The sequence below is a fragment of the Humulus lupulus genome, chromosome 7 (assembly GCF_963169125.1).
Source record: "Humulus lupulus chromosome 7, drHumLupu1.1, whole genome shotgun sequence".
Lineage (NCBI taxonomy): Eukaryota > Viridiplantae > Streptophyta > Magnoliopsida > Rosales > Cannabaceae > Humulus > Humulus lupulus.
Genome location: NC_084799.1, coordinates 101,030,276 through 101,174,454, shown reverse-complemented (window position 1 = coordinate 101,174,454; position 144,179 = coordinate 101,030,276). Strand labels below are relative to the sequence as shown.

At 39.7% G+C, this 144,179-nt stretch overlaps 1 protein-coding gene across 1 annotated transcript; it reads right to left on the bottom strand.

The window, feature by feature from the left end:
• Positions 1–62,205: 62,205 nt before the first annotated feature.
• Positions 62,206–136,312, bottom strand: LOC133792023 (protein WEAK CHLOROPLAST MOVEMENT UNDER BLUE LIGHT-like 3). The gene is made up of 5 exons (XM_062229933.1): positions 135,893–136,312; positions 135,603–135,809; positions 135,195–135,512; positions 62,533–62,772; positions 62,206–62,415 (listed from the first exon to the last, which is right to left on the bottom strand). Exons 1-5 carry the CDS (start codon positions 136,310–136,312, stop codon positions 62,206–62,208), a joined length of 1,395 nt encoding a protein of 464 aa, XP_062085917.1.
• Between the last annotated feature and the right edge of the window lie 7,867 nt (positions 136,313–144,179).

The following is a 144,179-nucleotide window of genomic DNA, read 5'->3' as shown; positions in this document are numbered from 1 at the left end:
TCCACACCCAAATGCCTCTCCAGGGCATACCGCATCCGATAGTTTCAGAATAGATTCTGCACCCCATCCATCTCCCATCTGTTGCCACTAGGAGTCTTGGACCCGGATAGAGTGATAGGGGCCGCATTAACTTGTTCTTTTGAATGAAGGGTAACACCCAAGGTCATGGCTGATGATCTGGGAGCAAGACAGAACAAAACAAACAACCAAGCAGTCAACACCAAAACCCAAGAAGGTCGGTTAAGGTACGGGGTCTCTCCTACGAACTACTTGGAGGAGTCCCCTACGGATCAGGTTCGGGATCACTAAGAAGCCGTGGAACCTTGATCGGGAACAAAAAAGAAAGGATCTAGCTATTCTCCTAAGCCGGCCTATTGCCGCTTGTCCGGGAACCACTCGAACCCGAGGAGAGCCAGGACAATCCGGACTAGTTTTTCTTTTCCTAACCCATTCTAATGCACCCAGAGCCGATCTAAGCACAGGCAAGGTTTAACAGCCTAACTAGATAAATATGATGTTATGGAAAACACAAGAAAATAAGAGCAAAAGTCAGGAAAACTTACTGTTAAAGGGTGGTCGTGAAGAATGGTGGGTTTCCGGCGACAGTGACGGTAAAATCACGGCTTTGAACAGGTGAAGGCGGCCCAAAAGCTCGTCTAGGGGGTAGGCCGATGTCGTCTGCTCAGGCGAAGGTGTGGATATTAGGCGCGTTGGGAACAAGCGATGACGAAGACGTTGGAAAAATTTCATCGGCCAGCTCGGTCATAAAAGATCCTTTAAGTGTTTTTCTTTTCTAAGAATGTAAATATTTCAAATGAAAACCTGAGGTTATTTATAAGAATCAGAAGGCTGTTTTGATCTAACGGTTAGGTGCAATCCCCCCTATCGGATGGTCCTGGATCATGTAGGGACATTAATGGATCTACTCGAGTACTGGATCACGGTACCCCCGAGGCGTGATCCACGCCGCCCCGATCCAACGGCCCAGAAAAAGAGCACCTCAAAGGTCGCCCCATCCAACGATCCTCCTTGTCGCAGAGGTAATAATGGGAACACTCGTGCAGATGGGATGCTTCGTAAACTTAGCCGACACGCTAACCCCAGCACAGTAACCAATAGGATGTTTACTGACCTTTCAAGACCAAGTGCCATCAATGTGCCAGTCATAAGGGGACACGTGCACCCTTCGTAATGAATCGGGGCTCTGGTAAACGAACCCAGATTCTGGTAAATGGTCTGGGCCCTTTGGATTCGGTCCAGGGCATCGTAGCAGGTTTTAATTCCATGATTGTTCAGCACGCAGTGCCCCTCACCCATGGACCCCTCGCCTTGGAAACAAACCGGGAAGTGCCGAGATGGTCTGGGAGGGAGACAAGCCTCCACCGTGCGAGCCCCGATGAAGGCTTGGGGGGTAGTTGTTTTCCCCATTTATTTCCGGGTGTCCAGATCCACACTCTAAGCTCGTGGGGCACCCGATTGAGAGTTAAGGCCCAAACTGGGCCCATTTGACGAGAGGAAAACGGATGTTGGCAGCCCAAGTCTATGCAAGGCCCAAAGGGCATCCGGGAGTGAGGATCGGAACCACCGCCGGGGCAGGTGGTATGAACCCGGAACCGCTCACCGCGGCGTCACCCGAGGTGCGGCAAAGAAGGTCGCGACTCCCAAAACCGAGATGGGAGTCAGGATCGCTGTGGATAGACTTGGATCCTGGTAAACAGTCCGGGCTCCTGGTAAATGGTCTGGGACCTTGGTGAACGGAGGGGGACGTTGGTAAACGAACCCGGGTCGGTTGTCCGAGTTTGGCAAGATAGAGTGCCCAAGACACTGACATCGTCCCATGAAGCATGGAAGTTGTCCCCACGCTTAACCTACAGAAGAGGCTACCTCGGGATTGTACGCCATTGGTTCAGACCTGCGCCGCCACTACTCTGACCGATATTGTCCCCCAAATCTTCCTCGTTGCCCAGAATACCCAGACTGAAACTCCAGTTTGTCGCATGTTTAGAATAAAATATTATTTGGTTTGGCCTAATGGGCTTTGATTAATTTACGTTTCATATTTTAATCCTTTGTATTGGGCTCCCATCAGAGAAGCTAATGGTATTTACGCCCTTATTGGGCCCGGGTCAGCTTGATCCAAGCCCAGTGCACTCATGTGCCTATAAATACGAATAGTGGTGCACTGGGGAGGGGATCCGAGATTTTGATTGTAAGCAGTTACTCTGCTCAAACTCGTAGAAAACTTCATTGTCAAAGGTTCTCTAAGCTCTAATGCAATGGTCTCATGGACTAAGGCTCAGTAACGCTCCAACCAGGTAAAAACATTGTCTTTATTCCTCAAACCCTTTCTTCAAAGCTCTCTAATCTTCTATTATTCTAGTTTTCGAAAAACTCGGTAAACAATTATGCTTCTGATTATTGATTAAGCACGTTAAATGCCTTATATCTGCATATTTGACATATGATATATGTCTGTTTGCATTACCTCATTGAGGAAGCACTGACTTATTAGTCAGGGAACGACAGTGGTGTTAGTATTGATTGTGAAGCTGTGACTTATCAGTCAAGATCGGAAATAGTACTGAGTACTCGTCGTATGGTATTGGCTTATGAGTCAAGAGTAGTATTAGCGTGTTTAATGCAAGTTGAAATGATTAGATCTAATCAACATGAGCATTAAATGCTTTACCGACCCCAAGGTCGAAGAAAACTAAAGCGCTTGTCTAGTCTAAAGGCTAGTTACGTAGAGCCATGGCCAAAAGGCTCAGGTGACTGAAACGTCACATGGCTTAGGGAGTGGATCCCCAGAGATAGATTCAATAGTCATCTATTAAGAGAGATAGACTTATTAGTCATCTATTCAGAGAGTGAATTATTAGTCATCTATTCAGAGATAGACTTATTAGTCATCTATTCAGAGAGTGACTTATTAGTCATCTATTCAGAGATTGACTTATTAGTCATCTATTTAGAGAGTGACTTATTAGTCATCTACCCAGAGATACTTATTAGTCATCTACTTCAGAGAGACTTATTAGTCATCTACTTCAGAGAGACTTATTAGTCGTCTGCCTCAGAGATAGACTTATTAGTCTTCTACTCAGAGCGCAGGACTCCACAATCATTTAACTGTACCTGCCTGCATGCATGAATAGGGTTATTACTGTTAGGCATGCTTGTTATGATTTGGTGACACGTTATTAACTACTTATAAGCATGTTTAAGTTTTCTTGCCGAGCCTCGACTCACGGGTGCTATGTGGTGTAGGTAATGTTATATTATTTTATAATATAATGTAATATTATATTATATTATAATATAATGTTTTAGATTAAATAAATGTGACAAAGAGTGTCACATATTGTAACATATAATAGAGAGTTACAATATTTAGATATATGAGATATATCCAAATAATGTAACATATTTGGTGTTACAAATTTGTAACTTCCAAATATTACCCTTTATTGTGTAAATTCGGTGTTGCACAATATTGAGATGAATTTCATGAAGCCATTTGAGAAAAGGCTGTTAGAGATATGATTTTAACCCCAATAATGTGTTTTGGGGGTTACAAAATCATTTGGGAGGGTTTGGAACCGTTTGGAAAAACTGCACAATTTAAAGTGCTGAAAATGGTCAGTGGCCGTGGCCACTGAATGTTGGTGGCCGCGACCTGTGGGACAGAGACTAGTGGCCACGACCACAGGCCAAAAACTGACCATTTTTCAGCTTTTTCAATAATTGTTGAATGGCTCAAAAAACCCAAATAACTCCCAAATCTCATTTTTAATTCCATATTAATCCAATTAAACATTGGTAACATCCATGGGGGTTGGTGGAATTTGAAATTCAAAGGGTGTCTCTAAACTCTATAAATAGGAGTCTATAGCTCACTTGTAAGATACAAGATTTTCTATCCATTAGAGCACTTGGTTAGAAACACCTTGAGGCTTGATAATTCCATAAAGCATTTCCTATAATCTGTGAGAGATCCCTTAGTGCTTGAGTTAGGGGGAAATAAGCTTTTGGACAAAGGTTTCAAACCTTGTTCAAGTTGGTGATCCCCAACACTCTTCACTTTGGTAGTGTGAGTGAGAGTTGCTTCTATTTATTTTGTTTGTTCTTTCTTTCTATTCTATTTCTCTTCATCTTCATATTCTTCTCATTTGTTTATTTATATTTCTTGTTTTGAGTTGTAATCTTCTTTTCTTTATTTCAAACATTTTACTTTACTTGTAACATTTTGCTTTGAGTTGTATTTTCACTATTCTATTCTTCTTCTTGTTTTTTAGTTTATTTGTATTTTCAGTTATAGAGTTGTAACCTTATTCAATCAATCAATATTTATTTGTAATATATTGTCTAGAGTTGTAATATTATTATCAATTTCCATTGAGGCAAAATAATTTTTCTTAACATTCAAAAGCTTAACCCTTGTTTGTTTCAATGGAAGGTGAGACCATCAAGATAATGAATCAAGGCCTAGTGAGGTTGGATAGGTTTGATGGATCCAATTTCACTAGGTGGCAAGACAGGGTGAGATTCCTTTTGACCACTCTCAAAATCGTCTACATTCTAGAATCCACTCTAGAACCTCTCCAAACACCATCCAACAAGGACACTCCCGAGGAGGTGGAGAAAAGAAGGAAGAGGGAGGAGGAAAATCTCCTTTGTAGGGGTCATATCCTCAATGTCCTTTTCGATAGGCTCTATGACCTCTACACCGAAACCAAATCGGCCAAGGAGATATGGGATGCACTTGAGAAAAAGTTTAAGGCGGAAGAGGAAGGTACAAAAAAGTTCTTGATATCTCAATACTTCGATTCAAATTTTTTGGTGATAAACCTATTCTTCCTCAAATTCATGAATTGCAAATAATTGTTAGTAAATTGAAAGTGTTAAAGATTGAGCTTCCCAAGGCCTTTCAAGTTGGTGCTATAGTGGCTAAATTACCACCAACTTGGAAGAGCTATAGGAAAAGAATCCTTCATAAAAATGAGGATTATTCTTTGGAGGAGATCCAAAAGTATATTTGAATCGAAGAGGAATCGATATGTAGAGATAAACTTGTGGAGGGGTCTAATGGAGAGACTTCCAAAGCAAATGCGGTGTCACAACCAAAACATCCAAAAACAAAGGGAAAAAAGGTAATGAGAAATCTTTGGGTCCAAAAACCAACCCAAACAAGTTTAAGGGCGAGAAATGTCCTTGCTTTGTGTGTGGGGAAAAGGGTCACTATGCTAGAGAGTGCAGGTATAAAATAGACCAACAAGGACCTAAGGTGAATGCAACTCAAGAGGAAAATATAGTTGCTACCCTTAGTGAGGTGAATGAGGTCCAAGGCAAGGTGAAAGGGTGGTGGTATGATACATGTGCCACCATCCATGTCACCTATGACAAATCATTGTTCAAGACCTTTGAAGAGTCAAAGGGCAACCATGAGATACAAATAGGTAATGAGGGCAAATCAAAGGTACTTGGCAAAGGTACTATTGAAGTCTACTTCACCTCCGGCAAGAAAGTTACATTAGTGAATGTACTTTATGTTCCCGAAATGAGTAGAAACTTGGTAAGTGGTGATTTGCTTGGCAAGCCCGACATTAAAGCCATTTTTGAGTTCGGTAAACTTATACTTACCAAATCAAATGTATTCTTGGGAAAAGGGTACTCTTATGAGGGAATGGTTAAATTGTGCACCAATGATGTAACTTTCAATGTTATCAATAAAAATGCTAATTCCGCCTATATTGTTGAGTTTGATTCTTTATTTTTGTGGCATCTTAGACTATTGCATATAGGTTTTTCAACCATGAAAAGAGTAGTAAAATGTGGTATGATTGCATGCAATATTAAAAACTATGGTAAATGTGAAACATGTGTTAAGGCAAAAATGATTAAGAAACCATTTCTTAGTGTAGAAAGATCATCTAATTTACTAGATTTAATCCATAGTGATCTTTGTGAATTAAATGGTGTTTTAACTAGATGTGGTAAAATGTATTTTCTTACTTTTATAGATGATTTTAGTAGATATACCTATGTGTTTCTTTTAAAGCATAAAGATGAAACTTTTGATGCTTTTAAATTGTATAAATTAGAAGTTGAAAATCAACTAAATAAAAAGATTAAGGTGCTAAGAAGTGATAGAGGAGGAGAGTACTTCTCTAATGAATTCAATACATTTTGTGAAGAAAATGGTATAATTCATGAGTGCACTGCACCTTATACACCACAACACAATGGTGTTGTCGAAAGGAAAAATAGGACTTATCTAGAGATGATAAATTCTATGTTGGTGTTTTCCAAGTTGAACTTCAACTTATGGGGTGAAGCGCTTTTAACCGCTTGTCACATTCTTAATTGAATACCGATGAAGAAAAATGAGATATCTCCATATGAGTTATGGAAAGGAAGAAAACCCAACATAGGGTACTTCAAAGTGTGGGGGTGTCTTGCATATTGCAAGAAAAACGAACCTAATAGAACAAAGTTAGGTTCAAGAGCCATAAAGTGTGCTTTTGTTGGTTATGCCAACAATAGTAAAGCTTATAGGCTATTAGACTTAGAGTATAATATTGTGATTGAATCTAGAGAAGTTGAATTTTTTTGAGAATATATTATGTGACAACAATTCTCAAGCTTCAACATCTCTAAAGGAGAATTTGTTATATGAGAACAATTCTCAAGCTTCTACATCCAAAGTTGATTCTCAAGAGGAGAATTCTCAAAAGGATGTAAAGCAACCCTTTGAATCTAGAAGAAGTCAAAGGCTTAAAAATCATACAAGTCTAGTAGTGGATGAGATAGATTCTCAACGAATTTCGTTCTACATGGTAGAAGGAAATAGAGAGGAAGTTATTAGGAAAATTCCTATTGTACTTCTCGTTGAGGAAGATCCTAAGACTTATAGAGAAGCTATGCAATCAAGAGATAGTGCATTCTTTCCAATAACACTTGGGAATTGGTAGACCTCCCACCGGGGTCTAAGCCAATTGGGTGTAAGTGGGTATTTAGGAGAAAATACCACACTGACGACACTAACCAAACCTTTAAAGCTAGATTAGTAGCTAAATGGTTTAGGTAAAAAGAGGGTATCGATTATTTCGATACTTATGCGCCTGTTGCAAAAACTACTTCTATAAGAATTTTGTTCACTTTAGCTTCTATACACAACTTGTTTATTCATCAAATGGATGTCAAAACGGCATTCCTTAATGGTGACCTCAATGAGGAGGTCTATATGGAACAACCCGAAGGGTTTGTCCTACCAAAATATGAACATAAAGTTTGTAGACTTGTAAAATCCTTATATGGATTGAAACAAGCTCCTAAGCAATGGCATGAGAAATTTGATCAAGCCATAATGTCTAATGGGTTTAGACATAACAATGGAGACAAGTGTTTGTATTCCAAAACTAGTAAGGGATATGTGATCATTGTTTGCTTATACGTGGATGATATGCTTATTCTAAGTAATAGCATGAAAGGGATAGAATAAAAGAATAGGTTTCTATCATCAACCTTCAAGATGAAAGATCTTGGAGAAGTTGACACCATACTTGGTATCAAAGTAAAGAACATAGTGGGGGGTTTTGCGTTAGGGCAAGCCCACTATGTTGAGAAAGTATTGAACAAATTTAACCATCTCAAGGTTAAAGATGCCAATACTCCATTCGATCATAGTGTAAAACTAGAGAAGAATGAAGGAAGAGCAGTGGCTCAATTGGAGTACGCTAGTGCTATAGGGAGTCTAATGTATGCTGCCCAATGTACTAGACCAGATATAGCATTTGCGGTAAGTAAACTTAGTAGGTTTACAAGTAATCCAAGTGTGGATCACTGGAAGGCAATTGGAAGAGTCCTAGGTTATCTCAAGAAAACCAAAGGACTAAGCCTTCACTACTCCAAATTTCCTTCAATTATAGAAGGAAATACAGATGCAAGTTGGATATCCAATCTTGGGGACAACTTGTCCACAATTGGTTGGGTATTTACACTTGGTGGAGGTGCAATTTCTTGGGGTTCCAAGAAACAAACCTATATATCTCATTCCACTATGGAAGCAGAATTCATAGCTCTAGCTGCTACCGGCAAAGAGGCCGAATGGTTAAGGGATCTGTTGATAGAGATTCCCCTAATCAAAGAGAATGTATCTACTATATCGATACATTGTGATAGCCAAGCGACATTGGCTAGAGCATACAACTGAGTGTATAATGGGAAGTCTAGACATATTAGTCTAAGACATGGATATGTAAGAGAATTGATTCAAAGAGGAGTCATCTCAATATCCTATGTGAGAACAAGTGAAAATCTGGCGGATCCTTTCACTAAGCCACTAACGAGGGATTTAGTGGCTGCATCATCTCGAGGGATGGGACTTAAACTCCCTAAAGAGATTCACGATTGATGGTAACCTATCTTAACATTTGTTATTCAACTAGTGTTAGGTTCAATAGGTAACAACAAGTCAATCAAGTGAATATTAGTTGTACTCAAAACAAGTCCCATCTGAGTTATTGAGTACTTGTGTGTTACCAAGTGGAGGGTTAAAACCGAAAGGTTTTTTAATAGAATTCAGTCTTGTAAAGACAAGTATTTTTGGTAACAAAATACTGTAAGAATTCTACCTATATGGACCTAGGGTTGGTGCCGCCTCTCATGAGAATTGGGAGTATTCTCAAGAACGTCCATGAATGGAAAGTGCACATGGCCATTAACGGTGCAAAGCGAGACAAAGAGGTCTCAAGTGAACATTGCAAAGGTATGTGTGTTATCACCGATTTGTTATCATGAGATGGTTCAATGCCTAGTGCAACCAAATTTTTGACAAATTTTGTGATAATTACACTATAGTAAAGTTCAAGTTGAAAAATACTTTGCTTTATGCACTAATGCAATGACTCCTATAAAAGAGAGTTCTTATTTAATCAAGTGGGGGATATGTTATATTTTAAAATATAATGATTGATTAAATAAGTGTTACAATAGATAACTATTTAATTTAGTGGGGGAATGTTATATTATTTTATAATATAATGTAATATTATATTATATTATAATATAATGTTTTAGATTAAATAAATGTGACAAAGAGTGTCACATATTGTAACATATAATAGAGAGTTACAATATTTAGATATATGAGATATATCCAAATAATGTAACATATTTGATGTTACAAATTTGTAACTTCCAAATATTACCCTTTATTGTGTAAATTTGGTGTTACACAATATTGAGATGAATTTCATAAAGCCATTTGAGAAATGGCTGTTAGAGATATGATTTAAACCCCAATAATGCGTTTTGGGGGTTACAAAATCATTTGGGAGGGTTTGGAACTGTTTGGAAAAATGGCACAATTTTAAGTGTTGAAAATGGTCAGTGGCTGCGGCCTGTGGGACAGAGACTAGTGGCCGCGGCCACCAATGTCTCTGTCCGCGGCCACAGGCCAAAAACTGACCATTTTTTTTCTTTAGTTTTTTCAATCTTTGTTGAACGGCTCAAAAAACCCAAATAACTCCCAAATCTCATTTTTAATTCCATATTAATCCAATTAAACATTAGTAACAGCCATGGGGGTTGGTGGAATTTGAAATTCAAAGGGTGTCTCTAAACTCTATAAATAGGAGCCTATAGCTCACTTGTAAGATACAAGATTTTTTATCCATTAGAGCACTTGGCTAGAAACACCTTGAGGCTTGATAATTCCATAAAGCATTTCCTATAATCTATGAGAGATCCCTTAGTGCTTGAGTTAGGGGAAATAAGCTTTTGGACAAAGGTTTCAAACCTTGTTCAAGTTGGTGATCCCCAACACTCTTCACTTTGGTAGTGTGAGTGAGAGTTGCTTCTATTTATTTTGTTTGTTCTTTCTTTCTATTCTATTTCTCTTCATCTTCATATTCTTCTCTTTTGTTTATTTGTATTTCTTGTTTTGAGTTGTAATCTTCTTTTCTTTATTTCAAACATTTTACTTTACTTGTAACATTTTGCTTTGAGTTGTATTTTCACTATTCTATTCTTCTTCTTGTTTTTTAGTTTATTTGTATTTTCAGTTATAGAGTTGTAACCTTATTCAATCAATCAATATCTATTTGTAATATATTGTCTAGAGTTGTAATATTATTATCAATTTCCATTGAGGCAGAATAATTTTTCTTAACAGGTAAAGGTAAAAGAAAGTTGGACCATCCTTGAGTTGGAGAGCTTAGGTGACGATGTATACATATGCGGATTCTCGAGCACCACGACCGAGGGTTTAAAGAGAAACTAGTGTTAAACCATATTTTGTCGCTTTGGTCAGCTAATTGTAAATCTTTTATAGTAATTAACCTTTAAAATATATTTTGGGATCCCAATCTATACAGTAAACGTTTTAGTCATATGTTGTATCTTTGACCAAAATTTTTAACCCTAAACCATTAATCACATTTAGTTACACGATTATGGCCAAATGACTCGTTTAGCGAGTTTAGCACTATTTAAAATGAGCGTAACAATCCCTTGGTAGTAGGGCATTACAACTTGGTATCAGAGCGAGCCAAGGTTAAGGGTTCCTGTAGACAAGATGGGCATGTACACTCGTCACTAAAGACAAGCTTCACTTATGGTATGGTAACTATTTATGTGGTGATGTGCTTAACTACTTAAATATAATGTAAATGCTTTACCTGCATGCCTTATTAGGGAGCATGGGATTTTGTTAGGACTTCGCCCTTGCTTATTGATATGATTATATGATTAACTGCTCAGTGAATATATAAATGTGTTATTTGCATGCTAGAAGTGAAAGCATGATATGTATGTTGGAAGAGCAGGAATTATGATTGATGTATGAATGTCATGGGCATGTTTTTAGCACTGCAGTGGGTTGTGAATGTAGTGTGATAAGATTGTTCCCGTGGGGAAGGCTTTTGAATATGCTCATCACGTTTAACGGGTCAAGTTATTGACTGCAGATTCAATCAGAAGGTATGTATCCAAGACAATTAATGAGGCCTTGTGGTGGTTATACTAAGGCTAGGAATTACAGCTAGGGTCTGAGTTCTTCACCTGCCTTTCAAAATTGGCAGCAAGTGTTTACAAATATGCAATTAAGAATGCAGAGGCAAGAAACAACAGCAGGTTCTGTCAGGGAACACCTTTTCCTTTACTATGCCAGGAGTGGCACTAGTATTGGCTCAGCCTAGGGTTGAGAATAGGTGGGAATTTCTTTGTGGAAGATTCCAGGAATATTACCCTCCAGTCTTTGAGGGAGGCATAGATCCATTCAGAGTTGAGCAATGGATGGGCATGATTAGTTCCATCCTCGACAATATGGGGGTGGTCGGTCATGATAGGGTGATCAATGATACATATGTATTGCGGGATGATGCCCAGACATGGTAGGAAATAGGATCCCAGACACGAGATACAGTTGTGATGGACTGGAAAGAATTTAGACAACTGTTTAATGAAAGATATTACTGTGATGCAGCCAAGACTGCTAAGATGAATGAGTTTCTGAACCTCATTTAGGAAAATGCAACAATAACCGAGTATGTTAACAGATTTGATGGGTTTGCCAAGTTTGCTTTTTATATGGTACCCACGGATGTAGCTCGAAAGGAGCGATTTATTCAGGGATTGAATCCCAGAGTAGCTCAGGCTATTAGAGTTGCCCCAGTGCATGAAATCTCTACCTACGTTCAGGTGGTAGGGAAGACTCTTGCTGTTGAGAGCACATGAAATGAGATTATAAAGGAGAGTGATGGAGAGCTTAGAGCTCAAGCAGTGACACCTCCGTTTATTGGATTGAGCAAGAACAAGAATTGGAGACTTTACCCAAAATGTCCTCGGTGTAAGAGGCATCATCTGATGGAATGCCAAGCAAAGGCATGTTTCCTTTGTGGAATGGTTGGGCATCTCAAGAAGGACTGCCTAAGACGGAGGACATATAAGAAAAAGGGGGTGGACAACTTGACTCCAGCTCGAGAGTTTGCTCTGACGCAGTTAGAGACTAAGATTGGGGCTGGTTCCTCAGTGGTGGCAGGTCAGCTTCCTAGTTCTAAATTGTGTATTGTGCTGACTGGTTTTGGTGCCATGTTGTTTGTTGCTTTGTTGCATCTAGAGAGGCCTAGACTTAATATACAGATTACTTGGTTATGTTGTAATGAGAATGTGATACTCTTTTGGTGATTTTAAGAGATGAGTTAGATTATTGTGGAAATGACTCATCAATTGACTTGATAGAGTTTGTTATGACTGACTTCAGTATGATATTGGAAATGGATTGGCTAGCCAAGTATGGGGCAATGATAGATTGCAAGGAAATGATAGTAATCCTTGGGTTTGAGGGTGAGAAACCTTTGTATTTGTTGGCATTGTGCATGGATCTCGTATGTTTATGATATCTATATTTAGAGCTAGAGATCTATTGCAGGAGGATGCATAGAACTCCTAGCTAGTGTGGTGGATACCACTTAGGTCGAGCCAGTGGGATTAGGATAGACTGGATTAGCCTATGAGTTTCTGGATGTGTCTCCAGGGGATTTGTCAGGATTATCATTTACACAAAGAGATAAATGGTGATTAAGTTGGTGCCAGGGATGGAACCAGGTCTAGGGCACTGTATTGAACGGCTTCAGCAGAGCTGTAAGAACTAAAGGCTCAGTTATTGAGTAAGACGATATTCTTCAAGGTAGATCTTTGATCTGGTTATTACCAGCTGGAGATCAGGGAGAAGGATATGCAAATTATTGCTCTTTATATCAAATAAGGGCACTAATAGTGCCAAGTTGTTTTGATGAATCAGATGGACAGAGTATTCAATGATTATCTGAATTGGATTTATGATCGTCCTGATCGGCGATATTGTGGTATATTCTCGATTGGAGATTTGCCAAGGTCAAGGAATGCCTTATAGGTTAGGAGTTTCCTTGGACGGGCAGGATATTACATGTGCTTTGTGGAAGAGTTCTGAGTCTTCTTACATATTAGAACCAGATTGTAGGTTATTATGACACCTCATTGACAGAAAAGGTGATTGCCCAAGCAACATGTTAGTTGAAGGGTATGACCAAAATTAGAGCAGAGTTACTGGTGGGCCGGTTGGTCAACGTTATGTTTGAGTTTACTCTTGTAGAGAGGATAAAAGGGAAAACAGTTAAGTGAACCACATATGGGAAAATTGAGGGGAATGTCTTAGTTGGATTAACTAAGGACTATGCAGTGTCAGGTATAAGTTTATTGAGATATAAGGATCGGACTGGTATTCCGATGGACACTGGAATTAAATGGGAGATTCTAGATGAATCTTATACTACCATTATTCTCTTCATTCAGGCATCATGAAAGATGTACCAGAATTTGAAAGCTTCATATTGGTGGCTTGGGATGGAGAGGAACATGATTGAATGTGTGGCCAAGTTCTTAACCTGTTAGTAGGTCAAGATAGAGTATTAGAAACCAGTAAGGCCATTGCAGCCTTTGTGTATTCTATAGTGGAAGTAAAGAAAACATCGCGATAGGTTTCACGGTGGGGCTGCCCAGGATAGTGGGTCAGCATGTTTTGGTTCGAGTCATTATGGACTAGTATATAGATCAGCTCGCTTTTTATCAGTAAGGACAAGTAATACAACTAATCAGTATACAAACCTCTATGTGAGAGGTAGTATGCCTTCATGGAATTCAAGGTCTATCTTATCAGATAAGAACCCTGTTATTACTACCAAATCTTGGGGAAGGTTATGGAAGGCGATAAGTATATAGTTGAAGTTTAGTACAGTTTATTATCCTCAGACTGATGGTAAATGAGAGAGAGAGAGAGAGAGAGAGAGAGAGAGAGAGAGAGAGAGAGAGAGAGAGAGAGAGTTATCTAGTTATGGAGAGGCACCTTATGAGATGCTATAAGATGGGGAATGTTTATCGCCCATTCACTGGGATGAGATGGGTGAGATGTTATATTTGGATCCCGTGATAGTTTAGAGGACCATTGAGGCTATTGAAAAGGTTAGAGCTTGGATGCTCGCTCCCCAGAGTAAATGGAAAAGTTATGTTGATCTGAAATGCAAGAGCATGGAATTCCAAGTGGAAGACTATATATTCCTTAAAAGAACACCATGGAAAAGGGTGAGGAGATAAGGGCAGGTTGAGCCCTCGATTAGTAAGGCCATTGGAAATCCTGATTAGGATTAGTCAAGTTGCATATGGATTGGCCTTATCTTTGGCACTGTCAGCAGTATACAGTGTATTTCGTATTTTCATGTTAAGGAAACCTTTGTTAGATGAGAGTTATGTGTTGAGTCATGAGAATTTGGAGGTAGAGTTATCCTATGGGGAATAGTCAATCTAAATATGTACAGAAAGAACAAGGTTCTGACAAAGTTGTACCTTGGGTTAAGGTATTATACAGTAATAGTAAGGTCGATGGAGCAACCTGGAAACTGGAATCAGTTATGCGGGATTGATATTTCGAGTTGGTCAGATAAAATTTCGAGGACAAAATTTCTATAAGGAGGGGATAGTTGTAACGTCCCAAATTTCCTAATAAGGCTTAGGGCCTTGATTAGGAGGTCAGGATGGCAAATTATGGAATTATCTAATATTATGTGCAATTATGTGATTACATGCATGATTATGTGAGTTATATTATTATATGATGAAAATTGAATGCATGTGGGCCCACTTCTTATTAGAAGGGCATTTTTGTAATTTTGGCCATTGAGAGTGTAATTGTATATTTATGTGCATGTATGTGATATATGGATGAGACCACATTATTATGTGGATATGGTTGAACTATTCGGCATGAGACGATCCTAGGATGTAAGTTAGCGGTTTGGTCGTAACGGGATTAATTACTGGGCTCGGGGTGAGCCTAGGGGTAAATTGGCGTTCAGTACATTATTGGGAATGAGCGGGTAATGGGATATGATTTAATAATTATTGAGGTTATTGGGAATAATGAGAATCAGAGGTCGTTAATTATGATTATCAGGATAGGTGGGAAATGACTGTTTTTCCCTTGGTGGCTTTGAAGGTTTTATTTGGCCCTAGGGCATTTTGGTCATTTGACCAATGGATATACTCAGCCAAGGAAGGCTGCAGAGGGTTTAAGGCTAAAAAACAGAGGGTTCTCTTTCTCTCTCTCTCTCTCGATTTCTTCCTCTTCTTTCTCTTAGTTGGGATTTTGAAGCAAGCAAGGGGATTTGAGGGTTAAGAATTAAAGATTGAGAGTTTAGGGTTATGTTCAACAACTGAAGGGGTTCAATTATGGGATTGAGGTAAGGATTTCAAGTTAATTTATGAGTTTTTACTTTGTTTTTGAGATAGTTTGTAAGCTTGAGATTATGATCTTAAAGGTGGATATTGGTTGATGTTTTAAGTGGTATTAAGCTTGGGTTTTGTTGTTAGAATGGTGATAATGTTGTGGTGATGATTGGTTGTGATTTTGAGATTTTTTGGTTGCGGTTTAGATTGAGAAATATGCAGGGGAGCTGGGTTCGCGGAGTCAAGTCGTGACCGAGTTCATGCAAGTTGTGACTTGAAGGTGTTCTAGAGCCTCCCTCGGGCTCTGTTAAGTAGACGCACTATGACCCACAGGGTCAAGTCACGACCCACCCCTGGCACCCAAGCAGGGGACCTCTCTGACTTGGGGGCTTGCCGTGACCCTTGGGGGCAGGTCGTGACCCGCTTGTCCTTTTTGTGCCAGGTTGGGTTTTAATGGGTTTTAAGCGTGGGTTTCCAATTCTCAAGGCTCGGGATCGAATCTACTAACTGTTTTGGTAGGATTTTAGGTCTCAGGAGCGGGTTTTTAGACCATGAACCCTTTATTATTCATTTTAATGATGAGATTTCATATTTGGTTATGATTAGGTGACCGCTAAGGGACCTAATGACAAGATCGTTCTCAAGGGTCATTCTTCATTTAGTTTACGCTCAAGCCAAAGGTAAGAAAACTGCACCCTGTATGTGATGCATGCGATACATGTGATTATGGCATGGCATGAATGTGAAATATGGAATTTGTCAGAGCTTGAGTCTCTGTAATTGTGCATGATTATAATTATGCTTGTGATTATTGATTAAGCAAGTTAAATGCCTTATATCTGCATATTTGACATATGATATATGTCTGTTTGCATTACCTCATTGAGGAAGCACTGACTTATTAGTCAGGGAACGACATTGGTGTTAGCATTGATTGTGAAGCTATGACTTATCAGTCAAGATCGGCAATAGTACTGAGCATTGGTCGTATGGTATTGGCTTATGAGTCAAGAACGGTATTAGCGTGTTTAACACAAGTTGAAATGATTAGATCTAATCAACATGAGCATTAAATGCTTGATCGACCCCAAGGTCGAAGAAAACTAAAGCGCTTGTCTAGTCTAAAGGCCAGTTACGTAGAGCCAGGGCCAAAAGGCTCAGGTGATTGAAATGCCACATGTCTTAGGGAGTGGATCCCCAGACATAGACTTAATAGTCATTTATTCAGAGAGATAGGCTTATTAATCATCTATTCAGAGAGTGACTTATTAGTCATCTATTCAGAGAGTTACTTAATAGTCATCTATTCAGAGAGTGACTTATTAGTCATCTATTCAGAGAGTGACTTATTAGTCATCTATCCAGAGATAGACTTATTAGTCATCTATTTAGAGAGTGACTTAATAGTCATCTATTCAGAGAGTGACTTAATAGTCATCTATTCAGAGAGTGACTTATTAGTCATCTATCCAGAGATAGACTTATTAGTCATCTATTTAGAGAGTGACTTAATAGTCATTTATTCAGAGAGTGACTTAATAGTCATCTATTCAGAGAGTGAGTTATTAGTCATCTATTCAGAGAGTGAATTATTAGTCATCTACCCAGAGAGACTTATTAGTCGTCTACTTCAGAAAGACTTATTAGTCTTCTGCCTCAGAGATAGACTTATTAGTCATCTACTCAGAGTGTAGGACTCCACAATCATTTAACTGTACCTGTCTACATGCATGAATAGGGTTATTACTGCTAGGCATGCTTGTTATGATTTGGTGACACGTTATTAATTGCTTATAAGCATGTTTAAGTTTTCTTGCTGAGCCTCGACTCACGGGTGCTATGTGGTGTAGGTAAAGGTAAAAGAAAGTTGGACCATCCTTGAGTTGGATAGCTTAGGTGACGATGTGTACATATGTGGCTGTTCGACTACCATGACTGAGGTTTAAAGAGGAACTAGGGTTAAACCCTATTTTGCCGCTTAGGTTGGCTCGTTGTACATCTTTTATTGTAATTAACCTTTAAAATTTATTTTGGGATCCCAATCTATACAGTAAACATTTTAGTGAAACGTTGTATCTTTGACCAAAATTTTTAACCCTAAACCGTTAATCACATTTAGTTACACGATTATGGCCAAATGACTCATTTAGCGAGTTTAGCACTGTTTAAAATGCACAACGTAACAGTCCCTAGGTAGTAGGGCGTTACGAACCATCTATACAAATCACGATTAAAAACAAAAAAGGATGCAAAACACAGAGCTTACTACTGATCCAGACTTGTATAGATTGGGGGTTCAAAACCCAATTCCCAACAAAAAAGGATGCAAGGCTCAAAGCCCAGTCCTAACCCGGATTTGTATGATCCCGGGGGTTCAAACAAAATAGGATGCAAGGCTCAAAGCCCACTCCTAGCCTGGACCCACATTTTCCCGGGAGGGGGGGGGGGGGGGGGTCAAAACCCAACTCCCAAGAGATTGGTCCAAACTTATCATGGTCTAGAATAGCCCAATCCCTCTTCTTGTTTTCCTTAGCGGTCCAGAACTGTTGAAACTTGAATCTTAGGCTTAGATTGATTAAATTTGGTCTCATACACGATCCAGGCTGATGGAACCTAAAACTCATGTTCGAGATAAGTTAATCAGCTAAATTCTACCTAAGTCATATTTTTAATGGTCCAAGTCGTTGAAACATGAACATTAGAGTCAGGACAGATCAATCAGACGATAGTTAATAACTCCTTAACGGTCCAGGCCATTGGAACCTGAACCTCGGGTCCAAAATAAGCTAATTAACTAAGTCGTATCAGAGAATTCCATAATGGTCCAGACCATTGGAACCTAAACCATAGAGTTAGCATAAATCAATTAAGTTATATTCGGTAAAGTCCAAGATAGTCTAGGCCGTCGAGACCTAAACTTTGGTCTCAGGACAAGGTAGCTTCCTTCTACAATGTTTCCTCTAATGGTCCTGGCCATGGGGATCGGGACTCCACATTTAACCCTAATTCATGCAAAGTGGTAAAACACTTAGTGAAGTTTTGAGAAAAAATTAATAAATTTAAAATGGTAATCATTGTATGATGACAAAAACCGATATATTAACATGACAAAGAAATAAGAAATTGTCTCAGACGCATCTGCGACATTTAAAAAATAAGTATGTTTACAAAAATGAAGGAAGGAAGAGAGGGAGCCCTAAAGTAAAATACAAAGGCTCATGTCTGGGCTTCATTCTGGTTAGGGACGTCCAGAGCATTCTCACCTTGCTGATCCCCAGCAAGAAGCACCGCATCTTCCCTTTCCTTCGTTTCAGATTTAGCCTTCTTCACCGCTGGATCCAGATAGAGGAGGAGATTCATATTTTTGTCTTAGAGCCAGGCCATGTAAATGGCCTCATCAAAAGTGGCCTCCAGCAATTCATTAGCCTGATCCTTCTCCTTGCGAGCCTCCTCGCTCCACTTCACTTCCAGCTGGGTCGTGGCCTCCAGAGCCTGGTTTTGCCTCTCCAGAGATGCAACCTTTTTCCCGTTCTTGGCAAAGTTAGACCTCGGTCACCTCCAAGAGCGCCTTGGTAGAAGCCTCTGAATCGTGAGCACGAGATAGCTCCACCTCCAGGGCCTCCATCAATTTCTTGTGCTTGGCATCCCTCTTGTTTAGAACCTCCTCATGCTCGGTCTGAATCCAGGCGACTTCCTTGGCGAGGGCCTCACTAGCAATCTCCCGCTAATTGACAACCCCCTCCAGTTCCATTTGGGCCATCTCCAACTTCATCGCCATCTTGACCACCAACTCCACGTTCCTGTGAGTCAACAACACATCCTAGAACAAAACAGAGTTAGAAATAACACAAAAAATAAGGGTGATAAAGAAAGGAAACCAGGACAGACATAAGACTTACCGCAGTGGCCTAATGACAGATGGCCTGGGAGACAAAGAGCGCATCCCTGTTAGCTAACATGGCATAACGCTTGAGCTGAAGGGTGGACATGGTATTCCCCACCTGGGCCAAAAAGTCCGCTGCAAGCGGGACCATGTCTTGCCCCAGCTTGGGCCAGAACCCAATCTCAGCTGCCAGTCGATCCACGATCTGTTGGGGGGCACAGAAGACCTCTGGACGATCGATGAACTCTACCTTCAGGTGTATGACCAGGGCCTGGGCCAGCTCATCCCGTTTATCTCGCCCTTCGTCCCAAGACCAGGACACCATCTTCATCCTCTCCTCTCGAAGGATCAAGTCCTCCTCCCCAGAAAGAGTCGGGTTGATAGGTAACTCGAGAGCCTCCAGGAGCTCTTGCGTGGCGATAATACTTTCACCAGAGGAATGCTCCTCGGCCAGGGAGAAATCCTTGGTCTTAGCCTGCTTCAAGGACTCGACGACAACCGGATCCCTTCTCCTCTTACTCTCTTCACCTCCTTCCAAAGGCTTATGCTCCTGATTAATGACATGGAGATGAGTAGGTTGGATTGGACGCTGCTCAGTTGGTGCCACCAGGACCAACGTATCAGCTTGAACTCTCCCAGAAGCTCCCAGGTTCGGCTGTGAGTTCCCGAGGATCAGCTTAATAATATTCTTCTTGGCTAGACCCTTGGCAGCCTTCTTTGCTGAAGCCTTGGCCGCAGCAGCTCTGGCCTCGATCATCTTGGCCACTGGGTTAGACATGTCTGGATCACTTGAGATAGAATGGAAAATAACACTTATCAATAAAGTAAAGGAATGGGGATGACAGTATAAAGTCCTCCAGGACAAACCCTCATCCATGGAATGGGCACAGCTCAACTCTCCTAGTGCAAAAGAATGAATTCGGTCCCCTATGTCATCCGGGTCCAAAAAGCTACCGTATTGAAGGAACTAGGACGAGTACATGAGGGTCAGCATGTCTATAGCAATGGGACAAGGAAACCCCACATTGCTAACAGTCCCAGTCAAATAATCCCGGTACTGTTGCCTATTCCTAACTAAGCCCTCAATATGAGGGGTGTAAGTTAAAACTGGAGGCGTTTTACCTTGCCCTGAAATGTTAGCCCCGGGAGCCCCAATGTTGGGCTGCCTCGCCTCAAGAAAGGCATCCAACTCCAAGGACGCGACCCTCTTCGCAAGGGCCGCTTGCTCTTTTCTCTTCTTCTCCGCATCTGCCTTGACCGTGACTTCCACCGCCTCAATGTGAATAAGGTCCAGATCCTCTCTTAAGGCAGGATCCCTCTAGCATTTTAGCCCTCGGAAGCTAGGGGAATCTATTGACTGGTTCGAGGCATTCAACTTGACCAGCCAAAGGTTCTCCGTGGTCACGAAGCCCCCCACATCCAGCTCATCGACACTTAGAGTGGCATAATAATTCTTTCAATCCAGGATCGATTTATTGAGCCGAGTTTGAGCATATCGACCTGTTCACCGGAACGTAAGTTTCCAATAAACTAAATAAAGGGCTAGATGAAAAATGAAGAAGGATGACTTATCCACGCACTGAAAGTCCAGCACCAGGGTGGGGTTCTTCTCGAGGAGGAGCTCGAATGTCATGAACCAATAATGTTTGACATCCGGGGGATGTTTTCACGTGCTGAATGGAGTCAGACTAATGCCACGAGCCTTCAACCTATAGAACTCGTCCCGCGTCTTGTCCTTAGCATTAAGTTGCAGCTCTAGCTTGTAAAAGTACAAAACCTCTGTGGGAGTAGGTGCCAAGATCTCCTTCGAAGCACAGAATATGCACCATCCCACAAGAAACTTATACGCTTGGGGAAAAAGCTGGAAATACGCAACTCCACGAACTTGAGGAAGAGCACGAAGTAGTCGTGGAGCGGGAGAGTAACTCCCGGACTGATGTGGCCTATGATCCAAGCCCCAAACATGCCCACTCTGGTGTGAGCTTTCTCTTCCTTCCGAGCCAGTCTGTTGTAAAAGAGCCCTAGGGTCGACTCCACTCCAAGGGCCTTCTTTAGCTCATATAGCATCTGGTAGTTCCGGAACTCGTTCTTTCCCCATCCATCTCCCACATGTTACCAGTGGGAAGTTTGGTCTCCTCCAGGACTACGGGGCTTGCTTGGAAAATATCTTTCGCATACAAAGTAACGCTGCGACCCATGATCAATGAACTAGAAGCAACAAGAAAAGCGAGAACCAAGCAGTTAGCACTGAAACCGAAGAAAACTGGTTAGGTGCGGGGATTCTCCTAAAACCGCTTGGAGAGGTCCCCTTCGGACTTTGATTTGGGACTAATATAGATCCCAAGATCATAAGTCGGGAACTAAAGGCCAAGGATATTTGCTAGTAAACTAACTAACCCGAACGACTTTGAGGAATTCGAGTTCAGTGCTCCAGGACAATCAAGCCCGCTTCACCAATCAAACTACCTATGGTATGAGGTGTCATCTAGAAACCCTACTTTTCAACTCTACCACTACCACTACTCGGAACCTCCCTACATGGTGGCAGCAGCCCTAATAACTCTACAGTTACGAAAACAAGACTACAATAAAAATGACCAAAAAGAATAAGAAAGTGACTAGAAAACTTACTGTGGAATACTGGAGTTGGGATTCGTTAAGTTTCAGGGGACAACGTCGGTAGGATTTTGGTCTTGAACTGGAGGAGATGAAGTAGCAGCTCGTCGGCACTCCTAAACAAATGGATCGAGATAGATTCGTCAGCTTGATGAGTTGAAAAAGACTTCGTCGGAAACAAATGAGCATGAAGGAATAGTAATCGCCGGAGAATCTCGTCGGTGATTTTGGACATACAAATCTCTGGCTCTCTGCTCTCTAGATTGAGAATGTGGGATGTGTGAAATGTAGAAATAAGCGTGTCGAGTTATTTATAGGATAAAAATCCACTATTTGATCCAACGGTCCACAATGGGGATCCCAAGATTATCCCCATTCGACAGTCTCAAACGATACAGGGGCATTAATTGGCCCAATCAAGTACTAAATTGTGGATTTGTCAATCCACGATCCGCACCTACCTCATCAAACGATCCACATTAAAAATCCTAAAACTATCCCCATCGAATGACTCCAGATATGCATAAGCATTAAACAACCCACTCGAGTACCCAAAGCACCTTTTTCGTACAGACGAGACGCTTTGAGACGTGTGTTGACACCCATCGGTCACCTAGGTAATCAAAAGATTCTCTCCAGATTTCTAAGGCGCAGGTGGTAAAGACACACCATCAACCTGGTCACACGTGTCTAGGACGTTAGAATATGAAAGTATGGGGATCACCCAAATGGTCCCCAAGTAAATTAACCTAGGTATTGGTAAACAAACCGGGACTCAAGTAAACGAACTGGGATACTTGAGATTGATCCGGGAAAAAGAATGCAAGTCTCCACCATGGAAACACTAATGAAGACTTGGGGGGGGGGGTAAATGTTATCCATATTTTCAACCTTTGACACGTGGCAGGACCAAACGGATCCAGGGGCCCTTAGAAGAGGTCCAGGCTCCTTGACCACTCTCAACCTACATCCTCTGGGATGAAAACGGTGATGGCAGATGGCTCACTCCAGGAGACAGATCTCATCAGGTGGGATCCAAGAGAAGATGTCGTCAACAAGGTATCCGCCTTGATAAATGAACTTGGGTTTTGGTAAACGAACAAGGACTAAGGTAAACGATCCTGGGTATTTTTAAATAAACCAGTACCATACGACCGAAAAGGGAAAGCCTCATTTTCCTTGATGTTGATGTGTTCCCAAGAAATCTGAAGGTTGGTCTCCCTAACTAACCTGCATAATAGGGTACGCATGGAACATACATTGTTCCTAGGAAACAGTGTTGTCACTACTCTGACAGATCTTGTCCCCATGATCCCCTTAGTAGCCCACGTGGATCAGTCCGTAACGAACAAAGGACAGTTGTAAGGCTCGACCACGCCTAAGCCAGCCCAGTGGGCCCAAATTAACAACATCTAATTACGTTACATTCTTTGTATTATGGCTCCATTAGCGAGCAAATTGTAATTACATCCATATTGGGCTCGGATTAGTCTGGTCTAAGCTACTTGACCACCTATAAATTGGGTCAGTTATGCACAGTAGCGGGGATCCCAGAATTTCTCTTGTAAGCAAAAATTCTCTTGAACTTGTAGAAACACTCCATTGTTAAAACTCTCTAAAGTCTAATACTAGTGAGTCGTGGACTAAGACTCATTAACGCCCCAACCACGTAAAAACTGTGATTGTTCATCTTTTATCCTTTCTTTCCAACTCTTATTTCATAATATATTTCTAGTTTCCGAAAAAGTCAGTAAACACTATGCATATAACAAATCCTCTTCAACCAAGGTTCAATGAAAACATATGTGAGCTTGAAAAATCATAATCCGACCTTAACAATGCAGTGATGCATAACTCAGAATATATCAACAACTATTCAAGCATAATAATAAAACAAAAAAAATACAATATAACACACACACAAATATAGAACCACCTCTCCTAGAATCTGACCTCACGCTATCCCGCAATGCGCGCATGAACCTAGCAGCCTAGAACCATGTTAAGACACCCATGGGACGGCATGGCGACGGACCCCTCGACAACGACACCCAAGAGTCATGACGATGGCTTTGCGGGAGAAGCTAACAAGGTACAGGAACAAGAGAGAAAGAGAGAGAGATGTGAAGTGAGTGTGTGACTGAGAAGGTTAATAGAGGGAGAGAGGCCTGAGAACTTGGAAGAATGAGAGGGAGAGAGGGCTAAGATGTTGGGCGGCTGGTGAGAGAATAAGAAAAAGGAAAATGATGCATTTAGGGTGTGGAAGAGAGCATTTATATCATTGTATTAAATTTAATATAATTTTTTTATAAAAAAAATGTGTATCGGGTGTGCATCGGGTTTTAGGTTTAAACCCAAAATTCGAAAAATAAATATTTAAAACCCAACATGAATATAATCGAGTTCGGATTGGATTCAACCTGCCAAAAACAGGTTTTGCACTTTTTCGAGCCCATCGGGCTTGGGCCTGACGGGTCTGTCGGGTTTTCGGGCCCAATATTCACCCCTATTTATACATAGTTCTTATTACATTCTTAACATTATTTATCTAGATGGTGAATATTTAAAATTATCCAATTTCTTTTTCTCTTTTGTCATGATTATGTTTTGCATTGAAAAAATACTAAGGACACATAAATATACATGTAAATTTTAATTATTATTAAATAAGAATGCAATTCACCCCGTTTGTTTAATTAGTGGCATTTTTATTAAAATCACACTTTCAATTAAAAATTATAGTAATTTTACTACCTAAACTACTAATTAAAACCTAATTATTTACACATCTATATCTATACATTTATATAAATGAGAGCATCAAGGAGATGATATAACACTCTAAAATTGCTCAAAAACATTCTTTCTATTTTCTCATTTATTCACTTTTTTTATTCCTCTTTTAAAAATTTATGATTAATATATATATATATAATTCATACATAATTTGAATTAAATTAATTCATTAATTTAAAAGAAAGATATTTAAATTCCAAATATATATATTTACGATAACCTATTTATATTTTTTTTACTTTTTTATTCTTTTAAAAATTTTTGATTAAAAAAATAAAAATATCAATCTAATTCATATATAATTTGAATTAAAAGATTCATTAATTGAAATAAAAGATATTTAAATTCTAAATATATATAGTTACGATAACCTATTTTTATTTTTTATAATAATAAAAAATTAATTAATTATTTTAAATGAGAGATATTTAAATTCTAAATATCTATTTTAAATTATAAATATCAATATATATATATATATATAATTACCATCTTCATATATAATTTGAATTTTAATTTGACCAAAGTTATTTTCTTCTAAATTCATTCTTTTTATTTGAGTTCATGTCATTCATGTCTTTTAGGATTTTGTTTTTTCTTATAGTTTTTTCATTTACTTAATTTATTTGGATCATTATTATTCTCTTTCTTTATTTGTTCATTGGGTAGTCATTGTAGTTTCAATTTCTCTAACTAACATATTTGTTGATATTATATATGTATTTGTAAGTTGAAGTCTTGAAGATATCGATCAAGGGCTTGCGTGGACAACTTAGGATTGAGATGTTGGTTCCTTATATAAAAATCATGTTTAAGATGTTTTGGGAACATTCATGCATCATTTGTAAATAAGTGATCATATAAGATTAATACGTTTTTCTCATTTTTTTGGGCAAATGAGTCATGTATAATAACAATTTTAATATACACGTCTAACAAATTGGTAATTGTGTCTGGTGAGAATCATGCATGTACATTGATATATGACAAAATTTCAATTTAGGTCTTTTATAAATTTGTATCATTATTTTACTAAAAATTGTTAATAGTTGTTTTTTCTTCTTTGCTTTTTTCATTTATCTCTTTTATATCTGGTTTCTTTGGATAAGACAATGTTGGGTTGGAAACATTTTAACCAGAAACACAAATTTCTAATTGAATATGTTAATATATGCGTTAAACAAGTAACAAATTTTTTTTTATCAGGTACAATTAACATGATTTTGTGTTCAAGATATGATTTCTTCACTTTTTTTTATTCTACTTTTGTTAAATTATGATTATTAGTTAATTAATTTTAAAAAATGTCTAAAATATCTATAATAATTATAATTACTTCTTATAATTTAAATATTTATTTGAATTTAAATAAGATACTTATTAATACATAATTTTCTAATAATTATAATAATAAATTAATCATTTATAAATTGACATTTTTCTTCAAAATTTTCCATTCCACATACGTTTATCTTTTTATTTTAGGTTTTAATATTTCAAATTTAAAATCAAATATTAATAACTAATTTTTTAATAATTATAATAATAAATCAATAAAATTTAAATTGACTTTTCAAAATTTTCAATTCTACGTTTATCCTTTCATTGTTTTGATATTTCAAATAATTACAGTAATAATTAAATCATATATAAATTGTCATTTATCTTCAATATTTTCCATTTATTATTTTGATATTTTATATTCACAATTAAAAATATCAATGTATGTACATGAGATTAATTTAATTTAGAACATTATTAATCAAATCTATTAATCTATATCTATTTATATAAAGGAGAGCCCCAATGAGGTGATGTAACACTCTATTTTAAAAAAAAAAATTATTCTATTTTTTTTAATCTATACCTATTTAATTAATTTTCTAATAATTATAATTATAAAAATAAAAAGAATATATATTTAGTTTAATTAAATAATTAATTAATAATAAAAATAAAGATGAAAAGTGTTGACGCTGTTTTTCGCCAACGGTAGATTTAGAAATCTAATAAGAGTATTAGTGCTTATTTATAAATCATAATGAACTTATGGAACCTTTTCTTACACACACAATTTTACGTGGTTCAGTGGTTAAAATCCACCTAGTCCACGAGACAATATTATTGCTCTCTCACAATTTCTGTAGAGTTTCAGTATTAAAAAAAGGCCATCCTTTTTCCTGTCTATTATCCCTGATATTTATAGTAGACTTTCCGGACAGGTTTGGGTAACCGTGTGCATAAATATGGTATATAGTTAATACAGATAATTCCAATTTACATTGGGATATGATTGCATAACATAATATACTCATGTTATCTCATATAATAAATGATAAATGTGCAATACAGCCCGGGCATTAATGAGCGTATAAAGAGCCTCTGAGTCTCTCAGGATCCTTTAGTATGCGTCATGACTAGGTTTCCACGAGCTGGTGATCGAAGAATATCCAAACCTTAGTTCGTATTAACTTCAGAGTGCCATAAAGTGGATCTAACCACTACATGTCTCGAACTAGACTGTCATCCTAAGAGGCGGCATGATAATTACCTGAATGCTGTATTGCCAAGTCCTAACTCGAACGACTCACATCATCATTAGCTAGATGTTCTACTTGTCTGCTTTTTCCATATATTCATCTGCCAACTATATCCCTAGTTGAGTGATTAAACTCGTGCTAACTTTAGGGTACAACATTTGCCCCCCAAGCTCCTACTCATGCTTGACGTCATCACTTTCTTACATGCACAGTAGGGTCTTTTAGGCTTCTGTCATGTAAAATTGTGCTTTCCTACTACTCGAGTGTTGAACACGTGGCCGTCTGTAATTGGCGTCTGTTCGGGTTTCGAGGACTATGACAAATGTCCTGTCAACTATTTGCCATCGCATGGGTTATTTAATCTTGGCCTTTGGATCTTGAGCTGACCCAATCTGATGGCTTGAATTAATTCCCAAAGTTTACGTATAAATAGGGAGATCAGACCTGAACCTTACCACCTTTGCTTTCGAAAATTTTCCTTTCAGAAACAAAAATTCCCTTTTTCTCTCAAACTTTTTCCAAAAACCATCATCGCCCTTCAATCTCTTAGAAGCTCTTGCTTATGGATGCATCGACATTCTCATCAAACAAATGTATAAGCTGTAAGTATTTCCTCATCTAGTTTGAATGTTTCATTTCTTTTATTTCGAGTGAGTTTTTTACTTCGAAAAACATTCTTTATTCAATATCGTTTCTTGTTCTGGCCATGTCTGAGTTTAAATAGGGTTCGGTTTAGGCTAGAATAACAGTAATAGACTTGTTTAGAAAAGAGATATTCGAAAACTGGGCAAATTTTATGGGTTTTGCAAGAAAAAATGTCATTGATGATCAAATTAGGATATCTGTTTGGATGTAGAAGTAGAGGGGTTTTTAGGTTTGGCCTTAGGTAGCTTAAGGGTCACGATTCCTTAAGCGCTTTTGCATTAAACCGCTTTAAAAAGAAAAGTAGTGGGTCTGACGGATCTAACACGCGAATCCCAAAGTATCAGGGAATTTCTCGAATTCAGCGCGTGGCCTAGGACAATGAGTGGAAACACGCGTTAGTGCTAGGACATATCTTAGCTCGTGTAAATTTTGAATCTCTAAGAGTAAACCACTTAAACCTTCAGGTCATCGCACCTTTATCGCCGTAGCCAGTAATTGTCTTAGGTCGCCACTAATAGGCTGGTTTGTCGTCAGGTGAGCTTAATCATGGCCCCACCAAAGAAAAATGTCACGAGCTTCTCTACTCAGAACAAGAATAAAGACAAGCAGATCACGTCTGAATCTCCAATTCCTCACTTCGGCCCAATGGTGGAGAGGGAGGTTGTGGTCGACCCTGATGCTTTTTTCGAGGCCGAGCACATCGCGTTCTGGATAACGGCAGGGGAAAGTTAACAAAATCTTGCTGAACCATGGGATTGAGATGGGAATTGATGGCCTCCTTGCCTGACCTCCGTTGGAAGGAGAGCGGAGCTGTGCCCCTCTTCAAGATGACTTTGGGGCTTGGAGTGATGAGCACCTGAAGGCAGGTGCTTTCCTCCCATTAGATCAGTACATCATGGATTTTCTTAACTACGTCGATCTGGCTCCATTCCAGCTCTCCCCAAACTCGTATCGACTTTTGGTGGGGTTAAAATATTTTTTTAAGGCACGAGTGAGAGGTCCCCACCCCGATAGATATTATGTACTTCTTCTACCTCAAGGCCAATCCTAATCAGAAGGGGCGAGGTGAAAAATTTTATTACCTTACTTGCTTCCCAAACTTGGCCTCCATCATTGACCTCCCCAGCCACCTAAATGACTACAAAGACCACTTCTTTATGTCAAATGGGTTCAAGAATTGCGCTCACCGATACTTTAACCATCCTCATAAATCTCCTAACTTTATGAATTCTGTACGGGAACTCTCTTATCATTTTCATTTTTTTTGTTTAATCCTTCTAATTAAGTTCGTTCCTTGTGCAACTATATTCACGAGGATAGAGCAGTCTGAGACCCTTGGGGTTAATACGAGATGCTTTCTTGTCTTCCTTTAGAGGAGAGGGACTTTCATTAGGTAGTGAACGATGCTACCATGGTGTCTTGTGACCTGATCAGCAAAGGCTAGATGCTGGCTATCAGGACTCGAGGTCCACCTCCCTTTCTTTCTGAGTTCCCCCTTCCTCAAGAAGTTTTGCCGCCAACCATTGAAGACATCGAGGAGGAAGAAGATGTGGCACCTCTTGTGTGCAAGAGGAGAGTTCCTGAAGATGATCAGGGTCTTGATCCAGAGCGAGCTGCGTCCGGGGCAGCAACCGACACTTCCAACCAAGGTAACCCATATAGATAATTAGATTGGGCTGCCGCCAGTTTTAGGCTAATTCGCTTCAACCCCCATCAGCTTGTTAGCCAACATCCTACTGACCCGGGCCTGAACACAACACTCCTCCCATGTGTGGATCATCTAGTGTTATGCTATGATCATAGCTACCCTAGATGTACCATTGTGGTTGACAACACCCTCCACTTTAGGTTCTCCATTTTTGAGGAATATGGGACAAATCATAGGACATGGCCTTCCTTACATCAGGGTGTATTCTCCCTCGGCTTTAGGCAGTATGTAGATGAGTCCAGCTCGAAAGAAGAGCCTGAACCCCTTATGACTTAGGATGTAATAATTCTAGACTCTCCCCCACCTCTGGTAGTCCAAGAGTTAGAGGTTATACCTAGTCTAGTCCATAACCCTGAGCTGATCGTAGTAGATTCCTCCCCTAGCTCGGAGGGTAGGGTTCTTGCTCTTGTTCTTGTCTTTTGCATTACTTTGACTAACTATCCCTTGTATCTAAATGTGAAGAGATGGACTTGCCAGATGCCTCGGGTTTAAGGGGTGCTTTTAAGGTTGGCGGGGCAGGAGCTGGTCTCGTGGTGAAGAGGCCTAGACTACCAAAGAAACATGCCCCCAAGGCTGGGACTTCCATCGAGTCTCCAGTCAAATACAAAGGTGCCAGCTCCACTCGGGAACAACAACAATAGACTCAACCCCTAGCTTCGGTGACAACAGTCATAGTTCTCGAGGCTCTGCCTTCTCTTCCTCGACATGTATCTCCTTCAGTTCCTCAAGTGATCCAAGGCGAAGCTCCCTTTGTTCAGATCTCGGTAAAGCCACTGGAGTTAGCAAGGATCCCCGAGGCATTTCGGGGGACTGCATACGAGATGGCGAGCCATATGGTGGGCCATACTTATAGAGACAATGTGAAGGATCTAAGGGCCATGGAGGAGCGTACTCCTGAAGACGTTGTTGAGTCCGCTATAGGGATGAACCTCACTGTGAGCCCCTTTCATTCTTTTAGCATTTCTTTTTCTTTTCTTCTTTTTTGTTTTAAACTAACCTTGACTTGCCTTTTCATTTTGCAGTCTGTCCTGGCTCAACTCCGTCCAATTGTTCGAGTTCAAGCTAGGAATGATGAGCTCCAAGCCGCCCTGAGCACTGCCCAAGAGAGCGAGCGGTCCGCCAAAGCTACCCTGGTTTCCTCCGAGGAGAACGAGCAATCTGCAAAGGAAGGCGAGAAAATTGCTAAGAATCAAGTCGTGGAAGTGAGCCGTCACCTGGACCAATTGCAGACCGAGAATGAGTGGCTCAAAAAGAAGCTTGACAAAGTCGAGGCCAAAGCCAAGGAGGAGGCCGAGAGGGCGAGGTCAGATATTGTGGAGTCATCAAATCAAATGGAGGAGATGCTTTACTGGTGCTGGGCTTTCAATCAGGACAGGAACTTCACTTTCATGCAGCCAGGGTTTTGGGAACCTTGTCTTGCCAAATTTAAGATTCGATTCTCACAAGAATCCTCTGAGACCGTCGAGGCTTCTGATGCTACTGAAGGGGATGGCGAGGAAGTGACATCCTCTGAGCGAGTCGACAAACCTCAATGATTTCTTTCTTTTATTTTGTGCTTTGTAACTAAGTCCCTAGGGACCAAGACAATCGCCTTCGGGCTTAGATCAAGGTTTTTCCCTCCTTGAGATAACTATATGTTTTTGAATACATATTTAATTTGTGATCTATTCGTGTTCCCCTTAGTTCTATTGTTTTCTCATGTTTGTGAATTCTTGGATTCTTGCACGTTCAAAATCTTAGGGGTTGTCTTTAGACCGGGATAGATTTTTGATGGCTCGACTAACTAATTTTAGTCGATATCTTAGTTGTATCCAAGATTTTTCCCACCTAATAGCATTGTACCTATGAAAAAGTAGGTCATAGACCTAGTCATATCTAGGGGTTTTAGTCTGCCTAACAGCATTGTATCTGTTAGGAATCAGGCCTCGGACCTAGTTATTTCCAGGGGTTTTGGTTTAGAAACTTCTCAATCTTAGTTTGTGTTCAGAATTTGAAAATCCAAGATTTAAAAAGTCGTTGAATAATCAATTTTTCCAAACTCTAAGTTTCAGATTTCATTTGAATATGCTAAAGTCTTTTAAAAGTCTCTTCAGCTATATGCCCCCTAAGAAACCATAACTTATAAATGTTCTAGGTTGCTTTTACAAAGTGAGCCCGCAATAATAAAACAAAAAAATTGATTACGTAATAATTCAACTGTTTTTAAAATGCAATGGCTTTTACAGATAAGCCTTACATAAACAGTAATTTCAAAACATTAAAGACAACAAAGTTATTGATAATACTTTTTGAGGTGTAGGGCATTCCAGGTTCGTGGAACTATTTCTCCACTTAACCGCACTAACTTGAAAGTCCCTTGGCACAAGATCTCCATGATCTGGTATGGTCCTTCCCAGTTCGGCCCTAGCACACCATCCTTGGGATCTTTACTTGCCAAAAACACCCTCCGGAGAACCAAATCGCCTAATCCAAGTCTGCATCCTTTTACCTTCAAATTGAAATAACGAGTGATTTTCTGCTGATAATGGGCAAGCTATAATTATGATACCTCTCATTTTTCCTCGATTAGATCAAGGGATGCACTAAGTAGCTTATGGTTCAGATCTTGATCAAAGGTCTTCTGTCTGCGGGTCATCACTAGTGCCTCAATCGGGAGCATAGCCTCGCTTCCAAAGGTTAGAGAAAAAAAGGTATGTCCCATGGGGGTTCGATGTGAGGTTCTATAGGCCCAGAGTACCTGCAGGAGCTGCTTCGGCCATAATCCCTCGGCTTCATCTAATTGATTCTTTAAGCTCGCCTTCAGGGTCTTGTTTATGGCCTCAACTTGCTCATTAGCATGCGGGTATGCTACTGACGAAAAACTCTTGGCTATGACATATTTCTCACAAAATTTTGTGAAGAAATTGCTATCAAACTGATTTCCGTTGTCAGACACAATCTTTTTCGGAAGCCCAAATCGACATATGATATTTTTTACCATAAAATCTAGGACTCTTTTTGAGGTGATGGTTGCCAGAGGTTTTGCTTTACCCACTTCGTGAAGTAATTGATGGCGACAACAGCATAACAAACTCCTCATTTTCCTGTCAGCAAAGAACCAATAAGGTTAATTCCCCATACTACAAATGGCCAAGGGGATGAGATCATGGTTAGCTTGATGGGAGCAGCTCGAGCAACTATGGAGAAGTGTTGGCATTTGTCACATTTTTGCACATATGAGATCGAGTCCTTTGTCAGCGTGGGCCAAAAATAGCCCTGTCTCAGTACCTTCAGAGCTAGGTTTTGCCCCCTCCCCCCAGCATCGTCTCTGCAGAAGCCTTTGTGTATTTCTTGCAAGATATTCTACACTTCCTCAGGCAGAACACAATGTAGGAGAGGTAGCGAATGCCCTCGTCGATATAGAATCCCTTCAACCATAACATATCATGGATCTTGATACAACAACTTTCTTGCGCCTTTTCGATTGTCAGGTAACTTTCCGGTTGTAAGATACTCCACTATGGGGGTCATCCAGGTCGGTTTTATGTCAATCATTCAGACCTCAACCATTTATGCTATTATGCTCGAGCTTTCCAAGAATTCCACCAGAACTACATTTAGTGTATCTGCCTCTTTGGTGGTAGCAAGTCGAGCCAGAGCATCAACATTGGAATTCTGCTCGCGGGGTACTTGTTCAACGGAGCTAAACTCGAATTTAGACAACTCGCCCTTAACCTTGGCTAAGTAGGCTGCCATCTTGATACCGCGAGCTTGGTATTCTCCCAATATCTGATTGACAATGAGTTGAGAATCACTATAACATTGGATCGCATTTGCTTTTAGCTCTTTCGCCACCCTTAGCCTTGCCAATAAGGCCTCATATTCGACTTCGTTGTTGGATGCTTTGAATCCAAATCTGAGAGATGTATGGAATCGATGCCCTTCAGGTTAGATTAAAATTATCCCAGCTCCTAATTTGTTTTAATTAGAGGATCCATCAACAAAGATTTTCCACAATTCCTACACCGGTACCCTTATCGACTCGTCTTGAAAACCTATGCACTTGGCCACAAAATCAGCGAGGGCTTGACTCTTAATTGTTGAACGTGGCATATATAATATTTCAAACTGGCTGAATTTGATGGCCCATTTTAGTAGATGACCCGATGTTTCAGGTTTTTGCAAAACCTTCCTTAAAGGTTAGTCTGTTAAGACGTGGATAGTATGGGACTGAAAATATGGTCTGAGCTTCCTTGAAGCCAAAATAAGATAGAATGTGAGCTTTTCTATTAATGGATATCGAGATTCAGCTCCGAGAATTCTTCTACTTACATAATACACTGGTTTCTGAGCTCGATTTTCTTATCGAACTAACACAACACTGACCGCATTTTCTGTCATGACCAGATACAGAAACAAACATTCCTCGGACGCCGGTTTTGATAGTACAGGGGGTTCAGCCAAATGAGCTTTCAGGTCATGAAATGCTTGTTCGCATTCTTCGGTCCACTCGAACATCTTGTTTCCTCTGAGCAAGTTGTAAAATGGGAGACACTTGTCAGTGGATTTTGAAACAAAGCGGTTTAAGGCTATCACCTTTCCAGTTAAACTTTGTACTTCCTTACGCGACCTAGGCGAAGGCATTTCCAACAACGATATGATTTTCTCTGGATTAGCCTCTATCTCCCTTGTGTTGACTATAAACCCCAGAAACTTTCCCGATGAAACTCTGAAAGTGCACTTATGGGGATTTAACTTCATGTCATACCTCCTTAGTACGCTAAAGCATTCTTCCAGGTCATATACATGGTTACAGGCAGTCTTTGATTTAATGAGCATATCATTGACATACACCTCCATGTTTCTCCCAATCTTGTTAGCAAACATTTTGTTGACTAATCGTTGGTATGTAGCACCAACATTCTTCAACGCAAATGGCATAACTTTGTAGTAGTATACGTTATGCTCACTCATGAAGTTGGTATGCTCTTGATCTGCAGGGTTCATCATGATCCGGTTATATCCAGAATACGCGTCGATAAAAGACATGAGCTCATGACCGGTTGTGGAGTCTGCCAACTGATCAATTCTTGGTAATGGGAAACAATCCTTAGGACAAGCCTTGTTGAGATCGGTGAAATCAATGTAAGTTCTCCACTTCTCATTTGGCTTCAGGACCAGAACGGGGTTAGCAACCCAAATTGGGTATTTTGCTTCCCTGATAAATCCGCATTTAAGTAGGTGAGCTACTTCTTCTTCCAATGCTTCTAACCGTACTTTTCCCAAAAGCCATCATTTTTGGGACTTTGCAAGCTTATTCTTGTCACAGTTCAAAGTATGCATTATTATACTCACACTGATTCCCACCATATCTTCATGAGACCAGGCGAAGATGTCCAGGTTCCTCCTCAATAATTAGACCAACTCCTTCTTCCTTTCAGCTCCAAGATCTTTCCTAACTTTTACAGCTCTTCAAGGTGTTTATGGTTCAATACTAATTTCCTCGAGCTCCTCTACAGCTTTGAGCTCAGATCTACTTCGCCTATTCGTGAATCAATGTCGTCATGTTGGGCGACCTCATTATCCCCTTCTCGAGGTTCTTCCATCCCATGAATAATTTCCATCTCCTAGGACTCCTCACCTTCTTCGTCTATGACCATTGCCTACTGCCTGGGATGTGATTTTCCCTTCATGGCTACGCTGTAGCATTCTCAAGTGGTGACCTAGTTTCCACGTATTGTGCATATCCCCAAGGATGAGGGGAACTTCTTTGCCAGGTGTTAGATTGAGGTGATGGCTTCAAAAACCATTAGTGCAGGTCATCCCAAAATCGCGTTATACGCGGCTGGAAAATTGAGTACCACGAACTCAAGTATTTTAGTAATAGTTCGTGCATCATCCCCTAGCGTAACCACCAGTTCGATTGTTCCTATGGCCGCCATCCCTTCACCTAAAAATTCGTACAATGTCTGTGACGACCCAAAATTTGCTAATAAGGCTTAAGGGCCTTGCTTAGCGTGCCGGGAGGGAATAATTGGTATATATGTATGATTTAATGTTTAAATGCATGATTATATGTGAATAAATGATTAAATGCTTGTTTATGAGAATTAATTATGCATGTGGGCCCTGATTAGTTTAGAAGGGCATATTTGTAATTTGAACCCGTTGATGGTATGATTTTGAGTTATGTGCGGTGTTTACGTCCTGAGAAGATCTTGTCCCGCAGTGTTAGCAAGGAGTTACAAAATTGGTATTTAGTTGTGAAATTGGTAACTACTAGTAACCTGAGAATTAGTGTTGTTACTAAATTAATAAGTAAAAAGTGGTATTTTTGCAAAGAGTAAAAAGGACTAGCTTGCCCTTGAGGTTTAGGAAGGAAATGTGTTTGAAGGAGGGGTAGAAAGGTCATTTAGGCTTTAAATGAGATAAACCACAGCTGAGGTTGATCTTTACGTTCTAAACTTCTGAAGACTTCCATAGTTATTTTGGTTCAAGGTTTCAAGAGGGAAAAGAGGAGCTCAAGTTTAGGCAGCTGGATTTTTTTGAGGAATTGGGAGTAGAATCAAGCCGTGGAAGAGGATTTATAGCTAGCAAGCCTTAGGAATTTTGAATTTGGGAGGAAGGTAAGAATTTCATTTTCCAGTTTTAGGTTTTCACTTGTTCTTGAGAGTTATGGATTCTTATTTCTGAATTTGGGTTTGGGATGAAGTTGTGAGGAACTTGAGCTTGGGAGTTTGGGTGCTGGAGCTTGGAGTGGCATTGGAGACAACCTAGGGTTGAATTCCTCTCTAAGGTAAAGATTTTTAGCACTTGATTGTTCTGGGTTTTCTGGTTTTCTAGTTAGTGTTATTGAGCTTTAAGCTCAATTTTGATGTTTGTGTTTGGTGGGGTTCTTAGCTAGGTTTTGATGTTGCTATGTTGTTTTGGGTGAGCTATAGTGATTTATGGGATCAATTTTGTGTTTGGTTGATGATTGGGGAGGGTTTTCAGAGCTTTGGGGAGGGTTTTTAGAGCTTTGGCTCGGGGAAGTTTGAAGAGAGAAACCCAAAAATTTGCATTTCTCTTACTAGCGCTGTAGCGCTAGGTTGGGAGCACTACAGTGCTAGGCTGCATTTCTGGGGTGCTAAAGTCTCTGACTTTAGTGCTGCAGCTCCCATCTGGTAGCGTTGTAGTGCTACTCAGATTTCAGAACTTGATTTTTGGGTACGTTTTAGGGTTGTTGTCCAGGGGCTCGGGGGTCGATTCCACCACCCATTTGGCAGAATTGGAGTCCCCGAGAGCTTGGGATTGGTCCCAAAATTGGTTTATGGAATCTAATTATAATGAGAGTGCTATTTATGGTTTGTGATTAGGTGACCGCTTAGACTTTGGGACAGGATCGTATTCGAGGGGTTGACTCTTGAATTCTAGTGCAAGTGTAAGAGGTAAGAAAACTGCACCCGTTTGTGTGGCTATGTTGGGACTAAGATTTCCTTTATTTGAATGATGTATGATTATGATGTGCCATGTGAGCATGAAATAAACAACCTAAGAGTGTCGGGACTATTATTTGCGCACAGGACATGACTCGACCATTGGTAGCTGAGGTTAGCTAAATAGTCACTGAGCTCAGCTTAGCAAGCCGAAGTTAGTGGGTTAAACATTGGGCTCGGCCTAAGCGAGCCAGAGTCAGTGGGTTAAACAAAGGGTGCGGCCTAAGGGCGTCGACCCTGAGTATAGTATGATTATGATTTGTTTACTGTTGTTAATCTAATGTTTATAACATGCAGAATACTTGCTTAACTTCCTTATGGATTATTTGATTGGCTGTATTGTTTATGCTATACTTTATGGTTTTCTTGCTGGACCTTGGCTCACAGGTGCTACATGGTGCAGGTAAAGGCATGGGCATTGTGGACCAATCCTGAGTTGGAGAGCTCTGGGGGCAGGATGTACATAGTCAGCTGGTTGTCCGCCACGACCGAAGGACAGTACAGGGATAGGATAACCTAAAATGTGTATTTTTCCATTAGAGTGGCTTGTGATTGTATAGAACTTTTGAAAGTTTGTAAATTGTCTTTTAACCTTGTTTTTTTTTGGGATCCTATGTACCAAACGTTTAAGTAAATGGAAATTTATCTATTTATGACCAAAATCTTTTAAACCTAACTCGATTATGACTTTAGGGTCACATTTTTGACTAAATGACTTGATTAGAGAGTCTTGCACGATTATAAACACACAATGTAACGATCTTGGTTACCCAAGGCGTTACAACTTGGTATTAGAGCCGACCAGGTTTAAGGGTCCTTGAAGACTGGCTGGACATGTACACTCGCCGCTAAAGATAAGCTCGACTCAGGGTTTGGTAATTGTATATTTGTGCTTTTGTGATTGAGTGTTTGAAAGGAAAATGAATGCTTTAATCTGTATGATGAATAGGGAGCATGAGATACTGATAGAGCCTGGCCCTTGACTGTTGTGTGACGATAATGCGACGTGCTTATTAGCATTGCTGTGCATGTGAATGAATATTCAACTGATTATTTGCATCTTGATTGCATATGGATGAATATATGGATAATTGTCTATATCTTGATTGCTTGTGATTGGTTGATTCCCAATGGTGGATTATGAAAAGATTATTACCCTGTCATCATAGTCTGACCACCGAGTCGTTGATTGCAGATTAACTTGGATATCGATACGTCCAAGGCAATCTACATGACTATTCAGCACTAGGTCTGAGACTAGGGATGATGACCAGGGCCAGAACCCTCCGCCAGTCCCTGAGAACTGGCAACAGATTTTGGCAGACATGCAAGCCCCGCTTCAGAGCCAAGAAGAACAGATCCGTCTTCTGAGACAGCAGGCTCCATCAGGGAGTGCTGCATCTATCATGCCACCTGCTGTGGCACTAGTTTTACAGACATCGGAAGTTGGGAGCAGGTGGGAACCATTGTATGAATGGTTACCTCCCGTCTCGTAGTGTTTTCCCTCCAAATCTTGTTTTCTGCCTCCTCAATGGTAAGAGCCTTCTCAACAGCCTGGGCATAAGTCATCCACCTAGGTACCATTATAATTCTCACAACTCAGGCTATCATAGCATTAAGCCCTCTGATAAATCTATCATGCCTAGTTGCGCCAGTAGGCACAAGGTTTGATGTGAACTTTGCAAGTCTGTCAAACTTCAGGGCATATTCTAAACTATCATATTGCCCTGTACTAATCCCATATATTCATTCACTTTCGCTACCCTGACGGTAACGTTATAATACTTCTGACTAACAAATCATTGAATCCATCCCAACCCAGAGTAGAAACATCTCTAGTTTGTGATGCCACTTCCCACCAAATACGGGCATCATTTCTCAACATATATGTGGCACAGGCCACCCAGTCATTACCTTCTACCCTCATGAAATCCAGGATAGAGGTAATCATGCTCATCCAGTCATTACCCACATACCCATGATATCAATGCTGAGAGCTAAGGACCTATTACAGGGAGGATGTATAGGTTTTCTGGCTAGTGTGGTGGATACTACCAGAGTATTGCTAATAGGAACGGAAGAGACTAGATTAGTTCGTGAGTTCTTGGATGTGTTCCTTGAGGATTTACCAGGGCTGCCACCGCACAGGGAGATTCAAGTTTGTTATTGAGTTAGCGCCGGGGATAGAGCCAGTGTCAAGGGCACCATATAGAATGGCACCGGTGGAACTGAAAAAAATTGAAGATACAACTACATGAGCTTCTGGATTTGGGATTCTTCAGGCCTAGTTTCTCGCCATGGGGTGCTCCGGTTTTGTTTGTAAAGAAGAAGGATGGGACTCTGAGGATGTGTATAGACTACAGGGAGTTGAACAAGTTGACACTACCAAGGGTCGACGACTTGTTTGATCAGCTGTAGGGAAAGACAGTGTTCTCGAAGATTGATCTTCAATTTGGTTACCATCAGCTGAGGATCAAGGATGAGGATATACCGAAGATGACCTTTCGAACGAGGTATGGGCACTATGACTTTCTGGTCATGTCATTTGGTTTGACCAATGCCTTAGCAACATTCATGGACTTGATGAACAGGGTGTTCAAGGACTTCTTGGATTAGTTTGTGATCGTCTTCATCGACGACATTTTAGTGTACTCCAGTTCAGAGGTAGAGCATGAGCAACATCTTCGACAGGTCTTACAGAGGTTAAGAGAGCACCGGTTGCCAAGTTTAAGAAGTGTGAGTTTTAGCTACCAAAAGTGACATTCCTTGGACATATTGCGGGTGAGGATGGGATTAAGGTGGATCCATCTAAGGTGGAGGCAGTTAGGGATTAGCCAAGGCCAAGGAATGCCTCGGAGGTTAGGAGTTTCCTCGGATTAGCGGGTTACTACAGACGGTTTGTGGAAGGGTTCTCGAAGATTGCTGCATCGATGACAGAATTGACACGAAAGAATTTGAAGTTCGTCTGGTCAGACAAGTGTGAGAATAATTTTCAAGAATTGAAGCGACGATTTATTACATCACCTATGCTGAGTCTTCCTTTGGAGGAAGGAAAGTTTGTGGTATATTGTGACGCGTCGACGTTGGGTTTGGGCTGTGTGTTGATGCAGAACGAAAAGGTTATAGCTTATATATCATGGCAGTTGAAGGAGTATGAGCAGTGGTATCCTACCCATGATCTGGAATTGGCAGCGGTGGTGTTCGCACTGAAGGTGTGGCGACATTATCTGTATGGAGAGAAGTGCGAGCTATACACTAAACACAAGAGCTTGAATTACTTCTTCACCCACAAATATCTGAATATGAGGCATAGGCATTGACTGGAGTTGGTAAAGGATTATGATTGTGACATTCTTTACCACCCAGGGAAAGCCAATGTAGTGGCGGATGCATTGAGCCGGAAAGGCCCAGGACAGTTGTTTAGTTCTACTCAGATATCAAGAGAGTTGGCAGAAGAGATGTCGAGAGCAAGGATAGAGTTGGTGGTGGGTCGGTTGGCCAATATTACTTGGCAGTCGACCCTACTAGAATGGATTAAGGAGGGTCAGTTGGTTGATGCACAGTTACATGAAGTTAGAGAGAATGTCTTAGCAGGAGCAGCTAAGGACTATTCTATTTCAGAGGTTGGTTTCCTATGGTATCAGGGTCAGATCTGTGTTCTGACTGATGTGGGGAATAGATGAGAGATACTGGATGAATCATATACTATGCAGTACTCACTTCATCCAGGCACTACGAAGATGCATCAGGATCTACGGATGTTGTATTGGTGGCCCGGGATGAAGAAGGATGTGGTAGAGTACATGGCCAGGTGTTTGACTTGTTAGCAGGTGAAGGCTGAGCATCAGTGACCAGCGGGGTTGCTACAGCCTTTTGGTATTCCCGAGTGGAAATAGGAGGATATTTATATGGATTTTGTGGGACGTTTACCCAGGATAGTTGTTGACCCTCGAATTGGTCAACGACACGGAGTCAAGTAAAATGATAGAAAATGAGATGAAATCAAGACGAAAAGATAAACGACACAAAAGATTTATAGTGGTTCGGCCCCAATCAAATGGTAATGACCTACATTCACTTAGTGTTCTTATTGATGTATAATTCCAAGAACTGTGATGAATGAACAAGGGTTCACGAGTTTCACAAGCTCTTGGATGAATACAATTATGGTGGATAAAAACACTCTATTTCTCCTTAGAATTCTAAAGTTCAAAAGAAAAAAGTCCAAAAGTCCTCTCTCTTGAGCCCTGTGATTCTTATTTATAGGCTCAAGGAGTTCTACATGGGCCAATGGGCCTTAATTACATTTAATACAGACGTATCTAAATAATAATGGAAATTACAATTAATACGTAATTACAAGATTACATACCTGAAGGAAATAAATGAAAATATGCGACCAGTCTGGTCGCCCATAATTACGTTCTCTGATGAGCCAATTCCCTACTGGTCGATGGTCGAACAGATTATCCTCACTTAAACTGCCATGTGTATTCCATGTGTAGGACAATCCTGCCACGTCATCTGGTAGTCCATTTTTGGGTAAACATTTGCCCCTAAGTTCATTTTACTTTGACCAGGATAAAGTAAACTTAACCGATTGTCCTTCCGTCTGACCTATCACATCTGTCAACACTTTTTCGAATAAGTAACTAATCATGTCGTTGCAGTTTTCCAAAAGCGTTTTGTCGGCAAACACGTTTCCCCACGTTTTGAAAATTCACTCCCATCATTACCTCTTTTACAGTGCCTCGATCAGTATAAATAACTCACCCTCCTCACTTTTTACCTTTTACCACTCTTTTTTTCCTCAAGAACTCTGAAGAACAAAGCAAGAAAAACTCAGAAAAAACTTGGGCAATCCATGGTGTGTCTGTCCAACCGTTTGAATCAACGCTCGTGACTTCACTTCAATATTACATTCAAGTAAGTTTCATGATCTTCTTTGTCTCTGATATACCATGTAACGTTCACTTCTTTGGTTTTTTGATATTCGGTGCTTTGAGTTTTTTAATGTTCTTGAGAAAAGTTTATTTTTACGTAATTGGGCTTGTAGGCAGTATGATAGGATAGGAGTTTAACTTAGCAAAAACACTAAATGAGGCTTCGGAATTGGCTTGGGAAGTGGGCATACTGATTTAGGGTGCAAAATCGAAATAAAAATTCGATTTTATGGATTTGGAAAAATTTGGGTTTTTCTCGCCTATTTTCAGAGTCGAAAAGTTTCCCTGAAAAAACTTTTCACTTCTACTTTTTAATCCATTTTTCCAAACTGTTCGCATGTTTCTAGTTTTTACGTTATAATGATGCTGGTTGTTTTAAAGCTTAACTTTTATACACGAGCAACGTTATTCCAATGTTTCCATTTCTTCTATCTGATGGCCATAGATTCTCATCTCCCCTTTTCTGTTCCCAGGTTTTCATGCACGATCCTTGGGGAGGTGAGAGGCCGATTGCCGACGACTTGCTCGTGCTACTTTTCGAGGATCAAGAACAGCCATCATTGCCATTTTAAGAAGTTCCTTTTTCTCAACACAATCCAACAATCAGACCTCTGACCAGCTCATCAAACATGGGTTGCGTGAAGTATACTGCTCACAGAAAGAAGAGAACAACCAATTCTCCTTCTAACCAACCTGCCCCTCGCACCGAGGAGCCTTCTACAAACCCTCACCCTATAAACACTTCACAACCAGAAATTCAACCTAAAGCCCGACCTCGCGACGACCTTAGGCCAGAGGTTGAATGGTACGTTGCACCTTCTAGAATCATATCTGTTAGGATGGTAACTAACTATCTCAAGAAGTACGGTCTTTCTGGGATAACCCTCATCAAACCTTCACCCGAACAGCGGGCAAACGTCCCTGGGGGCGCCTTCAGCGCCTGGTCGAGGTATCATATCAAGTCAGGGGCAATCTTGCCTCTGCACGAATTCTTTCAAGGGGTGGCCAATTATTTTGAGGTCACCCCTTTTCAAATTACCCCCAATGGATATAGAGTACTATCTGCATTCCATATCATTTATAACCATAAGAAGTGGCCAGTACCAACACCACATGAGATTAACTACTTGTTCGATCTCAAATCCAACCCTAACCACAACAACACGGGGTTCTTCCACTTCTACCACCAGGAGTCTGCTCGCACTTTCCTGAGCGACATTACCTTTAAGTCCAATGTAGGGAAGTATTTCCAGGAATACTTTCTTACAACAGACCTGGTCACTGATAACCTGGCCTTCACCCGAGGAGGTAAATCTTTTACTTACTGGTCGTTTATTTTCTTCTAGCTTCTCTATACCATCTTTATAACTTTGGTGTTGTTTAGGTCCATGATATTGACCAATCCCTACTCTAGAGATGGAGATAAGGGCAGCAACCTTATTCAGCATGACGAACATCGAGAAGAGCATCAAAGAGCTGGTAACAGAGAGCAACTTAAGGCTGGTTGGCCTTCTGGCACCTCATCAGGATGTGAGGGAGTCTACAGTAGGGAGCGCTATTGGAGGAGAGATCCCCAAGCAGCACCAGGATGTGTCACAGCCCCTGAGAAGGCGGACAAAAGGAGTGACCATCAGGGAACCCTCTGGCATTCCATGAGCTGCTGCTGCATCGACCCTACACGAGAAGGGCAAGCATAAACTTGCAGAACACTCCGAGCCCATACTCGAGTCTCCTGATGAGAGCGGTACTAACTTCTCACTCTTAGACAGTTTGCCCATTCCCTGTCATTTATTCGACAGGGATGACAACTTTAAATATGTGATCAACAGTTTAAATTTAGATTTCTTTGAAGTAGAGAGTGAGTGTAGCAGTAGTATCATAAATAATGTATCGACCAGTAATATTAGCTCGGGTATATTACTTAGAATTTTTCTTACTCTTATTTCATTGCTTTAGTAAGTATCTCAATTTATATAGCCTGATCGTTTGTATATATCATGCAGTCATGCCTTCCGATGACGCATTTAACCTATACAGCTAACCCAAAACCACTGCTCCTGCGAGCAGGAAGAAAGAAAGCAGGTGAAATCCTGGGGAAAGTAGTAACGATCCCTTAAAGAAAAGGGCTCGGATTGAGGATCCTTCTGTACCTGTACCCTCCAAGGAAACTACTCCTCCTCCAGCTCCTATCGGCCAGACTCCTTCACTAGCTCCCATCGACCCGACTCCTCCACTAGCTTCCGTCGATCAGACTCCTCCTGATCAGTTAGGAAATACTTAAGGAGAGGCTATCATGAACATAGCCTTCAACTCAGCCAACGAAAAGCTGAAGAAGCTATCAAGGCATCGACGCAGTCGAGAAGCCATCAGCAACACTGACTCCATGAAGGTCGACCAAATTTTCAGCCGCGGGCTGAACGAAGTACTCAGTGTAAGTTGCCATTTTTGCTGTGCTTTAATTGTTTACCTTGTTCTTTTATTTCTACTAACAACTTTATTTTTTCTCTGATTGTAGGGAGTTCTAACCTTGAGTACTGGCTGGCGTCGCTCGGTGGTGATGGCTACCGAATGTGCTAAATAGACTAAGGCTGTTGAGGAGAGACTTGCCGAGCAGCTCAAAGTCACCAAGGCCAAACATGCCAAACAACTCAAGGCAGCCGAGGAGAAAAATGCCGAACAGCTAAGAGCTGCTAAGGAGAAGATTTCCAAGCTGGGCGAGGAGCTGAAGCAACATAAGGAGACCCTGACCAAAGTCACTGAATCCAAAGAGAAGTACGAGGAGGCATTGGTGCTTAATTTCAAAGAGGCCTCCAAACTCCAAGATGAACTGGCGATCAACAGGAAAGAAATTGTTGAGTTGGAGGAGTGAGTTAAATTGCTTGAAGAAACAAATGCTAGTGATCTGGAGAGGTTCAGGGGAGCAACGATTAACTTCTTTTATATGTTCTGGAAAAACAACCGCGAGGTGAACTTTGATTATTTATTAGAGCGTATGACGTAGGCTAAGCTGGAAAAATGCGTTGCTCGCCTTAAAGAGGAGGAGAAAGTTCAGGGATCCCCCGAGATCTCTTTGGCAACGGGTATTGTAGGTATCGATGAGCATGATGGGACCTCCATCAACCAGCAGCCCCAACAAGACCCTCCAGCTGCTCCTGCCATTACTTTATTTTTATTTATTTTATTTTAATTTGTAACTAGGACACACGAACCGTGGTTCGTGATGTCAAGACAATTTTTTGCTGCGTAGGCAACTTTCCTTTTAATTAACAATTACATCCGAGCAGCAACTGCTCGTGGTGTAAAACATTTTACTTTTGATATTATAATATTTGCACTTTATTATTACATCTGTTCCCATGACCAAACTTAGCATAGCACTTTGTTTTGATTTAACAAAATTTTAAAAAATACTCTAAGTACCATAGTATGCTTTCCCTTATTTTGCTCGTGTGTTTACATATGCCTGTTGATATGCTTTGCTTGCTTAGTACCTTATATGCCCCCTAAGTGATTGAGGAGCTTAAGGTCCTCGGTCACTTGCCAAGACCAAGGCCTGTTCGAACATTGTTGCTCGTAAATATACTTATAAAATGTAATTATATTGCAAAACAACACACGTAATGACAAGATACTTGTAATAAATACAATAATTGGCAAGAATACCTGGCTGCGCATAGTTCCTTTTATTTCTTGTAATAAATGGACAATCGTGTCTGTACGAGTGATTAAAAATTTGATCTTACACTTATAAGCGATTAGTCATATGGCTGACTAACCTTTGTTCGTAAACTTGTAAAAAGTGAAATTAATACAAGCCAATTCTTTAAAAAGAACTGTTTATTGATAATACTTGCGCAGGTGTTCTCCATTCCAATAGCGAGGAATGAGATCTCCATTTAAGCGAGCAAGTTTATAGGTGCCTAGTTGGAGGACTTATTTAATTTGATATGTACCTTCCCAGTTAGGTCTAAGCACTCCAGCAGCTTGATCGCGGGTGTTAAAAAAAACTCTTCTAAGTACCAAATCTCCCACGTTAAATTTTATTTTGCGTACTTTAAAGTTGAAATACCGAGCGACCTTTTGCTGGTGTGCTGCTACTCAAAGTTGAGCTTGCTCGCGCCTTTCATCGACCAGATCCAAAGATTCCATCAACAACTGACTATTCACACTCTTATCGTATGCCAACCTTCTATGTGACGGTGGATCTAATTCAACAGGCAACATGGCTTCATATCCATAGGCCAAGGAAAATGGAGTATGACCTGTTGCTATCTGATGAGATGTTCTATACGACCAAAGGACTTCAGGTAATTGTTCTGGCCATGCCCCCTTTGTTTCTTCAAGCCTTTTCTTCAGGGTATCCTTCAGTGTCTTGTTGACAGCTTCAACCTGTCCATTTGCTTGCGGATGAGCTATTGAAGAAAAATCTTGATAATCCCGTGCCTTTCGTAAAAATCTGTGAACAGATTGCTGTCAAATTGTGTGCCGTTATTTGAGACAATCTTTCTTGGCAACCCATAGCGACACACGATGTTCTTGACCACAAAATCCAGCACCTTCTTGGTCGTTATTGTTGCTAGTGGCTCAGCTTCGGCCCACTTTGTGATGAGATGGGTTAGAGGAGGTATTTGGGACCGAACATGGTTCAAAAGACTAATGAGGCTATTGAGAAGATACGAGCTCGAATGCTCGATTAACAGAGCAGACAGAAAAGCTACGCTGAACTTAAGCGTAGGGATGTGGAGTTCTAGGTAGGGGACCATGTGTTTCTACGAGTTTCCCAACTACGAGGGATGAGAAGGTTTGGAAAGAAGGGCAAGCTGAGCCCTAGATTCATTGGACCCTTTGAGTTCCTGGAGAGGATCGGGCAGGTGGCTTACATGTTAGCTTTGCCAACGTCGTTGTCGGGAGTTCATGACGTATTCCATGTAACTATGCTTCGAAAGTACATCTCAGATACAAGTCATGTGTTGAAGTATGAGGACTTGGAATTACAGACAGATTTGTCTTATGAAAAATGACCAGTTCAGAACTTGGACAAGAAAGATAAGGTTCTACGGAACAAGAAGATTCTTCTAGTTAAAGTGTAATGGAGAAATAGCAGGGTCGAGGAAGTGACCTAGGAGCTTGAGTCAGCAATGTGGGATCAGTATCCCGAGTTATTCAGGTTAATTTTGAGGACAAAATTCTCAGTAGGAGGGGATAGTTGTAACGACCCAAAATTTGCTAATAAGGCTTAAGGGCCTTGCTTAGCGTGCCAGGAGGGCATAATTGGTATATATGTATAATTTAATGTTTAAATACATGATTATATGTGAATAAATGATTAAATGCATGTTTATGAGTATTAATTATGCATGTGGGCCCTAATTAGTTTAGAAGGGCATATTTGTAATTTGAACCTGTTGAGGGTATGATTTTGAGTTATGTGCGGTGTTTACGACATGAGAAGATCCTGTCCCGCGGTGTATCAGAAAAAGTATATTAACACCAACTGTTGTTACAACCTACAACACCAACAGGCCTAAAATTTCTATACATTTAAATCTCATCACAATTGATCAAACCATTGCTTATCACTATGTGTTAAATTCCTAGACCAAACCCCTGTAATTCTATATTCGACCATAGTCTTTATATTCTGTACAATTGAATCTATTTGTTTACATCTAAAATGCCAAAAAGTTTCATTTCTGTTTTACCATATTTGATAGACCATAGCAGCAACTGTGACAGTGAGCACTCATTTTTTAAAACGACTATGCTTGCTATGTCTAATACTGCTTATTAACCTGTGTAAAGAAGCAGCTGATGTATTCCAATGTAACCATGTCTTTAAGTCTTGTAACACCCTACAAATATACAAGCAGTCAAAATATAAATGTTGTATAGTTTCCAATCCATCGTCACAGATGACACAATCTGTTTCTTGACAGACTTGAAATCGACTAAGCCTCTCTTGAACTGGCAGCCTTCCCATCATGATCAACCAGAAAAGAAATTTATGTTTTGGAATACTGAGTCTATTCCATACCATATGTTGCCAATATACTGAGTCAAGCACTGGACAAAATATCTAATAGCCTTGCTTAATCTGATATTTCTCAGTTGAGAACTTTTGAGTATCTAAGCTCTGTTTAAACCTGTTTTTGACAGCCACTAATTGTTTCCAGTACCAGCTACTTGATGATGGAGCTTCATAACTCCACCAATCAGCTACTCCCAAATACACATGGTGAACCCATTTGATCCAGAGATTATCTTGTTTAGCTGCAACATCCCATACATATTTCCCTATGGCTGCTTGATTCCATTCTATCACATTCCGAAAACCCAAGCCTCCCTCTTTTTTTGGTTTACAAAGTGAATCCCAAGCCACATAACCTGGACCCATATACTCAGAAGCTCATTTCCACAAAAAAGCCCTACAGATGGAGTTTACCTTATGCAGAATTTGCTTAGGTAATATCATGATTTGGGACCAATATGAATGGATTGTTATCAAAACTGAGTTAATCAATGTAACTCTACCTGCAAAGGACAAGTTCCTGGAGCTCCAAGTTTTGATTCTAAGAACCATTTTCTCCAATAATATCTCACATTCAGTAGCTAATATTTTCTTAGAGCTTATTGGAATACCAAGATATCTAAAAGGCAGCGTACTATGACCAAATCCTGAGACTGCCAGAACCCTTTGAACTTCCTTGGAATCCATTCCACAACAGTATATGGCCAATTTAGCTTCATTTGGATCCAGTCCTGATGATTGAGAAAATAGTTTGAGACCTTGCAGTAATAAGTATATGGATTTAAAATCTCCATGGAAAAATAATGGTACATCACCAGCAAAACATAAATGGTTTAATTTGAGCAATGCACATCTGTCAAGATAGTGAAACCCTGCTTTATTCCCTACTTTCCTCAGTATGCGAGTAAGATATTCCATGCCCAAAACAAATAACAGAGGAGACATGGGATCTCCATGCCTGAGGCCCCTCTTAGCTGTAAAATATCCATGCATAGCACCATTCAACATTATAGAGAATCTAGGAGTGCGTACACATATCATGATAAGTAAAATAAACTTATCCGGAAATCTAAATGCTCTCAACATCTCCTCAAGGAAATCCCATTCTACTGTGTCATAAGCCTTCCTCAGATCTAATTTTATCATACAGGTAGGCCTTGAACTCTTCCTACCATAATGTCTTACCAAATCTTGACATACCATTATATTATGAGTAATGTATCTCCCCTTTATAAAACCACCATGATTTTTTGCTATCAGCTCAGGTAAAATGCTCCTCCCCCTTGAACAGATCAACTTAGTAGCCACTTTATATACAACATTACAGCAAGCAATAGGGCGAAAATCACCTACCCCAATTGGACATTTGCTCTTTGGAATCAGAGTCAAGCTTGTTGTATTCAGCTCCTTAAGGAGATTCCCAGAGTGAAGAAAACCCAGAACAGTTGAGCACACATCCTCTCCAACCAGCTTCCAATTATCCTGAAAAAAACAGCTCGCATATCCATCCGGTCCAGGGGCCTTCACACTCGGTATGCCAAATATGGCTCTTTTAACTTCATCATTTTTATAATCTGACAATAAAAGCCTGGCCTTCTCTTCAGATAAAACAGTTCCACATTCTACAATATGGATTAGTACCCTTCTTCTATTTTACAGCTTAGTTCCCAACAACTCCTGATAGTAATTTAGAAAAGCTGTTATTACTGCTCCAAGATTTTCCACCCAATTACCAGCCATATCTTGAATATAATAAATTCTATTCCTTATTCTTCTTGCTCGAATACTTGAGTGGAATATATGTGTATTCTCATCACCTTTTTTAATCCAAGCCAGTTTTGATTTTTGATACAAAAATGAGAGAAAACTCTTATGAACTGCAATGTATTCCATCAGTGCTGCTGTTTCTTGTTCTATCAATTGCTCATTCAATGGATCCTTATTCAGACATTCCTGCTTTCTTTTCATATCCTGATATGCTATAATATCAACAACTTGTATGTTATTAAAACCCTGTTTGTTAATGTCCTTGAGAACTACTTTAAGATGCTTTAGCTTTTGCACCAGAATATACATTACTGTTCCTCGATAGGGCAGGTCCCAATTTGCTTGGACTTTTGACTTGAACTCAGGGGCTTGTTGCCACATTCTAAAATATTTGAATGGTATTTTCCCCCCTCTGAATTCTGGATATACTGAAAGGATTGCTTGAGAGTGATCAAAGGTACCTTCAGGTAAAAATAGAACCTCCGCAAGTTCATGTTGAGTGATCCATTCTTGGTTTGCCATAACTCGATCAATCTTCGAATAAATTCTGCCTTCTTTGTCTTGCTTATTATTCCATGTGAAAAAGCAACCCGAATATTTCACATCTTCAAGTTGACACTCTTCTATACAATCTTTAAACGCTGAAGAACTACCTCCCTGCATTCGATTGCATACCCTTTCATCTGCATTCAAAATATCATTGAAATCACCTAATACCACCCATGGTTGCTTATGACCTCTTGCCAGAAGTTTCAAGTCTCTCAATAAGATATCTCGTCCATTTACATCATTGAAGGCATAAACAAAGGTACTTAAGAAACCTTCATGCCCATTATTCGATCTAACTGCCAAATGCATCAGTTGACTCATACAGAAACTGATATCAACCTAAAACATAGACGAATTCCAACTAATTATTATTCTCCCCCCCTTATGCCAGGCATTATTAGATGAAAAACACCACCCTGTGAACATTCTGGTATAGACTTCTCCTAACTTCTGGGTTTTCACCCTTGTTTCCAAGAGCCCAACCAATCCTATCTTCTTATTAGAGATTAATTGCTTAATCTCACATTGCTTTTTAGGATTGTTGAGGCCCCGGATATTCCAAGACATGATTCTATCCATTATGGAGAGGTGGATATCCCCCACCTCCATTCTCAACTAAATCCTCAACTTCACCACCTTGTTCCATCAAAACCTGAAAATTGTTCTCAATAACAGTAGCTGGCAATGGCTAAACCCGAATCTTCCTACCCTTCTGCACTTGTTGAAACCCATCCTCATCTAGTACACCAGCTGGTGCCACCTTTGAGTCCTTCTCTAAATTCTGCTTCGCCACCCATGTTTTCTGCTGTACTGGCTTTTTCCTACAAGCCATAGTATCATGTCCCAATCCTTTACAATGTCAACATAGTGTAGGCTTCCTCTCATACTCAACAAAAACTGAAACTTCCTCATTCCTTTCATTTATAAATGATAAAAGCTCAGGAAATTCCTATTTTAAGTGTACCTCCACCATTACTCTGGGATAGTTAAGCCTTTCTTTCCTCTTAGTAATCTAATCCACCATCTCTGAGGATCCTATTTGGCTGAGAATCTTAAATAAAGCCTTCTCCCCTCAGTATTTTAGATCAAGTCCCTTGAGCTGTACCCAAATAGGAGAAATCTCCACATTTTCTTTTTTGAAATCAACAGATGCTTCCCAAGGTTTCATGATGATAGGTTTCTTATCAGAGAACATGAAACCGCCTGATATAACCTGATCCCTTATAGCCACATCCTGAAATCGAACAATGAAGATACCATGTGCAAGCAGACCTACCTTATCAACTTGATCTCTCCATATTCTTGTAACATATCCCTCAATAACTCCAAGTGGAGGATTTGCCCCTAAAATATAGCATACCATTGCTGAATTCCAAAAAAGAATTTCATCTTCTATATCTTCCATCTCAATCTTAATCCCCTTCCCCACCGAGCCACCAACACTCATTTCACAAAATTTATCATTCAGATTCTGAATTACATTGCCAGATTTAAGAATGGGGGGAATAACGTTTATCTTACCTGAATGTAGCTGTTGTTCACAGATCTGCGAGTTTTACAGGAACTTCGAAACATCTGCCCTTGTCGCAGTACTTTGCTGCAAGAGCATTGCCGATTTTGGTGAAAAACCAGCTCCAGATGAAACCTTCCCATCTCGATCAATTGCGTTCTCACCATTAGAAAATTCTATGGGTTGAACTCCTAAAATTTCATCAATCGATTTGGTTTTCTTTGCTAAATCTTGCCTCCCGATTTCTTATCTTGTCACTGAGCTTTAGTTCTCTTTGCCATGGTGCCAGAGCACGAACTCTGAGAGAAATCCCACTATTTCATTGGTGATTTAGTAGGGAGTTACGAAATTGGTATTTAGTTGTGAAACTGGTAACTACTAGTAACCTGAGAATTAGTGTTGTTACTGAATTAATAGGTAAAAAGTGGTATTTTTGCAAAGAGTAAAAAGGACTAGGTTGCCCTTGAGTTTTAGGAAGGAAATGTGTTTGAAGGAGGGGTAGAAAGGTCATTTAGGCTTTAAATGATATAAACCACAGCTGAGGTTGATCTTTACGTTCTAAACTTCTTGAGACTTCCATAGTTATTTTGGTTCAAGGTTTCAAGAGGGAAAAGAGGAGCTCAAGTTTAGGCAGATGGATTTTTTTGAGGAATTGGGAGTAGAATCAAGTTGTGGAGGAGGATTTACAGCTAGCAAGCCTTAGGAATTTCGAATTTGGGAGGAAGGTAAGAATTTCATTTTCTAGTTTTAGGTTTTCACTTGTTCTTGAGAGTTATGGATTCTGATTTCTGAATTTGGGTTTGGGATGAAGTTGTGAGGAACTTGAGCTTGGGAGTTTGGGTGCTGGAGCTTGGAGTGGCATTGGAGACAACCTAGGGTTGAATTCCTCTCTAAGGTAAAGATTGTTAGCCCTTGATTGTTCTGGGTTTTCTAGTTTTCTAGTTAGTGTTATTGAGCTTCAAGCTCAATTTTGATGTTTGTGTTTGGTGGGGTTCTTAGCTAGGTTTTGATGTTGCTATGTTGTTTTGGGTGAGCTCTAGTGATTTATGGGCTCAATTTTGTGTTTGGTTGATGATTGGGGAGGATTTTTGGAGCTTTGGCTCGGGGAAGTTTGAAGAGAGAAACCCAAAAATTTGCATTTATCTTACTAGCGCTGTAGCGCTAGGTTGGGAGCACTACAGTGCTAGGCTGCATTTTTGGGGTGCTAAAGTCTCTGACTTTAGCGCTGTAGCTCCCATCTGGTAGCGTTGTAGTGCTACTCAGATTTCAGAACTTGATTTTTGGGTAGTTTTTAGGGTTGTTGTCCAGGGGCTCGGGGGTCGATTCCACCACCCCGTTTGGTGGATTTGGATTCCCTGAGAGCTTGGGATTGGTCCCAAAATTGGTTTATGGAATCGAATTATAATGAGGGTGCTATTTATGGTTTGTGATTAGGTGACTGCTTGGACTTTGGGATAGGATCGTACTCGAGGGGCCGACTCTTGAAATCTAGTGCAAGTGTAAGAGGTAAGAAAAGTGCACCCGTTTGTATGGCTATGTTGGGACTAAGATTTCTTTTATTTGAATGCTGTATGATAATGATGTGCCATGTGAGCATGAAATAAACGACCTAAGAGTGCCGGGACTAGTATTTGCGTATAGGACGCGGCTCGGCCATTGGTAGCTGAGGTTAGCTAAATAGTCACTGAGCTCGGTCTAGCAAGCTGAAGTCAGTGGGTTAAACACTGGGCTCGGCCTAAGCGAGCCAGAGTCAGTGGATTAAATAAAGGGTGCGGCCTAAGGGCATCGACCCTGAGTATAGTATGATTATGATTTGCTTACTGTTGTTAATTTGATGTTTATAACATGTGGAATACCTGCTTAACTGCCTTATGAATTATTTGATTGGCTGTTTTGTTTATGCTATACTTATGGTTTTCTTGCCGGGCCTTGGCTCACGGGTGCTACGTGGTGTAGGTAAAGGCAAGGGAATTATGGACCAATTCTAAGTTGGAGAGCTCTAGGTGCGGGATGTACATAGTCAGCTGCTCGTCCGCCACAGCCGAGGGACCGTACAGGGATAGGAAAACCTAAAATGCGTATTTTGCCATTAGAGTGGCTTGTGATTGTATAAAACTTTTGAAATTTTGTAAATTGTCCTTTAACCCTGTTTTTTTTTGGGTTCCCATGTACCAAACGTTTAATTAAATGGAAATCTATCTATTTATAACCAAAATCTTTTAACCCTAACTCGATTATGACTTTAGGGTCACATTTTTTACTAAAAGACTTGATTAGCGAGTCTTGCACGATTATAAACACACAGTGTAATGGTCTTGGTTACCCAGGGCGTTACAATGTCATTGAGGTTGCCTTTAGATCGGTCATGAATAATCCCATATTTTCTGTGGTGGACCTGAAAAGCACATTTAATGAGGTTCCATTATCTACCAATGTCCTTCGCACCCTTCGATTAGCGAGCTCCACGGTTACCACCAGCGGGTCATTATGTGGGAACTGAACGTGGCTAGCTTTCTACACCGTGAAAATGATTGGTTGTTTTTCCAATCGCTTTTGTTTTGATAACCATTGCTCCAGGATAAATTCCATACCGTTATGAGTTTTTATATCCTGTATATACCTCTTTTGGGATCCATTGCTCGTGCCCGCCAATTGAGGTCCTCCAACAATAGTAGTTATATCTCTTCCTACTATTTGGGGAGGGTCGACTTGAATCTGATTCATCTGATCCATCTTAGTCCTCGGCTGGCCTGTAAGATTTTCCGGAGCTGGACGAGAATTCCGCCTGGCAGATTGATTGGGAGCAAATCGATTTCGGGCATACTAGGCTAACGGTCTAGCCCAAATGGGAGTCTCAATCTTATCCTTCAGTTGTCCACAATCATCAGTATTATGACCAATGTCATTGTGGTATTGGCAGAACTTTGAGGGATCTCTCTTCGCCCTTTGATGCTTTAATTATTGGGAAAACTTATACAAGATCTTGTTTATTTTCATGTAGATCTTATATTAAACAAATTAATATAAGAAAACCTAGAACATGTTTCTAAAATTGAATTCAAATAGAAATAATGATAAGAACAATTACATTATACATAGGGGAATAATAGAGTCCTTCCTTCAGTTTCTCTAACCCTTGTATCCTTTCTGTTGCAGAGTATTACCAAGAAACTGAACCATTCTTTAATTTTCTTCACAGCCTTCCAAAGCATCCTTAGAATCACCTAGACTAGGGTTGTAACGCCCTGGATAGCCAAGATCGCTACACTGTGTGTTTATAAAGTGCTAGACTTGCTAATCAAGTCATTTAATCAAAAGCGTGTTACTGAAACTATAGAGGGACTAGGGCTAAAATGTTTTGGTCTCAAAAGTCGCCTTTTCATTAAGAAACAATATCTGTTTACATGGGATCCCAAAAATAATAAGTTTAAAGACCGTTTACAAAAGTCATAAGGTTTAGATACAATAACAAGCCATATTAAGGCAAAACAAACAGTTAGGCAATCCCTGTCCTGATCCACTCCTCGACCATGGTGATTAAACAGCTGGCTATGTACATTCAACCCCACAGCTCTCCATCTCAGGGTTGGTCCAGCTTGCTTTTGCCTTTACCTGCACCACGTAGCACCCGTGAGCCAAGGCCCAGCAAGAAAACAACACAACAGAGCATAAGCAATCAGCAGACAAATCAATATCACATATCGCATCACATGTTCTTAACTATATAGTCATTTAGTATAATCAAGTATCTAACATGCTAAACATATCAACTCATATCATATATCAGAGCGCAAATGATAACTAGGGCTAGCGTTCTCAGGCTGCTCCCTCCGTTATCCCACTAACTCCGACCTGCTTAAACCGAGCTCAGTGAATACTAAGCTCTCCTCGGCTACCAGTGGCCAAGCCGCACCTTGTGCGCAAATATTATGAATGACACTCTTAGGCTGCCTTCACATGTTCCATGGAATAATACCATCATTGACACGATATAAATATTAGGAGCACTTAGTCCCATCACAAACATATATCCGGGTGCAGTTTTCTTACCTTTCAATTTGCTAGGTCTGATCACTTGACTCCTTGAGCACGATCCCTCTCGAGCCCTAGCGCTCACCTATACACAACCATAGGCCAATGTCATCATCAAACCTCAAGTCCAAAACCTAGCCTCGGAACCAATCCCGAGCCCCCGAGAAGTCTTAGTTCCACCAAACAAGGTGGTGGAATCAAACCCCAAACCCTTGGTCAAAAACCCTTGCAAACAACCCTAAAATCCCTTCCTGAAAATAGGGTAGCGCTACAACGCTCTTAGGAGGGCGCTACAGCACTACAAATAGAAGCAAAATCCCCTCAGCATGCATGGCCTAGCGCTACAGTGCCCAAAGGCTAGCGCTGTAGCGCTAGTCACAGACATGCCAACTCCAAATTTCTCTTCCTGCGATTCCCTCGAACCAAACTCAACCAAAACTTCTCCAAACCTTTGCCAACCTCAAAAACAACCTTATAAACATACTCCACTCATCCCAAGCACCCCAAAAACTCAAAACCCAATCACATGCATCTCTAATCCTAAAATTCACCATAGCTGTCCCTAAGCTCAGAAACTCAACAAAACCAGTGAAAACATCAGAGTTGGAGGCTTAGAATTTATACCTTTGATGGAACTTCGACCTCAAGTTGTCTCTAGACCTCCTTGGCGTGCTTTTCCTCAACCCTTGGCTCCAACTTCCCTAGAATTCCCTATCAACACAGCTTAGATATCTCTGCTAAACACCAAAACCAGGACTGAAGGAACTTACAGAATGTTACCTCAAGCGTTGGTGAGTTCTTGCTAGACCTCTGCCAATTCCTCAAACCTAGCTTAGGATCCTTGATGCACAGCCTAACCCAGCTCTCCTCTGAACTTTGCTCCAAGAAAACCCCAGAAAAGTGGTGAGAGAACCACAAACCGACCCAAGAGAATACAACTCTGTTTTCCCTTCCTTTTCTCTTTTCTTTCTTTTCCTTCTTTCCTTTCTTTCAGACTTCTATTACTTTCTACAATTCCCACTAACATAAAGCCTCAACATATCTATCCCTTGCAAGCCAAATGACCTTAATGCCCTCTCTATTAAGTCTAAACCCTCTAATCCACTTAGGGGCATTTTAGTCATTTTACCCAATCCCCGCTAACTCCTCGAGTGTCTGTAATATTTCCCGCTTAATTCCTGATACCTAACTAATCTCCAATTATTTTCCTCGATGTTAAAAATAGACTCCAATATACTCACTAAATTCCCATTTATACCCCTAGGCTCCCCTCGAGCCGGGTATAAATCCCCGCCATGAATTTCTCGCTACATTGCTCACTAGGATCGTCTCGAGTCATAGATCACAGATATATCCACATAATAATGTGGTATCGACAATTATCACATATATCAAAGCAGTTATGCCCATAATGGCCAAAATTACGATTATGCCCTTCTAACCTAATCAAGGCCTACATGCATACTAATACACATAGTCACGCATCTCAAATATTCAAGTAGTCATATAACATGCTTTAAATCATAATCATGCATCTTACTCATTAAAATCACACATAATTCCCATTATGCCCTCCAGGCACACTAATCAAGGCCCTTAAGCCTTATTAGAAAATTTGGGTCGTTACAAGGGTGGACAATTCTCAACACATGAGATAGATGCAGAGAGAAGAAGAGAAAAGAATATTGAGGCTTACAAAAGGACTAATGTTTGTAGAGAGAATCTAAAACCTACTAGATCTTCTCAGAAACTTGTCTGTCATCTCTCACTTAGCACTCATTTTATAGACTCAATTAGGCCATTTAATTTAATTAAAAAATCAATAAAATAATAAATAATATAAGCCCTAGGTCGAAATTATCATGGTCTTTAGATCCGTGAAATTTCCCATTTAATTATAAGCCTACTGGACTTAAAATCAAGACTTGTATTATTTTCTATTGATTAATTAATTAAATAATTATTCAAATCATTTATCAAATTAATTATTTATAATTTTAACCTTGATTAAAACTTATTAATTCATTTAGATACCAATTTATCTTAATTAATAAATCTGCCCTAATTTCTCTTTTCTTCTCTAAATTACATAACTCTGTGAAACTATCAAAAATTGACCTGGTTAAATTTGATAATTGTAATTAATAATTAAATCAATTAATTGAGACTATCTAGATGATTTTATCCAAGGTACAGTGGGGATCATGGGCCTATGAAATCAGGCTCCAAAAAGTTATCATAAATCTAACAAATAAATCTACTAACTTATTAATTTCTCGTAACTCCACTAAAGACTCGGAATTGCACTCTTGAATTCATAGAACATTCTATAACAAATATAGATGCGTTATTAATTATCCATTGTCACAACCATAATTTTCACTCAATCCTCTATAGACGGTCTATAATGAGATCAGACTAAAATACCATTTTACCCCTAATTGTATTTTATCCTTAAAACACTAAGTTCCTTGTAAATGATATTTCAGTAAACTAATATTAATTACTGAAATGAGATCTCTATCATTTAGCACATTGAACCAAACTAAAAAGAAACCATCATTTCACTTCTTCATCAGAATCTATAGATGTTCATATCTATGATTAACACTCCCACTCAATTATACTACCAAGTTCCCAAGATGTAAGTATGGGCTAGTCCGTAGGGTAAGCTGGTAACGAACAAGTCAAAGAACTCAAATAATACAATCAGTTAGAATACTAACCACTTAGAATTGAGATTGAATTGACCTATGGTCAACTATATGATATGACTAGAATAGATAACAACGTTATGTTTACTTATCTTATCAACTGTCAATATCGGTCCTATTCGATGTAACAAATACATCTGATCTTATCTACTTTGCTAATGATTTGGAAAGAACATAAAACTACAATGTGTAAGTAGATCATATCATAGATTAGCAAGTCAGTGTAAATCTTGTGCATTGACTAATCTTAGGACTAACTTATTTTGAACATATAATCATATTTATATTCCATTGTGATTACGTCACTATAAATATGATTAGTTATATGTTTGGGATTTAATAGAAGTTTATATTAAACAAATATTCATGTAAATAAAACATGTGAGCAAAGTGATTGACCAAGTCAAAAAATGATTTCTATTCTTTTATTGATAATAAATGAGAGTACAAAGAAATTGGGTTTTAATTAGGGCATAAAACCCCAACATTAATGGCTTTGGGTTCTTCCACTGTAGGCGATTAGAGTTTTCCAGGAAAATATGTTCCTGCATATCCATTAGGTCAGTGTAGGTGGCATAAATGGGCTTGAAATTTTCCCCGGACTTGTTTTTCTTTTTGCCGTTCTGGTCGCCCTCACCATTCCTTTTTTTCTAGTTGTTTCCCGCTTGGTTATTCTAGGTAACAGGTTGAGCCGTAGCTGCAACACCTGTCATCACTCCAGAGGGCTGAATAGGGGCCTGGCTGGTAGCTGCAACAACAGGTCGCACTTCTTCCAAGTTTATCCACTCCTGAGCTCGGGCCAAGAACTTATCTACATTTTTAACCCCTTTTCGCTGGAGCTTCTGCCATAGATTGCCTCCCACTAGGATTATTGTTCACATTTCCATGAGCTTGGAGCTATCATCAATGTTTCTAGCTCGTGCTACAATGTTGGCGAATCTCCTTAGATATACTTTCAAGGACTCAACAGGTTGTTGTTTTATGTTGGCCAATGAGTCGGCCACTATGTAGGTTTCCTTTGAAGCTCAAAATGCTTTCTTGAACTCGGAAGACAACTCCTTCCAAGAGCTTATCGAATGCTTTTTTTACTTTTTGAGCCACTATCTGGTAGGTCCGATTAGAGTCGTGGGGAACAGAATACACCTTACGTCGAACCCGACATTGTGGGCCATCATCAATGTATTGAACATTCCGAGGTGGTCGGATGGATTTGGGTTTCCATCAAATGTTGGCATGTATGGCATCGTTAAGCCAATAGGATACACAACTGCAACAATGTTCAGGGTGAAAGGTTTGTGCTCCTTATCAGAGTCACAATCATCAATCCCCTTTCCAGATAAGAGCTTCTTCATTTGCTCCTCCATCAAGGCTAGTCGCTTGAGGGTTGGGTCTTTGGTCGTTAGGTTAGTTGGGAGCTGTTCACCAGCTCCCATCCTATTGTATGCGTTTGATGGGTTGTTATCCCTCTAAGTTCGAGCTTGGTTAGGTGGGACATTCCCATTGTCACGTACGATAGACAGATCTCCCTCGTGTTGAGTATAATTCATAGTATCATTGCAAGCTGGATACCTCCTTTGTGAATTCAAATGATAACGCAGGTTGGGATGTGCATCGAAATGAAGACTTTGTGCTGAACTAAGATGATTCCTCAGGTCTCTCTCAGAGCTACCTCCACGTTGGCTCCCCGTCCAGTAACTTCCATTTGCGAAACTTACATTCCGCGGCTGAGGTCGAGGACTTGGATTATCAACACTTTCCTGTGGGACATGAGGGTCTACTGCCGGGGGAGGTTTTCTCCTACTATTTCCATGAGCTGGAGCGTCTCTATGTGGGCGCGCTGGTGTAGGATGTCTTACCGGCGATGGCAGATGTCTTATTGGGGAGCTATCCTCGTTCCATCAGGATGAACTAAATTAACCTGCCTTGGTTCTACCCCAATGTCCCGAGTTCTCTATGCCTGGGGTTCTGATCACGACGTAGGAGGATTTGGTGAGGTGTTTTGTCTCCGTGAATTTGTCCCAGCTCGCTCTGGTGGGTTGTTATGGGCATTCTTGGGAATTTGTGCGTATAGCACAGAGCTGGGGGTCGCAGTCGACCGACCAACTGACATGCGAATGATGGTTCCTATGATGATTAGTGGGTAGAGCAATTTGGTGATTTTTCTCTACAGGTATAGAGCTCGGAGTGGAAAATCTAACAAAACGATTGGGTTTAGATCGGTTATTCCTGTGGGACTTATGGGACCTACATTGCCTCTTTTTGACATTATCATCAGATGCGAGAGGGGGTAATCGAGCTAGGTACTCCTCGATCTGTCTGTTTGACCTAGTGAGATGAATCCACAATTGGGCATTCTCCATCTTGATGGTTGTTAGATATCCTGGATTAGGATTTGGTGGGAGTGACGCTGAACTCCTAGCATCGTCTTGGCCCACTGGTTGCTTCCCAAGACGTTGCTAAACATCCGGGCTCTTTTCAGTGGGAACGGTTGTATGATGCACTCTTGCCCACCATGCTATTCCATTTCATTGTCATGCATCGATCGAGTAACCACCATGATAAACGTTGAATGAAACTTGTAAGACACTAATTTGCTGTCAATGAAAGCACCACATTGTTGACGCAAATTTTCGCCAACGGTAGATGTAGAAATCTAATAAGAGTATTAGTGCTTATTTGCAAACCATAATGAGCTTATAGGAACCTTTTCTCACACACACAATATTATTGCTCTCTCACAATTTCTGCAGAGTTTCAGTATTACAAAAAGGTCGTCCCTTTTCCTGTCCATTATCCCTGATATTTATAGTAGACTTTTCTGGATAGGTTTGGGTAATCGTGTGCATAAATATTGTATACATTTAATACAGATAATTCCCATTTACATTGGGATATGACTGCATAACAGAATATATTCCTGCTATCTCAAATAATAAATGATAAATGTGCAATACAACCTGGGCATTAATGAGCGTATAAAGAGCCTCCGAGTCTCTCGAGATCCATCAGTATGCATCATCACCAGGTTTCCATGAGCTGAACATCTTCATCGAGCTGGTGATCGAAGAATATCCGAACCTTAGTTCAGATTTACTTCAGAGCGCCCTAGAGGGGATCAAGCCACTACATGTCTCGAACTGGACCGTCATCCTAAGAGGCAGCCTGATAATTACCTGAATGACGTATTGCCAAGTCCTAACTTGAACTTCTCACATCATCATTAGCTAGATGTTCTACTTTTCTACTTTTTCCATATATTCATCTTCCAACTGTATCCCTAGCTGAGTGATTAAACTTGTGTTAGTTTTTAGGGTACAACAATAAGTATCATATATATATAATTAATAACTTTAAAATCTACTATAATTATTTTACATATTGTCAATGGCAAGTGACCGAGAACCTTAGACTCATCGATCACTTGGGGGGCATTTAAGATACTAAGAGAGAAAAGCGTATTGTAAACATATGTAAACACACGAGAAAAATAAAGGGAAAGCATACTATGACACTTAGAGTATTTTAAAAGTTTTTTAGCTAATTTTCTAAAATAATAATAAAGTGTTATGCTAGGTTTGGTCATACGAGTAAATGTTATAATAGAAATTGTAATATCAATACGAAATATTCTTACACCGCGAGCAATTGCTGCTTGGATGTAATTAAAAATATTAAAAGTAAATAATATTGCCTTAGGCAGCAAATTGTCTTAACACCACGAACAGTCCATTCGGGTGTTCTAGTTACATAAAATTTTTATTATTAATGTGTAGCTGAAGGAGGGTCTTGTTGAGGTTGTTGATCGACGTAGGTTTCGGCTTCCTCCTCAGCACCATTGACTTCCATCGCCAAGGAAATTTCAGAAGATTCTGGGGCACTTTTCTCCTCTTCCAGGCGAGTAGCGCACTTGGCAAGTTCAGCTTGTTTTACCTGATCAAGAAGGTAATCAAAATTCACATCTTGATTGTTCTTCTAGAACATGTAAAAGCAGTTAAAAGTTGATCCTCAGAACCTCTCAAAGTTTTGGGCATTCTGTGCTTCGAGTAGCTTCACTCGATCCTCCAGACTGTTGGCCTCCTTCATGCTTGCCTCCAAATCTTCTTGCAGCTTGGTTGCCTCCTTCAAGTTGGTCTCGGAGGCTTCCTTGAATTTGTCCTTACCCGCAATAGCCATAGCCAGATCTTCTTGGCTCTTCTTCAACTCCTCGGTTAAAATAACAACTTTGTCTTCAACTGCCTTAACCTTGGCCTCCCATGCCTTTATCTCCTTATCATGTTTTGAGTCGACCTCCTTGGCACGATGCCAACTATTTTTCACAGTAAGAAGACCCTGCGAGCAGTGGAAAGATGAAGCTGTCAGAGCTAATCAAAAGAAATCTTGTTCGACTAAAATAAATTACAAAAGAAACTTACGCTGAGGACTTCGTTGAACCCACGAGCAAGGACATGGCTGGGTTTCAGCTGTAGCGAACCAATTTTTTTATTTATTTATTAATTTTGTGCTTTGTTTTATTTTTAATTGTTAAGTGTTAGAAATTATTTTTTTATTGTTTGAATTGTTTGGTAGAAATTGTGTGAATTTAATTGTTAATTGTTTTATTTATTTATTAATTTAATTAAGTGAGAAAATGAGTTTTGATTTAATGCACCAAGGTGCATGGTAGGTAGCAATGCACCTTAGCAATTGGGTGTGTTCATGTGCATGGTTGCATGATGAGCATGCGATAGAATTTCCTACACATTATTTCCTTTTATTTGATTTAATTAAAAGAATTAAGAAAAATAAATAAAATAAAAGACGAGGAAATAGAGGGTGGCATGTGACTATAGTAGGAATGGGGGATTTCTTTTCCTATTTGGTTTGGTCTTAAATCAATTTGATTGGATGACTATGAGTTAAAATAGGAAAAGAGTTGTCATCTTTTATGCACTCTTTATTTTCCTATAATTAAGAAAAATCAAATAGAAAATCAATGAATGAAAATAATGAAAAAGATGAAACTTACCTATTTCCCATTAGGACTAGTTATTTCCTAGGTTAGATTAAAAGGAAGGAAAGAAAAGAAAATAGAGCGTTTGTGCTCTTGTGACTGTCGACCTAGAGATATAAGGAGGGAGAGCGAGCATGAGATAGAGAGAGAAAGAAAGGAAGAGAGAAGAGAAGAAGGAGAAGAAGAAGAATAGAAACAGATTCAATCCTAGTGTATGTCTTCTTGTATTTGTGGTTTCTAGATCCTCTCTTCTTTTGTTTCTTGTGTTTTGATAAGTGTTCTTGGTTGTTGTTTGTTGGTTTTCTTCTTTTCATCATGTAGGTTTTGAAACCCTAGGCTTGAACAAGTGGAGGCTATAATTTTGGGTTTTGGTCACTTTTGTGTTCTTGATTCTACAATCAAGAGAGGTAATGAAATCTCTAGCCCTGTTGTTGTTATGATTTCTTGGGTTATATTGGTTTATTGTTATTTTTTTTTATTTTGGGATGAAGGGTTGTATTATTTGATGCATGAGGGGATTTGGGCTAAGCGTGTGGCTCTATGATTTTATGTGGTTTTTGGTTTATGGCATCGTTCTATTATTGGTCATGGGAGAATCTTGTTATGGTTAAACTATGAAAATGTTTTGTTTCTATTTGTATAAGATGAGATTTGATGCAACATAAAGGGTTAAAAACTTTATTATTGTATGGGTATTGGGTTTCAGCCTAGGGCATCTAAAAAGGAATGGTGAGTATGGTTGATCTTGTTGTTGATTCTACCTTGATTTTTAGAATCATGATCATAGTGGTATTAATATTGCATCATCTAGGGTTTTCTAAAATCCTTGTGGGTATCCTATGTTTATTTTGTTGTTAGTATTTTAATCTTAGTAATCTAATGGTAAGAATGAAAATATGTTAATAGGTGCCTGCTAGGGTTTGTGTTTGGATTTGTTGTTGATTGAGCATGAAGGTTATGGTTTAAGTTTTGAGAAGCATGAATTTAAGATGAATTTCATGTTAATTATGCTTGCTTATTTTTGTATATAATTGGTGAGCAAATTGGTGAAACAATGTTTTAAATGCTCATGTGATGTCTCTAATGATAGTTTGATTTTATGTAAATAAAAGAGTGTTTTATTTCACATTTAAATGGAGTTTTTATCAAATTAACACATGCTGATTTTTATGAAGAAAATGTGATTTTAATCTAAGTTTGTGATTTTGAATGAATTATTAGTTGCTGAAATTTTCCATTAAAATTAAGAAAGGTCTTTTAAATAATATTTTTTAAAAAACATATTAAATATTTTTTATAAGATATATAATGATATTATATTAAATAATCATGCCCTAAGTTATGTATATGCAAAAATAATATTTTTTTTTAAATGTAACCATGAATTTTCACATTATTATCTAAGTGCAGATTTTTTTTTTTATTTAAATGAGAAAATGTTTTGGTTTAAATTCCCTTATGATTTTTAAACAAAATAAAAGTTGCTGAAAGTTTGTGTTATTAAGTTAAATTATTATTTTAATGGGTCTTACACCTACTTAATTCAAGTCTTAAATAATATAGGTGAAAAAATATTTTTTCCTACACTTTAAATGATAAATTATCACATTTAATCATATTATTTTATTAATTTAGAAATGCTTTATTTTTCTAAAGGAAATAAGAAATTATTAAGTACTTCCAAATAACTACAAATTTAGTTATTTTCTATGCAATTTAAAATAATAAATGAGATTATTATTTTATGAGAAATTAAGTAAAGGTTAAATAAATTATTTTTATGAATTAAAAATAATGTATTAAGTGGTTTAATCAAACTTTGGGATTTAAAGAAATAAATAATGGTGAAGAGATTATGTAGCTTAATTTATTTGAAAATGGTAGAAATAAGCATGTAGGAATTATCGTTTTAAAACGTCACTTTTTAACAACGCTCCCGCGTATGCATGTCTCATGCAAATACATTTTTACTTTCAACTATATGCTTATTAATCAAACATATAGGTTTTACTTTGTAACCATGAAGGAATAATAGGTAGAATTGACATTATTATTTTGTGATTTTATGTGAAAATGTCTATGTTTGGAATTATTGGGCAACTTGCACCATATGTGCATGACCCATGCACACATGGGGTATATGTGTTGGGCCTGAGTAATTAACATGTGATTCTAAGAGACAATGTTTGATTATGATTATAGGCTTGTTGTGAAGTTTTTCTAATTTTTTTTTGCTCGGACCTGAGGTAAGGAAGTTAGATAGAATTTCTATGTTTATGCTATGAGATGGTAAGATTGGTCTATTATAAGAATAATGACATGTTATGTATGACGATGGATTAAGTGATATGAAGTATGGAATTCTATCTTGAGATGCTATGGTGAATATGATGCAACATGTGTTTCCTTTGTGTTGATATGAAATGTATTGCATGTGTTTGTATGCTTTATGAAAAAGAAAATGGTTGCTAGCGTGCTGAACGCGACACAAGAAAGGAGTTACTAAGGATATGACGTAACTCATAGGGCAGACACGCCAAGGTTATTCAAGGACCAGAGCTTCCTGTTTACCTCACAAAGGAGGTCTTTCAAGTTTTATGCTTTTACTGGTTACCTCAAGATGTGACATGGACAAAAGTGGCGCCATGATCACAAAGAGTATGATTATGATGTATGGATATGACGTATGGTTATGATATGTTATGAGTTTTACAATAAGAATATGTTCTTATTGTGTTTCCTTGAATTCTATTGTATTGGTTTGTACTTCCTTACTAGGCTTTTAGATCACCCCCTTACTTCTCCCTTTCAGGTAATAAATTGGGTTTCTCTTTGGCACTTGCTGTGATGTGGGGAGTTCCGACGTCTGGGTGTGTATGGCGTGGGGGTACCCTATGATGAATAAACGATCAACATATGTGCCGAGTTTTAAAGAATGATGTTATTGACTTTAATTTTAAAACTATCAGTGAGACTTAAACTTTATTTTTTGTCTTTAAATGTTGCATAAGAACACTTTATTTTTATTTTAAACTATTAGGCCCAACTTGCATGCTTTATCAAGGCCCCATTGAATTTCATATGTTAAGTGGTATTTTTTTTTCTATTTATTTATGAGTTACGAGAGGTATTACAAAGTAATAGATTAGAACGATTTACATCAGCGAAGGGAGAGAGGCAAAGACCTCTTGGCTGCGAAGATGCTTGGATATTTTCTAAAGTTTATCATTTGTTGAGCTATAGCATTGCTCAACAATTTTGCCGCCAAATATCCTCCCCCTTGGTCGGTGGAGGGCTTGGTGTGAGGAGGAGGAGGAGGAGGAGGAGGTGTAGTTGTTTTGGAAGGAATAGGAGCTGGAGGGTCTTCTCGTCAAGCCTTTTTTCTTGGAGGTTCCCCACTAACATCTCCCAAATTTTTCCTGCTCAATTTCTTCGAGCTAGCTGATTTGCCTCCAGAAACATAGATGTCGAACGCATCGTCGGATTGCGTGAATACACGAAAAAAAATGAGCTGGTATGTCAAGAAATAATTTTGCATGATAAGGAAACAAATTAAAAGAAATTCTAAGGAGTATACCTAAACTACAATTATTGGTCGCTACGTTATCTAAGGAACTACTGCTACACTCACTATCTACATCGAAGAAACTAATGGTCGAAAAATTAATGTTGTCATCCCTATCGAATAGATGATAAGGGATGGGTAATGCATCTATAAATGAAAAATCTATACCGTTCTCATCAGAGGATTCAAGTATAGGACCAGCATATTCAGGTAATTTTTGTTTTCCTCTCCCATGTTGGGGAGGAGTATTGGCTGGTTGAGCATTGGGGTTAGGCTCTCGAATGGTCACTCCCGTTTGTCGGTGCCTTTGGGGCTGTGACACATCCTGTTGCTGGTTAGGGTTTTCTTGTTCTTCAGTGCCAACTCTAGTGGCATTCCCCTCAATTGATTCCCTCACCTCTTGGTGAGGCTCCAGGAGGCTGACTAGCCTCAAATTGCTCTCCGTGACCAGCTTTTTAACGCTTATCTCAATCTATTACTTTGTCATGTTGGCCAATGCTGCAGCTCTTATCTTAATCTCTAGAGTAGGTTCAAGTCGATACCATGGACCTAGGCATAATGCAAACCGGCTAAGAACAAGTAGAAGATACAAAGTGACTAGAAGAATGACGAACAAAGATTAAAGAGTTTACCTCCTCGTGTAAGGGCTATGTTGTCTGCGACCAGGTCGGTCATGAGGAAGTACTCTTGGAAGTACTTTCCCACGTTGGATTTATAAGTTATATCACTCAGGAATGTGCAACCGGATTCATGGTGATAAAAATGGAAGAACCCCTTGTTGCTTTAGTTGGGGTTGGATTTGAGATTGAATATGTAGTTGATCTCATGAGGGGTTGGCACATACTAATTTTTATGATTGTATAAGATATAGAGTGCTGAAAGTAATTTACATCCATTGGGAATTATTTGGAATGGGGCAACCTCGAAATAATTGGCTACCCCTTGGAAAAAGTTGTGCAAGGGCAAAATTGCCCCAGCTTCTATAGGGTACCTCGGCCAGGCGCTATAGGCACCTCCGGTGTAACGTCCTCCTAATCTAGGACCATTACACTGTGTACTTAAAAAAGTGTTAGACTTGCTAATCAAGTCATTTGGTTATAAACGTGTAACTAAGGTTAACGTCAAGGGTTAGGGTTAAAATTTTTGGTCAAAGGGACTGTTGACTTTTCATTTAAAAAATTTCATACATACATGGGATGTGAAAATATTACAAACAAATGTTTAAAAGGGTGTATATACATCAAAAGTTACAATCGACCGACCTAAGCGGCAAAATTAGGGCTACAACCCTAGGTCCTCTAAGATATCCTCGATCGTGGTAGACGAGCAGCCGCATATGTACACGCCGCCACCGAAGCTCTCCAACTCATGGCTGGTCAAACTTTCCTTTTCCCTTACCTGCACCACGTAGGACCCGTGAGCCAAGGATCAGTAAGAAAACTTAAACATGTGCATGAATAGAAAATACATATTTTCAAATACTTATCTAGCATGACCAGTAGTAATAACCAACTCATGCAGGCACATAATTACAAATAAATGTTCATTAAACCATTCTGGGGCCACTGCCCTGAATAGTTGACCATAGAGTCAATCCCAGGGCCCTATGCCCTAGATATGTGACCATAGAGTCACCTGGGGCCCTCGTCTTTAGTTCAGCGTAACTAGCCATAGATCTAGCCAAATGCTTTGCTTTCCAATGACCAAAGAGTCAGCCAATGTAATAGTACATTGTTGATTTGGGCCTAAGCCTTTCAACCAGCGCGTAACGCGCTATTGCTGCCCTTGACCAATAAGTCAAGCCCTAAACCAGGTATTCAAATACAAATACAGATAAACATACTTCAGACAATACAAGTATGCATACATATTAATCATATAACATCATCAAATAATTGCTAACATAGTAATAATCACGCTCCTTAACGGGGCCAAGCCCTAGCTACACAAACCATGCGAACAATCATATAACAATTAATCAGGTACAGAATATTCAAGTATGTTTAATCAACAAGCAAAATGATAACTTAAACACGTTCATTTTTAGGGGCTCGAGCTCTATTCATAATTATAGTCAACAATCAGGCCAAGCCCTAATCACACATATATCACGTATTGGTTGCAGTTTTCTTACCTCAGGTCTGAGAAACAGTAAAATAAGAATGACCCTGGAGCATGATCCCGGTTCTGAGCCCCTAGCGATAATCTAGTCACAACCATAATATAGGATCCCGTCAATAACAAGTAAATAAAGGCTTCCGGACCGAGTCCTAGCCTCTGGGACGTCAAATTCCACTAAATTGAGTAGTAGAATCGACCCCGAGCCCTTAGGGTTGAGTTCCCACACTCAAAACCCCTCCCGGGGCTCAAAACCCCTTAAGCGCCGTTACCTCAAGCACCCGAGCCGCAGCCCGCCCAAGTTAGACGCCTTAGCCTCTCTTCTCACTCGACATGCGTCGTGACGCACCCTCGCGTCAGACACCTCCCCTGGCCTCTAGGTTCAAGAGGGTCGCGGCACCCCAAGAACAGGGCCGCGACCTGCCCCTACGAACCCATAATTCTCTAGTTTTTCTTCAGCCAAACTCAATCAAAACCACCCAATATCAATTCTAAAACCACAATTTAATCCCCAAATAGATGCAACATATCACCAGCAACTAAACCTAACTTAATACCTGATTGAAAACACATCCAAACTCATGTTCACAACCTTGAGCCACAAGACTCAAGAACATCCAAACTAACACATAAATTCAGTGGAAAATAGAGTCTAAACATACCTTACTTATGATTGAAGCCCTCCTAACTGTAGCTAATCCAATCCCAAGTTTAGGCCTTCAATTCCCCCAAGCTTTCAGCCAAGAATTCACCTTAGTTCTCAAGTAATTCACTTACAGAAAATTGAGAGAGAATGACAGAGAAAGAGAGAGTCAGTTGGGGTGAGTTGAGTGTTTTTGTGTTTATGTTTGTTTCTTAAGGCTTATGTAATCTTAAGCTAATCCCGAGGCTCGGGGTACCAAAAACGTCCCCGAGGGCAAAATGGTCAAAATCCTCAATATCCCCTCCTAGTCTCACTAACTCCAAATATATCATCAATTATTCATTCCCGTTACCCGATAACCCGATACTAAGCTAGATACCCAAAATACCCCTTGACTCACCACGAGTCAGGTATTAAGTCCCGTTGTGACTTTCTCACTAACTTGCTGATTGTCTCGTGTCGAGTAACCCAAATAAACCCACATAATAATGTGGTCTCTCACATATATCACATATATGCACATATATATAATTATGCCCATAACAGGCAAAATTACAAAAATTGCCCTTCTAATAAGAAACGAGCCCACATGCATATCTAGTCATATTATCATATAACTCACATAATCATATAATAACCACAAATACATCTCATATAAGCATATAATTCCATAAATTTCCATCCTAGCCCCCTAATTAAGGCCCTAATCCATATTAGCTAATTTAGGACGTTACAACTATCCCCTCCTAATAGAAACTCCATCCTCGAAATTTTACCTGAACAACTCGGGATACTGAGTTGGCATATCCGCCTCCAGCTCCCAGGTCGCTTCCTCGACCTTGCCGTTCCTCCATAATACCTTAACTAAAGGTATAGTCTTGTTCCTTAGGACGTTGTCCTTCCTGTCTAAAATCTAAACCAGTTGCTCCTCATAGGAAAAATTTGGTTCCAGTTCCAGATCCTCATAACTCAATACATGAGTCCCATTTGATACATACTTCCTCAACATGGAAATTTGAAATACGTTGTGCACACTAGACAGTGTAGGGGTAAGGCCAACCTATAAGCCACATAACCAATCCTCTCCTGGATCTCAAATGGTCCCACAAACCTAGGGCTCAGCTTGCCCTTCTTCGCAAATCTCTTCACCCCTCTCAGTAGTGAAACCCTAAGGAAGACATAGTCTCCCACCTGGAACTCCACGTTCCTTTGCTTTGGGTCTGAATAACTCTCCTGTCAACTCTGAGACGCGAGCATCTGAGATCTAATCTTCTCAATAGCCTCAGCCTCTCAACTGCCTCATGACCCAAATATTTCCTCTCACCCATCTCATCTCAGTGAATGGGTAATCTGCACTTTCCACCATATATCATCTCATAAGGTGCCACTCCAATAGTAGACTGGTAGCTGTTGTTATAGAAAAACTCTATTACAGGAAAATATTTACTCTAGTACCCTTCAAAGTCCAATACACATACTCTCAGAATGTCCCCCAATATTTGGATAGTCCTCTCAGACTGACCATCGGTCTGAGGATGATAAGCTATAATGAACTTCAGTTGTGTACCCATCACCCTCTATAAACTTCTCCAAAACTTGGAAGTAAAGATGGGGTCCCTATCAGACACGATAGACCTCGAACTCCCATGAAGGTGAACTATTTCTCTCACATAGAGATTTGCATACTGGTCAACCGTGTAATTCATCCTCACTGGTAGAAAGTGAGTTGATTTCGTATACTGATCCACAATGACCCAAATTGATTCATGCTGGCCCACTGTTCTGGGCAATCCTACCACAAAATCCATTGTGATGTCCTCCCACTTCCACTCTGGGATATCCAGAGGCTACAATAGCCCTGATGGCCTCAGATGCTCTGCCTTGACTTGCTGACAGGTTAGACACCTTGCCACGTACTCAGTCACGTCCCTCTTCATCCCAGGCCATTAATATAGAACCTTCAGATCCTGGTACATCTTCGTGGTGCTTGGATGTAGAGAGTAAGGGGTAGTATGAGATTCATCCAGAATCTCCTATCTGATTCCAATGTCCAACAAAATGAAAATCTGATCTTTATATCTCAGTAAACCCATGCCTAACACTATGTAGTCCTTAGCTGTCCTAGCTAGGATGTCCCCTCTGATTCTTCCCAACTGTGGGTCACTTAACTGCTTCTCCCTAATTCTCTCCAAAAGAGTATACTATAGGGTAACTTTGACTAGCCAGCCCACCACTAACTCAATTCCTGCTCTAGTCATATCGTCAGCCAACTCCTTGGATATTTGCCTCGCACTATTCAACTGTCTCGGACCCTTCCGACTTAAGGCATCTGCTACCACGTTGGCTTTCCCAGGGTGATAGAGGATCTCACAATCATAATCCTTTACCAGCTCTAACCAACATCTTTTCCTCATGTTCGGATCCTTCTGGGTGAAGAAGTATTTTAAACTCTTGTGGTCAGTGTATATCTCACACTTCTCACTGTATAAGTAGTGCTGCCACACCTTTAGTGCGATAACCACTTCTGCAAGTTCTAAATCATATGTGGGGTACCTTTGCTCATACTCCTTCAGCTGAAATGATGCATAGGCAATCATTGTCCCTGTCTACATAAGGACACAACCTAGACCCTGCTTTGAGGCGTCACAATAAACCACAAACTTGTCCTAATCTATAGGAAGACTCAGAACCGGAGTGGTGATTAGACTTTTCTTCAGCTTCTGAAAGCTGTCTTCACACTTGTCTGACCATATGAACCTCTGATTCTTGCGTGTCAACTCTGTCAATTATGACGCAACCTCGGAAAACCCCTTAACAAAACGTCTATAATAACCTGCCAATGCCAAGAAACTTCTGATCTCTGAAGCGTTCTTTGGTCTTGTCCAATCTCTGACCACCTCAATCTTCACTGGATCCACCATAATTCCATCCTTACTGACTATGTGACCTAATAAAGTCACCTGTGGCAACCAGAACATGCATTTCTTGAATTTTGCATACAACCTATGTTCTCTCAACCTCTGTAGTACCAATCTAAGGTGTTGCTTCTGTTCTGTCTCTGACTGAGAGTATATCAGTATATCGTCGATAAAAACGATCACAAACTGATCTAGGTAATCTTTGAACTTCCTGTTCATCAGATCCATAAATGCTGTTGGGGCATTAGTCAATCCAAATGACATCACTAAAAACTCATAATGCCCGTACCTGGTGCAAAAAGATGTCTTCGGTATACCCTCCTCCCTGATCCTTAGCTGGTGATAACCATATTGAAGATCTATCTTGGAGAATACTGCCCTACCCTTCAACTGATCATCAATCCTTGGCAGAAGATATCTGTTCTTGTTAGTTAACTTGCTCAGTTCTCTATAATCGATACACATCCTCGAAGAACCATCTTTCTTCTTCATGAAGAGAACGGGTGCGCCCCATGGCGAGAAATTGGGCATGATAAAACCCAAGTCCAGTATGAATGAGAGAGAGAGAGAGTAGAGAGATTTTGCTGAGTGTTCTAGGTGTTTTCTGTTTGTGAGTTTACTTAGAGTTCAAGTAACTGTAACTAAATACCAACGCTCAGAGTACCAAAAACATCCCCAAGGGTAAAATGGTCAAAATCCCTGAAATTCCCTCCTAAACTCACTAACTACGAACATATCCTCAATTTTATTCCCATTACCCGACATCTCGGTAATGTACAAAATACCCAAAATACCCCTTGACTCACCCGAGTCGGGTATTTGGTCTCGTTGTGACTTTCCTGCTAACTTGCTCCCTAGGATCACCTCGTGCTGAGTAACCCAAATATATCTACATAATAATGTGGTCTCACACATATATTGTTATATTATTTTATAATATAATGTAAAATTATATTATATTATATTATAATATAATGTTTTAGATTAAATAAAATGTGACAAAGTGTATCACATATTGTAACATATAATAGAGAGTTACAATATTTAGATATATGAGATATATCCAAATAATGTAACATATTTGGTGTTACAAATTTGTAACCTCCAAATATTACCCTTTATTGTGTAAATTGTTGTTACACAATATTAAGATGAATTTCATAAAGCCATATGTGATATGGCTGTTAGAGATATGATTTTAACCCCAATAATGTGTTTTGGGAGTTACAAAATCATTTGGGAGGGTTTGGAACCGTTTGGAAAAACAGCACATTTTTAAGTGCTAAAATTGGTCGGTGGCCGCGGCTTGTGGGTCAGAGACCAGTGGCCGCGGCCTCAGGCCAAAACTGACCAAATTTTCAGTTTTTTCAATCTTTGTTGAACGGCTCAAAAAACCCAAATAACTCCCAAATCTCTTTTTTAATTCCATATTAATCCAATTAAACATTGGTAACAGCCATGGGAGTTGGTGGAATTTGAAATTCAAAGGGTGTCTCTAAACTCTATCAATAGGAGCCCTTTATAGCTCACTTGTAAGACACAACATTTTCTATCCATTAGAGCACTTGGATAGAAACACCTTGAGGCTTGATAATTCCAGAAAGCATTTCCAATATCTGAGAGAGATCCCTTAGTGCTTGAGTTAGGGGGAAATAAGCTTTTGGACAAAGGTTTCAAACCTTGTTCAAGTTGGTGATCCCCAACACTCTTCACTTTGGTAGTGTGAGTGAGAGTTGCTTCTATTTATTTTGTTTGTTCTTTCTTTCTATTCTATTTCTCTTCATCTTCATATTTTTCTCTTTTGTTTATTTGTATTTCTTGTTTTGAGTTGTAATCTTCTTCTCTTTATTTCAAACATTTTACTTTACTTGTATCATTTTGCTTTGAGTTGTACTTTCACCATTCTATTCTTCTTCTCTTCTTCTTGTTCTTTAGTTTATTTGTATTTTCAGTTATAGAGTTGTAATCTTATTCAATCAATCATTATTTATTTGTAATATATTGCATAGAGTTGTAATATTATTATCAATTTCCATTGAGGCAAAACAATTTTTCCTAACATATATCACATATATGCACATATATACCAAATATATATGTAACATGCCAAATTACGAAAATTTCCCTTCTAATAAGACATAGGCCCACATGCATATTTAATACCCCTAAACATGCATATCTAGTCATATTATAATATAACTCACGAAATCATATAATGATACACATATTTATCACATAAACACATATTTCCTAATTAAATCACATATATCAAATAATTATGCATAATTTTCCCTCCTGGCCTCCTAATCAAGGCCCTAAACCTTATTAGGTAATTTGGGACGTTACAACTATCCCCTCCTTACATAAATTTTTTCCTCAAAATTTTACCTGAATAGCTCGGGATACTGGTCCCGTATACCTGACTCTAGCTCCCAGGTTGCTTCCTCGACCTTACTGTTCCTCCATAATACCTTAAGTAAAGGTATATTCTTGTTCCTCAAGACCTTTTCCATCCTGTCTAAAATCTAAATTAGCTGCTCCTCGTAGGAAAAATATGTCTCCAGTTCTAGATCCTGGTAATTCAACACACGAGTCTCATTTGATACATACTTCCTCAACATGGAAATATGAAACACGTTGTGCACACAAGATAGTGTCGGGGGTAAGTCCAACCTATAGGCCACATGAACGATCCTCTCCAGGATCTCAAATGGTCCAACAAACCTAGGGCTCAACTTGCCCTTCTTCCCAAATCTCTTCACCCTTCTCAGTGGTGAAACCCTAAGGAAGACATAGTCTCCCACTTGGAACTCCACATTCCTCCGCCTTGGGTCTGAATAAATTTTCTGTCTACTCTGAGATGGGAGCATCTGAGCTCTAATATTTCCAATAGCCTCAGTTTTCCTCTGAACTGCCTCATAACCCAAATATTTCCTTTCACCCATCTTATCCCAGTGAACGAACATTCTACACTTCCTACCATACAACATCTCATAAGGTGCAACTCCAATAGTCGACTGGTAGCTGTTATTATAGAAAAATTCTATCAGAGGCAAATATTTACTCCAGGACTCTTCAAAGTTTAATACACATGCTCTCTACATGTCCTCCAATATCTAGATAGTCCTTTCAGACTGACCATCAATATGAGGATGAGAAGTTGTACTGAGCTGCAGTTGTGTACCCATTGCCTTCTGTAAACTTCCCCAAAACATGGAAATAAAGATAGCATCCCTATCCGACACGATAGACCTCAGAGTCCCATGAAGGCGTACTATCTCTCTCACATAGAGATCTGCATACTGGTCAACCGTGTAATTCGTCCTCACTGGTAGAAAGTGAGTTGACTTCATATATCGATCCATGATGACCCAAACTGAATCGTGCTGGCCTATTGTCCTGGGCAACCCCACCACAAAATCCATTGTGATGTCCTCCCACTTCAACTCTGGGATATCCAGAGGCTGTAGCAACCCTGCTGGTCTCTTATGCTCTACCTTGACCTTCTGATAGGTCAAGAACATTGCCACGTGCTCAGTCACGTCCCTCTTCATCCCAGGCCACCAATATAAAGCTTTCAGATCCTGGTACATCTTCGTGGCGCCGGGATGTAGAGAATAAGGGGTAGTATGAGATTCATCCAAAATCTCTCGTCTTATCTCAGTGCCCATTGGAACACAAATTCAGTCCTTGTACCTCAATAAACCCATGTCTGACAATGTATAGTCCTTAGCCTCTCTTTCTTAAAGGTACTAAATACAACTCCATGAATGAGCAAAATGAAGGTTGCAACGGGATTAGGCACAAAATCATCAGTTGTTTAATACGAAAGAGCTTTACAAGTGGCATTGCCCTTCTTTTAGGATGACTACTATACTACTACTTATAGCTTCTATAGTGGCCTTTCCAAATAGTCCAAGCGAACCCACTTAAAATCTTAGGAGAGTTGGAGGAGCATTCTACCCATAAAAGCCACTCTGTCTGTGGGTCAATCAATTGTTTCTCTTCAATCCTCTCTAAAAGAGTAGAGTGCAGGGTGATGTTGGCTAACTAGCCCACCACTAACTCAATTCCTACTTTAGTCATATCCTTTACCAACTTCTTAGATATCTGTCTTGCACTGCACAATTATCCCAGACCCTTCCGGCTTAAGGAATCTACCACCACGTTGGCCTTCTAGGTGAAAAAGTATTTCAAACTCTTGTGATCAGTGTATATCTCACACTTCTCACCATAAAAGTAGTGGCACCACACCTTCCATGAAAAAACCACTGCTGCAATTTCTAAATCATGTGTGGGGGTACCTCTGTTCATACTACTTCAGTTGACATGATGCATAGGCAATCACCTTTCCTTTCTGCTTAAGGACACTACCTAAACCCTGTCTCGAGGCGTCACAATAAACCGCAAACTTGTCCCGATTTGTAGGAAAACTCAGAACTGGAGCGGTGCTCAAATTTTTCTTCAGTCTCTAGAAGTTGTCCTCACATCTGTCTGACAATATTAACCTCTAATTCTTGCATGTCAACTGTGTCAGTGGTGACACAATCTTGAAAAGCCCCTCCATAATGCATCTGTGACAACCTGCCAATCCCAAGAAACTTCTTATCTTTAAAGCATTCTTCAGCCTTGGCTAATCTCTGACTGCTTCAATCTTCGCTGATCCACCATAATTCCATCTTTACTGACTATGTGACCTAAGAAAGTCACATGTGGCAACCAGAACTCACACTTCTTGAATTTCGTATACACCATGTGCTCTCTCAGACTCTGTAGTACTAATCTGAGATGTTGCTCGTGCTCTGTCTCTGACTGAGAGTATACCAGTATATCATCGATAAAGACAATCACAAACTGATCCAGGTAATCTTTGAACACCATGTTCATTGAATCCATAAATGTTGCTAGGGCAATAGACAATCCAAATGATATCACCAGAAACTCATAATGCCTATACCTGGTGTGAATGGGTATAACTATAATTTGGGAATTTGAGAAGAATTTTAATCTTCGGGTCAAGTATGCAATTATATGATAATTGAGGTTGAATAATTAATTTGGAATTAATTATTAATGTTCAAAAATATATTTATTAATTTAATTATATAAAATTTTGAATTTCATATATATATATAAATATATAAATGAATTTATGAAATTAATTATTTTATTCGAGTGGGAGAAAATAAAATTATTAAATCAAAAATAGTTTTGATTCTTTTAATTTTAAAAGATGATTATGATCATCATCAATTTGAATTTTGAATTTTGAATTTAAGATTTAAATTTTGAAATATGGTTGTCATCATTTCCTTAAATTTTGTGGGAGATTGATTTTAATTAAATAATTAAATAAAAGAAAAATGCAAAATTCCTGAAAAGGCAGTAGTGGGTCACGCAAGGCACAATCTAGAGACTGTGCCATGCGTGTACCACATATACTGATATTGTATTAGTGTAGTTTTTATTTTATTTATTTAATTATTTAATAATTTGAAAATGGTTTTTCAAATTTAGTAAGTTAGATATTTACCTAAAATCAAATCCTATCATAATTATTATTATAATATATTATATTACTATTATTATTAGGAATAACAAGGTAAGATAAATATTTATATATATGATATAGAAGAAGAAGACAATATATATATATATAGACACACAACAATACATATACAATTCAGAATAGTTCTCAGAGTTTTTATCTCACAAAACTCTCTCTTCTTCTTCCTCTTTATTCTAGCAATTCTCAGACCATAATCCAAGTTTTCATGTGTTGAGAAATACTTGTGATTCCTAAAATTGCAAACCCCTGTTCTCTATGTACCCACACACATCTTGAGGTCCAGAGAACACTCCCGTAGATTGTGGTTTGAGTGCTCAAAGCTTTGGATAGGAAGATCGATAAAAATACGAAAAGACTCAAGGACACTTGATAGTCTTCAAGAGGTAATAGTTTATGTTATTGAATTTTTATGTTTTTATGTTTATATGTTATATATAAATATATTGTATATTTATATATATGTTGCATGATTAATAATATAGTATGATAATGTTTATGGATTGTTTTCTTGATCATATATACTATTTATATGATTAATTAAAAAAAATTTATTGTTGTTCCTATAAACAATTGGCCGACCAAGCCAATTTCGCTGTGTGCTCTAAATGTTTTTCCAACAATTGGTAATAGAGTTAGGTTAGTAATCTATACATATTATTAATTGTTGTGTGGGGTTATATGCATTTTTATATTATATGTGATATATGTTTGAATGAATGGATGTTTATTTTCATGATGATAGACTCTTAAGGGTTGTTTATAATGATGCTTTTGGGCTTAGGAATTATTCTTAAAATTTCTAGATGAAAAATGTAAGTCATTTTGGGGCATAGGATTTTTGTAATTTTTTGTTTAAAAATTATGGGTAAAAATTATGTTGGAGCCTAAGCCCCGAACCCGAGCCCAAGCCCCGAGCTGCCGCCCAGCCAACATGCACCAGCCAGCCGCACACCCAGTCATGCTGCCCAGCCAGCCGTGCGCCGTGCCTGCTGCGAGCCACCCCGCCCCTGCGCCGAGCCACCACGCCCCTACGCGCCTAGCCACCACACCCCTGCGCGCCCAGCCACCGCGCCCCTTCGCCCAGCCACTGCGCCCCTGCCATAGCCTCCTGCGCCCAGCCGAGCCCCACCGCCAGACCACCTTCTGACCGCCGCACCATTGGTACACACCTAGTGTGTTGTTGCGATAATTGTTTTTACTTATTCATTTAATTAAAAATCAGAAATTGAATTAAAATGGTTTTAATTTGGAAATTTCTTTAATTGAAATAATGTTGATTATTTACCCTAATTAAAAATGTTTTAATTGTTATCTTCCATAATAAAAACTATTTTAGTTAAAATATCCAAAATTAAAATTATCTTTAATTTTAATTAATGAAAATTAAATTGTTTTAGTTTTATTTTTGAATTAAATTACCCGAATTCAAATTGGACCTTAGAAACTTTTGGGTGTTAAAACCCAAATTTTAATTATTTTAAAAAGTTTGTTTAAAATAATTAAATAGTTGTATAATTCAAAATGGATATGGAAAAGGGTGGCATTGGCTCAACAAGACTACATCTCAAGGTGGAAGATCATAGTGCTCTTTATCAGACCTTAGTTAGTCTAGGTTACTTTTTCATGTATATTTTTGTAAGTGTTGTAATTTTTCTAGAAATACCCAAAAGTTACCATACCCTCTTTTATTTACTTATTATAAATGTTTGAATGTTATTAAAATGTTTAATATTTTTTCATGCATTATAACATGGCATTTATATACCCACACAGTATGCAACTAGCATGCATTACATTCGTGTAGAAACATACTATTAGGAACGTCCTATAATTTTGTGTTATATGTTTATATGGGATAATTCATACAATAATAATTTAGTCTTAATAAGTTAAGATTTTAAATCAAAATTAAAGTTGTTTAATTTGTTATTTTAATGAAAAATGTTTTATTAAAATAGAAATGATATTCTCTTAATTAAAGCAAAATTAGAATTAGAATTAAGGGCACAATTTTATTTTGTTTTGCTTAATTGGATTAGTAATTATCAGAATATCATTTGGTAAAAATAATTAAATTAATTTTTACAACTAAATAAAAAAATATTGATTTTGTGAAAAACACACTTTTCCAAAATAGTGAATGGGAGAGGGGGTTATTACAATAAGTATCATGATCTACATTATTGGTTGAACACCGAGAGGCATAGGAAGGCCTCATGTTGCCTCCGTTTGCGACCTCCCTAAGGAAAGGCTTCCGGAGATGATTATTTTATCTCAAGGTTGACTTCTCTTATGAGAATATAATTAGTGATGTATTTCAAGTTTGACTGACCCTAAGACACACTCTTGAGTTAAGTCATTGATTGAAAATAATGGGTTATACTCCAAAGATGTATCTAGGCTTTCGAGCACGACTAGTGCATCTTGACCAAACTAGTGGTAGTTCATAAGTCAAAAGAAAAAACAGACATTTTTAAGTCTTCACTTATGAAATTGAGATTTGTCTCAAAATTAATTTGGAGTTAGTCTGACCTACCCTAAGGCGGTCCATTAAATTTTTAAATTAATTTGTCATGGATTAGTATATATTCTATGTATTTTTTATATGTTGCATTCATGCATCATATTTAATTTTCCAAATAAAATCCGATATTTATTATATGTTTTAAGTCATTATATTTTATTTATTTTCAGCAACAATGATTAATTCTCTTACTCCTGATCATGTACTTGAAAATTTGGGAGATCAAACCTACCTCATTGACAACCTCTTGGAAAGGATTCCATTTAGTCTTAACCACATAAGAAGATGGTATGATTAGATTCACATTGTTTTCGGAACACAAAACTTGGGTGGAGCAATCTATGATCTACAACCAAAGGTTCCAAACTTTTCATCCAGCTTTGATGAACATGAAAAATATGGTGAATGGATGAGATCAAATCACCTAGCACATCAATTCATGTTATCGACCATGCATGACAACATTAAAAAAAGATATATGGTTATTGAACTACATACAAGATGTGAGCCATGATAAAGGATGATGCTATAGCACATGCTCAATTTTTGAAATATTGGGTAAATTCGATTTACTCAAAAACTCTTATTTAATATTTTTGAATGCTTGATTCAAAATTATGCCACTAATAATATTTTTCATATGTTCTTGTTTTCAATGATGCGAAAATCTTTTGGGAAAAAGAGTAGTTGCATTGAAACCAAAGCGAAGAGGAAATGATGAAGACAATTGAATAAATAAGAGATTAGTTTAGAAATTTATTTTGTTTAGTTTAAAAAAATTTAAATTTTTGTCATTTTAAAATAGTTGATTTTCATTATAAAAGAAATTAATAAGTTCTTTTTCTTTAAAGTAGTTCTAGAATTCTTTTTAGAAACTATGTTTCAGATTCCTTTATTTAATGAATGAATAAGTTTAGTATTTCTTTTGAATAATAAAGTCAATTGTTATTTTTGAAATATACTTGTTCCAACCATTTCATCAATGAGTATAAATGATAATTATGAATTATTGTGCAAATCATAGATTTACTAAGATATCTTATTCCAACCACAATCAAGTGAAACATATATGTGAATTATTTTTGAGATTGACTTGTAATTAATTAGACACATAAAAAAAATAAAAGATAGTCTTTTATTGCAATCATTCAATGGTTCTCTCCTTGTTTATATAGTCTGTTAATTAAAGTTAACCAAAAGACCTTTCTCTAATAAAGGCTAAAAAATCATATAATCGTTTAGCTAATACATAGAGATGTATGTTGAACCTTTTAATGTTCAAAGCTAAAAGAAATAATAAATAGTAAGTCAATATTGATTGACATTTATTTAAGATATGTTTAACTTTGATCAAATGCAAAGAAAATTTCTAAAAAATTTCATGGAACATTCAAAATAAAGGCACTTAGAGAATTGTTCGATCTGATCAAAAGAATGTCTAAACTCAAATTTGGAAGTAATTTGCATATGAACTTGGAATTCAAATGCAAGTCACATGCAACTAGAATGCTAAGCAAAATTAGTATTTTGGAAATGGAATATAATCGTATTTGATAAGATTAAATATTTAATGAGCAATCATTATCGTCTTTATTATTTCCATAATTTTAACACTTGTTATACTCTGTACATATTTGATTGTACAACATCAAAGAATTAGAAGTTGAGATTCACAAGTGGTTATGTGAATAAATTGAAAATTTTCCATGAAGCCATTTAGTGAAACAGTTTAATAATCATAAAAAATTACAAAAGAGTTCGTATCTCTTTAATGCTACTTTAATGAATCATGATTATTATAATCATTGTATTTTCTAGTTAATATAAACTAGAAATAATGACTGCAAGTCAAGTAAGCAAGTTACTAATAATTAAAAATTGATATAACCAAAGAATATCACAAATTCTGTAAAACATTATTATAGTGGGAGCGTTACTTAGTAACTACTCCATTACAAATGTAAAGATAGTTAAATTTGGTATAGCACAATCTAACTATACTTAATTCACATACTAGTATATGAAATGAAAAAGTTCTTACAGAAAACAATGGTTGGAACACCATGAATCTAGAAATGGAATTTGGAATTCTATGTCATCTGGATTCTTGAACTTCCAAGTGAAGTTCATTGAACTTTAGTTTGAAACATGATATTCAAGATGAAGAGGAGAATAGAGGAAAGTAAAGACTTTTCAAAGTTAAGTTAATAGCCTAAGGCTATGAACAAAAAGAGGAATTTATTACTTGAATAAATATCTTCTAATGTAACCAAACTTGAATATGTTTACATACTCTTATCCACTGCTTTATGCCTGGATCATGAGATTAATTTAAATGGAAGTCTAAGTAGTCTTTATTGAATGGCTGACATGACAAAATCGTTTGAAGATCTCGACCAGAAAGATTCTTTTGTGATTCTTATTCTTAATATTGAAAACGTTCTAATCATTGAGAATGATGTAAAGATGTCATCAATAGAAAAGAAATGGTTAGCTGAGCATTTCTAAATATTAGATTTAGAAAAGCCAAGAATGTTCCTTACATTCAAATCTATAGAGATTGAAAGAACAATCTTTAGGCCCTGTCTCAAGCGACTTATATAGATAAGAAGCTTAAATACTTTTGTTCACAAAATCAAAGAAAGGTGTTTTGCCTTCCCGGTAAAGAGGATGTATTATCTAAATAATGGATGCCAATTTATTCTTTTACTAGAATAGAATGTTGGGAAACTTTATACAAGATCTTTATTTATTTTCATGTAGATCTAATATTAAACAAATTAATATGAGATAACATAGAACATGTTTCTAAGATTGAATTCAAAGATAAATAATGATAAGAATACTTACATTATACGTAGTGGAATGAAAGAGTCCTTCCATCAATTTCTCTAAATTCTTGATCCTTTCTGTCGCAGAGTATTACCAAGAAACTGAACCAATCTTCTATTATCTTCACAGTCTTCCAAAGTATCCTTGGAATCACCTAGACTAGAGTGGGCAATTCTCAACACATGAGATAGATACAAAGAGAAGAAGAGAAAAGAACAATAAGGCTTATAAAATGACTTATGTGTATAGAGAATCTAAACCCTATCAAAAAACTAGTGACTGTCATCTGTCTGACTTCTATTTTCAACTATCTCTTAACATTCATTTTATAGGCTCAATTATGTCATTTATTTAATTAAAAAAATCAATAAAATAATAGTCAATAATCAGCCCTAGGTCGAAATTATCATGGGCTTTAGGCTCGTGAAATTTCCCATTTGATTATAATCCCATTAGACTTAAAATCAAGGCCTATATTATTTTCTATTGATTTAATTAATTAAATAATTATTTAAATCCTTTATCAAATTAAATATTTATAATTTTAACCTTGATTTAAACTTATTTGTTAATTTGGATACCAATTTATCTTAATTAATAAATCTGCCATAATTTCTCTTTTCTTCTCTAAATTACATAACTCTGTGAAACTATCCAAAATTGACTGGGTCAACTTTGATAAGTCTAATTGATAACTAAATCAATTAATTGAGACTATCTAGATGATTTTATCCAAGGTACAGTGGAGACCATGGGCCTATGAAATCAAACTCCAATAAGTCATCATAAATCTAACAAATAAATTTACTAACTTATTAATTCCTCGTGACTCCACTAAAGACTCGGAATTGCACTATTGAATTCATAGAACGCTCTATAACAAGTATATACGCGCTATTAATTATCCATTGTTACAACCATAATTGTCACTCAATCCTCTATAGGCGGTCTACAATGAGATCAGACTAAAATACCGTTTTACCTCTCATTGTATTTTATCCTTAAAACACTTAGTTCCTTGTAAATGATATTTCAGTAAACTAATATCAATTACTGAAATAAGATCTCTATCATTTAGCACCTTGAACCAAACTAAAAGGAAACCATCGTTTCACTTCTTCATCAGAAGCTATAGATGTTCATATCTATGATTAACACTCCCACTCAATTATACTACCGAGTTCCCTAGATGTAAGTATGGGCTAGTCTGTAGGGTAAGCTGGTAACAAACAAGTCAAAGAATTCAAATAATACAATCAGTTAGAATACTAACCACTCAGAATTGAGATTGAATTGACTTATGGTCAAGTATATAATATGACTAGAATAGATAATAACTGTATGCTTACTTGTCCTATCTACTATCAATATCAGTTCAGTCCAATGTAACAAATACATCCGATCTTATATACTTTGCTAATGTTCTGGAAATAACATAACACTACAATATGAAAGTAGATCATATCGTAGATTGGCAAGTCAGTGTAAATCCTATGCACTGACTAATCTTAGGACTAACGTATTTTGAACATATAATCATATTTATATTCCACTATGATTACGTCACTATAGATATGATTAGCTATATGCTCGGGATTCAATAGAAGTTTATATTAAACAAATAATCATGAAAATTAAACATGTGAGCAAAGTGATTGACCAAGTCAAAAAAATGATTTCTATTATTTTATTGATAATAAATGAGATTACAAAGAAATTGAGTTTTAATTAGGGCATAAAACCCCAACAAAGAGAACATGAGTCAATTATTCCTACAACTCAGTGATGGATTGTTTAATGTATCGAATGTTAAATTTTTGAATTGACATTTGTTAAAAGGTGGGAATAGTCAGCAATTGTCAATCCATTATGTATTGAGTCATATAATAATTATAAGGACTTAATTTTGATTGTCTTGAACATAATAGAGATTATATGTATGTGCATTTAGGCAAAGAACTAAAATCTAAAAGGGTGAATTGATTTTAAATATTCAAAGATTGATAAGCTTCCATAACTGTGGAATGGATACATTAATCTAGTAATGTGTTAGACATTTCAGATTTTTATGTTTCACCACAAAAGTCGAAATGTGACAGGTATGAGCAGTTAAATATGCTATTTGATTTAATTGAGTTCTGAGTCATTCTGGAAAGGGTTTCAGACTAGAATAAACAACTAGTATCTCATTACGAAAGCAATAAAGATGCACGTATTCTAGAAGAACTAGAAATCATGAGAGGATAAAGCACATGAAATGAAGTATCATTTAATTCAAGATAATTTTACATAATTGATGTAATGATCTTGAAGATAACTTCAAAATAGTTTCTTACAAAACTGTTACAAAGACTTTGTTAAACATATTCAGTCAGGAGAATATGAATGGCATATTAAAAGAGATGCCTCAATTTGTTTTAGGGCAAGTGGGAGATTGTTGGGAATAGTGCCCTTAAAGAAATTGTAGTTGACAAATGTTTTAAATAAAATAAATAATTGAATTGAATTAATATATGTATATAGACTATGTTCGATATTATATGATAATATTAAGTAAATATAAAAAAATTCTAAAGTTTATCTACGCGGTCTAATCTCATATAGTTGTGAGAGAATCGAGATTAAGTCAATAAATTTTAAATAGTTCGCAGTAAAATAAAGTTATGGAATCTTTAGATTAATTACTGCTAGTGCGGTCTACTAGTATTATGAATACATGTGACCTAGATCACGGTTACTAGTGTAGTATGACACTTTAGTGGAGGTACTTTATATATAGTGATATATAGAATTGGACCAGATGTGATTTTTTTAATACTTGTTTAAACACCGTTTCATAGTACTAATCAAACACATCAAACGATGATGATATGCATGATGATCTTAATCCCGAGGTTGCTATGAACTCCTATATACGTCATCTAATCCTTTGATTCATGCGTTAATGTTTGTCAAAATGATCAGGCTAAGAACAATTGTTTTGGGGACTCAATGATGTATGTGGCTGGGGATGTAGTTTAATAGATATGGAATCTATACCTTCTTATAGATTGAATAATGGTTCCCTATTAGGTTGACTTTTGGAACTGAAAAGGTTATGAGTGCTCACCTCACAAACTTGTTGTGACACAACCTTCACTAGTAAAGTCAATGGTACTCTAGGAACAAGATATATGGTAAAATAATAATTTTATTCCCTTTTAATTATGAACCATTAATAGAGGATTAATGTTGTATGTAATGATTATATCAATGGACACTTTATTCTTAAATAAAGTACTCAGTAAATATATGTCTATAATTATCACGGGTTCAATTTCATATTTACCGTGGAGTAATCATGTGATTAATAAATATGATTATTTAATCAAAGAGCTTTAATATGTAATATTTATTGGAGCTTGATATTATAGGTTCATAGGTCCCCAGGGCTGCTCTATCAACACCAAATCAAGGTAAGAGTTGATACAAGGGTATAACTGTAATTTGAGAATTTCAGAAGAATTTTATTCATCGGGTCAAGTATGCAATTATATGATAATTGAGGTTGAATATTTAATTTGGAATTAATTATTAATGTTCGAAAATATGTTTATTAATTTAAATATATAAAATTTTGGATTTCTTCTATATAAATAAATAAATGAATTTTTGAAATTAATTATTTTATTTGAGTGGGAGAAAATAAAATTGGTAAGTCAAAAATAGTTTTTGATTAATTTAATTTTAAAAGATGATGATAATGATGATCATCAATTTGAATTTTGAATTTAAGATTTAAATTTTGAAATATGGTTGTCATATTTTCCTTAAAAAAGATTAACACATTATTTTGTGGGAGATTGATTTCAATTAAATAATTAAATAAAACAAAAATGCAAAATCCCTGAAAAGGGAATAGTGGGTCACACATGACACAGTTCAGAGACTGTGTCATGCTTGTACCACATATATTGATATTGTATCAGTATTGTTTTTATTTTATTTATTTAATTATTTAATAATTTGAAAATGGTTTTTCAAATTTGGTAAGTTATATATTTACCTTAAATCAAATCATATTATCTTTATTATTATAATATATTTATATTACTATTATTATTAGGAATAATAAGGTTATATAAATCTTATATATATGATATAGAATAAGAAGAGAAAAAAATAGACACACAAAATACACAACAATACAGATACAATTCAGAATAGTTCTCAGAGTTTTTGTCAGATAAAACTCTCTTTTCTTCTTCTTTATTCTAGCAATTCTCAGACCATAATCCAAGTTCTCATGTCTTGAGAAATACTTCTGATTTCTAAAATTGCAAGCCCGTGTTCTCTATGTGCCCACAAATCTTGAGGTGTAGAGAACACTCCAGAAGATCGTGGTTTGAGTGCTCAAACTTTGGATAGGAAGATCGATGAAAATACGAAAAGACTCAAGGAAACTTGATAGTGTTCAAGAGGTAATAGTTTATGTTCTTGAATTTTTGTGTTTATATGTTATATATAAATATATTGTATATTTATACATATATGCTGCATAATTCATAATATAGTATGATAATGTTTCTGGATTGTTTTCTTGATCATATAAACTATGTATATGATTAGTGAAAAAAAATTATTGTTGTTCCTATAAACAATGGGTGCACCACGCAAATTTCGCTGCGTGCTCTGAATGTTTTTCCAACTGCCCTAGACACTGGCTTTGTCCATGGCACCAACTCAATCACAAACTCTTTCTCTGTGTGTGGAGATAACCCTGGCAGATCCTCTTGAAATACATCCAGAAACTCACAGACTAATCTGGTATGTCCTAGTCCCACTGGCACAACCTGAGTGGTATCCACCACACTAGCTAAGAATCCTAAGCATCCCTCTGCAATAGGTCTCTAGCTCTAAGTACAGATATCATAGGTATTTGAGGTTCATGCAAAGTGCCAAAAAATACAAAGGAATCCTCACCCTCAGGCTCAAAGGTTACCATCTTCTTCTTGAAATCTATCGTTGCCCCATACTTGGCTAACCAATCCACACCCAAGATCACATCGAAGTCGGTCATAACCAACTCTATCAAGTCAACTGACAACTCTCAACCATCCACTATCACTGGTAATGATCTGACCCATCTCCTGGAAACCACTAACTCCCCAGTTTGCAACAAAGTACCAAACTCCACAGGATAAAAGTCACAAGGTCTACATAGTCCATAAATATTCCTACTAGCAACAAAAGAGTGCATAGCACCCGAATCAATCAAAATAGTATAAAGGGTCCCAACACTAGAAAGTTGACATGAAACCACCGAAAGACTAGCCTTGGCCTCTGCTTGAGTCAGGGTGAACTGCTAAACTGGTGTCTGGTTGTCCACCTTCTTAGGTTCTTCCTTCCTGGCTTTCAGGAAATCCTTCTTCAGGTGTCCCACAATCCCATAGAAGAAGTAGGCCTTTGCCTGAAATTCCCCAATATGGCGCCTTCTGCACCAAGTACACTATGGGAATGCTTTCCAAGTCTCACCGCCACCCTGGTAGCCTATCTGTATGCCTGTGGCCTCCTATCTGACCCTGGAGCTGAAAATGTACCTAGAGTCTTTCTCTTTTGGTCACTAAGGTCTCCACCCCTACCAAAGCCCACAAATGGAGGTCCCAGCCTCCTAGAATCCCTTATGGTTGCATTCTCGCGCCATATCTTGTTATTTGTGCTCTCAGCGCTAAGTTCCTTCTCAACAACATGTGCATGAGTAGTCACTCCTGTCACAGTAGTGATGCGAACATCCCGGGTATCATAGGTTGTAGTCCCTGGAGAAACCTCTCCCTTCTGGTCCCATCAGTGGGCACCAAATCACCGGGAAACTTTTCCAATCTCTAAAACTTCAAGGCATAATCAGTCACTGACATGTTGCCCTGAAGTAACTTACTAAACTCATCAACCTTTGCAGCTTCAATTGCGTCGTTGTAGTATTTCTCATTAAACAAAGTTCTTAATTCTTCCCATTCCATAGAATTTACAGCCCTGGTCTGAGATACCACCTCCCACCATATTCGGGCATCCTCCCGAAACATATAAGTGGCACAGGCCACTCTCTCATTACCACCTACCCTTATGAAATCCATGATGGTGGTTATCACTTTCATCCACTTCTGAGCCTTTAGTGGGTCTGACCTGCCCTAAAAAATAGAAGGGTGTCATTTCTTGAACCTCTCATACAGGGGTTCCCATCTATTTCCCAATGCTTGTGGCTGTACTGTCGTTGGTACCACTGGTTGTATCATTGCCGGTACTGGGGACTATAGATTCCCTGCTGGAACTTGTTGCTGTCTTATGAGGCGAATCTCATCTTCTTGCCTCTATAACCTGGCTTGCATATTAGCAAGCACCTGTTTCCAGTTATCTGGAGCTCGCGGTGGGGCCTGGCCTGGTCATTCTCTTCCCTTGTCTGTATTTCTTGGCCAGCCAACCTCTCTGACCTTTGAGGAAGCATACTGATAACTATTCCATTCTGTAGTGATCAATTTGGCCGTTAGGTAAGTAATAACTATACCTCTTGTCGCCTAGTGGTCTAAGACCAAACAAACAAACAGATGCAATGCTAATAAGCATGCCAACACATAATATATTCAATCATTGTGCTAATAGCACTTCCTGATATTCATCAACAAATAGCAATCGTAATAAGCATTTCTGGCATTCATAAGCAATAACGATACAAGTAAGCATGTTCAAGCATTTATACATATATAGCAATGCCAATAAGCATGTTCTTTAATCTGTGCCAGTATTAGTAGTGCTAATAAGCATTTCCTGGCCTATATGCAATTAACAATACTAATAAGTGTTTCTTTAACATTTATAATCAATCATAGTGCTAATAAGCATCTCCTAACGTACATGTATCTATAACAACGCCAATGAGCGTGTCCTGACCTACATGTCTATATAACAACGCTAATAAGCGGTTCCTTTGCATTCACAAGCAATAACAAGGATAATAAGCATATCTTTATCATTCATGCAACAGTAAAGAGCCATGCTCTATCAGAATATCTCATGCTCCCTTATAAGGTATGCAGATAAGGCGCATACATTTATTTAAACAGTTAAGCACTTAATCACATAAGTAGTTATCAAACCCTGAGTCGAGCTTGTCTTTAGTGATGACTGTACATGCACAGCCAGTCTGCACGAAACCTTAAACCTTGACAACTTTGATACCAAGTTGTAACATCCTCCTAATCCAAGACAGTTAGACTATGTACTTTAAATAGTGCCAGACTTGCTAATCAAGTCCTTGGTTATAAACGTGCAACAAAGGTTAGTGACAAGGGTTAGGGGTAAAAAAATTGGTCAAAGGGAAACGTTTAATTTTCATTAAAAATATTTGCGTTCATACATGGGATCCCCAAATAACATAAACAGGTGTTTAAAAGGTCTACTATAATTCAAAAATTACAACCAGCCAACCTAGGTGGCAAAATAAGGGATTAGAACCCTAGTTTATCTGAGATACCCTAGGCCGTGGTGGTCGAGCAGCGGTATATGTAACTACTGCCACCTAAACTCTCCAACTCATGGCTGGTCTAGCTTCCCTTTCCCCTTACCTGCAAAACATACAACTCATGAGCCAAGGCTCAGCAAGAAAACTTAAACAAGTGCATGAACGGTAAATACAGATTCCAAATGCATATCTAATATGCCCAGCAGTTATAACCTACTCATGCATGCATACAATAACAAATAAATGACTACCATGTCATAACAAGGCCTGCTGCCCTAAGTAAATGGTTAATAAGTCTTACTAGGGACCAGCGCCCTAGGATATGGGACTAATGTGACACCCTGAGGGCCTGTGCCCTATCTTCTGTATAACCAGCCTTAGAGCTGGCCCAACATACATGGCGCTTTAATTTTCCCCGACCATTAGGTTGGACAAGCATATAATGTGCTCCTGATTAGGCCTAACCATATCGACTAGCTCTCAACGCACTAATTCTACCCTTGACTTATGAGCCAAGGTTTTTCAATAAGATAATGTAAACAAGCATACATCTTATAAAATTTATCCCAAATAGAGCATTCACGCATTCTTAATCAATTAATAACAGACACAATCATAATCATGTTCATTTTCAGGGGTCCGAGCTCTATTCATAATCACTTTAAACAACCAGATAAATAGATAACCAGTTACTGATAAGCATACTTCAGATAATACAAGTATGCATACATATTAATCATACATCTCAACCAATTAAATACAAACATAGTAATGACCATGCTCCTTAACAAGGTCAAGCCTATCCACGCATATAATCACATTTAGCATGTACTGGGTGCCTTTTTCTTACCTCAGGTTCGAGTGCAATGTATGATAAGAATGACCCTTGACCACAATTCCAGTTCCAAGCCCTTAGCGATAACCTAGTCACAAGCATAATATAGAATCCCATCAATAATGAGTGAATTAAGGCTTCCAAACTTAGTCTGAGCCTTCGAGAAGTCGAATTCTACTAAACCAGGTAGTAGGATCGATCCCGAGCCCTTAGGTTTGAGTTCCCACATTCAAAACCTTCCCGGGGCTCAAAAGCCCTTCAAGCGTGGTGGCCCAAGGCAAAAGAGTCGTGGCTCACCCCAAGTCAGAGAGCCTAAGGGCTCTCTTCTAGACACATGCGCGCGCGGTGCGCCCCTACAAGCGTCGTCGCTCCAATGGAGGTTCAGCGCTTCCTTCTCCCTGCTTGCATGAAAATCCAGATTTCCCCCTCATTTCTTCGAGCCAAATCTCACCTAAAATCTATTTAAACATAGCCAAATCCCAAAAGTAAAGTTCCCAATCAATTCAGCACTTCAATACCCATAATGCCCAAGCTTAAACTTGGCAAAAACCTCACCAAATCTCCAAATTCAAAATTGTGTTTTCAAAACTCTAAAACTTAGTTAAAACCAAAGAAAACACATAACATTAAGGCTAGAAATCAATACCTCTATTGCCCAAAACTATGCTAAGCCTTTCCCCACGTAATCCTAAGCCTAAGCTAGCTTCGATTCCTCTTAGATCGCAAGGAACTCCCAAGGAATTGAGAGAGAGAGTATGAACGAGAGAGAGAGAGAGAGAGAGAGAGAGAGAGAGAGTAGCAAGAGTTTGTTGAGTGTTCTAATTGTTTTATGCTTGTGAGGTTACTTAGAGTTCAAGTAACTCTAAATAAATCTCGAGGCTCGGGGTACCAGAAATGTCCTCAAGGGTAAAATGGTCAAAATTCCTGAAATTTCCTCCTAATCTCACTAACTCCAAACATGTCTTCAAATCTTTATTCCCATTACCCGAGATCTCAGTAATGTACTAAATACCCACAATACCCCTTGACTCACCCCGAGTCGGGTATTTGGTCTAATTGTGACTTTCCCGCTAACTTGCTCCCTAGGTTCACCTAGTGTCGAGTAACCCAAATATATCCACATAATAATGTGGTATCACACATATATTCCAAATATACCCATAATGGGCCAAATTACAAAAATTTCCCTTCTAATAAGCAATGGGCCCACATGCATATTTAATACCCCTAAACATGCATATCTAGTCATATTATAATATAATTCACGTAATCATACAATGATACACATATATATCACATAAACACATATTTCATAATTAAATCACACATATCAAATAATTTTCCATAATTTTCCCTCTTGGCCCCATAATCAAAGCCCTAAGCCTTATTAGGTAATTTAGGACGTTACAGTAGGTGTCACCAACGAGGCACATTCCCACCATGGTTCCTTACGACATGTACGTGGTAAATCCCTCATGTATACACACTAGGCACACTAGTGAAGACTCCCTCATCGTTGAGTACCACACAAGGATCGGAGAAGGTGATCAAGAATGTTACTTCTAGCAACTTGCAAGCTTTCCCACACTTAGCAAAATAGGAGGAAGCTTGGAGAAAAGAGGTATCTTAGACATGTAAGAAGGACCATCAGGTACAAGGTACATGTGGGGGTACTGGATGTACTACCATGAAGAGGATAGGCGCGACTTTGACATCCGTAGTGGTGGCACTACCTGTATACGTCTGACACGTACTAGGGCAGACACTATGACCCTCTGCACCATTAGATCCTACACCATTACCCTAGAAATGTACCTATGTATGTTCTTGTCTGCCAGGGAACACCATGTATCACGGGCCATTAGAGTCCAGCTATAAATAGACCTCCACCCCTCAGACTAAGAGGTTGGAAAATTCATTGTGTACTAAGGCTATTGAGTAATATATGAGCATCTCTTCTCCATTTTTGTTCAAAGCTTTTCTTCTTCAAGCTTTCTCTGAGTTCCTTCTAAGTTCATAATTTTCTTAGATATATCTTTGTGTTTTCTGACCTTACATTGTTGACGAGTTCTCACTGTCAACAACTATCATATATTCACAGTATAGGACTAGTGACTTATCCATGCCTAGAACAACTTCCAGTTCATAATAGAACTTTTTGAGCACACAACCTCCTTAGCTGCTTCACAAGCCATTATCTATTCGGCCTCCATAGTAGAATCTGCAATCCTAGTTTGTTTGATACTACGCCAGACTACAGCTCCTCCACCAAATGTGAACATTGATCAAGAAGTCGATTTCTGACTATCTATTTCTGATTGAAAATCAGAATCATTGTAACCAGTGGGGTTTAGGTCACCACCTGAATATACAAGCATATATTTTCTAGTTTTCCTAAGATACTTGAGAATATTCTTTATTAGAACCCAATGATTCATTTCAGGATTGGATTGATAACGATTGACTATCCCTACTGCATAACAAATGCCAGGTCTTGTACACAACATGATATACATTAGACTATCTACTGCAGAGGCGTAGGGATACTGTCTCATATCATCTTCTTCTTGAGGCGTATTAGGACACTATTCTTTAGAAAGGATAGTTCTATGACGGGTTGGCACATACCGAAACGCTCCAGTACCTTATCAATATAAGTTGCTTGAGAAAGAGACAAAACTTTGTTCTGTCGATTCTGAAGGATCTAGATGCCCAAAACATAGTTTGCTTCTCCCAAATCTTTCATTTGGAATTTCTCAGCTAGCCATTTCTTTACTTTTGTTAATGTTTCTACGTCATTTCCAATCAGTAGAATATCATCAACGTAAAGAACTAAGAAGACCACAATGCCATCTTTGATTTTTTTTTATAGACACAAGGTTCATCAACATTTTGTTGAAAGCCATACGAATTAATTGTATCATCAAATCTTAAATTCCAAGATCTTAAAGCTTGTTTGAAGCCATAAACGGACCTAAGAAGCTTGCAAACCTTTAGCTTTTGACCTTTTGTCTCGAACCCATCTGGTTGAAACATATAAATGGTATCGTCAAGATAGTCATTCAGAAATGTTGTCTTAATGTCCATTTGTCATATCTCATAATCCATGCAAGCAACTATGGACTAGAGTATGAGAACAGATTTTAGCAAGGCCACAGGAGAAAATGTTTCTTCATAATCAACCCCTTCTCTCTGAGTATAGCCCTTGGCTACAAGGCTAGCTTTGAAAGTTTCCACTTTCCTATTTGCTCCTCTTTTCTTCTTAAATATCCATTTCCAACCGATTGGTTTAACATTTTATGGTAGATCTTCAAGAATCCAGACAGAATTGGAATACATTTATTCCATTTATAGGTTCATGGCATCTTGCCATTTTTGTATTAGAATCTCTCATTGCATCTCTATATGTCAAAGGTGTTAAGGTTTATGCCCTAAAAGCATGTAAACATATATTTTATATATTTAAAGAAAAATGAAATTTTATTATATTTGAGTGTTATTATTGTTTTTTGAATAATTTATAAAAATATCAGCAAAAATCCTTATTGATTTATGAGGATATGATATTGTATTAGTATGAGAGAATTAAGATCAAATACAATGAATAGAATTGTCAATAACATATTAAAGTATGGAATCTTTAATAAATGGTTGCTAGTACGGTTTACTAAGCATATGGGATGCAAGTAGTCTAGCTTCGGTTTACTGATGTGGATAGACATCTTGGTAAAGGTGTTGTATAGAATATTAATTATACATGACAGGACCGATATGAATTATTAATCTTTATAAACTTACCGTTGCCATAAAGATCTAATTCTTATCATAATAGATGATTAGATCAGTCTAAACCATGAGTAGTCATGAACTCCTGTTTGTGTTTATTGGGTCTTTTGATTCAGTTGTTAAGGTCTCTTAATATAATGAGGCTAGTGAATTTTGTTTTGGAGATTCAATATCATGAATGGCTGCGAACATGATTTTATAATAATGGAATTCATGCTTTCCTAACGAATCAAATATTGGTTCCCTTAAGGGTTAATTCTTGATCTAAATAGTTATTGAGCTCAAATCTATAATTTGATTATAGATTAATTATTCACTAGTGAATTAATGATACTTAAGGAACAAGAGGTAATTAGAAGGGTAAAATGGTAATTTTGACATGTTCTAATTAACGAACCAATAAATTGAGGACAAAACTACATTTATTGATTATATCAATGAACTATAAGAGAAAACTTTAGAAATATAATTCTATAAATACTTAGAGTGCAATTCTATATTTATAGTGGAATAATCATGGAATTAATAAATAAGATTATCATATTAAAGAGTTTAATTAATAATATGGTCTATTGGAGCTTCGAATTATAGGTTCATGGTCTCCAAGTCACCTCTGTCTTACACTGTCAAGGGTAATGATGTCACAATAAAGATTTATAGAGAGGACTATATTGCAAATGAATTAATTTTGTAGGGCAAGGAAGTAATTATGTGATAATTATGAGAAATTGATTAATCATGAATTAATTGACTATATAATTTTTATTTTGAAAAACTTTATGTTAAAATAAAGATTAATTATGTTTGGATTAATATTTGGAAGAGTTTAATTATTATCTTTGTTGACCCAGATTTTGGTCAACTGACACGGAGTCAGAATATGCTGGATGTGAATGAATGCGTTGAAAAGAACGTAATGACAAAAATAATAAGAACACGATATTTTATAGTGGTTCAGCCCCAGGATCTGGTAATAACCTACGTCCACTTAGATTGTTATTAATGTGAGAATCAAAGGAGTGATCAAAGAACTAGGGTTCAATGAGTTTCACCAACCTCTGAAGAGCCATACAATATTTTAGATATAATTACTCTAGTATCAAATGGTTCGAAAGCCAAAAGTCCCTTCCTTGAGCTATCTCCTTCTATTTATAGGCTCAAGGGGGATTACGTGAATATGTTACAGATATAATCTCCTAAATAATCGGATACTCAGGAGATTGTGTGAGTCAATTTCGGGATTTACAAAGATCTTTATTGGAACGTCATATTGCATGCGGAACCACTGACCAGACTGGTCGCAAGAAAGACTGGGCTGCATACTGCTTATAATGTGTCTTTCTGGTCGGTACCCTAGCAGAGTTCCCCCAGGTGTCAGCCACGTGTCTGTGAATCACTTGCCATGTCATCATGTCAAATTTTTGGATAACATTTGCCCCCCAAGTTTATTTATTACGAGCAATAAATAAACTTTTGAGGAAACGACCCTACGGTGACCCCGCCATACGTGTCAGAACCCTTCCTGTGTTCTTGGAAAAAGCAACCTACTCTTGTCCAATCATGACTTTTTGGTTCCACAGTAATAATTAGATGGCTATCCCGCTTCCCCATACTTCGAAAAAGGGAAACTGATGATTACGCCTTTTTAATGCCACAGACAAACTTATATAACATCTTCGAAGTTTTCTTTTTCTTTTTACGCACGCTATTACTCATTCCAGAAACCCTAAAACTAGAGCTTCCATCTTCTCCTAGAGACCGTTCTTCTGCGCTTTCAAGATTCGGCCAGAGAGTACCTTGATCTCCGAAAACTCCTATCAATCTTCACGACCATCTTTCTGGTAAGTTTTTGAATCCTTATGCTTCAAATTTTCGTAATGCATGCTTCTGTATGTTGAGTTTGAGTTCATCTTCTTCTGGTTTGAGATGCTTGTCAGTAGAATGTCTTGTGGGTGAAAACAGTTACGAGTTAGTTTGATAGTTGGGATCGTACTTTTAGGACGTAAAACCGAAGTAAAAATTCAATTTTTAGGCCAGTCGAAAAATAGGTTTTTCTCGCCCTAAGGGGAGTTAAAATAGCTTTTATGAATTTTTTTTTGCTTTCACCCTTTGATCCGTTTCTCAAACTGTTCGTGTGGAAAAATTTAGCTTTTTGTTAGAATGCTGCTGTATAAAAGCTTGACTTTTATACTCGACCAGCGTTATTCTAAAAAGCCTTTAAAAATTCTCTATCCTCACCTCCCCATTCTTCTGTTTGCAAACTTTGATGCTAGATTTGTGGGGAGGTGAACGGCCAATCGACGACGACCTTCTCGCCCAGCTGCTCGAGGGCGAAGAACAACCGACCGACCGAATTCACGAGATTCCTTTTTCATGATCTTCCTCCAGACCTCATCCTTCTCCTCCTCAAATGGCCCGTTCTAAATCCTTAGGCAAGAAAAGACCCGAATCCGAAGATAGTCCAGACTCTCCTGCCCAACCTGATTCATAGGCCAGGGTTCCCTCGACCAGTGGCCGAGAAAATCCTGCTCCTGACCCTAACATTTAAACTAGAGCCCGCCCTCGCCATCAGAATCTGCCTGATGTCGAGTGGTATTTCTCCCCGACCAGCCTAGTGACTCCTAGGATGCTTGCTAACTACCTTAGGAAGTATCCTCTCACAGGGGTCACTCTCAAAATTCCTGCTGCAGACCAAAGGGCTAACCTCCCCGGAGGTGTATACAGTGCTTGGTCTCGGTACCACATAGAGGCGGGGGCTATCCTCCCTCTTCATCCTTTTTATTAGGGGGTGGCCAATTATTTCGATGTCGCCCCCTTCCAAATTACTCCAAATGGATATAGAATGCTGGCCGCACTCTATATCCTGTACAAACTTAAAAAATGGCCAGAACCTACCCCCCATGAGGTCAATTATCTCTTTGACCTCAAGTCCAACCCTCAACAGTATGGGACGGGCTTCTTCCATCTTTGTCACCAGGAGACAAACTGGTTGGTCCTGAGTGACACCACGCACATATCCAACGTGGGGCAGTACATCAAGGAGTACTTCCTTACTCCGAACATAACCAGCAACAACTTGGCCTTCGCTCGAGGAGGTAAGTGCTGCTTTTACTGGTCGATACTTTTCATCAGCGAATTTCCCTTCATTTTTCTTAAATTAAATTTTGTCTTTCAGGCCCATGGTTACGTCCGACCCCAACACTAGACATGGTGTTGAGGTCCAATGCACTGGCCAGGATGACAGACGCAGAAAAAAGTGTCAAGTCCCTGGTCACTGATGAAAATCTAAGGCTAGCTGGCCTCCTGGCTCCTCGCCATGAAACAAGAGGACCCGTGGTAGCCGATGCCACTGCCAAGGGGGTTCCCGAGCAGCAACCTCCTGTGTCCCCTCCACGAAGGAGGCCGATGGGGGTTACAATCAGGGAACCCACGGGCAATCCTTCTGCAGAAGGGCCTTCTGCTCCCCAAGGCAAGGGGAAACAAAAGGCGAAAGAGCCGATTGTGGACTTGGGGGAATCCTCTGATGAAAATGGTATAGTTATTTTGCTTTTAAATAGCTTGCCAATTCCTTGTCACTTGTTTGACGGGGAGGGCAACTTTACATATACTCCAAATCTAGGGCCAGACTTCTTCGTGCCAGATAGTGAGTGTGTGACTAATAGAGTCAATAGTATAGCGACCAATAGTTGTAGCTCGGGTATTAACTTTGTGACCTCTTTTATGTTTGATAAAGAGTTTTTATCTGCCTTTATCTTATCATTCGCATGTGTTTACTTGTATGCAGATATGGCCACTCCCAACGTTTTTTACTTATATCAGGCTGAGGAGGAAGTAGAGGTTCCCCTGGTTCGGCGGAAGTCGTCTAGGAGACACAATGGCGAAACAAGCCAAGAACCTTCTGCCAAGAAGGATCGAACAGAAGATCCTTCCAAGGACGTGCCAACTGGGCAAACTTCTGCTCAGCCTTCGGCTCCTGCTGAAAAGGAAGCTCCGCCTGTGACGATGACTCCTCAACCTGCAGCTACCAAGGAACAGACCCAGCGGGACGAAGCTCTTGGAGCCAAACTCTCAAACCGCGCCCTGTGAGCTGCCAAGGACCGCCTTGCACACATCGTGAGGTATGACTGTTGCAAGGAGGCGATGGCTGAGGCAGAGACTATGGGGGTCGACCAAATTCTAAATAGGGCCCTAAATGAAATGGCCAGCGTAAGTGTTTATTCTCTTTTTGGCTTCCGTCTTTTACTCTTTGCAACAGATTCTAACTTTATCCTTTGTCCACAGGCTTTGCTGACTACAACTGTCGCTCGTACCCGCGCCCAAGCCATCATCGACCAGGCTCGGGCAAAGGCCATCGAGAGGTACCAGGTGAAAGCAGCTGAGGACCTTTCGGCTGCAGAGGCCAGGCATGCGAAGGAGTTGGAGGCAGTCACCCAGCAGAGGGATGCTGCGGTGACAAAGCTATCGGAGGCTGAAGCTTCGAAGGTAGCTATAAGGAAGCATAGGGAGGAGTATCAGGAGTCCAGCCGAGTCCAATATCGCGAATGCAAGAGACTGGGCGAGGAGCTCAAGTCCAAGGACGAGGCCATCACTACTCTTGAGAGCCAAGTAGAGCAGGTGAAGCTTTCCAATGCCAAAGATCTGGAAAGGTACAAGAATGCGACGCTCCGGTGTTTTTATAACTTCTGGAAAAACAATCAGGGCGCCAACTTCGGTTATCTTTCAGAAGATGTTAGAAATGCTGAGCTGGCCTGCTGCACTACTCAATTGGCTGAAGAGGAGGCAAGAGCAAGGATCCCTGCTTCCCCAAGCATTGCTGGCGCAGAGGAAGAGGGAGTTGTTGAGGATGCGACCAATCAGAATGCTGATAAAGACCCTCCTGCTCCTAATGCCTCTTGAGCTTTTATTGTTATTTTTGTTTCTTCTTTCTTTAATTACACGACCCACGGGTCGTGATGTAAAGACAATATCTTTTTTGAATTTGCTGCATGGGCAGCAAACTTTTCCTTTTATTTGAACAGTTACATCCAAGCAGTGATGCTTGCGGTGTAAAAGATTGCCTTATAGTGTTATAATATTTTCATCTACTATAACATCTGTCCGTATGACTGAACTTAGCATAGTACTTTGGCTTGATTTAACAAAATATAAATTTTGAAAAATACTCTAAGTACCTTAGCATGCTTTCACTCATTTTGTTCATGTGTTTACATACCTAATGGTATGCTTTGCTATCGATGTGCCTTATGTACCCCCCAAGTGATCGAGGAGCTTTAGGTCCTTGGTCACTTACCTTGACCATGACCTGTTCGAACATTTCTGCTCGGGTGAAAAAGTAATACTTGTAATACAGCAAAATAACACACGTAGTGAACAAATACTTGTAAATATAAATTTACAAAGGTTGGCAAGAATGAATGGCTGCGCACAGTCCCTTATAATCTCGTATTAAAAATGGACTAAACATGTCTTTATGAGTGATCCTAAAATAAGATCTTACATATACGAGCGATTAGCCATGCAACGTGGGTAACCCTCTTTGCAAAACTTGTACAAAGTAATTTTTAATACAAGCCAGTCCTTTAAAAAGGACTGTTCAATGATAATACTTGCGCAGGTGTTCTCCATTCCAATAACGTGGAATGAGATCTCCGTTTAGGCGTGCAAGTTTGTAGGTGCCCGGATGAAGGACTTCTTCAATCCAGTAAGGTCCTTCCCAATTAGGTCCGAGTACTCCAGCAGTGGGGTCGCGGGTATTTAAGAAAACTCGTTGTAGAACCAAGTCACCGACGTTGAATTTTCTTTCTTTAACTTTGGAGTTAAAGTACCGGGCGACTTTTTACTGGTATGCAGTAACTCGGAGCTGTGCCTTCTCCCGTATCTCGTCAATTGAGTCTAGGGACTCCATCATTAGTTGGCTGTTCTGGTCGTGGTCGTATGTTAGGCGTCGATGTGAGGGGGGATCTAACTCGACAGGTAACATAGCCTCATATCCGTAAGCTAAGGAAAATGGGGTATGACCTGTCACTGTTCGGTGAGACGTTCTATACGACCAGAGGACTTCAGGCAGCTGCTCCGGCCATGCTCCTTTAGCATCTTCAAGCCTCTTTTTTAGGGTGTCCTTAAGAGTTTTATTCACGGCCTCGACTTGCCCGTTTGCTTGGGGATGCGCAACTGAAGAAAAGCTTTTAATAATTCCATGCCTTTCGCAAAAGTCGGTGAATAAGTCACTGTCAAACTGGGTTCCGTTGTCTGAAATGATCTTTCGGGGCAAACCATACCGGCAAACAATGTTCTTGATGAAAAAGTCAAGAACTTTCTTGGTCGTGATGGTAGCGAGCGGCTCAGCTTCGGCCCATTTGGTGAAGTAATCAACTGCCACGACTGCGTACTTTACTCCACCTTTCCCCGTAGGTAGGGATCCAATCAAATCTATCCCCCATACCGCGAAAGGCCACGGACTTTGCATCTGCTTCAATTCGTTTAGAGCTGCTCGTGGAATTTTGGAGAACCTTTGACATTTATCGCATTTTCGTACAAACTCCATCGAATGTTCGTTCATAGTCGCCCAGAAGTAGCCTTGCCTAAGAATTTTCTTTGCCAAACTCTGCCCCCCAGCGTGGTCCCTGCAGAAGCCTTCATGCACCTCTTTCATGAGTTCCTTAGCTTTTTCAGGTGTAACGCATCTGAGTAGTGGCATGGAATATCCTCTTCGGTACATAACACCATCGACCAGTATATATCTAGCGGCTTGCCTTTGTAGAGTTCTGGCTTTGTTTCTATCTGTTGGTAGCACACCGTTTGTCAGATACTCCAGGTAAGGTGCCATCCATGTATCCTCCATTCGAATCTCCATATTGGTCTCAACTGCTTGGATGCTTGGCTCACTTAGCCTTTCTACTGGCACAATGTTCAAAGTGTCAGCATCCTTCGCGCTCGCGAGTTTGGCTAAGGCGTCTGCGTTTGAGTTTTGATCCCGCGGAATTTGCTAGAGGGTGTACTTTGCGAACTGGGCTAGCAGGTCTTTTGTTTTATTCAAGTAGGCCACCATTTTTAAGCCTCGCGCTTGATATTCTCCTAGCACTTGATTCACCACCAGCTATGAGTCACTGTAACTATCAAGCGTCTTTATGCTCATGTCTTTCGCCATTCTCAATCCAGCGAGGAGTGCTTCGTATTCGGCTTCATTATTCGACGCGGTGAAGTCGAACCTAATAGCGCAGTGAAATTGATGCCCTTCCGGCGTTATCAATATCACTCCCGCTCCCACGTGGGATTCGTTGGATGACCCATCCGTGAATAACTTCCACGAAGGAGCTTTCTCTTGGGGCTCAGGCGCACTAGGCTGTTCGCACTGTTCGCTGTCTGGGAGTTCGGTGAACTCTGCAATAAGATCGGCCAAGACTTGTCCCTTTACTGCTGCTCGCAGTGAATAAGATATATCAAACTGCCCTAGTTTGATTGCCCATTTTAATAATCGCCCAGCCGCCTCTAGTTTTTGAAGGACTTGCCGAAGGGGCTGGTCAGTTAAAACTATGATAGGATGGGCTTGGAAGTAAGGGCGTAGCTCCCTTGAGGCCAGGATTAAGAAATATGCTAATCTCTCGATGGGTGGATATCTCAGTTCTGCCTCGATCAGCCTTTTGCTAACATAGTAGATCGCTTTTTGTATGCCTTCTTCTTCTCGCACTAGTACCGCGCTAGCAGCAACTTCAGTAATCGCTAGGTAAATAAACAAAGTTTCTCCTTTGATTGGCTTTGATATGATGGGAGGCTGTGCCATATGTGCTTTCAAGGCTTGGAAAGCTTGCTCGCAGTCTCCTGTCCATTCAAACTTCTTATTTCCCCTAAGTAGATTGAAGAAAGGGACACATTTGTCTGTTGACTTCGAAATAAATCTACTTAGGGCTGCGATTCTCCCGGTTAAACTTTGTACATCTTTGATTCTTTCTGGCGATTTCATGTCGATCAGGGCTTTTATCTTGTCGGGGTTGGCCTCGATTCCTCTTGAATTTACAATGAACCCCAAAAACTTCCCTGATCCAACTCCGAAGGAACATTTGAGGGGATTTAACTTCATCCGGTATTTTTTTAATACATCGAAGCACTCTTGTAAATCCCTCACATGTCCTTCTACCTTCTTAGACTTTACCAGCATGTCATCCACGTATACCTCCATGTTTACTCCGATCATCTCCTTAAACATGTGGTTGACTAGCCGTTGCTAAGTCGCACCTGCATTTTTCAGTCCGAAGGGCATTACTTTGTAACAGTATAAGCCCGTATCGGTCCGAAAGCTGGTGTGATCCTCGTCAGGGGGATGCATGCTAATCTGATTGTAGCCCGAATATGCATCCATGAATGAGAGGATCTTGTGTCTTGCATTAATAACGACCAGTTGGTCAATTCTTGGGAGTGGGAAGCAATCCTTTCGGCAGGCTTTATTGAGGTCTGTAAAATCCACGCAGGTTCACCATTTGCAGTTAGGCTTGGGGACCAGCACTGGATTGGAGACCCACGATGGATAAAACGCCACCCTGATGAACCCATTTTCCTTTAATCTTTCCACTTCTTCTTTTAAGGCTCTTGATCTATCCTTATCGAGCAGCCTTCTTTTTTGTTGCATGGGTGGAAAAGTCTTGTCTATATTCAGGACATGGCTGATAACTGCAGGGTCTATCCCAGCCATGTCTTTGTGCGACCAGGCAAAAACCTCCTGGTTCTTCCGCAAAAATTCTACTAGTGCGTGCTTCGTGGTTGGCTCTAGGTTTTTCCCGACCTTTACAACTCTGGTCGGGTTTTTTTCGTCGAGTTGGACCTCTTCCAGGTCCTCGACGGGTCCAATGTTTTCTTCAAAATCCCCAAAGCGAGGATCTAGATCTCTGTCCTCACTTTGGGCAACACCCTACTTGGTGACTCCATTACCGGATTGGGCTTGTGTATCAACTGCCATTTGCAACCTTTCTGAGGTAGTGCTCTTTGGCGTTCCCTTTTTCACCTTTGTGACTGAGGCGTTATAGCACTCCCTGGCTTCCCTCTGGTTCCCCAACACGCGTCCTACACCTGCGTCTGTCAGGAACTTCATGGCTAAGTGCCACATAGAGATGACGGCCCGTAGATCAACCAGTATAGGCCTCCCAATGATGGCATTGTATGCCGAAGGACAATCGACTACTACAAAAGTAGTGAGTAATGTCCTGGTAGCAGGCGCTGTACCTTTCGTCACTGGAAGTCTGATCGATCCTGCAGGGGCGAGTCCCTCACCAGAGAAGCCGTATATCGTTTGGTTGCAAGGCTCCAGGTCCTTAACGGACAACTTCATGTGTTCCAGCGAAGACTTATACAGGATATTCATCAAACTTCCTGTATCGACCAGCACTCTTTTTACCATCATGTTAGCCATCTGGACATCCACGACCAGCGGATTGGAATGTGGGAACCGGACGTGTTGGGCATCGTTATTAGAGAAGGTTATTTCGCCCTCTTCTGACCGAGCCTTTTTTGGCGCGCGGTCCTCCACAGTCAACATCTCGATGTCCTGGTCGTGGCGCAGAGTCCGAGCATATCATTCCCTGGCCTTTCTTCTACTTCCCGCGAGGTGCGAGCCTCCACAAATGGTTAAGAGTGTGCCAGTCGCAGGGGCAGGCTGTAAGGGTGGCTAGCGTTGGTGCGTGAGCGCCTGCTCGTTGCTACCTGGAGCCTCTCGTTGGGAATTTCCTGAGGCCCGTACGTATCTTCTCAAGTGTCCCTGTCTAATAAGGAACTCGATTTTGTCTTTCAGCTGGTTGCATTCGTTAGTGTCATGTCCATAGTCGTTATGATAACGACAGAACTTTGTAGTGTCTCTCTTCGAAATATCCTTTCGAATGGGGCCAGGTTTCTTATAAGGCACACTAGAACTTGTGGCCTGATAAACCTCTCTCCGAGACTCAACGAGGGCAGTGTAGTTAGTGAACCGAGGTTCATAACGATTACCCTTGGCTCGTTTATTGTCGGAGGTGGAAGGCTCATTGTGCGGCCGTTTTCCACCATTCTTGCCATTGCTGTTCCCATTGCCTTTGCCGTTGCCATTAGGTTTAGACCCATTGGCGGCTTTGGCGGGCTCAGCTGCTTTCTTATCCTTGCCTGAGGGCTTTCCATCATCGGCAATGGCTTCCTCGAGCTTGATGTAACGATTTGCCCGGTCCAAGAATTCCTGGGTAGTTCTGACTCGATCTTTGCGGAGGCTCTTCCAGAGGGGGGAGCGACGCTTAACTCCTGCGGTTATGGCCATCATTTTGCCTTCGTCCCCCATCGTTTTTTCTCCAGCTGCTGCTCGCATAAAACGCTGGATGTAATCTTTCAGTGATTCTCCATCCTGCTGGCGAATTTCAACCAGCTGGTTTGCTTCGGTCGGATGCACTCGACTTGCGTAGAACTGTCCGTAAAATTCCCTTACGAACATCTCCCAGGAAACTATGCTTGTAGGAGGGAATTTGAAAAACCACTCCTGCGCGGCCTCAGAAAGTGTTGCAGGAAAAATCCTGCACCGAGCGTCTTCAGACACTTTCTGAATGTCCATTTGTATCTCAAACTTATTGACATGAGATACTGGGTCTCCGTACCCGTCAAAGTTTGGAAGCGTAGGCATTTTGAACTTGCTTGGAGTTTCTGCCATAGCTATCCTCTGGATGAAAGGAGTGCCTTTCCTCCTATCGTGGTCGATGTAAGATGTCCTTCCCCTGACCAGCTATTGCACTGCCTGGTTGAGGGCATCTATCTGGGCCTGTATAGCGACAGGAATCGCTGTGGCCTCTGTTGCTGGGGGGACGTTCTCGCCATGCCGCTCGCGGCGATTGTTGAGTACGTCTCGCAAATCCTCGTCTCTTCTCCGCTGCTCGCTGCCCCTGAGCCGGTTGAAGAAATTATTTTTCCTGGGCTGCCCCCCAGCATCCCGTCCATTGGGTTGGTCATCTTGAGGTATCTGGCTCCTGCCTCTACCTCTTTCTTCATTCCTTCGACCAGCATTTCCCTTGCCTGAGTTGGCCTCATTATACCCATGGCCATCTCTGAACCTTGATTGGCTATGGTGGGATCAACTATTCCCTCGATTTCCATCCCTGGCTGAAACATCCTGAGCGTTAAAGGGTGGCCTGCGTTGGTCGTTGTGTCCCCGTGCATTATCATGCCGTGGAGGACCACGGACCGCAGAGCCTAACTCTGAGTTCCTCCTATTACCAGGAGGATACTAACCTCTGTTCGGTAGGGTTGGCTCATCGCCCCTACGGCGTCTAGGACTGAGAGGCTGATGCTCGGCCCTATTCTGCCTCTGCTGCGGGGGATTGCCGCGACCAGCTTGGGATGGTGGCTGCGCCTCAGGGTCCAGTGGGACATCGTCATGAGGCACCTGAGGCTGCTCGGGCCTTTGTGAACTCGAGGGCTAGATTGGTGGGCTAGGATTAGGATCCCTTTGGGGTGGCCCATTTGTAGGGTGTTCAAGCTGCGAGGCAGGTGCAGCCTGATTCCTAGCCAATTGTAAGGCTGCCTCGAGGGCTGCCATGGCTTCGCTCTGGCGCCGGTCCATCTTCGCCTGCCTTTCGCTTAACTCTGCGCGTTGCCGTTCAATCTCCTCTTGCTGCCGCGCCATGATTTAGGCAGTACTTTCTTGGCTGGCTCTCAGATTGGCCAGCTCTTCATGCAACGCCCCCAGGGTACTCTTCAGCGTTGCATCATCCATTTCTTCTTCCTCAAAGTCCAAATGTGGCTCATCCTTAGCCACGCTTGCAGGAGGAGGAGGAGGTGGCGGGTTTGTCGGTGCAGCGGCGGTGGCCTGTCCAGTTTTCTTTGCAGCTTTTGCCATTGATTTTTTCAATGGTGATATATCGAGCTCTCAACGAGAGCACCAGAATGTTGACCCAGATTTTGGTCAACTGGCACGGAGTCAGAATATGCTTGATGTGAATGAATGCGTTGAAAAGAATGTAATGACAAAAATAATAAGAACACGATATTTTATAGTGGTTCGGCCCCAGGATCTGGTAATAACCTACGTCCACTTAGATTGTTATTGATGTGAGAATCATAGGAGTGATCAAAGAACTAGGGTTCAATGAGTTTCACCAACCTCTGAAGAGCCATACAATATTTCAGATAGAATTACTCTAGTATCAAATGGTTCGAAAGCCAAAAGTCCCTTCCTTGAGCTATCTCCTTCTATTTATAGGCTCAAGGGGGATTACGTGAATATGTTACAGATATAATCTCCTAAATAATCGGATACTCAGGAGATTGTGTGAGTCAATTTCGGGATTTACAAAGTTCTTTATTGGAACGTCATATTGCATGCGGAACCACCGACCAGACTGGTCGCAGGAAAGACTGGGCTGCCTACTGCTTATAATGTGTCTTTCTGGTCGGTACCCTAGCAGAGTTTCCCCAGGTGTCAGCCACGTGTCTGTGAATCACTTGCCACGTCATCATGTCAAAATTTTGGATAAAAATCTTATTATAAGATATTTATTTAAAACTAACACCTTTGAGAAAAAGTTATTTTTTAATTAACTGATATTTATTTTGGAAAAATATATTGTCTTAAAATTAATTAAACAAACAAATGAGAAAATCAGGGATATCAACACAATGGCGCCACTTTAGATATTTTCCCATCCTTGGGATTTGAATTTTGAATTTCAAATTAATTTGTTTATTTAATTATTCATTTTTTAAATATGATTTAAATTAAATAATTAAAATTGTAAATGATCAGTTTTATTTTAAATAAAATAAATACTGATTAAGATTAGTTAATTTTCTTTATAAACCTGAAAAAAGTAATTCTTTTCAAGGAAGTTAGTTTCTAGGTTATCGGACTCACTAAAAAATGATAGAAATTTCTATACCTAAAATTCTAGAAGTTTCTATAGTCTCTCTCTTCTTAAACATATCTAGATCTCATGTGTTGAGTACATCTAGAGACTCTAACATCAATCTATGAATCATACGTGCCCACACATGTCCTTGTGTGTTAGAGGATCAACTTGGAAGGCTAAGGTGTGAGCTTTCATATGGATAGGAACATCGTTGATTTTACGAAAAGATTCAAGGACACTTGATAGGCTACGAGAGGTAATCTCTATTCCTTTTATGTGTTATTTAATATATGTATGATCTTGACTGGTATTAATGATTTTTGAAAATCCATTTCCTATACTATTCTACTGTGTAGTTTGATATTTTCTTATTGAATAAATAACATTTTCTCCTGAACTTTTGACACTACTAGATTGTGCCCCCTAAAATATACGGTCAGTTAAAATTTTCCCCTGAACTATTGACACTATCATATCATGACCCCTGTAACGATTTGAATAAAATAATTAACATTTTTGCCCCCCGAACTTTGAGAACTACCAAATTGTGCCCCCTTTATTTATAAAAATTTAAAAATCTAATTTTCTATTAGTTCTTAAAAAATTAAAGAAAAAATATTAAAAAAGTTCAATAAAAGACTAAATTTATTTGAAATTCCTTTTAAATATATTTAAGTTTGAAAATATTTTTTAAAATAAAAAATAAATTGTTACATATGAAAAAAAAAACATATTCCCTTCTTCTTCTTTATTTTTTTGAATATATTTTCCAATTACTTTCTATTCTTTCATTTCCAATTACTTTGGTAGTTGTCAAAGTTTGGGGGGCGAAAATGTTAATTATTTTATGCAAATCATAACAGGGAGCACAATCTGACAGTATCAATAGTTCAAGGGAAAATTTTAATAGACCGTATATTTTAGGGGGCACAATCTGGTAGTGTCAAAAGTTAAGGGAGCAAAAATGCTATTTATTCTTTCTTATTTATTACCAACAAATGGATCATCGTTGTTTGTGTAGGACACGAGCATTTGAACTTTGTGTTCATAGCAAATTGGTTGTCTGACAACCCTCCCACTACGATGAAGCTCTCTATTATTTTTACTAGAACTTGTGGGTTCTTCTTGTCGTTGTTCATTGCGAACAGTTGGTAATCTATTTACTTGATCTGAGACCATCTCCTCCAGTACAACCTTAATGTGAGGCTTGTGGTTGTTAAAGTAGCATATTCAAGAAAAGTAGCATTTTTCGATACAAATGTTTTGTTTTCTTTAGGAATATAAAATATACCACCTCCAATCTCTTTGAAATACCATACAAACATGCATAGTTTCGTGCAAGATTCTAGCTTTCCAGTCTTTCCTTTCAGCAAGTGTGTTGGACACCCCAAAATATGAAAATGGTATAAACTAGTTTTAGTACCATTCTATAGTTCTAATGGTGTCTTTTGGATAGACTTGGATGGAACAATATTCAATATATCATATGATCTAATCATATCTAATAACGTCCTGTTCCCTCTTTCTAAAACACCATTTTTTTGTGGCATTCCATTTGCAGTGAGTTGGGATTGAATTCCATGCTCACGCAAGTAGTCCTCGAATTCATAATCCAACTAATCTCCTCCTCGATCAGATCGAAGAACTTTCAGTCATTCGAATTCTTTAAACTTTCCAAAAGTTTCAGATTTCTGTTGCATCAAATATAGGTAACTATATCATGAATAATCATCAATAAAAGTAACGAAGTATTCAAACTGTAATGCCCTCGTTACCCCAGAACAGTTACGGTGAACGGTGAACTGGAAATTTAACTCGCTACCCGAGTCCTTTGGTTAAAAACGTGTTTTTAAGTGTTATTAACAGGCTAAGGTGAAAAACCAATAAAAAAGAAATGATATATTTTATTTAATACATAAAACTGTTCATGGGCCCATCAATAACATTTACAAGTTATTTACAACTCAATATGGTCATTACTGTTTCAAATTTACAAACTCGCCGACCTAAGCGGCAAAAATAGGGTAAACCCCCTAGTTCCTCTGAGACATCCTTGGCCGTGGTGGTCAAGCAGCTGTATATGTACACATCACCACCTAAGCTCTCCACTCAAGGCTGGGTGAGCTTTTCTTTCCCTTTACCTACACCAGATAGCACCCATGAGCCAAAGCCCAGCAAGAAAACACAGTATTGCATATCAATATTAACAAATGATTATCATTATAATCACACAGAGCTTATAACTCTAATCAAATGAGTGATTCAACACTTGAGGTTATGGTAAACCATACTGAGTGACTGACAAGCAAGTCACTAACTTAGATAGATGAGTGACTGCTGGGTAAGTCACTAGCTTAGATAGATGAGTGACTGCTGGGTAAGTCACTAGCTTAAACAAATGAGTGACTGTTGGGTAAGTCACTAACTTAAACAGATGCGTGGCTGATGGGTAAGTCACACAAGTGCTTTTAGTTTTCATTGAACTTGAGGTCGGTCCGGCATTAATGCTCTTCTGAGTCATTTAATGCAGATGTCGATTAGATCTAATCTTTATTGGCTTGCATTGAGCACGCTAAGGCCGTTCCTGACTTATGAGTCAGCACTATGTGACTAGTGCCCAGTACCACTGCCGAACTTGACTAATAAGTCACAGCTTCACAGTTGATATTGACACCTTTGCCAATTCTGACTAATTAGTCAGTGCCATGCATAAGTGAGCAAGATTTGCTGAGCATTCAATAATCAATCCATGTCAACATTTACACATTCAACAAGCCTCATGAATAACCATACATGTCACATATGGGGTGCAGTTTTCTTACCTCTGATTCGAGCGAGAGTTAATATAAGAACAACCCTTGAGAACGATCAACCTTTAAGCCTTTAGCAGTCACCTAGTCATAACCAAATATGGGACACCATCAATAACATGAATAACAAAGGTTCCCAAACCAAGATCTAGCCTCTAGGACATCAATCCCCACCAATCCGGGTAGTAGGAACAATCCCGAGGCCTAAAACCATGTTCCCAAGGTAAACACACTCAAACGGCCTCAAAACCACCCAAGAGCCGCGGCCCCTAGCCACACCAGGAGCAAGGGCTGCGGGGCCCCTCACTCAGGGCCGCAGCGCCCAGCAAGGTCAAAATGCCTCCACCTACTTCTACGAGCTAAGGTCGCGACGCCCAAGAACAGGGCCGCAACCCCCAACCCAGAACCAACCAAAACTCGATCTCCTTCATCCCAAACACTCCGAAAACATACCTAAACAGTTCCAAATCAAAAAATCAAAGTTACCAAGCTTACCAATGATCCAAAACCATCAAATCCCGAGGTTCAAACAAATAAAAAACTCAACGATTCACAAAATCCAATTCGAAGCTTAGAAACTCTAAGAACTCAAAACTTAAATCATAGATTACCTTTGATTGGGTTGTTTCTCATCAAATCCTTTGGTCAAGAAGCTTTTAATCTTTCCTAGGATCGCTATGCCTCAATCCTCGCTTGATTCCGACTCCTAGAACTCAAGATTTCTTCGAAAATGCCTCGAACGGTAAAATGAACTAACGGGAAGAGAGAAAGGGTTTTCTAATGTACGGTTCTATCTGACAAGCTACTTCAAGCTTAAGTAACCTCAAATAAAACCTAGTACTCGGGGTCCCAAAAACACCCCCGGGGACATTATAGTCAAAACTTCCAGAATTTCCTCTTGATCTCAATAACTCCAAATTTATCATCAAATAGCATTCTCATTACTCAATATCCCAATAAAAGACCCCCGTTATGAAAAAACTGCTAATTTATAATATAAGATCGTCTCATGCCGAATAGCTCGAATATATCTCCATAATAATGGGATCTCATCCATAACTCACAATATGCACCAAAATACACAAATATGCCCTCAACGGCCAAATGACCAAAGCACCCTAATAATCAAATGTGGACCCACATGCATGCATATAACATCATATTATAATATAATTCACATAAACATGCATATTTTCAGTTAATGGCACATTTAAACAATTATGGCCCTCTCGGCCTACTAATCCAACCATTAAACCGCATTAGGGATTTCAGGGCATTACACAAACCCTCCTCTCGCTTGTACATTAAGTGGACCACACACGTCAGTGTGTACAAGTTGGAGTGGTTCTATGGCTCTTAAACATTTTTGCGGAGAATGGTCTTTTGGTCATCTTGCCTTGTAGACATGATTCACAGACTGGAAGAGAACCAAGAGTTAATTCTCTTAAAGGGCCATCCTTTACTAATCTGTTAATCTTATCCAAACCAATATATCCCAATCTCAAATGTCATAGATATGTTTCACCGTTAAAATCAGTCTTTTGAAGTTTAATATATCTTGGGTTAGCAACTTTACACATTTCAAAGTTGTAGATTGATCATTCTTTAGCCTTCAATTTATACATCCCATCATCGGATTTTGTGTGACAGATTTCAATACCAAATGTTGTGATAACAATCAAATTATTATTGAAATTACTAATCATAAACTAAAAATTTCTAAACATTAGTTTTCTTGCATGAAATAGAATTCTAAAATATTTAAACAAAAAATAAACTAAAATTTTGAAATTGTTCATAACAAAAATAAAATTTTAAATAAAAATAAAATCAAGCTCCAACTCTATCCAACTTTTGGTACACAGTTAACCTCTTTCTGGAAAGATTCTTAGCCTGTGATGAAGAACAAACAACATAAAATATAGTTAGTGGCATATGTGAGTACAATAATCACCAGAAAAATATATGTAAATCATATTTACCTTCGTTTCTTTCAAAGGATTAGACCTAGAAATTTCTTCAACTTTGTCTATTATCAAGTGCCATATTTCATAGGAGTTCTCGATATGTATATATTTTCCTATAATTTCGTCATGCAAGCTTTAAAGCAAGAAATAATGAGCCAAATGATTGGACTTACTCCAATTTTTCATGATCATCATAGACATGTGAAAAAGATGGAACTGATGGGGGCTCTTCAACAACCATTGTAATGCCCTACTACTCAGTGACTGTTACACTGTATATTTTAAATAGTCCTAAACTCACTAAACTAGTCATTTGGCCATAACCGTGTAACTAAACGTGATTAACGGCTTAGGGTTAAAAATTTTGGTCATAGATGGGATCCCAAAATACATTTAAAAAGGTTAATTACAATGAAAAAGTTACAACCAGCTGACCTATCAGCTGACCTAAGCGGAAAAATAGGGTTTCACCCTAGCTCCTTTATAAAACCTCGGTCGTGGTTGTCCAGCAACCGCATATGTACACATCGTCACCTAAGCTCTCCAACTCAGAGATGTTCCAACTTTCTTTTCCCTTAACTTGCACCACAAAGCACCCGTGAGCCAAGGCTCAACAAGAAAATTTAAACATGGTTATAAGCAGTTAATCACATGTTACCAAATCATAATAAGCATGCCTAGCAGTAATAACCCTACTCATGCATGCATACCATTCATATAAATGACTATAATGTCATATGGGTCAATAGCCCAAGATAAATGATCAATGAATCATATTGGGGTCCAATGCCCAAAATACATGATTATGGAATCATACTGGGGCTCAGCTGCCTAATATATTATTAATAAATCATACCGGGGCTCGACAGCCTAGGATACGGGACTAATGAGTCACCCCGGAGCCATTTTCCCTATCCTCTATATAACCAGCCTTGGAGTTGGCCCAATGTACATAGCGCTTTATTTTTCTCACGACCAATAGGTCGATTAAGCGTACGATGCGCTCCTAGTTAGACATAACCATATCGACCAGTGCTCAATGTGCTATTGTCATCCTTGACTAATAAGTCAATGTTTTACGACCAACACTCAGCGTTCTAAGGCAGTCCTTGACTAATAAGTCAATGCTTTACGACCACCACTCAGCGTACTAAGGCCATCCTTGACTGATAAGTCAATGTATTACGACCAACACTCGGCGTGCTAAGGTCATCCTTGACTGATAAGCCAATGCTTTACGACCAACACTCAGCGTGCAAAGGCCGCACTTGACAATAAGACAATGCTTTACAATCAGCACTTAGTGTGCTAAGGCTACCCTTGACAAATAAGTCAATGCTTTTTGACTGCACTCAGCATGCTATTGTCATTCTTGGCTCATAAGTCACTTCTGAGGCCCAGCCCTAGCCTAGGATATGGGACTAATACTTCATCTGGGGCCCATTTCCCTATCCTCTTTAGGTCGGTCAAGCGTATGATGTGCTCTTCATTAAGCATAACCATATCAACCAGTGCTCAGTGCTATTGCCGTCCTTGACTGATAAGTCAAGCCTTTCTCAATTTGATAATGCAAACCAGCATATATTATATATCAAATATCCAAATACAGAGCATTCAACATGCTTAATCAATAATCAAAAGCATAATCATAATCATGCATATTCTCAGGCGTTCATGCCATATTCATATTCCTCTTCAACAATTCAGGCCAAGCCATAATCACATGTATCACATACTGGATGCAGTTTTCTTACCTTTGGTCCAAGGAAAGGATACAAATGAACGACCCTCGAGCACGATCCCGATTCCGAGCCCCTAGCGATAACCTAGTCACAACCATAATATAGAATCCCATCAATAATGAGTAATAAACACAGTCTTTCAGACTAAGTCCTAGCCTCTGGGACGTCGAATCCTACTAAACTGGGTAGTAGGATCGATTCCGAGCCCTTAGGTTTGAGTTCCCGCACTCAAAACCTCCCCAAGGCCAAAAATCCCTTAAGCATCGCGACCCCCAAACATTTGAGCCGCGACCCGCTCAAGTCAGAGGCCCGAGCCTCTTCCCTGCCTACACCAGCGTCGTAGTGCACCCTAACAGGCGCCGCAGCGCCAATAGGCTAGAAACAAATGCTTCTCCTTCGCCCAATTCGAGTTGCGGGGCCCTAGGAACAGCACTGCGACTCGATTTGAAAACTCAGTTTTTTCTTCGTTGTTCCCTTGCCAAATCCCTTCATAAACCTATCCAAACATAGCCGAATCCCATAAACAAAGTTCCCAAACAACTCAGCAGCCCAAAACCATCAAAACCCAAGTTATAATCCAATAAAAAACTCATCAAAACTATAAAATCCAATCAAAACATAAGAACTCAAAAACTCAGAACTTAAAGCTTGCATTACCTCTGATTAAGTCGTTTTCCAGTAAAATCCTCTCGATATCAAGCTTCTAATCTTCCTTAGAATCGTTATGACTTTAACCTTGCTTGAATTTGAGCCCTAAAACTTGAGTTTCCTTAAAAAAATGCTAACGGGCGTCAAGTGAGCGAACGGGAGAGAGAAAATACTAAATGTACTTTTTTCAGTTCCTCTTAGGTTACTTCGAGCTTAAGTAACCTCAAGTATAACCCAAGGCTTAGGGTCCCAAAAACAACCTTGAGGGTAAAATAGTCAGAAACAACAAAATTACCTTCTAATCTCACTAACTTCAAATATATCCTCAAACATTCATTCCCATTACCCAATATCTCAGTAATGTACTAAACACCCAATATGCCCCATGACTCACTCCGAGTCAAGTATTGGTCCTGTTGTGACTTTCCCACTAGCTTGCTCCCGAGGATTGTCTCGCGCCGAGTAACCCAAATATATCCACATAATGATGTGGTCCCACACATATCACATATATGCCAAATATATCCATAATAGGCCAAATTACAAAAATTGCCATAAGAAATGGGCCCACATGCATATTTAATACACCTAAACATGCATATCAAGTCATATTATAATATAACCCACATAATCATATAATGATGCACATATATATCACATAATTTCCATAATTTTCCATCCTGGCCCCCTAATCAAGGCCCTAAGCCTTATTAGGTAATTAGGGATGTTACAACTATCCCCTCCTTATAAGAATTTTGTCCTCGATACCTGAACAGCTCGGGATATAGATCCCGCATATCTGATTCCAGTTCCCAGGTCTCTCCCTTGACCTTACTATTTCTTTATAATAACTTAACCAAATGTATAGTTTTGTTCCTCAAAACCATATCCTTTCTTTTAAAATCTGAACTGGCTATTCCTCATAGGATAACTCTGCCTCCATATCCAGATCCTCATAACTCAACACATGTGTCTAATCTAATACATGTTTCCTCAACGTGAAAATATGAAATACATTGTGTACGGCCGACAATGTCGATGATAAGGCCAATCTATTGGCCACATGACTGATCCTCTCTATGATCTTAAGCGGTCCTACAAATCCAGGGCTCAGCTTGCCCTTATCTCCTCACCTCTTTCCATGGTGATACTCTAAGGTAGACATAGTCTTCCACTTGGAACTCCACATTCCTGCATTTCAAATTAACATTACTTTTCTGTCTATTATGAGAAGCGAGCATCCGAGCTCTATTCTTTTCAATAGCCTCAGTGGTCCTCTAAACTACCTCAAGGCCAAAATACTTTCTCTCACCCATTGCATCTTAGTGAATGGGCGATCTATATTCCTACCATACAACATCTCATAAGGTGCCACTCCAATAATAAACTGGTTGTAACACCCTGGGTAGCCAAGACCGTTACACTGTGTATTAATAAAAGTGCGGGACTTGCTAACCAAGTCGTTTAGTTTAAAATGTGTCACTGACATCTTTAATGAACTAGGTTTAAAAGGTTTTGGTCATAAAATATATCTTTCATATAAGTAAACATTTTACACAAGGGATCCCAAAAGAAACAGTGTTTGAATGTCAGTTTACAAAATTTCCAGAGTACAAAACAACCATTAGCTACTCTAAGGGCAAAACCAACGTTTATGGTTCTCCTGTTCTTGTCTCCCCTCAACCGTGGCGGTCGAGCACCTGATCATGTACATTCTGCTCTTAGAGCTCTCTGATTCAGGCTGATCAAGTTTGCCCTTGACTTTACCTGCACCATGTAGCACCCGTGAGCCAAGGCCCAGCAAGAAAACATAACATTATAGTACAAACAATAACAACAATTAAATAATTCTTAAAGCATGTTCACATACTTAGCATACCATATTGATCACATAGTCCACAGACATAACCAGAGAATCAACAAACCAACACTCATCTATTTATCATACAAATCCATCAAATCAATGATAATTAGGATCGACACCCTTAGGTCGCACCCACTGTTTAATCCCATTAACTCCGGTCTGCTTAAATCGAGCACAGTGAATAATAAGTTGTCATCAGCTACCAGTGGCTGAGTCGCACCCTGTGTGCGAATGTAAACTCTGGCACTCATAGGCTGTTTATCTACTATTCACATGGCATAATACCACCCTTTATAAAGCATACAAGACAGGGAACCCTTAGTCCCATTATAAATTCAAAACCGGGTGCAGTTTTCTTACCTTTAATTTCCAAACGCTTTGATTATGAGAGATGCCCTTTGAGCACGATCTGTTTCCTGAGCCCTAGCTTTTACCTAGTCACAAACAAGATATGGGATTCCATCAATATTCGTATTAAGATTTTCGGATGAAGTTCTAGCTTCTGGAACATCGAATTCCACCAAACACGGTGGTGGATTTGTTCGCGAGCACCCTAGGTTAGGTTCCCGCGCTTAAAACTTCCAAAAGGCCAAAAATACCCTTAAGGGCGGTGGCCCTTGAGACCCATGCCGCGGCCCACCCCCCTGAAACAGAGGCTAGGCCTCCCTGAACACAGGCACGCGCCACGGCCCTGCCCCTGTGGTTCCGCGACGCTCCCTCACCTTAGAGCCTTCCTGGTTCTTCCTTATTCCGTAGGGCCACGACACTCTAGAACAGAGCCGCGACCTAGCCCCTTGAACCCAGAAAAATCCACCATTTTTGACATTCAAACCTTACTCAAAACCACCAAAATCTATCCTAATTCCATAACTCAGTTATCACAAAACTTCTAACATGATTCCAACAACATAATCCAGCAATAATCTAGCCTAGAAACTCATCAAAATCCCACTTCAATCTCTGAAACCCAAAAGCTCAAGAACACTAAAACAAGCCAAGAAAACACTAGAATTCAAACATTAAATTATAGATTCGAGCTTACCTTCACTGTAGAACCAATTCTCTAAGAAATTTTTGAGCTAACTCCCAAGTTCCTAGCTTCAATTCAGTCTTCAATTTCAAAACCCAAAAATCTCTCAGAACTCAACTGAAATCATAGAATTCTAATGACCAAAAATGTATTTCAATTCTTACCTTAGTCCTGGTTGAATCCCTTAGCTAAAATTGAGCTTATCCTTCAAAACTTCAGCCCAAATCACAGAGTCTCCAGCTTAATTCTCTTAGTTTTTCTGTAGTTTCCTTGAGAGAGAAAGGGAGAGAGAGAGAAGGGTCGGTTTAGCTTTTGGTTCTACTGTTTTCTAAAGTTTACTAGTCTATCCTTAAGCAATTAAATCAATCCCGAGGCTCGGGGTACTGGAAACGTCCCCGAGGGAAAAATGGTAAAATTCCCTAGTCTTCCCACCTAAGCTTCCTAACCTCAAATATATCTCCAATTATTTATTTCCATAACCCGATAACCCAAATAACCATCCAGTACCTGAAATACCCCTTGACTTGCCCCAAGTCAAGTATTAAGTCTCGTTGTGACTTTCCCGCTAACTAGAACCCTAGGATCGCCTCAAGTTGCACGCTACAGATTTACCCACATAATAATGTGGTTCTCACAATTATAGCATATAATCACATTTATATTCATATAACCATACAAGCATGCTTATCATATAATCATGCATTAAATTAATAAATTCACACATAAACCAATTATGCCCTCCCGGCACACTAATCAAGGTCCTTAAGCCATATTAGTGATTTTGGGTCGTTACACTGGTAGTTATCATTATTAGAAAATTCTATTAGAGGAAAATATTCATTCCAGGACCCTTCAAAGTCCAATACACATGCTCTTAGCATTTCCTTTAATATCTGGATAATTCTCTCTGATTTACCATCAGTCTGAGGATGATAAGTGATACTGAATTTTACATGTGTACTCATCACCTTCTGTAACATTCCCCAAGACTTGGAAGTAAAGATAGGGTCCCTATCCAATAGGATAGACCTAAGTCCCCTGAAGGCGTACTATCTCTCTCACATAGAGACCTACATATTGGTCAACTGTATTATTCATCCTCACTTGTACAAAGTGAGCTGACTTCATATATCGGTCCATAATGACCCAGACTGAATCATGCTGATCCACTATTCTAGGCAATCCCACCACGAAATCCATTGTGATGTCCTCTTACTTCCACTATGGAATACTCAAAGACTATACTGGCCTTATTGGTTTCTAATACTCTACCTTGATTTGCTAACAGGCCAAGCACTTTGCCACGTACTCAGTTACGTCCCTCTCCATCCCAGGCCACCAATATAAAAATTTCATATCCTGGTACATCTTCATGGTGCCTAGATGAAGAGAATAAGGGGAAGTATGAGATTCATCCAGAATCTCCCATTTAATCCCAGTGTCTATCAGATCCTAAGTTCGATCTTTATACTTCAGTACACTCATGCCTGACACTGCATAGTACTTAGCTATTCCAACAAATACATCCCCCCAATCCTTCCCATTTGTTGGTCACTCAACTATTTTTCCTTTCATTCTCTCTAAAAGAGTAAACTTAAGCATAATGTTGACCAATTGGCCCACCAGTAACTCTACTCTAGTTCTGGTCATATCTTTCAACTAACATGATGCATAGGCAATCACCTTTTTCTTGTTTGTATAAGAACACAATCCAAATCTTGTCTTAGTTTCTGGAAGCTGTTCTCACACTTATTTGACCATGCAAACTTCTGATTTCGTGTGTCGGTTTTATCAATGAGGTAACAATCCTTGAGAACTCTTCCACAAAACACATGTAATACCCGTCCAATTCAAGGAAACTCTTGACCTCTGAGACATTCCTTGGCCTTGGCCAATCTCTAATAGAGAGTATACCACAATATCATCGATAAAGACGATCACAAACCAATCCAAATAATCTTTTAACACCTTGTTCATCTATTCATAAAAATAACTGGGCATTAGTGAAACCAAAAGACATGACTAAAAACTCATAATGCTCAAATTTGATACAAAAGACAGTCTTCTGCTTATCCTCCTCCCTGATCCTTAGCTGGTAATAACCATATCGAAGATCCATCTTGGAGAATACTTGTTACCTTGTAACTGAACCTTTAGTTCCTTCAGCTCTGCTAGTGCTGTCCAATATGGTGCCCCAGACACTAGTTCCGTCCCTGTCACCAACTGTTGACCCACGATTTGGCCAACTGACACGGAGTCAGAATATGCTTGATATGAATGAAAGTAATGAGAAGAACGTAATGACAAAGGTAAATAAGACACGATATTTTATAGTGGTTCGACCCCAGGATCTGGTAATGACCTACGTCCACTTAGGTTGATATTGATATAAAAATTAGATGAGTGATCAAAGAACTTGGGTTCAATGAGTTTCACTAATCTCTGAAGAACAATACAATATTACTAGGAGAATTACTATAGTCTCGAATGATTCAAAAGAAAAAGTCCTCTCCCTTGAGCTATCTCTTGCTATTTATAGGCTCAAGGGGGATTACAAAAGATTGTTACAGATATTCTTTCCTAAATAATCGGATACTCAGGAGATTGTGTAAGATAAATTTGGGATTCACAAAGATCTTCCCATTAATGTTGCCTTGTATGCGGAGCTATCGACCAGACTGGTCGCAGGTAAGACAGGTTCGCACTGCTTCTAATGTGTCTTCTGGTCGATACTCTAGCAGAACGTTTCCAGGTGTCAACCACGTGTCCAGGGATCACTTGCCACGTCACCAATGCTAATTTTTTGGATAACATTTTCCCCCCAAGTTTATTTACCACGAGCAGTAAATAAACTTTTGAACGAACGACTCTTCGGTAACCCCGCCTGACGTGTCAGAAACCTTCGTGTGTTCTTGAAAAAAGTAACCCACTTCTATCTAATCATGTCCTTTCGGTTCCCCAGAAAATATTTTGATGGCCATCCCGCTTCCCTATACTTTGAAAAAAGGGAAACTGATGATTACATCTTTTTAATGCCACAGACAAACTTATATAAGACATTCGAAGGCTTTATTTTCTTTTTACGCACTCCATCGTCTTCACCAGAAAACCTAAAATCTAGTGCTCTTATCGTTCCCGAAGACCGTTCCCTCTGTACTTTCAGGACTCCGTCCAAGAGCTCTTTGATCTCCGAAAACCCTTCTTCCATCTCCACGATTACTTTTCTTGGTAAGTTTTCGAATTCCCACGCTTCTAATTTTTCATGGTGCATGCTTATGAATGTGTACTGTTTGAGTTTTATCTATTTCTGGTTTGAGATGCTTGTGGACAGAATATTTTGTAGGCACAATAGAGTTACGAGTTAGTTTAAAATCCAGGATCATGCTTTTTAGGACATAAAATCGAAGTAAAAATTCGATCTTTAAGCTAGTTGAAAAAGTAAGTTTTTCCCATCCTAAGGGGAGTTGAAAAAGCTTTTTCAGAAAACTTTTTACTTTCACCCTTTGATCCATTTTTCAAACTGTTCGTGTAGAAAAATTTAGCTTTTTGTTAGAATGCTGTTGTATAAAAGCTTAACTTTTATACTCGACCAGTGTTATTCTAAAAAGCTTTTAAAAGTTTTCTATTCTCACCTCCCCATTCTTCTGTATGTAGACTTTAATGCTAGATTTGTGGGGAGGTGGAAGGCCTATTGACGACGACCTTCTCACCCAGCTGCTCGAGGGAGAAGAACAACCAGTTGACCGTGTCCACGAGATCCCTTTTTCGCGATCCTCTTCCAGACCCCATCCTTCTCCTCCAATGGCCCGTTCCAAATCTTCAGGCAAGAAAAGGCCCGAGTCTGAAAACAACCCAAATTCTCCTGCCCGGCCTGATTCGCCGGCAAGGGCTCCCTCGACCAGCGGTCGAGAAAATCTTGTTCCTGACCCTAATATCCAAATTATTACCAGCCCTCACCATCAGAACCTGCCTGATGTCGAGTGGTATACTTCCCTGGCCAGTTCAGTGACTCTTCGAATAGTTGCTAACTGTTTCAGGAAATTCCCTCTCACAGGGGTTTCCAATATATGTCCTGCCGCAAACCAGAGGGCTAACCTCCCCGGACGTGTAAACAGCGCCTGGTCCCGGTATCACCTTGAGGCGGGAGCTTATCTCCCTCTTCATCCCTTTTTTGAGGGGGTGGCCAATTATTTCGGTGTCGCCCCCTTCCAAATAACTCCAAACAGATATAGAATGCTGGCCGCACTCTATATCCTGTATAAACTTAAGAAATGGCCAGAACCTTCGCCCCATGAGGTCAACTATCTTTTTGATCTCAAGTCTAACCCGCAACAACACGGAACGAGTTTCTTCCATTTTTGTCACCAGGAAACCAATCGAACATTCCTGAGTGACACTACGCACATCTCGAATGTGAGGCAATATAGTAAGGAGTATTTCCTTACTCCGAACATAACCATCAATAACTTGGCCTTCGCTCGAGGAGGTAAGTGCTTGTCTTCGACTAGTCGATACTTTTCGTTGATGTGTTCCCTTTCATTTTTCTTAAACTGTAATTTGTTTTTCAGGCCCCTGGTTACGTCCGACCCCAACACCGGACATGGTGTTGAGGTCCAATACCTTGGCCAGGATGTCCGACGCAGCAAAAAGCGTCAAGATCCTGGTAACTGAAGAAAACTTGAGGCGGTCTGGCCTCCTGGATCCTCGCCATGAAACTAGAGGGTCTGTGGTGGACGAAACCACTGCCGAGGGGGTTGCCGAGCAACAACCCTCTGTGTCTCCTCCTCGGAGGAGGCCAACGGGGATTACTATTAGGGAGCCCACGGGCAATCCTTCCGCAGAAAGGCCTTCTGCTCCCCAAGGCAAGGGGAAACAAAAGGCCAAAGAGCCAGTTGAGGACTTGGAAGAGTCTTCTGATGAGAACGGTAACACTATTTTACTTTTAAATGGTTTGCCAATTCCCTGTCATTTGTTTGACGGGGAGGGTAACTTTACATATGCTCCAAACCTAGGGCCAGACTTCTTCATGCCAGATAATGAGTATATGACTAATAGAGTCAATAGTGTAGCGACCAGTAGTTGTAACTCGGGTATTCACTTTGTTACCTCTTTTCTGGTATAATAACTCTTCATCTGCCTCTTATCTTATCATTTTCCTGTGTTTACTTGCATGCAGACATGGCCACTCCCAACATCTTTGACATGTATCAGGCAGAGGAGGAAGAGGAAGTTCCTCAACTCCAACGGAGGTCCAAGAGGAGAACTGGTGAATCCAGCCGAGGTCCTCCAGCCAAGAAGGGTCGAACAGAAGACCTTCCCAAGGATGCGCCAACTGGGCAAACTTCTTCCCATCCACCAGCTCCTACTGAGAAGCAGACCCCTCTTGCCCCGCCAAATCCTCCGGCTGCGCCCACCAGAGAGGAAATTACTCGTGAAGAAGCTCTCGGGGCCAAACTCATGATCCGTGCCCTTCGATTCGCCAAGGATCGCCTTGAACGCATCAGTAAAAGTGACCACGTCAAGGATGCAATGGTCGAGGCTGAAAACATGAGGGCCGACCAGGTTCTGAACAGGACCCTGAATGAAATCTCCAGTGTGAGTACTTTTTCACTTCTTAAGCCTTAGTCTTTTATTCTTCACGACAGGCTCTAACTTTTTTCCTATATTCACAGGCCTTGCTATCTGCTATCACTGCTCGTACCCGTGTCTAGGCTTCCATCGAGCAGGCTAAGGCGAAGGCCACTGAGAAGCATCAGGTGAAGGCAGCTGAGGAGCTTTCGGCTGCAGAGGCTAGGAATGCCAAGGAGTTGGAGGCAATGGCTCGAGAGAGGGACGCTGCGGTGACTAAGCTGTCAAAAGCTGAAGCTGCAATAAAGTCGCGGCAGCAGTATCGAGATTCCAGCGTAACCCATCTTCGCGAAATCAAAAGGCTGGAAGAGATGCTCAAGCCCAAGGATGAGGCCATTGCCACTCTTGAAGGCAAAGTAAAGCAGCTGGAGCTTGACAACTCCAAAAATCTGGAGAGGTACAAGAGGACGACGCTCCGATGTTTCTACAACTTCTGGAAACATAATCAGGGTGCCAACTTCATCTATCTTTCGGAGGAAGTCAGGACTGCCGAGTTGGCCCGCTGCACTGCCCAACTGGCCGAAGAGGAGGCAAGAGCGAGGACCCCCGCCTCTCCCAGCATTGTTGCTATAGAAGAAGAAGAAGTTGTTGAGGACGCGACCAACCAGGATGCTGCTCAGGACCCTCCAGCCCCAAATGCCTCTTAAACTTTTCCCTTATTTTTTTTCTTTCTTTTTGGCTACATGACTCACGGGTCGTGATGTAAAGACAATATATTTTTGTTTTAAACTTTGCTGCACGGGCAGTAAATCTTTTTTCTTTTACCTGAACAGTTACATCCAAGCAGCGATGCTTGCGGTGTAAAGGCTTAAATCTTAATGCTATAATATCTTTATTTATTATAACATTTGTCCGTATGACCGAACTTAGCATAGTACTTTGGCATGATTTAACAAAACATAAATTTTGAAAAATACTCTAAGTACTATAGCATGCTTTCACTCATTTTGTTCATGTGTTTACATAACTTGCGAGTATGTTTTGCTATCGATGTGCCTTATATGCCCCCCAAGTGATCGAGGAGCTTTAGGTCCTTGGTCACTTGTCCTGACCATGGCCTGTTCGAACATTTCTGTTCGTGTGAAAAATGATACTTGTAATACAGCAAAACAACACACGTAATGAACAAATACTTGTAAATGTAAATTCACAATTGTTGGCAAGAATGATTGGCTGCGCACAGTCCCTTATAATCTCGTATTAAAAATGGACTAAACATGTCTTTACGAGTGATTCTATAATAGAACCTTACATATACGAGCAGTTAGCCATACAACGTGGCTAACCCTCTTTGCAAAACTTGTAAAAATTGAAATTTAATACAAGCCAGTCCTTTATAAAGGACTGTTTACTGATAATACTTGCGCAGGTGTTCTCCATTCCAATAGCGTGGAACGAGATCTCCGTTTAAGCGTGCAAGTTTGTAGGTACCTGGATGAAGGACTTCTTCAATTTGGTAAGGTCCTTCCCAATTGGGTCCGAGTACTCCAGCAGTAGGGTCGCGGATATTTAAGAAAACTCGTCGTAACACCAAGTCACCGACGTTGAATTTTCTTTCTTTAACTTTGGAGTTAAAATACCGGGTGACTTTTTGCTGGTATGCAGCAACTCGGAGTTGAGATTTCTCTCGTATCTCATCGATTGAGTCTAGGGCCTCCATCATTAGCTGGCTGTTTTGATCCTGGTCATAAGTCAAACGCCGATGTGAGGGGGGATCTAACTCAACAGGCAACATAGCCTCATACCCATAGGCTAAGGAAAATGGAGTATGTCCTGTCGTTGTTCGGTGAGACGTACTATACGACCAGAGGACTTCAGGCAACTGCTCTGGCCATGCTCCTTTAGCTTCCTCAAGTCTTTTCTTCAGGGTGTCTTTAAGAGTTTTATTCACTGCTTCGACCTGCCCATTCGCCTGGGGGTGTGCGACTGAAGAAAAGCTTTTAATAACTCCATGTCTTTCGCAGAAATCGGTGAATAAATCACTGTCAAACTGGGTCCCATTGTCTGAAACTATCTTTCTGGGCAAACCATACCGACAGACAATGTTTTTAATGACAAAGTTGAGAACTTTCTTGGACGTGATTGTTGCGAGTGGTTCAGCTTCGGCCCATTTGGTGAAGTAATCAACTACCACAACTGCATATTTTACTCCGCCTTTCCCTGTAGGTAGGGATCCAATCAAATCTATCCCCCATACTGCAAAAGGCCACGGACTCTGCATTTGTTTCAATTCGTTTGGAGCTGCTCGTGGAATCTTGGAGTGCCTTTGACATTTATCACATCTTCGTACAATCCCCATCGAATCCTCGTTCATCGTTGGCCAAAAGTAGCCCTGCCTTAGAATCTTTTTTGCCAAACTCTGCCCCCTAGCGTGATCCCCGCAGAAGCCTTCATGCACCTCTTTCATGAGTTCCTTAGCTTTTTCTAGTGTAACGCACCTGAGTAGTGGCATCGAATATCCTCTTCGGTACATAACGTCATCATCAGAGAAGGTTATCTCTCCTCCCTCTGACCGAGCCTTTTTTCGTGCACGGTCCTCCACAGTCATCCTCTCGATGTCCTGGCCGTGGCGCAGAGTCCGAGCATACCGTTCTTTGGCCTTTCCGCTATTCCCCGCAAGGTGCGGGCCTCCACAAATGGTTAAGAGTGTTACAGCCACGGGGGCAAGCTGTAATGGTGGCGAGCGTTGGCGTGTGGGCGCCTGCTCGTTGCCACCCAGAGCTTCTCGTTGGGAATTTCCCGAGGCCCGTACGTATCTTCTCAAGTGTCCTTGTCTAATAAGGAACTCGATTTTGTCTTTTAACTGGTTGCATTCATTAGTGTCATGTTCGTAGTCATTATGGTAACGACAGAACTTGGTGGTGTCTCTTTTCGAAATGTCCTTTCGAATGGGCCCAGGTTTCTTGTAAGGCACACTGGAAGTTGTGGCCTGGTAAACCTCTCCCCGAGACTCAACGAGGGCAGTGTAGTTAGTGAACCGAGGCTCATAACGATTACCCTTGGCTCGTTTGTTGTCGGAGGTGGAAAGCTCGTTATACGGCCGTTTTCCACCGTTCTTGCCATTACCGTTGCTGTTCCCATTGCCTTTGCCGTTGCCACTAGGTTTGGACCCATTGGCGGCCTTGGCGGGTTCGGAAGCCTTCTTATCCTTGCCTGAGGGCTTTCCATCGTCGGCAATGGCTTCTTTAAGCTTGATATAGCGATCAGCTCGATCCAAAAATTCTTGGGTAGTTCTCACCCCTTCGTTTCGGAGATTCTTCCAGAGGGGAGAATGATGTTTTACTCCTGCAGTTATGGCCATCATCTTCCCTTCATCCCCAACCGTCTTCGCTCCAGCTACTGCTCGCATAAAACGTTGGATGTAGTCTTTCACTGACTCCCCATCCTGCTAGCGAATTTCGACTAGCTGGTTTGCTTCGGTCGGGTGTATACGACCAGCATAGAACTGTCCGTAGAACTCCTGTACGAACATTTCCCAGGAAACAATGCTTGTGGGAGGGAATTTGAAGAACCACTCATGCGCAGCTTCAGAAAGTGTTGCAGGGAAGATCCTGCACCGAGCGTCTTCGGACACTTTCTGAATGTCCATTTGAATTTCAAACTTATTGACATGCGAGACTGGGTCTCCATATCCGTCAAAGTTTGGAAGTGTAGGCATCTTGAATTTTCTGGGAGTTTCGGCGTTAGCTATCCTTTGTACGAAAGGAGTGCCTTTCCTCCTATCGTGGTTGATGTAAGAAGTCCTTCCCCCGACCAGCTGTTGCACTGCCTGGTTGAGGGCGTCTATCTGGGCCTGTACAGCGGCAGGAATCGCTGTGGCCTCTGTTGTCGGGGGGACATTCTCGCCGTGCTTCTCACGGCGATCATTGAGTACATCTCTCAGGTCCTCTTCTCTTCTCCGCTGCTCACTTCCCCCGAGCCGGTTGAAGACATTATTTTGTCTGGGCTGCCCCACAACATCCTGTCTATTTGGTTGGTCATCTTGAGGTACCTGGCTCCTGCCTTTACCTCTTTCTTCATTCCTCCCACCAGCATTTCCTTTGCCTGAGTCGACCTCATTATATCCGTGGCCATCTCTGAACCTCGACTGGCTATGATGAGATCGACTGTTCCCTCGATGTTCGTTCCTGGCTGAACCGTCCCGAGCGTTAGAGGGTGGCCTGCGCTGGTCGTGGTGTCCCTGTGCATCATCATACCGTGGAGGGCCACGGACCACAGAGCCTAACTCTGAGTCCCTTCTGTTGCCAGGAGGGTACTGTCCTCTGTTCGGTAGGTTCGGCCCATCATCCCTACGGCGTCTAGGGCTGCGAGGCTGATGCTCGGCCCTATTCTACCTCTGTTGCGGGGGATTACCCCGAGCAACTTAGGATGGTGGCTGTGCCTCAGGATCTAGTGGGACATCATCATGGGGCATCTGAGGCTGCTCGGGCCTTTGCGGACTCGAAGGCTGGATCGGTGGGCTTGGATTAGGACCCCTCTGGGGTGGCCCATTCACAGCTTGGTCAGGCTGCGAGGCAGGTGCAGCCTGATTTCTAGCCAATAGCAAGGCTGCCTCGAGGGCTGCCATGGCTTCGCTCTGGTGGCGGTCCACCTCTGCCTGCCTTTCGCTCAATTCTGCGCGCTGCCGTTCAATCTCCTGCTGCTGCCGCGCCATAACTTCAGCGGCAGTCTCCTGACTGGCTCTCAGACTAGCCAGTTCTTCCTGCAACGCGCCCAGGGTACTCTTCAGCGTTGCATCATCCATTTCCTCCTCCTCAAAGTCCAGTTGTGGCTCATCCTCTGCCATGCTTGTAGGAGGAGGAGGAGGTGGCGGGTTTGACGGTGCAGCGGCGGCCGCCTGTCCAGTTTTCTTTCCAGCTTTCGCCATTAGTTTTCTCAACAACGATAAATCAAGCTCTCAATGAAAGCACCAGAATGTTGACCCACGATTTGGCCAACTGACACGGATTCAGAATATGCTTGATATGAATGAAATTAATGAGAAGAACGTAGTGACAAAGGTAAATAAGACACGATATTTTATAGTGGTTCGGCCCCAGGATCTGGCAATGACCTACGTCAACTTAGGTTGATATTGATATAAAAATCAGATGAGTGATCAAAGAACTTGGGTTCAATGAGTTTCACTAATCTCTGAAGAACAATACAATATTACTAGGAGAATTACTATAGTCTCGAATGATTCAAAAGCAAAAGTCCTCTCCCTTGAGCTATCTCTTGCTATTTATAGGCTCAAGGGGGATTACAAAAGATTGTTACAGATATTCTTTCCTGAATAATCGGATACTCAGGAGATTGTGTAAGATAAATTTGGGATTCACAAAGATCTTCCCATTAATGTTGCCTTGTATGCGGAGCTATCGACCAGACTGGTCGCAGGTAAGACAGGTTCGCACTGCTTCTAATGTGTCTTCTGGTCGATACTCTAGCAGAACGTTTCCAGGTGTCAGCCACGTGTCCAGGGATCACTTGCCACGTCACCAATGCTAATTTTTTGGATAACACCAACATACTCACCATTCTATCTCTCCGTGTAGAGGTAATCTGAAAGATCCTCTGGACACATCCAAAAACTCACAGTTAATCTAATCTGTCCTGGTCCCACTGGCACGAGCTGAGAGTCCTATGCATCCTCCTGCAATAGGTCTCTAGCTCTAAGTACTGATGTCATAAGTATATGAGGTCCATGCACAGTGCCAACAAATACAAATGGTTTCTCGCCCTCAAGCTCAAAGATTACCATCTTTGTCCTGCAACCTATTATTGAACCATACTTGGCTAATGAATCCATATCCAAGATTATATCAAAGTCGGTCATAACCAACTATATCAAATCAACTGATGGCCTATCTGTGCACTTCAGAACCCCTTTTCTAATCCAAATGTATTTAATACATTTATAACTTTTCCTTTATGATCACTAGGGCCTCTGCCCCTGCCTTATCTATCAAATAGAGGTATCACTGCCTGTGTTTCACGCTCTCCGACATTCTCCCTCCAAATCTCATTTCCTGTTCTCTCAACAACGAGAACCTTCCCTACTTCCTGAACATGGGTAGAGATCTCATGTACTTGGGTGATTCTAACACCCTGAGCTATCTCAGAATTAAATCCGTGGATAAATCGCTCCTTTCGAGCCACATCCGTGGGTACCATATCAAAAGAAAACTTGGCCAACCCATAGAATTTGTTAACATACTCTATTACTGTTGTATTTCCCTGAAGCAGGTTCAGAAATTCATTTGTCTTTACAGTCTTAACAACATCACATTAATGTCTCTCATTAAACAACTACCTAAATTCTTTCCAGTTCAGTGCAGCTGTATCTCGTGTCTGGGATACTACTTCCGACCACGTCCGGACATCTTCCCACAACACATATGTAGCACAGATCATCCCATCGTGACCCACCACCCCTATACCGTCGAGGATGGAGCTGATCATGCCCATCCATTGTTCATATCTGAATGGATATAGTCCTCCCTCAAAGACTAGAGGGTAATATTCTTAAAATCTATCATAAAGTAAGTCCCATCTGTTCTCCACCCTAGGCTGAGCCAAAATCGGTGCCATTCCTGGCATAGCAAAGGAAGAGGTGTTCCCTAACAGAACCTATTGTTTTAAACACCTGATCTCTTCCTCTTGACTTTGCAATCTTAATTGCATATTTGTAAACACCTGCTGCCAATTCTAAGGGGCAGGCAGAGGGCTCAGGCACTTGCTGTATTTCCCAGCCTCAATATAAGCACCACTTGGTCCCATTAACTGCCTTGGGTACATAACCTCTTAATTAGTCTGCAGTCAATAAATTGACCCATTAAGCATGATGAGCACATCCAGAAACCTTCCCCACAGGAAAACCAAATAGCACCACATTCACATACAACTATAGTGCTAATATACATGCCCATAAAATTCATGCATTAATCAATAACCCCTGCTCTTTCCAACCAAATATCATGCTCTTCACTCTAGCATGCAGATAACACATTCATATATTCACTGAGCAGGTAATCACATAATCATATCAACAGTCCAGAGCTAGGCCTTATCAAACTATCTCATGCTTCCTAATAAGGTATGCAGGTAAGACATTTATATCCTATTTAAGTTGTTAAACACATAACCACATAAATAGTTACCATACCCTGAGTGGATCTTGTCTTTAGTGATGAGTGTAGATGATCAGCTTGTCTTCAAGAACCCTTAACCTTGGCACGCTCTGATACCAAGTTGTCATGCCCTACAACTTAGGGACCGTTACGCTGTGTATTTTAAACAGTGCTAAACTCGCTAAACTAATCATTTGGCCATAACCGTGTAACTAAACTTGATTAACGATTTAGGGTTAAAAAAATTGGTCAAAGGTACCATCATTTCACTAAAATGTTTACTTCATACATGGGATCCCAAAATACATGTAAAAAGGTTAATTATAATGAAAAAGTAACAACCAGCCGACCTAAGCGGCAAAATAGGGTTTGGCTCTAGTTCCTATTTAAAGCTCCGATCGTGGTAGTCGAGCAGCCGCATATGTACACATCGTCACCTAAGCTCTCAAACTCATAGATGGTCCAACTTTCTTTTCTTTTTACCAACACCACAAAGCACCCGTGTGCCAAGGCTCAGCAAGAGAACTTAAACATGCTCATAAGCAGTTAATCACATGTTACCAAATCATAATAAGCATGCCTAGTAGTAATAACTCTACTCATGCATGCATACCATTCATACAAATGACTACTTATGCATGCATACCATTCATACAAATTCTAGATGAAGCTGAATCCCCTCAAGTGTTCCTTCGGAGTTGGATCAGGGAAATTTCTGGGATTCATAGTAAACTGGCGAGGTATTGAGGCCAATCCTGAAAAGATCAGAGCCCTGGTCGATATGAAATCGCCAACAAAGATTAAAGATGTTCAAAGTTTAACCGGAATAATCGCTGCTCTAAGTCGATTTATTTCCAAATCGACAGATAAGTGTGTCCCGTTTTTTAATCTACTTAGAGGCAATAAGAAATTTGAATGGATGGTGGAGTGCGAATAGGATTTCTAGGCTTTGAAGTCTCATATGTCAGAGCAACCAGTTCTCTCTAAACCGTTTGAAAAGGAAACTTTGTTCATCTATTTGGCGGTCATAGAATCTGCTGCAAGTGCTGTCTTGGTAAGGGAGGAAGAAAATGTGAAGAAGGTCGTATATTATGTAAGCAAAAGGCTAATAGGAGCAGAACTGTGATATCCACCCATTGAAAGATTAGCCTACTGCTTGATCTTAGCCTCTAGAAAGTTGCGGCCATACTTTTAAGCACACCCCATCACTGTACTAACTGACCAGCCTCTACAGCAAGTTCTGTAGAAGCCAGAAGTAGCAGGATGATTATTGAAATTGGCAGTTGAACTTGGGCAGTTTGAAACCTCTTATTTACCACGAGCAGCGATAAAAGGACAAGCTTTGGCCAACTTCGTCGCAGAGCTCACTGGGCTTCTAGATAGTGAACAAATAGAAGAGCCTGAGCCTCAAAGCCAAACTCCCTCTTGGAAGTTATTTACAGACGGTTCTTCTAATGAACACCACGATGGAGGCGGAGTGATTTTGATAATGCCTGAAGGGCATTGATTTCACTGTGCGATTATATTCGACTTCACGGCGTCCAACAACGAAGCCGAGTACGAAGCGCTGCTCGCAGGTTTACAGTTAGCCAAGGACATGAACATAAAGTCACTTGAAATATACAGTGACTCCTAGTTGGTGGTTAATCAAATAATTGGAGAATATCAAGCCCGGGGGCTGAAGATGGTCGCTTACTTAGACAAAGCAAAGGATCTGTTGGCACAATTTGAAAAGTATACTCTCCAGCAAGTACCTTGTGACCAAAACTCAAATGTTGATGCTCTAGCCAAATTAGCGAGTGCCAAGGATGCTGACACCCTGAATATAGTACCTGTTGAACGGTTGTTCGCACCAAGCATCAAAGCAGAAGAAACCTCTCTGGTGATTCAGGTGGCGGACACATGGATGGCACCTTTCATTGAGTACTTGACGCATGGTGTGTTGCCAACGGACATAAACAAAGCTAAGACTCTTCAGCGGCAGGCTGCTAGGTTTATCCTGGTCGACAGAATTCTGTACAGAAGAGGATACTCTATGCCACTCCCAGGTGTATTTCAAAAGAAAAGGCCAAAGAATTGATGAGAGAGGTCCATGAAGGTCTTTGTGGGGAACACGTTGGGGGGCAAAGTTTATCAAAAAAGATCCTAAGACAAGGATACTTCTAGCCAACAATGAATGAAGACTCAATGGAATTTGTTCGAAATGCGACAAATGTCAGAGATTCTCTAAGATTCCACGATCAACCCCTAACGAGCTAAAGCAGATGCAAAGTCCGTGGCCATTCACAGTATGGGGTATAGACCTAATTGGATCTTTGCCCACAGGGAAAGGCGACGTCAAATACGCCATAGTGGCTGTCGATTTCTTCACAAAGTGGGCCGAAGCTGAGCTACTTGCAACCATAATGACCAAGAAAGTGCTAGATTTTGTGGTCAAGAACATTGTGTGTCGCTATTTATTGCCAAGAAAAATTTTCTCAAACAACGGCACGTAGTTCCATAGTGATCTATTCACAAATTTTTGCAAGCGGCATGGAATTATCAAAAGCTTTTCTTCAGTTGCTCACCCTCAGGCAAACAGGCAAGTTGAGGCTGTCAATAAAACATTGAAGGATACTCTGAAGAAAAGGCTTGAGGAAGCAAAGGGGGCATGGCCAGAGTAGTTGCCTGAAGTCCTCTGGTCGTACAGAACATCCCATCGAACAACAACGGGCCATACTCCATTTTCCCTAGCTTATGGATATGAGGCTATGTTGCCTATTAATTAGATCTGCCATCACATTGATGGATAGCATATGATCAAGATGCCAACAACCAGTTATTGATGGAGTCTTTGGATTTGGTCGAAGAAAGGCGCGAGCAAGCCCAACTCCGAGCAGCAGCTTACCAGCAAAAGGTCACCTGGTATTTCAATTCTAAAGTACGTGAAAGGAAATTTAATATGGGAGATCTGGTACTTAGAAGAGTCTTCCTTAACACTCACGACCAAGCTGCTGGAGTACTCTGACCTAACTTGGAAGGACCCTACCAAATCGAAGAAGTCCTTCATCCAGGAACTTACAAACTTGCTTGCTTGAATGGAGATCTCATTCCTCGTTATTGAAATGGAGAACACTTGTGCAAGTACTATCAATAAAAAATTATTCTTAAAGAATTGGCTTGTATTAATTTTACTTTTTACAAGTTTATGAACAAGGGTTAGTCATTTTTTGTGATTGATCGCTTATAAGTGTTTGATCATTTTATTGATTACTCGTACAAACATGATTGTCCATTTGTTATGAGAAATAAAAGGGACTGTGCGCAGTCAGTCAATCTTGCCAAACTATTTCATTTGTTACAAGTATTTGCTCATTATGTGTGTTGTTTTGCTATATTATCATTCTAAAATCTCTATTACGAGCAGAAATGTTCGAACAAGTTTTTGTTCAAGGCAAGTGACCGAGAACCTAAAGTTCCTCAATCACTTGGGGGGCATATAAGGTATCTAGTAAGCAAAGCATATCAACAGGTATGTAAACACATGAGCAAAATAAGTGAAAGCATGCTACGACACTTAGAGTATTTTTCAAAATTTTGTTATTTTGTTAAATCAAACCAAAGTACTATGCTAAGTTCAGTCATGCGACCAGATGTTATAATAGAATGCAAATATTATAATATCAAAAATGAAATCCTTTACACCGCGAGCAGTCACTACTCGGATGTAATTGTCAATTAAAAGGAAAAAGTTGCCCATGCATCAATAAAAATAAAAATTGTCTTGACTACAAGATAAAATTAAAGAAAAATTAGGAAGAAGCAGGAGGGTCATGAGGTGTTGGCTAGTCAACAGAGGCCCCAGCTTCAACTTCCGTGCCTTCAATGCCCATAGCCAAAGAGATTTCAGGGGAGGCTGGGATTTTTGCTCTTTCCTCTTTCTCTAAGCGAGCAAGGTACCAGGCTATTTGAGATCGCCTTAGGCACTCGGAAAGATAGCTAAGATCAGCCCCGTGGTTGTGCTTCCAAAACTCATAAAAGCAGTTGAAGGTGGCACCCTTGTACCTCTCCAAATTACTGGCATTAGTCTCCTCGAGCTCTTTGATTCGCCTCTCCATCTCTTCAGTGTCCTTCCTGCTTGCGACCAGCTCAGCCTCAAGCTGTTTGGCTTCCTGGAAGTTAAGTTTGGAAAACTCCTTAAGCTTCTATTTTTCGTCAAAGGCTTTGGTCAAGGCAGCCTAGAATTGCTTTAGCTCTTCTGCCAGCTTGTTCTTCTGATCGAGCAGCTCAGCATTAGTCTTCTCAACTGCTTTCAGCTGCTCAGCATGTTTGGCCTTGGTTGCTTCAAGCTGCTCGTTATGTTTGGCTTCAACCTTCTTAAGCTCCTCAGCATGTTTAGCCTCAGACGTTTTGAGTTGAGTTATCAAAGCTCCCGAGCGGCGCCAATTGACAATCATAGTTAGCATTCCCTACAACCAAAGAAAAAAAGATTGACTGATCATTGAAATTAACAAGATAAACGATTAAAGCTCAGCAAAAGATGATATCTTACACTGGCTATTTCATTCAGCGCGTGATTAATGATATGGTTGACTTCCATAGAATCAGTACTAGTGATAGCCTCTTGGCTGCGGAGATGCCTCGATAGTTTAGACAACCTTTCCTTGGCTGAACTAAACATGATGCTCATCACTATTTGGGCAGGAGGCGTCTGGCTAGTTGGTGCCTGAGGAGGTGTCTGATTGGGTGCTAGAGGAGAAGTCTGATCGGTTGGAGCTGGAGTAGATGTCTGGTCAAGGGGGCCCTGAGGTGGTGTGGTTTCCTGAGATGGAACCGTTGTTGGAGGATCCCCAGTTCGAGCCTTTTTCATTGGAGGAGCCTTGCTGCTCTCTCCACGGTGTCGCGTGCTATCCTTCTTGCTCGAAGGTACAACAGGTACATTGTAAAGCTCGAACAGATCTTCAGAAGACATGGCTGCCAAAAAAAAAATGAACAGTCAGATAATGTGGATGGAAGTATCTACTAAATCAAGAAAATAAGGTCAAAGAAATTATGAGTAAACTACCTGAGCTATAATTACTGGTCGCTATACTATTTACTGTACTACTGCTACACTCACTCTCTGGCTTGAAGAAGTCTGAGTTTAAAACAGGAGTGTATTTAAAGTTGTTTTCCCCGTAAAATAAATGACAAGGAATTGGAAAATTATCTAAGAGTGAAAGGTCAGTACCATTTTCATCTGAAGATTCATCAATGGGTGCAGGGTGTTCGGAAACCTTCTTTTTACCCTTTCCCGAAGGATCAGGGGGAGAGGTTGCTCGCGGGGTGATGGAGGGTTCCCTGATTGTCACCCCAGTTGTCCTCCTTCTCCGAGGTTGTGACACGTCTTGGTGCTGCTCAGGAATTTCTCCACTTGTGGCACTCCTCGTAGTTGTCTCCCTAACGTCCTGGTGAGGGGCCAAAAGGCCAACTATCCTTAGATTGGCCACCGTGACCAGCTCTTTGGCACTTTTTTCTATGTCCTTCATGCTGGCCAAGGAGGCTGCTCGTATCTCCATTTCTAGAGTAGGAGCTGGTCGGCGCCATGGACCTGAAGGGCACAGAAATTCTAAGGAATGCGTAGGAAAACTACAAGAAAGTAAGCAATTAGAGGAATAAGAAATTACCTCCTTGGGTGAAGGCCAGATTATTAGCGACCAGGTCGGTTGTTAAAATGTACTCCTGGAAGTACTTTCCTACGTTGGACTTGTAGGTAGTCTCACTCAGGAAAGTGCGAGTCAATTCCTAGTGATAGAAATGGAAGAACCCCGTGTTGTTGTGACCGGGGTTGGACTTGAGATTAAATAAGTAATTGATCTCATGAGGTGTAGGTACATGCCACTTTTTGTGGCTGTACAGGATATAGAGAGCAGAGAGCACTCTATATCCATTTGGGGTGATTTGGAAGGGGGAAACTTCAAAAAAGTTGGCCACCCCCTGGAAGAATGGATGAAGAGGCAAAGTTGCCCCTGCCTCAATATGGTATCTCGACCAGACGCTGTAAGCGCACCCAGGAAGGTTTCTTTAGAGTAATCCCAGAAAGTCCATATTTTTTGAGATAATTCCCTATCATCCTAACTGTAATATTGCTCAGAGGAGCAACGTAACATTCGACATCTGATCGAAGGACGTCTTGGGGTTGGGCCTTTGTTTAGATTTCTAGGTGAGTTTTTTCGACTCAACCGCTGGTCAAAGGAATTTCAGCCTGAGGAGAAGGCTGATTTGCAGATGGGTTGGTTAAATTCTTTTTCTGGGCTGTGGATTTTAATCGACCCATGTTTAATGGGAAAAGAGAATCTTCAGGATTAGCAGCGAAGGTTGTTCCTGATCTTCGAGTAACTGCACGAGCAAGTCGTCGTCGATCGGTCTCTCACCTCCCCACGGGTCGTGCATGAAAATCTGCGAACAGAGAAGGGGATATGAGAATCTACAGCCAAAAGACCAAGAAGTGTGAAAGTTGGAATAATGTTGCTCGAGTATACAAGTCAAGCTTTTATACGACCAGCAACGCTCTAACAAAAACACTACATTCTATGCGAACAATTTGGAAATGGATTAAAAAGCAGAAGTGAAAAGTTTGCCAGGAAAAACTTTTTGACTCAGAAGGGGCGGGGAAAACCTAGTTTTTCTACAGGCTTAAAAATCGAATTTTTACTTTGATTTTACGCCCTAAATCAATAATCCTAACTACCAAACTAATTCCTAACCCCTGAAAAGTGATATTTTCCTACCATATTAAACTCGGATCAACATACCCATTTACCTTGAAACGAATTTCTCAAGAACAGTGAAAAAACATTCAAGAACTCAGAACCTAAAATGAAGGGAAGACAGATATTGCATGGCATCTCGGCGACTAAAAGGATTGAGAAACTTACTTGGATAGAGGTTGGAGTAAATTTTTGAGACGCTAAGTCGATTTGGCTGGGCAGGAACTTCGTGGATCGTTAGAGATTGTATGAGCTTCTGAGTTTTTACGCCTTGTTCTTCGGTGTTCTTGAGGATACGGTAAAACATATAAAGTGAAAAATGATTCTGAGGGGTTATTTATATTAATCGAGGAGCAGTTACCGAGGTAATCATGAGGGGTAACTTTCCAAGGCATGGGTAAGAGCAATAGTCGTCAGACCACTTTTGGGAAACCTAAAAGTCATGATTAGTTGTCTTTTTTTGAGAAGGCATGGACGACTTTGACAGATTTGGTGGGGCATACGAAGGGTCGGTCACCTAAGTTTACTTTATGCTGGTCGCAGTAAAATAAACTTGGGGGGGGGGGGGGGGGCAAATGTTTACCCAAAAATGGCTCCTGATGACGTGGCAAGATTTTCTTACATGTGGCTGGCACGTGGTAGTTTCGAGTGAAGGGATCCTGTTCGACTATTGACCAGATAATTACTGATTCGTCAAGTCTTGCGATTAGGTGCGACCAGTCTGGCCTCATACTTGCATTTATTTCCTTTTGGATACGCAAATCTTGTAATAATTGCATTTATTATGTTTCCTTTTATTACCTTGATACGCTGATCTTAATTGTTATTAAGGCCCATCGGCCTATGTAACCCCCCTTGAGCCTATAAATAAGAAGAAGAGGGCTCAAGGGAGGGACTCTTGACCTTTGAACTTTTGATCTTTGTATTCAGAGAAAAAAACATAATGTGATTATCCACCGAGATTGTAATCCTCACAAGACTTGTGAAACTCGTGAACCTTAGTTCATTGATCACAATATTGGGATTCCATATCAATAAGAACACTAAGTGGACATAGGTCATTACCATCCAACTGGGGCCGAACCACTATAAATTGTTTGTGTTATTTTCTTTCCATTTGATTCTCTTCTTGTTTTCATCTCATTTCCTGTCGTTATTTTGACTCAGTGTCGTTGGCCAAATCAAGGGTCAACAATGGGCTACCGAAAAGAAGATGCATCTTGTTGGCTTAGGTACTACCCATTAATCCATTTAAGCCCTCTTCAACTGTGTAGTCCCATACCTACATAGTCTTAGAATCATCACACTTGACCTTCCCCAGGCGATCTGGAATTGCACAGATTTTACCCGGTCTTTCCCCCTACGGATCACGGAATTCTGACAGTCACAATCACCCCCCTTAGGGGTCCGACGTCCCTGTCAGCCACACTTCCGGTTGGGTCAAGTCTCTAATACCATTTGTAATGCCCCACATCACTATGGTTGCTTCCTGTAACGAAGACGGGCCCTGTAAACCAACACGAGTCTTTCCAGCATGCTTTGTCCTCACTCGCACACTTCCTGGGAAACTTCCTAGGAGGTCACCTATCATGAGACTACTCCATGTCAAGCATGCTTAACTTTGGAGTTCTCAAGTGATGGGCAACCGAAAATAAGATGCATCTTGTTGGCATAGGTAGTACCCCTCAATCCATTTAAGCTTTCATCAACTGTGTAGTCCCATACCTACACAGTCTTAGAATCATCACACTTGACCTTCCCCAGGGGATGTGGGGTTGCACAACTTTTACCCGGTCTTTCCCATGCAGATCACGGGATTCTGACTGTCACCAAAGGGGTGATGAGTACGACCTGTGATTGGGTGAGGAGACCCTGAAAATTTCGTGAACCTTATCGTGTAAGGAAAAGCCAGTGGAAATTATGGATAAAAGAGATAAAGTCTTAAGGATTAAGACTATCATTTTTGTGAAAGTTTTGCAAAGAAGTGACAAAGTAAAGGACCTAACTCTAGAGATATGTTCAGGGTTGCAGAATTAGTATCCCAAGATGTTTGACCAAATTTCGAGGACAAAATTTTAATTAGGGGATAGTTGTAATGTCACGAATTTGATATTAAGGCTGAGTGCCTTGACTATAGTGCCTAGAGGGCCTGATTGGGATTATATGAGCGAGTAATGGATTATATGCATGATATGTGATATAAATGAATTGTGTGGTAATGTGATTAGACATGCATGTTTGTGTGTATTAAATATGCATGTTGGTCCATTTCGGTAAATTAGGGCATGTTTGTAATTTTGGCCCATTGAGGGCATAAATGTAATTAGGTATGTGTTATGAGTGACACCCCAGTGCTGTGGGCAATCTGAGACGATCCTAGTGAGCATAATAGACAAATAGTCACACCGTGGTCGAGTACCCTGTTCGAGGGGAGCCTAGGAGTATTTTGGGTACATAATGTGTGATCGGGAATTACTAGGTAACAAGTAATGAATTAATGATTATTTAGACATATCGGGATTAAATGGGAATTTATAGGAACACTCAAGGAATTAGCGGGGTGTGGCAAATGATGCGATTTCCCTTAGTGGCATTATAGGATCAAGGATAAACTTAGGGGCATTTTTGTCATTAGGCAGCTAGGATAGACTTAAGCCTACAGGGTACTAGAACTAAGGAAGAAAAAAAAACCCTCTCGGCACTCTCTTTCTCTTTCTCAGCTTCCTCTTCCTCTCTTGGTGAGTTAGAGTATTTTGGGAAGAATTGAAGGAGAATACTCATAATTTGAGCTGAAAGTTGGGGATTTGAAGCTGGAGGTGTTGGGAATCTTGTATAAGGTTGAATTCATCACAGAGGTAAGAATTAGAGCAAGTGTTCTTACTGATTTCTCTGTTTTTTTAGTGTTTTGGGGTTTCGAACTTAGGTGATTGAATTCGGATTTTGATGAAGTTTTGTTAAGTTTATTTGGGTTTAGTACTGCTCTGAGTATAGTGTAAGTGATTTGGGGATTAATTTTGGCATTAGAATAAGTTTGGATCATATTTGCAGAAGGTTTAAAAGTCTAAAAATGGTGGAGTTTCTGGGTTTTGGGGCACGAGTCGAGGCCATGTTCCTCAGGCATCGCAACCCACATGAACATTGAGGCCTGGGGGCCTCAGAATTTTGCCCAAGCACCGCGACGAAGGTTGAGGTGTGCCGCGACCCATGTTCACCCAAATATTTACAGCAATGCTTTCTGACTTGAGCACTCCGCGACTCAAATGAGAATTTTTTGCTATTTTAGGGTTTTAGGCTCGTGAACCCAAATGTTAAGTGTAGCGTCCCAAATTTTCTGATATGGCTTAGGGCCTTCATTAGCATGCTGGGAGGGCAAAAATTGATTTAATTATGCTAAAATATGAATTAAATGAATATATGACTAGAAATGCATGTTTAGGTGAATTAAATATGTGTGTGGGCCCAATTTGGTTATTAGGGGCATAAATGTGATATATGTGTGTATTGTGATTGATACCAAGAGGGGTGTTGTAGTATATTTGTGATGTACGATCTGAGACGGTCTTAGGAAGCGGGTTAGCTAAATAGGCACAATGGGATCGAATACTCGGCTCGGGAGGAGCCTAGGGGTATTTTGGGAATACAGTATATGTTCGGGAGTTACCAAGAAATATGTAGTAATTTAGCAATTATTTGGGCCTCTTGGGATTAAATGGAGATTTATAGGAACACTCGAGGACTTAGCGGGATCTGGCAATTGATGGAATTGCCCTTGGTGGCACTATAGGATTAAGATGGACTTAAAGGGTATTCTAGACATTTTGGAGGATGAGGGATAAGTCCGAACTTAGACATTAGGCAGTGGACTCTAGAATTAAGAGAAAGACAAACAAGGGAATTCTCTCAATCTCTCTCACTCGGCTCTCTCTCGCCTCTTGGACACTTAGAAGTTGAAGAATTATTAAGGACTCTATGTTGGGAAAACTTATACATGATATTATTTATTTTCATGTAGATATTATATTAAACAAATTAATATGAGGCAACCTAGAACATGTTTCTAAAATTGAATTCATACAGAGACAATGATAAGAACACTTGCATTATATGTAGCAGAATGAATGAGTCATTCCTTCAGTTTCTCTAACCCTTGTATCAGTAAGAAACTTAACCGATCTTCAATTTTCTTCACAGCCTTCCAAAGTATCCTTATAGTCACCTAGACTAGAGTGGGAAATTATAAAAACGAGAGATATATTTAGAGAGAAGAAGAGAAAAGAATATTGAGGCATAGAAAATGAGTTATGCTGTAGAGAGAATCTAAAACCTAGAGCATCAAGAATAGATCTTCTGATTTTTTGTCAGATAGTCTTTCTGTAATATTTTTTCAACTCTCACTTAGCATTCCTTTTATAGACTCAATTAGGTCACTTATTTAATTAAAAAATAAATAAAATAATAGCTAATTTTCAGCCCAAGGTCGAAATTATCATGGGTCATAGGCCCGTGAAATTTGCCTTTTAATTATAAGCCCATTTGACTTAAAATCAAGGCCCGTATTATTTTCTATTGATTAATTAATTCAATAATTATTTTAAATCCTTTATGAAATTAATTATTTATAATTTTAACCTTGATTTAAACTTATTTATTAATTTAGATACTAATTTATCTTATTTAATAAATCTACCATAATTTATCTTTTCTTCTCTAAATTATATAACTCTGTGAAACTATCCGAAATTGATCTGGTCAACATTGATAATTTTAATTGATAATTACATCAATTAATTGAGACTATCAAGATGATTTTATCCAAGGTACAGTGGGGACCATGGGCCTATGAAATCAAGCTCCAATAAGTTATCATAAATTTAACAAATAAATTAACTAACTTATTAATTCCTCGTGACTCCACTAAAGACTCAGAATTGTACTCTTGAATTCATAGAACGCTCTATATGGAATATAGATACGTTATTAAATATTCATTGTTACAACCATAATTGTCACTCAATCCTTTATAGATGGTCTACAATGAGATGGGTCTCAAATTACGTTTTAACCTTCATTGTATTTTATCCTTAAAACACTTAGTTCCTTGTAAATGATATTTCAGTAAACAAATATTAATTACTTAAATGAGATCCCTATCATTTAGCACCTTGAACCAAACTAAAAGGAAACCATCGTTTCACTTCTTCATCAGAAGCTATAGATGTTCATATCTATGATTAACACTCCCACTCAATTCTACTACTGAGTTCCCAAGATGTAAGTATGGGCTAGTCCGTAGGGTAAGCTGGTAAAGACCAAGTCAAAGAACTCAAGTAATACAATCAGTTAGAATACTAACCACTCAGGATTAAGATTGAATTGAACTGTGGTCAACTGTATGATATGACTAGAATAGATAATAACAGTATGTTTACTTATCCTATCCACTATCAATATCGATCAAGTCCGATGTAACAAATACATCCGATCTTATCTACTTTGCTAATGTTCTGGAAAGAACATAACACTACAATGTGTAAGTAGATCATATCATAGATTGGCAAGTTAGTGTAAATCCTGTGCACTGACTAATCTTAGGACTAACTTATTTTGAACATATAATCATATTTATATTCCACTGTGATTACGTCACTATAAATATGATTAGTTATATGTTTGGGATTTAATAGAATTTTATATTAAACAAATATTCATGAAAATAAAACATGTGAGCAAAGTGATTGACCAAGTCAAAAATTGATTTCTATTATTTTATTGATAATAAAATGAGATTACAAAGAATTGAGTTTTACTTAGGGCATCAAACCCCAACAAACTCCCACTTGCACTAATTGAAACTAATGTCTTAATTTTACTTATCCCATTTCTTTGATATGCTTATCAAATGTAGCTTGTGGTAGTGTCTTTGTAAACAGATATGCAAGATGGTCTTCAGATGCAATCTTCATAACCTTCACATCTCCCCTGGCCACATATTCTCGAATAATGTGATACTTCCTTTCTATATGTTTACTTCTCTTGTTACTTCGAGGTTCTTTCGAGTTGGCTATCACTCCTGTGTTGTCACAAAACAAC

Coding starts and splice junctions, on each gene's coding strand:
- LOC133792023 (XM_062229933.1), bottom strand. CDS start 136,312: ATGTCTTCTGAAGATCTGTTCGAGCTTTACAATGTACCTGTTGTACCT. Junction 135,810..135,892: donor CGCTGAATGAAATAGCCAGT/GTAAGATATCAT, acceptor CTTTGGTTGTAG/GGAATGCTAACTATGATTGT. Junction 62,416..62,532: donor AGCTGCAAGAAGATTTGGAG/GCAAGCATGAAG, acceptor TACATGTTCTAG/AAGAACAATCAAGATGTGAA.